Raw genomic sequence first — 144,179 nt, 5'->3', positions numbered from 1 at the left:
CTATGGAAAGTTTTTCTTACCTTTAAGTAATCTGCCAAGAATACAGATTCTGTGTCTTGTAAAAATAATTTTCTGTGTTTCATGTCTTTATCAAGTATTTGGTTATTTAAGCAAGCTGACTCTTTTCTATTAAAAAAGCTACGTTTTTGTTTTTTCCAACTACTTTCTGTATTTGCCTGGAAAGCCTTTAATTGTTGCTTTGGTTAAATGGAAAGCTCAGTATTATTTCACAGTAACCTATGATGATATTTATGACAGTGTTTTAAAACCCTTTGATATTTTTCACAAAATTCCCCAAACTCTTAATGAAGTCTTACTGACCTTGAACTGAGATTTTTCAGGGGGCCCCTGGAATATCTCAAAAGATACGCTCTCTCTCCTCATAAAAGAGATAAGCTAATTAGTTATCTTTAATATGTTAAATTACATGGGAAGTGTTATCAAATAAGTGATGCTAAAGTTTCTTCAGGTTATATTTACATAAAATTCCTAAAAATCTGATACGTTCTGGTATAATGTTATCAGTCATAATTCTAGGTATTTTAAAATGTATGTCACTGAAGTAACCAAATTTCCTTGTCAATTGCATTATAGTGAATTCTTATCAGATCTTTTAACCATGGGTATTTTTGAGTCTGTCATTTATAGATAATTATCATTTTACTCTGATGCTTTTGCAAAAGTATTCCTGCAAAAAATGCTTCATCTTCAAGTAGATTAATGGAAAATAGTCCAGCAAGTACAGGTTTCAGGTAAAAGATCAGTTTACATGAGAAGGGCAACAGTGGGCCTTCAGGTGCTTCCGCTAGCCTTCATAGTCCACCACATGTCATGGATTGGTAGCTGAGCTCCAGTTTACTGTTCTCTGTCCCCACATCAGTAAAACATGTCCATTGCATTGATGACATGTTAACATGTGAAGTCCTCTGCAGGACACCCTGCAGGTTTTGCTGACACATCCACAAGGGAGAGAATGGAAACTCAAGGCCCTGGACACCACTGGAAGGTTTGGGGAGACTGTTCAATCAAGTAACATGTGCATTACAGCACACATAGAAGCCCTTACTAAATTCACCCAACAAGCCTTTAATGATAGCCAACAAAGCCTGTCCTTACTAAGTATGGACATGCCTCTCATAAGAAAAAAATGTCCTCCAAAATAGGATGGCCTTGGATCTTAAAACTGCCTTGAAAGGAGGCACCTGGCCATTACCTAAAAAGAATGTTTTCTTCATGCCTGGTGAGTCTGTTAATGTGTCCTCTTTATTAAATCACATGAGGACACAAGTGAGCACCCTGAGAGATATGACCCCCACACCATCAGAAGTTGTGTGTCAGCCCAGTGCCATGTGTCTTCTCTAGCCAAGAACCAACATCCATTTGGAGGGAACCAGCACAAAATCACATCACTTTGTAGAATTGCATGAGAAGAGGGGTCAAGGTTTCTGATGACATTTTTAATTTCAGCCACTTAGAGAAATAAATATGTGCTGAAGATATGTTCTGGTATGGTATTTTTTCTGCAGAAAAATAACTTTCCTTATATGTCAGGAGCTGCATCCTAGAGTAAGGTTGATGCTTACTCTTGGAAGAAACTCCTAAGTGAAGTTATTCAGGAACAGGCCAGCTAAAGTTCTCTTTTTAAAGGAAACTTTACACTGACATTTCCAATTTTGAGGAAAGATAAAATGCATAATGACTCTCCACATGCACTAGTTTTCACAATGGAGCATTGTTAAACAATTTTCAGAACCAGGTGATGTAGTCTGAGATCAATTCACCTAATCAACAAACTGAGAAATCCTTCTGCCCCTATGTAGGAGGGAAACACAGTTCTTTAGGACCATATATATTGAAATTAATATAAGTATTTTGAAGTAGTACTCTGTAAGATGGCATTTTACAAAGTACTATCTATTGGAATCTTAATAAAACACCAGTTAATTTCCTGGTCCTGAGACACTGAGAGGCCTGGTCTACTTCCGAACAAAATTACATTTTAAGTTGATTTGTAGTTGGTCTTTATTTGTTCACTACTACTTGACAAAAGAGGAAGTTGCTAATTTTTACGTAGTTGTGTGTTCCTCATTAGCTGTAAGCAAAGTAGTTACTGATGACTCAGAAATACCTGTGTAAAGTTTGATTTCAGAAAGATTTATAAGACTACATGTTAACAGCATAAATTTATGTTTATTTGGTATGTTTCCAATAAGAAACATATGAAAGGCTTAATGGTTTAAGGTCTTCAGAAAATAGAGGTTTATATGATTATCCAGAGTCAGATATGTTAAGTACTTAAGATAATAGTTACTGAGTGTGCTTTGTATTATCATTAGCATATTTGAGCCTTCCCAAATTGATATGCAAATATGGTTCTCTGTCATAAAAAGGTTGATGTATATTACCTACTTTTTGTACTAAATATCATAAGCATCTCCTCAGAATCTTTTCCAGAGATATCAAATCTCTATTTCTTAGCAAATTCTTATATTGAGATTTAAATTTTTCCCCACTGTGGAGATTTAACATAATCCTATACAACCTTATTTGTATACTGACCCATTATTGATGATGACTTACTAAATTTGCATCTCTATTACATGAGTGGTCTCTGGTAGTATTTTTGGAATCAGATCTATACAACCTGATTGTCTAGAAACTACTGTAAATTTAAATTTTTGGTGGAGAAAGGACAGATCATTGATCTTCACTGAATTCCCAAACTAGAACCTGGCTTATTTTGAACTCATTCTCAAAGAGATGGTTTTGTTGTAGATATTGGTAATAGATGAGAATGGCCATATAGGAGCACAAAGTACCCATGAAGACCTTCTGGAAGCTTCTGTGAGTATAGGCCAGGACATGAAGATCTCCCTCAATGGACTTGCGAAAGCTGACATGCCCGCTTCATTTTGAATATGATGCCTTTCCTTCGGAGGCTATGCTGCCCTTCATTGAATTCCCTGATGCATTTGTGATGCCATCACATTAAAAGATTCATGTCACACTGAAGGTCATGATCAGAGCTTCAGACAACCATCTTTACATATTCTTGGTAGTGAAAACCAGTGTGAGGTGTGGCATGTCTGTTAGCAAAAAATGTCCTTTGTCCTGTGACTAGAAGGATGGCTCTGGGAACATACTGCTTTTCGTCTCACCAAACATCAATCTGATAAAAATATTTTGCTGTCTCATCTATGCCAGGGTTATTTTTTCACTTCTAATTATGACTTCACTACAATATCAATCAAGTGTAAAAGCTGCCTGTGTTGGAAAGATCCTTTATTAATAAAGCATTTTGAATGCACAGAAAGTTAAGCTGTATGATAATTAAGGACACATTTTGGAGTTACCTTTTCTCCTCTATTTTCAAGGGCAATAAAAGAGAAAAATTACTTTTAGGGCAACTGTACATACGTGGGAGTGTGTGCTGAGACAGGGCCAACTTTGTCAGATGTTTGCAGTATGTTTTCTCTGCTGAAAATTATACTCTTTAATTTAGAACTTTTTCTTCTGAAGCAAGTATATGGGGGATTTGGTTGGGAATTTTAAGTTAGAAATGGTTAACTATGTAAAAAAAGTTAAAAATATTTACTTTATTCATATTCTAATATTGTAGAAATCTAGCATATATCATGATAGGCGTAAGCAATAGATTTAGCATATAAATATCCATGCTTGAGTCAATGCTTTTGACTTAAAAAATATAAAATGAACTTTAATCTATAAAAAACTTTTATTGGATGAAAACAGTTCTGCATGGACTGGAAATCACAAATTCAGTATTAGGCCATGTGAGACTAATTACCTTAAAGCTGGCTGGGATCTAAGGATCTAAGGTGCATTGAGAAAAGAATAGTTTTTTTCTATGGAAACTACTGTCCTAAATATGTGCTTCTGTATTTTATTTAAAAGAAATCTAAATTATGAGGCATGGTTATTTAATGTAAAATGCTATTTTAAGCATTTTTATTAAAAAAATTAACATTGTGTATATATTATAAAAGGTTAATTAACAGCAGACTCTTAAAATGCGACCTTCCCAGAAGTGAGGGCCTCTGTGTAGATACCGACGAGATTACTTTCTACAGCAGATCAGCAAACCTTTTCTGGAAAGCACCAAATAGGAAACATTTCAGGCTTTGCAGGCCATGCTGTGAGTCTCTGCCGCAACTCCTCAGCTCTGTCCTCCTAGTGAAAAACTAGCCTGTAGACAACACGGAAGCCAATGGCCCAGCTGTATTCCAATAAAAAGCCAGTTATTAATGCAGGCAGGAGGCCACCATTTGCTTTGCAGGCTGTAGTCACCTACCCTTGCTCTACAGGCATGTTTTCCAATAACTATGACATGTGTTTTAAATCCTCCAGATTTTCTCCAGTGGAGGATCCCGTTATATGGAGAGCGAGCATTATAAATAGAAAGGTTCCTTTAAGAAAGAAAAAACTGTGAATATAAACGTTTAGAAAAGCAGGTACATTTAGGATTAGAAATAAAATTATACTGAATACCCCAAACATTATGAAATTACAAAATAACACATTTTTATTAACTAACATCTCAATGCATTTGTCCTCCATTTCTTGGCTGCCTGTTTTTTGATCTCTTCATTTGCAATAGTGCCTTCTCAATGGGGAGTAGAAAACTCTTCTAACACAGTTCATTTAAGTTTTTTTAATTAGTATTGAAAATTGTCTTTCAGGTCATAAATGTTGGAAATGTCCTGCAAATATTTCTGGACTGTTACTAATTTTCAAGAAAAAAACCAAGTACTGATTTTATGGGCCATGGGATTTGAACATGATTTCCATAGACTGGCTTCTGAATCTCTCCATTTCAAACTTTGTTGCTCCCCTGTAGCCACACATCTTTCCTTGAGCCTCTGTAGGACAGATGCCTAGACCAGGGCCTTCTCTGACTCTGGCCCTCAGATCCAGGTTCTGAGGGGCTTTGGGGAGAAATGGGCAGAGGAGTGATCCTGGGATCTCACATCACATCACCAGCCCATAATAAAACCACAGATGCTGCTGCTCAGAAGTCATGGAGCCGTGTCCCTCTAAGCCTAGGCTGAGTCCACCAGCTTAGATGCCCCTGGCTGAATCCCCCAAGGCTCCACGTAAGGAAAACATGAGGACAGAAGAATCCTATTCAAACAAAAGGTGGCCTCAGGTAACAGTCTGGAGAGTTAAAACATTTACTTCGCGAATTTCACAAAATTCTTGATGTTGTATGTCCCAGGGCCTTGTACACCAAGTGCTGGTGTAATTAAGGTCCCTGAAGCTTCATTGCTCCTCCATACAGTCCTCTTCAGATTTTCTTTAGAATGGAGAACACAGACCTGCTGAATGGAAGTTTATGGGTGATAGTTTGGGGCTCTGCACCCTTTACCCACTGACCCTTCCAAATGTAAGCTCTCTAATTGGCAGAACAAAAATCTGCTGGCTCATCCATCAGTCCAGACATGTCCTAAAACCCAGGGTCAAAAAAAATATTTGAAAAATTGGAGATGTCTAGTCTAGTTTCAGGTGATTATTTATAAGTTGTAATTAGAGTGAATTTACCTCTAGTTGGAATCAAAACTAACTCTTAAATTTGTGTGTAAGAGGCATATGCTAGCATTTTATCAGTGGGCTTAAGAAATGAATCTATTTGAATAGCTATAAGTTTATGCTAGAGTTTCATAACAATTCAGTGTGAAATTTCAGGTAGATGTGACTCCTATTGAATAATTATAAAGATGCACATAACAGAATATTTTTAAGGTGGGTTGGGGGGCTCCACATCAGTTCCTAGAAGCATGCATGGTATGGCGCACTTTGCAATAAGTACTATTGAATAAATGAGTGACAAAAGAATTTTGCAGTGACTGTATTATCAGTACCCTTGTTTATGTATTGCAAGGACTCAGAATGAAAGCTAAGTTGCCAATTTTTATGCAAGAACTAAATTGCCGAATTTGGACTGGTCCCCAAGTGTCTAGTCTCTGAATTCTGGTCACTTTTTATTAGTTACCTCTTCAATCATCTGAAAAAATTTCCATGTTTTGTTTTAAAGAGATGACTGCAAATTAAATACTCTTGGAGCTGAACTATTTTTTGATGATGCCTTGGAACTGGTATGGATGCGGCTATTTTTTAGTTATCAAAGACTTACCACATCCTCTTTCCTATGACGAAAACCATCTCTTAAACATTTGACAAACATTGACTTACCTATTCCTCGTCATGATGCTGTAATGGTCATGATTATTGTCTTTTATGGATGAGGAAGCATACACAGCATGGTTAGATAGCTTCCTGAGGCCACCCAGCTAGACTATAGAGAAGCTCAGACTGTCCTCCAGGGACCTGGTTCCAGATCTTATGTTCTGCATTGTATATTATGTCCATCTAATTCTCAGACACACACACTAAAGTATGGGGATGATGCAGATCCCAGAGTTAAAGAAAGGAGCAATCTTATTTGATCCTTGGTTGCTTCAACTATTGAGGAACTAGAACATTTCAAAATCTGAAGTTTTTGTACAAGGCCTCCTCACTTTTCCTCCATCCAGGCCAGCTTTTCAATATGGTGGCAGTGTGTACTCAAAAAACCAGCACTGGCTGGCCATCAAGGCTATTAACTGTGTTTATGGGGAAGTTTCTTATTCTCCCTGAATGTCAGTTAACTTCATTGCTAAAGTATGTGGGCAACAGAATGGAATTCATAAGCTGTTGGGAAGAATAAGTGATCTCATGAGTGATGTTTCTAGAAGGAGATGAGGCTTAGGGAGGTGACAGCATGTGGCAGCTGTTCTTGGTGTTCACACGGGGCACCCTCTCCTCACCACAGGTCACTGTACTGGGTGATTTCTAAGTGCCCCTCATTTCAAATTATTTCACAGTAACCTGTGAGTACTCCTTTAACTTTTCATCTTTTTTGACATGTTGTGACCTGGCCTGTTTGTGTTCTCACCATAAATCATCTCTATCTGAGGGAAGCCTCATCACTCAAGGTCTCATTGCAGTTTTGCTCCCTCAAGGCTCCTCCAATTTCCTAGGATTAGAGCTAGATTCGCCTGAGACTATGTAGATAGTTCAATAAACTGCTTAAAAAAACAATCCTGCCCTTCTCTTCCGATACGCTCCCTGGCCTTCATTTCTGCACAGTTGTTATCCCAATCAATACTGGTATCTCAGTAATTAAAGTCTCCCAGGTTTAGAGCACTAGCCTTGCAGGCTCCCCTTATCTGCACAAACACTGCTTTTGTATTTTGCTTAGACTGCCCTTGACTCTACAGCCACAATTGGCAATTATGTTGCCATTTTTTATTCCAAATCAGCTGCTGTGTCAGGTGGACTATTTAAGTGATCAGTACTCATACAATCATTACTGTGGCCAACCCTAATAATATTTGACAGTGCCATCATTTGGTTTGTATTTCTTATCTTAGTACTAAACTGAATTCCCTTCAACTCATCATAAATCTTCTGGATAAATAAATACATGTCCATTGAGTTATGTTTTCCTATCTGTTAGCCTTCAGGAAAGTACCCTTCACAGTTTCAGAAGCTTCTACCCTAACTCTACCTTTCTGATGATCAATATCTGCACTAAAAATGAAAAACTCAGTCAAGCATAGGCATGACTGCAAATATGAATATGTGCTGTTACACATCTCCTAAAGTGCCATAAAAATAAACCGCCTGGCTTTACCTCTGGGGAAAGCCAACTCTGTAGTTAAATTTAGATAATGAGGAGATCTTTGATTTGTGAAGCCCTGTAAGAAGCTGAAAAATACTTCAGATGTATTTCCTCAGGCATCTGCATCCACTGAGGCTAGAGGCTTTGCTATAAATCATTTAGGATGGCAGTAAGATTCAACTTGCTCTTTCAGAAGCCAGGTTCTGTTGACTGAGTCCATAGGCAGGAAAAATGGAGGATAAGAAACTGAGGACAAGGAAAGAAAAACAGAAAAGCAGTGTTGTAAAATAGAATGTATGGCTTTAGTTAACACTATCATTTGACTAAACAAGGCCTAAATATGGCTCATCAACACCAGGGCCAACAGTTCTACCACCACCACCTATCACCATCAACAGCTGACTACCAACAACCATCACCCACCATCACCATCGACCACCACACCACCACCCATAACTACCACTGCTGATAGCCACCAACCACTCAACACCGCTGTCACCCTCTGTAGGGAAAATGGAAGTTCCATGGCTAGGATCCTCACCTGATCCTAACCTATCTGCTGTGTATGTGCATTGGTATACTTAGCCTACTGAGCAGGCACATGCTTGCCTACCTGCTGGCGATAAGCCATTATTGGCTGTGTTGCTGTAAAAAGAATGTCCCCAGTGCTAAGAGCCAAAGCCTAGAGAAGAGAACAGAAGGGCAGAGGCTGGGAATGGACAGAGATCTGGGAGCAGGCGCAGCACCTGGGGCAGAGGCTAAGTTAGAGGTAGAGACGGAGGCTTGGTACCTGTAGACTGCAGGGTGCAGATGTAATTCTAATACATGACCTCCCACTGTGAGAATAAAGCTTGGTATGAGCCCCTTTTTATTCTCAGTGTTGCATTATTGTTATTTAGTTTCATTGAATTCAGAGTGAACTTGCCCAGGACTGAAACCCTCAGGCGAGACACCATCAATCACTGACCACCACCTGCCACCCACCTGCCACCATGACCAACCATCACTAGTACCACCATCACCGATTACCACCACTGCTGAACATGAGCAACCACTCACTACCACTGCTGTCACCACTACCAATCATCCACTAACCACAACCCAGAGCCAAAAAACACCACCAACAACCATCACCAAACTTAGGAGTTAATGAAAAATGTTGCTGGTCAGGGAGGAGTCATAGGGCTGGAGAAGAACAAAGCCAGGCTCCTGGGAGGCCTAGTGGAGGATAAAAATGGCATTTGGAAGTTCATGCATAGGAATTCATAAGAATGAAGTTACAGCTATGCCTCTCAAAAGCAATATTACAGACAGCATAATGAAAAAGTAATACCTGGTGGGAACTACACATTAAAAACAGAAGTGGTCTGTTTTGCTCTAATGCAACCCCCAAACAACAGAGTTAAGATATCTGTAAAGGCTAAAGGCACCACAGTTAAACTCATACTCACAATAGACACTTAAGCTCAACAGATCGTGTGACCTTCACAAAGTCACACAAGTTGAAGTCCATGTGAATGCTGATGGCTCTGTGGTGAAAAGAAAAGCCTTTTCACCACACAAACTGCCATAGATTTATTTTTCAACAGAAACTGCCTGTATTCAAGAGTTAAAACACTCTGGTTTGGGTGAATCTTTGTAAAATTTTCACTTCCGCCTTCAACAATCTAAAAACTGTTCATGTAATTGTCCATAATGGTAAGGGGGAAAGGAAAGGGAAAAAAAATCAATAAAAGATTATATAGTTGCATTTCTTATCTTCCAATGCTGAAGCTATCCATAGAAAATCTAGTTATCAGAAGACATCCAACCTTGACAAGGTTAGTCTGGATTTGCCGTGGAGTGTTTGTGATATTTAAAGTATTATGATCTTCATCATCATTATAGAGCTATAGCATGCACCTTTTAATTTGGTTGTCAAGGGAGACAGGGAGTGATAATTAAGGCTAAAAGATGAAGAATGGAAGCCTTATTAAAGGATATATTGAAGATGGGAATTTGATCTGAGAATTAGATTATTATGAGAGTTTTTAATGCAGCTGTGGCACTCTTGAGTGACAGAGGCACTGAGCAGACAATTATAGCGACAGGCATCTCCGCTCAGCTTTACAATCCCAAACTCACAGTCACATCCATTTAAATTAATTTTTATGAAGCCTGCACAGTTATAGCCTCACCAAATTGGAAATTTGTTTGTTTAGTGTCCACAGGAAATAATTTGAGGGGAGCAAATAGCAGCGAAAGCCATCCTGCCTGTCTAGCTTGTCATTTTAACTTGTAAAATTAATAATATGAAATTAATCTGAAGGCCGCTGCCTTTATGAAAGCTGATTGATCCGCAGCAGCCAAGCATTATTATGATTATCAGTGGGAAGGTCAAAGGGAGGCATGTAAAAGTCACAGCTGATTCATGAGTTCCTACATTGAGCAAAGGGTTTGGGAAAAAAAAGAAAAGCTTGTGTTGCTTGGTGTTATAAGTGAGAAATCAGTCTTCCTTGCATTGCTGAAACTGAAGTTTTCAGGAATGGATTTTAAACAACTTTGGATGTAGTTATTTGGAGGCGTCTGCTCAGTAGAGATAGCAATAATTCATTACCATGCATGCTGAAAACCTATTTTAACAAGTAGTTTGCTGCACAAAGATTAATTTACCACATCTTATTTTTTTCTCTCAGTAACACTAATATAAATAATTGTTGCACCTTAAATTGGCATTATATTTTGCTGTTAATATACAAAGAACTATTCAGCAGAACCATTCAGAAAAATGGAAATGGAGACAGAAAATAGGAGTCTTTGGGAACAGTTCTCCATTTAAATCCATTATTGTTCTGATGGAGTGTGGCAGCTGAAGTTGCTTCATCCTCATCATGATGGAACCATGACTAATTTGCAAATAAATTTCAAAAAATATCAGAAGATTCTGTTTGTGATTTAGATAGGGCAAATTTTGAAAACCCATCTGCTTATTCCCAACTGTTATTTCCTCTAAAGATCCTCTAAGGGGGCTCTGATGTAGAGAAAGTTGGGTGGAGCTGTGACAATATATAGTGGTTGTGCAATTTTTAATGAGCTCTCCAAGTAATAAAAGGATATTAAAATCATAATCCTACAAAAGAGTCAATACATAGCTTCTACAGATAATGAAACAAGAAACAAAACGTGATTAATATCAAAAGATAAAAGCAACTAAAAAGTAATATACATGTATTTTGGGAAGAAATTGGGTGAAATGAGAAGTTGCTGTATCATCAATACATAAGGCTGCTATTTATAATGTCTAATGTTTAACAGCATAAAACTATTATTTAGAAACACAGTGATTTAAAGCCACAAATAAATTACTGATTTTTTAGCAGTGGGGGTGCAAAAGGAGAAAGAAGGATTCTTCAGAGAGAGACAGGGAGAGAGTTTTCATTTTTTTAAATGACGTGCATGTATTTCTGTGATAAAATGTTTAAAATTTTAAATATATAGTGTGTATATCTTTTTGTAGGCCCCGATAAGCTTCTAATAACCATGTCAATGGATTCAGTTTATTTTTCCTGAAAGACAAGATATTCTGAAAAACTTTGCCATTGTCGTTCATCATTTTAGTATGATGACAGCCCATTTACTTGTTTTCCTAGTTCCCGAACTGACGGTATACCTAATGCATCAGTGCGCAGGGTCACAAATTAGCTGAGTGTGTTTGGGAGTAAGCGTGATCACATGGTGCCAGTGCCCAAGTGCGCTGAGTCCTGTGCAGCTGTGGAAGGGCTCTTCCCTGCTGGTCCCATGACCACTCCGGGTAAGCAGTCCCAAATCACCTACTTTCCACCACCATCAACTGGGTGCGATGTAAATTAATGAAAGAGATAGGGAACTACTCAGAAGGGGACAGATAGCACTGACGCCTCAGGACCACTACTGGTCTCTAGAGATTCTTCCTGCATTTGCCCCCAGTAGCAGCCACTGCATCTGGATTGAGCTGGTGTGCCCGCACAGGCCTGGAGGGAGCTTGCATTGTCCCAAACAAGTATCTCATGCACCTTGCTTGGGCTTAGCTGACAGCCACTTACTAGCCCTTGGAGGGGCAGGAGGAGGATCTCTGAGATGGAGAATGTGATGTGGAAAATCTGATGTTGGAAGGTCATGACTTGGATGTCATATTGGAATGTTTTTTTTTAACAAGCTTCTACGTAATGTGTGTTTACAGAGGTCATTAGCCTTAACATGAGATATAGGAGAGAGTGTGTTGTCTAAACTCTGTCAAGCTCCAGTCTGTGATGCTGGCAAAGCAGATGGTCTGTTCGGTGTGCTCGCTGGCACCTTCTCTACACCACACTTCTTTCTGTTCATCATTTAGATGTCGATACTGATGTGCACCTGTCTGCAAAGGAAATACGGAGACAATAGCCAGCAGGACAGACACATCCTAATTTTAAATCTGGAAAAATAATAAAGATACTAAACAAGACCATGGTAATTGGAGATCATTTTCCTGGCTGAGAACAGTTAGCATTAATACATACTTAATTCACCCTTTTCCAAAAACTAAAATGTAAAAACCCAATAAAGATTTTAGTAATGGAAACGAAGCAAATTCTGAATATCAGATGGCAGAAAGTATGCACAATATTAGCCCAGAAAATGTTGAAAAAGAACAGTAAGAATGGTTTGATATACCAAATATCAAAACCCAGAATTAAACACAGTAATTGAAGTCATGCATTGTTGGCCTAGGAATGAAAATTAATATTAAAGGAGGCCCCAGACACAGAACCAGGGAAAACGGGAAGGACTCATTAACAAATGGTGCTGTGATAATTGGACCATATTTCTTAGAATTCATAACAAAAAATAGATGACATACATACATGCACCTGTAAAGATATGGATGATATGTATGTGATGGGAGACAAATACATAATATAAGTATTTCCAAAAGGAATTCCTGATATTTGTAGAAATTACACAATTGTAAATTAATACTAAGACAATTTTGTCAAAACTGTAAATGTGAATTAATTGCAACTTAAATTTCACTAGATTTAAAGACATTAAATAATTAAAAATAATTAAAATGTTGAAGTACTCTGACAGCCAATAAGTATGAAAAAATAAATAAGAGCTTGTTGAAAACGGACTCAGAAGAACCCCCAACCCAAGCATAAGTTCTATTTAGGTTTACAGAAAATTTGCTCAGATATTTATGAAAGAGTTAATTATTGAGCAAGGCATTTATGTTCATTTCTTCTAGAACATAAAAAAAGGGAGATAAGTGTGTGTATATATATATAAAACTACAAATATATAACTATGTATATATGAGTATATAGAGGATATATGTTTAAATAGGATACATGCATTTATGTATATATAATATGCATGTGGGACATATTCATATATAGTTATATATGAATATTGGTTTTATTAGACAGATTGCATGTCTGATAACTAACTTAGAAGGATACAATATTTGCTGAAGAAAATTATAGGCATCTCCCTATTAATATGACTGTAAAGTTCTTAATTCAATTATTAGAAATCCGATCTTATAGCATATTTTAAAATAATAGCTAACTCCAAATTATGAAGATATGAACATAGCTCAACACTAGAATCTTATAAATAATATTAACAAGTTAAATAGAAAATAGATAATTATCTTGATAGATTTTTGAAAAATATCTGAACAAATTACACAATTTTGAATGGGTGAATAAGAATTACTAAGCTAAAAGCATAAAAATACTTCATTTATGCCATTTCATTCTGTTCTGTTCTATTCCTGAAATTTTTAATAATCTTAATTTCCTTGTTTTCATATAGGGATGCTCAAAATTTTGTTAAATAATCTATGATGAAAGTGATTATGTAGTGGATTTCTTCATAAAAAATTCTTCAAGGGTTTTTTGAGGATATGTTAACAACCTATATTAAATACACCAAACATTTCCTAATCCTCATGATTAAAATTATACATATAAACAGCTATAAAAGTAAATAGGTGTGTGTGTGTGTGAAAATGCACACACACAACTTCCACTATCTCCCAGCAGCTACTTGCTCATATAAAATATTACGTGTGCTGTGTTGTAATTCAGAAGAGAGCCCACCAGCAGTAAGATTGCTAAGTTTACCCAGAAGAAGGCTAACAGTGGTAGGGAAGGCACTTTACCTGCCTACTGTATTTTGTCCACAATATAAATCAGAGCTGCGTTTGTAAAACAGCTTCTGAAAAGTCTTCTCCACAAGTCAGCAATAAACACAATAAAAAGATCCTGAAAGTGAGGAGAAATAACACCCAACAGTTGAAAAGAACAGTTAAAAAAAAAAAGAAAAGCAATGTCCTCCTTTTCCCTGGACAAGTGAAAAATGAGGGGATGCTAGTGCAGGGGGGCAGGTGGGCCCAAAGCCCTGATTCTGAGTCTGTGGCTTGTTTGAGGTGATTCATGAAGACGCCCTGGCCACACTTGTAAATGTGGCCCATGGCCCATTCAGTGCACTGCAGTTTTACAGATGCTGGTTTTACAGCTCTGCCAGTTGTCTCAGGGGTGTAGGGGCTCTTGGGAAGCAAAATGTGAGAAAAAAGAAAGAGTTCCTTTTGTGTTTGTTCACTGCCCAGTGTCTCAAAAATGAGGAGAGCGCTGGGAGCCTCTGACAAAGCAGACAAGGTCAAGGTCTTAGGGAGGGAGGGCAGTGATGTGCCTCCCAAATGCCTGCAGCCATCAGCTCCATCACATAGCAGCAGTGCAAGAAAGTATTTGCAAACCATCTATCTGATAAAGGGTTAATATCTAAAATATATAGGAAACTCCTGCAACACAATAGAAAAAAAAAAGCTGATTAAAAAATGGACAAAAAGAAAGATGGCAGCATGAGAGGAGAGACAGAGGCTTCCTCCTAAAACTGGATACAATTAGAAAATTTAACTGGCACAACTAATCCTGAGAGAGCAACAGAAAAGAGGACGGCATCAGACTGCACACACCTGGAGAAAAGAGCAGACCTCAGCGAACAGGGTGTACCAGAGCTGTGGCTCCATGGGACACGAGCCCCTCCCCCACCCCAGCTCACCAGCAGGAGGAAGACAAATGGAGCAGGGAGGGAGTGGAAGGCTTGGGACTGCTGAATACCTAGCTCTGGAGGGCTGCTCTGGGAGCACAAAATTAGCATGTAGTTTAGTGGTGTGGGATGATTTGTCATTAGGAAGTTCGGGGCCTTCCGGCTGCCCTGCATTGGGCGCTATTTTCTGAGCGCGGCTGCCAACATGGGAGCACAAACCTACATTTCCTGGTGCTTTCATGAGACTCGCATGACTACTGGGTCTGAAAGTTAATACAGGCAGAGTTCCTGGGGAGACTGGGATTCTGGCTGCTTGTGGAAAGCAGGGATCCATATCTGGCTGCTATGGGACAAAAATTTATACCTGTGTGACTGGCCCACTGGCTCAGGCAGTGTAGACAGGGACAGCAGCTGGGAGACGGGGAACAGCTCTTTCCTACCCCCAGGGACCAGAACCGCTTCCCTGCAACCCCCGACATTGCTTCAGGGGCTCAGCAGCAACAGAATAGAGCTTCTGGGCACTAGAGGGCACAATATACAACCATGAAACGCCAAGGAACCTTGTCCAGAGAAAAATTGTTAATACAACTCCCAAGAAAGATTTAAATGATATGGACCTCGTGACTCTTCCTGAAAGGGAGTTCAAAATAAAAATCATCAACATCCTAATGGAGGTACAGAAAGACATCCAAGAACTCAGGAATGAATTCAGGTCAGAGATCCAATCATTAAAGAACACGATGGAGGGTATTAAAAGCAGGTTGGACATGGTGGAGGAGACAATAAATGACATAGAAACTAGAGAAGAGGAATACAAAGAAGCTGAGGAACAGAGAGAAAAAAGGATCTCAAAGAATGAAAGAATATTGAGAGAACTATGTGACCAATCCAAGCAGAACAATATTCACATTATAGGGATACCAGAAGAAGAAGAGAGAGAGAAAGGGATAGAAAGTGTCTTTGAGGAGGTAGTTGCTGAAAACTTCCCCAATCTGGGGAAGGACATAGTCTCTCAGGCCATGGAGATCCACAGATCCCCATACACAGGGACCCAAGGAAGGCAACACCAAGACACATAGTAATTAAAACAGGAAAGATCAAGGATAAGGACAGACTGTTAAAAGCAGCCAGAGGCAGAAATAGAATCACATACAAAGGAAAGCCCATCAGACTAACAACAGACTTCTCAGCAGAAACCTTACAGGCCAGAAGGGAGTGGCATGATGTATTTAATACCATGAAGCAGAAGGGCCTGGAACCAAGATTACTTTATCCAGTAAGATTATCATTTAAATTTGAAGGATGGATTAAACAGTTTCAAGATAAGCAAAAGCTGAGAGAGTTTACCTCCCACAAACCATCTCCGCAGTCTATTTTGGAGGGACTGCTATAGATGGAAGTGTTCCTAGGGTTGGATAGCTGTCACCAGAGGTAGTAAAATCACGGTAGGGATGGGGGAGCAGCTGATTGCAAGGCAAATGCAAAATTAAATTGACTATCCCAAAAGTCAATCAAGGGATAGACAAAAAGTACAGAATTTGATACCTAATATATAAAGAATGAAGGAGGAAGAAAAAGGAGGAGAAATAGAAAAGAACCTTTAGATGGTGTTTATAACAGCATACTAAGTGAGTTAAGTTAGACTCTTAGATAGTAATCAAAGTAACCTGGAACCTTTGGTAACCACGAATCTAAAGCCTGCAATGGCAATAAGTACATACCTTTCAATAATCACCCCAAATTTAAATGGACTGAATGCACCAATCAAAAGACACAGAATAATAGAATGAATAAAAAAGCAAGACCCATCTATATGCTGCTTACAAGAGACTCACCTCAAACCCAAAGACATGCACAGACTACAAGTCAAGGGATGGAAAAACATATTTCAGGCAAACAACAGCGAGATGAAAACAGGTGTTGCAGTACTAGTATCAGACAAAATAGTCTTTAAAACAAAGAAAGTAACAAGAGATAAAGAAGGACATTACATAATCATAAAGGGCTCAGTCCAACAAGAGGATATAACCATTATAAATATATATGCACCTAACACAGGAGCACCAGCATATGTGAAACAAATACTAACAGAACTAAAGGAGGAAATAGACTGCAATGCATTCACTTTAGGAGACTTAAACACACCATTCACTCCAAAGGACAGATCCACCAGACAGAAAATAAGTAAGGACACAGAGGCACTGAACAACACACTAGAACAGATGGACCTAATAGATATCTACAGAACTCTACATCCCAAAGCAACAGGATACACATTCTTCTCAAGTGCACATGGAACATTCTCCAGAATAGATCACATACGAGGCCACAAAAAGAGCCTCAGTAAATTCAAAAAGATTGAAATCCTACCAACCAACTTTTGAGACCGCAAAGGTATAAAACTAGAAATAAATTGTACCAAGAAAGTAAAAACACTCACAAACACATGGAGGCTTAACAGCATACTTCTAAATAGTCAATGGATCAACGACCAAATTAAAATGGAGATCCAGCAATATATGGAAATAAACAACAACAACACAAAGCCTCAACTTCTGCAGTGAAAGCAGTCTTAAGAGGAAAGTATATAGCAATCCAGGCATACTTAAAGAAGGAAGAGCAAACCCCAATGAATAGTCCAATGTCACAATTATCAAAATTGGAAAAAGAACAAATGAGGCCTAAAGTGAGCAGAAGGAGGGACATAATAAAGATCAGAGAAGAAATAAACAAAATTGAGAAGAAGAAAACAATAGCAAAAATCAACAAAACCAAGAGCTGGTTCTTTGAGAAAATAAACTAAATAGATAAGCCTCTAGCCAGACTTATTAAGAGAAAAAGAGAATCAATACACATCAACAGAATCAGAAACGAGAAAGGAAACATCACGATGGACCCAACAGAAATACAAAGAATGATTAGAGACTACTATGAAAACCTATATGCTAAGAAGCTGGAAAACCTAGAGAAATGGACAACTTCCTAGAAAAATACAACCTTCCAAAACTGACCAAGGAAGAAACACAAAATCTAAACAAACCAATTACCAGCAAAGAAATTGAAGCGGTAATCAAAAAACTGTCCAAGAAAAAAACACCTGGGCCAGATGAATTTATCAGACACACAGAGAAGATATAATATGCATTCTCCTTAAAGTTTTCCAAAAAATAGAAGAGGAGGGAATACTTCCAAACTCATTCTATGAAGCCAACATCACCCTAATACCAAAACCAGGCAAAGACCCCACTAAAAAAGAAAACTACAGACCAATATCCCTGATGAACGTAGATGCAAAAATACTCAATAAAATATTAGCAAACCGAATTCAAAAATATATCAAAAGGATCATACACCATGACCAAGTGGGATTCATCCCAGGGACATAAGGATTGTACAACATTCGAAAATCCATCAACATTATCCACCACATCAACAAAAAGAAAGACAAAAACCACATGATCATCTCCATAGATGCTGAAAAAGCATTTGACAAAATTCAACATCCCTTTATTATAAAAACTCTCAGCAAAATGGGTATAGAGGGCAAGTACCTCAACATAAGAAAGGCCATATATGATAAACCCACAGCCAACATAATACTGAACAGCAAGAAGCTGAAAGCTTTTCCTCTGAGATCGGGAACAAGACAGGGATGCCCACTATCCCCACTGTTATTTAACATAGTACTGGAGGTCCTAGCCACGGCAATTAGACAAAACAAAAAAAATACAAGGAATCCAGATTGGTAAAGAAGAAGTTAAACTGTCACTATTTGCAGATGACATGATATTGTACATAAAAAACCCTAAAGACTCCACTCCAAAACTGCTAGAACTGATATCAGAATACAGTAAAGTTGCAGGATTCAAAATTAACACACAGAAATCTGTGGCTTTCCTACACACTAACAATGAGCCAATAGAAAGAGAAATCAGGAAAACAATTCCATTCACAATTGCATCAAAAAGAATAAAATACCTAGGAATAAACCTAACCAAAGAAGTGTAAGACCTATACCCCGAATACTATAAGACACTCTTAAGAGAAATTAAAGAGGTCACTAACAAATGGAAACTCATCCCATGCTCTTGGCTAGGAAGAATTAATATCGTCAAAATGGCCATCCTGCCCAAAGCAATAAAGAGATTCGATGCAATCCCTATCAAATTACCAACAGATTTCTTCAATGAACTGGAACAAATAGTTCAAAAATTCATATGGAAACACCAAAGACCCTGAATAACTAAAGCAATCCTGAGAAGGAAGAATAAAGTGGGGGGCATCTCACTCCCCAGCTTCAAGCTCTACTACAAAGCCACATTAATCAAGACAATTTGGTACTGGCACAAAAACAGAGCCACAGACCAATGGAACAGAATAGAGACTCCAAACATTAACCCAAAAATATATGGTCAACTAATATTCGATAAAGGGGCCATGGACATACAATGGGGAAATGACAGTCTCTTCAACAGATGGTGCTGGCAAAACTGGACAGCTACATGTAAGAGAATGAAACTGGATCACTGTCTAACCCCATACACAAAAGTAAATTCAAAATGGATCAAAGACCTGAATGTAAGTCATGGAACCATAAAACTCTTAGAAAAAAACATAGGAAAAAATCTCTTGGACATAAACATGAGTGACTTCCTCATGAATATATCTCCCCGGGCAAGGAAAACAAAAGCAAAAATGAACAAGTGGGACTATATCAAGCTGAAAAGCTTCTGTACAGCAAAGGACACCATCAATAGAACAAAAAGGTACCCTACAGTATGGGAGAATATATTCGTAAATGACAGATCCGATAAAGGCTTGACATTCAAAATATATAAAGAACTCACACACCTCAACAAACAAAAAGCAAATAATCCAATTAAAAAATGGGCAGAGTAGCTGAACAGACAGTTCTCCAAGGAAGAAATTCAGATGGCCAACAGACACATGAAAAGATGCTCCACATCGCTAGTTATCAGAGAAATACAAATTAAAACCACAATGAGATATCACCTCACACCAGTAAGGATGGCTACCATCCAAAAGACAAACAACAACAAATGTTGGCGAGGTTGTGGAGAAAGGGGAACCCTCCTACACTGCTGGTGGGAATGTAAATTAGTTCAACCATTGTGGAAAGCAGTATGGAGGTTCCTCAAAATGCTCAAAATAGACTTACCGTTTGACCCAGGAATTCCACTTCTAGGAATTTACCCTAAGGATGCAGCACTCCAGTTTGAAAAAGACAGATGCACCCCTATGTTTATCGCAGCACTATTTACAATAGCCAAGAAATGGAAGCAACCTAGGTGTCCATCAGGAGATGAATGGATAAAGAAGATGTGGTATATATACACAATGGAATATTATTCAGCCATAAGAAAACAAATCCTACCATTTGCAACAACATGGATGGAGCTACAGGGTATTATACTCAGTGAAATAAGCCAAGCGGAGAAAGAGAAATACCAAATGATTTCACTCATCTGTGGAATATAAGAACAAAGGAAAACCTGAAGGAACAAAACAGCAGCAGAATCACAGAACCCAAGAATGGACTAACAGTTACCAAAGGGAAAGAGACTGTGGAGAATGGGTGGGTAGGGAGGGATAAGGGGGGGAAGAAGAAAGGGGGTATTATGATTAGCATGTATAATGTGGGGGGTGGGAGAAAGGGGAGGGCTTTGCAACACAGAGAAGACAAGTAGTGATTCTACATCTTACTATGCTGATGGACAGTGACTGTAATGGGGTTTGTGGGGGGGACTTGGGGTAGGGGAGAGCCTAGTAAACATAATGTTCTTCATGTAATTGTAGATTAATGATAACAAAATAAAATTTAAAAAAAATAAATAATCAAAATCAAAATTGAAAAAAAAAATGGACAAGAACCAAAGACTCCAATGTCTATTTCTTCAAGGAAGACCTGCAGATGGCCAACAGACACCGGAAAAGGGTCCAGCATCACTGATCACAAGGGAAATGCAAATTAAAGCCACCATGAGATGTGAGATACCAACTCACGCCTGTTAGAATGGCTGTTTTAAAGAAAGGTAACAAGTGTTGGCAAATGTGTGGAGAAAATGGAACCCTCATGCACTGTTGGTGGGAAAGTAAATGCGGCAGCCACCATGGAAAACAGTGTGGAGGTTCTGCAAAAGATCTAAAATGCAACTACCATACGACCAGCAATCTCACTCCTGTGTATTTATCCAAAGGGAGTGAAATCAGGATCTTGAGGAGACATCTACATCCTATGGGCACTGCAGCACTTGCAGTCACCAAGATATGGGAAAAGATCCAAGTGTCCATCAATGGACAAATGGATAGAGAAAATGTATGTGCGTATAAGAGAATATTATTCAGCCTTGACAAAGAAGGAAATCCTCCTTTTGTGACAACACAGATGGGCCTGGGGGACATATCATGCTAGTAAAAGACGCCAGGTAGGGAAGGACAGATACTGCCTCATATGATTTATGTGAGGGACCAGACATCAGCCTCATAGATGCAGAGGGGAATGATGGTTGCCAGGGAAATGAGCTGATCATAGGCACAAAGTTTGGGTCACTGAGGTGACAGGCCCCAGAGGTCTCTGCCCATCATAGTGACTACAGTTTGTGGTGTGGCATTGTGCATTTGGAATTCACTCACAGATCTCATGTGAACTTTTCTTATCACAAACAGCCTTAATACGGAGGATAGGAGGATGCGTTCATGGTACAGACATTGGGGTATGCTGACCCAGACACACCAAGTAGCACATTACATGTGCACAGTTGTTTGTATCTACCTGAGTACATGTTGGGGCTATGGGGAACATCACGGTTGGGGCCATGGGACGCGGGCCTGGTGGGCTGTCTAGGTGCCTGTCAGTGGTGTGTGGCTGACCCTATTCCCACTTATGTTCCCCCATGGGACAGTCTGCATTCTCCTTCTTATTCCCCTGGACATTAATTAAAGAGAAATGTGGGAAATTCAGTTGTCACACTTGTTTCAACATCAGAGCAAGACAGTCTGGTATTAACATTTTTGCCTTAAAAATGCCACAGAATAATTTAAATAGGCACACATTTTCCAAATGACTCTCACAGGTTTGCCTAGCCTGGAAAAGAGCAAAAGCAAGAGCAAATTGAGTTGCTGATATTAATATTGACTGCAAAATATAATTGATCATTTCACCCATTCCCCTGAGCATGCAGGAGACAACTGTGCTTTAATTTCAGCACTCTACATTATATCTAAAACTTCCAACTTACCTAGTTTCCTTTTTTCCAAATTATTTTTATTTACATAACTCAAGTGTGTTGGGTACATTTATGTTCAATGTGCAAACATTTGACACAGATTCCCTCAACTTCGTGATTTGTCTTTCACATTTACTAACTCCAGTTCATCTCTTACCTTATCAAACTAAATTATATTCAAAGTTCAAAAAATGGGCTACATCAAACTGACAGACTCGTTGTATCCCTATCACTATCATCTACCTATTTATCATCTATCAAGCATCTTAATACAAAACTGGAGAAATAGGAACATTTTGTGTTCGTTTTGTTTTGCTTGAGAAGTGGATCTTCAACTGTATTTGTAAAGAAAGAAAGAAGACTGTCCTTTGTGGACATAAACTGGAATATTGATTGTGAAATAAAATCAAGTGTATTAATAAATAGGAGTTTTTGAGAGTTGATGACACAGGTCACATTTTATTTTCTCTGTGGTTCAGAAGTTGACATGCCACAGAATTTACATGTGTATTTAATGCTAGGAATAGAGGATGCCACATAGGTCTCTGGGTGCTCTCAGACGGACCCTCTTGTCTTCACACGTTCAGGTGTTCGTTCCCAGCAGCTGGGTAAACCAGTTCACATTCTTAGAATTGTGGTCCAGCAGGGAACTCTCCTCTGTGCCTGTGAATCTGTCTCTTCTAATCTCCTGGCAGCCACAAGAAAATATACCTTTCCAAACAGGATATTATAGGAAGGAAACCATGGAGCATTTGGAGACATAATTTCAGGATTCAAATCTTTGAACTTGCTGCTAACGGGGTCTGTGATCATCAGCAATTGAAGATGACTTCCTGAAATTGCTCAGCTCGTGAGTTAAAGAGGAAAAAAATACCCTACCTCTTAGAATTGCTTTGAAAATTAGTGAGCTAAGGGAGAAAAAGGTGGCCTGCATATTTTAAACCACTATTTATTGCTTTCCTTTTGTTAACTCCAGCTGGTATAAATCATACTCTTAATTATCAGTGATATCTTTATTATTTTTATTCAGTTGTGTCTTAAATAAAGCACTAGAGACACAGTTTGCAGTTATATTCTCTGCATTCTCCTTTCGAATCGAGAAGGAAGATGCATGTATCCTGTCCCGGAGGGATGCATTTGTTTTATTTTTAATATTTATGTATAAACTTATTACACACATATGCAATTTTCATTATTTTTTAGATATAAAGAAATGGTGCCATGCTCCATGCATTACTCTGCAGCTAAAATGATGTTGTGATCTACCCACATCTATAATTTTATTTCTGTCAAGGCAGAAGACCTCACTAAGCTTTTTTCTGTAGGGCTTAGGGTTGCATCCTCTGGCCGCACCATCCTGGCTTCTGGAGCATGGTGGTTTATACAACTGTCTATGGTAAAAAGCAGAGATCAGTGAGGAGAGTGGACTGGAGTCAACACTGGAAGCAGTCTGAATAATTAGTACTACGTATTTTTTGTCTCATTTTAAAAATCACTGCTGGACACCATATGGTGATGGCCTGACATAAGGTCATATTCATTTAGGTTCTAATTCTGTTTGGCTGCTCAGAAAATGATGCTTTTCCTGGTGTGTCTCAACCAATGACACTCTTCCTCAAACCCAGCAATACTGTCTTTGGTTAGGTAATCATTCAAGTTTTATTTCAAGTAACAAGTTTCTTTCAGGATATTTATGATTAGAATTATTTCCTTCCAAGAGCTGAAGCTTGTGAATCACTTATTTTGCTGGCCTGAAACATTCTGCCTTCATCCACAAAAATGTTCTGGGACTGTGGAACATTTACACTGTGACCTGATGTCAAAAGAGCTTTTCCTGTTAAGCACTAAATGGAGTTTATGCTGAGTAAGTCCTCCCACCAGCAAAGAAAAATGTTTTCAAGCACAGTCTCTCTCTCTCTGTATGATATTAGAAACCATCAACCCAGGCCACAGCACCTTAGGGCCAATGAATTTTAATCATTCCCAATACTGCATGGCTCCTCTGCCATTTCATGTCCCTCATACTTGAAAGTCTTAATTTAGTGAGTCTATCACCAAATTAAAAAAAGAAGGCTATACTAATCTATAATGTCTTTATATTTAGTGATATAACTTGATGATGAACTACATCTCCTAGAATGGGAATTGAATTTTTGCAGAAGCAGAACTGAGACCTTGATGTGGGAATTTTGCAAACTTGCAGATACTTATCTTTTTGATCCCTAAACTTGTTTAGCTGCAAGAAATCCCATCTTAATTCCAGGGCTCTAGAGGCCTGGAGGAGTGCCTACTTTTAAACTCACCTCACTCATCCAGTTATCTTCACTGTTCTTGTCTTCCTACTGTCTGTTATGAACTGGAAACACCCAACTTCATGGTTGCTTAATTTAATTCAACTCATTTCAAAATTATTATTATTTTGACAATGATACTTCAACTTAAAATAATTGGATGCTGAGGTCAAATAAATAATATCTGAAAGCCCTTCTAACTGAGGATTATTGCATAAAATAATTCACATGGGGACATTAGGAATTATAACCACTCAATTTTACAGAAATTGGCATCCTGGAAAAACATGTATCCTTATGATTCAATTTTACAGGACTTGGGATCCTGAAAAAACATGTATCCTTATGACTTATCTACATATTAGATTCTAAATCTGTCCAGAACTTGCATGAGAATATTTTTTATTTTATATAAGTATTTGTCTAGGCCAGTTTTTTAATGCCAACTGGGAAGCATGAAATTCATACTTAAATAATATGAGGCAAGGTAGAGAGTATAAATTATATTTAGATGAGTCAAGTGCAAAATAGCTATTCACTTTGCTGGACATATGGGTAGGAACCTGTTACCAAAATGTGTAACAACATTTTAGCTTTTCATTAGGGACTGTCTAAAATCCAGCTGCTTCCCCAATGAAGTGTGTTTGTTTTATTCCCTTCTATAATCATACTGTATTTTTAAGAAATGACTGAAATAGGGAAGGAATACAAAAACTTAAGTATTTGGAATATGCAATGTGTGTGATCATTCAGACATCTCCCAGTTTGAAATAACAGTGTCTGTTAAGAGTGGCACAGTGAAAAAATGACCTCTGCCTCTTTTTTCCTCTTCATCTCCCCTTTCTTCCATTTTTATCTTGTTTTCCTTCCATTTCTGTTCTTCCTCTTGCCCGTCCTCTGGCTCTCACTCCGGCCATGTTCAACACTTTTGCTTCTGTACAAACCTCCTTCTGCTAATTATTCCCTCTGATTGAATATATTTGTTCTCAAGGCAGGTTATCAGAATGTCTCTTTCAGAACCAACCTACCTCAGAACTCGTAACATTCAACATGAGGTAGCCAGTAAAGTGATTTGGCATAAAAAGAGTAGCAATTTGTAGAGAGCAACATTTATGATGGTTTCAGCTGATTATAGTGTGGAGAGTTATTTAATAATTACTATCTGATTATAGCAATTTCCTTTTAGCAAAAATCAAAAATGTGAAGGACTTACACTTCTGGCCAAGATGGAATAACAGGGACTGGTTTTATGCTCCTGCCTGAAACAATGAATATATAAGACCAGAAAAAAAGCATAAGTATATAAAATATATGAAAAAATATATATGTTTTTCAAGATACTAGTTGAACAATAAGGAGAATAATGTTAGGGAATAAGGTAATGAAGGAGAATAATGCCTAAAAGATAGTAAACAAAGGAGCCCATGATTTTCTGAAGACAACTATCTTCAGAATATTTTCTGGATGGGGCCAGGGAGTGGGAACCCAGGCAAAGACCAGCAGATTCCCTGTGCCAGGGGGATGATGCTAAGATTCAGGAGAAACCAGAGCAGCTGAAGTTCGCAAGACCGAGCACTAGAGAGGAAAGAGGTTCACAGAGAGAGAGAGAGAGAGAGAGAGAGAGAGAGAGAACTCTGGCCCCTGCAAAAGGTCCCTGGAGTGTTCACTGAACCATAGTTACCACACATATTTGGGGAAAGTACCAAGACCAGGAGAAGGACCATTGGAGAGGAGTGGAAAGAATGGTGTCCAGCTCTCACTCAGGGCTGAAAATGACAGCTGATGTCACCAGGCAGACTGGACAACCTTATAATCCATGAAGTACAGGGTGGAGTAAGGGGATGGAGGCTTACTTTCATTGTGGAGAATAACCAGAGTAAACTTTGTGCTCTGGTCTTGCCTAAAATTCTTTAAAGCAAGATCCAAAGGAATGAAACTGCTTCCAAGTAATATAACCATGTCCTAGAACAAAGCACAGAATATTTGTAAGAAAAAATTAGCTCACACTGAGCAAGAGAGACACCCACAGTGTCTGACAGTGAATCAAAGATAAATAGGCATACAAAAAAAAATCAGGGAACCAAAGCCCATAATTAGGATAAAAATCAGTCAGTCAAAACTGAACTAGAAAAGACGTACAAAGCAGTTGTTTAAACTGTGTTTCATATACTTAAAGAATAAAAGGACTCAAAGTGAACAAAAATCAAGTCAAACTGGAAAAAAAGATATATTTTTAAAACCTAAATCTAAAATTTCTAGAAGATAACAGGGAAAAATCTTCTAAATTTTGGTTTCAAGATTTTCTTAATACAATACCAAAAGCATAGTCCACAACATTTAAAAAAATCTGTAAATTAGACATCATCAAAATTGAGAACTACTCTTAAAAAGAAAAAGTAGAATGAAAACACAAGACCTGGAAATTTATTTACAAAGAATATACCTGGTGAGGGATGCATTTCCAGGATGTGTATAGATCTATAAAGAACTCACAAACCTCAGTAGTTAGAAAATAGGCAATGCATAACAAATATGCAAAGTATTTTACCAGACACTTCACCAAAGATAGAGATGTCAAATACACATTTAAAAAAAGCCCAAATGTATTATTCATTCAGGCAATGCAAACTAAAAGCACAAAGCCCATGCCTCTTAGAATGGCTAAATTTTTAAAAAATACTGGCTAGAACAAATGTTGGATGGGCATAGAGCAACTGACACTCTAATACATTATTGGTGAGAATGCAACATTGCACCACTGCTTTAAGGAATAATTTGGCAATTTCTTAAAAATTTGAACATACATTTACCATAGGTAGCAGCCACAGTCTTCTAATGAATATGGATGTCCATAGAAGCTTTATTCATGAGAGCAGAAAATTGGAAAATACTCAGAGACGCATCATCAGATGAAGGGAATAAATAAAATTTGGTATATCCCTAGAATGTAATACTACTTGGTGTTTGAAAGAAATGAAGTAATCGAACATGCAGCATGGATGAATATCAAAATAATGGTCCTGAGTGAAAGAAGTCAGAAAAAGGACCACATAATCTATGTTTCCATGTAAGAGAATCCATTGAAAAATACAACCCAATCTAGAGAGAGAGTGAGAGAGCAGACAGTGCCTGCCCAGGGGTGGGGTCATAAGTGGAGATGGATGGGATGGGTCTCAAAAGCACACTACAAACCTTTGGATGCTTACATGGCTTTGCTCTCAGGATCACAGTGATTGTCTCACGAATGTATAATCACCACAGTTTACCAACTCACACAACATAAATACATGTAGCTCACTGTATGCAGACTCCACCTCCATAAAAATGAATTGTGTAAATATGTCGATGGTAGGTATGAATTTTTATGTCCTGAATTTCCTCTGAATCAGGACAATGGGTTTTGACTTCCTCATCTGTTCGTAATAGTCTCAGAAAAAAGTGTTTGAAAATCCTCCAAAAATGTTGACTTTGAGGCATCCTGTGCTTTTTTTGCCCCTAAAGTCATTCTGATGGCCTTTGATTCACAAGAATGTCTGGTTAAGTGGTGACATAGTTCATACCTGCATCATCCCCACTTCTACAACCCCCTGACCCACTGAACCCATTTCACCCCATAGAAGCTTTGTCACATTTAGTAGGAATACATTTCATGGGGGCTGAGAAACAGGGAACCCACTTCTTATTTTATCCTAGTGAAAAGCTATCTCTAAGTAGCAGTGCTCAATCTACCACTTGACAAATCAGTGTGAGAGAGGGCTGATCATATTTCTGGATGACAGATCGGTTTAAAAAAAAATCTCTAAATTTCCCTCATCAGAATAATAGTCAAGGAGGCTGAGTATCCAGGCAACCGTGCTGAGGCTGCTGATGCGCAGAAAGCTGGTCCAACCTGATGAGAAAAAACAGTCTCATAATCAAGTTTCTGTCTGATAATATGCATTTTGGAGGTGAATATAAATTATAGGAATTGCCTTTTAAAAGTCCTGTAATCATTTGATGCCAAAAAGTTCGTGGGCGTCCCTAGATGGAAGTGTTTACAGTGTGTGGCTGTGGGTAAAATTGCAATATTTCCAGAATCTCTTTCCTGGCCTTAGTCCATCTCCATATCAATAGGTGATTACATGGGGGAGTAGGGCATATCTGAACCGAAGAGACTGGGTGGGGTCCCTTTTTGCAGCTGGGTCATGAGAGACATGGGAGAACAGAAGTGGATGACTGCTTATAAGCAATAAACGGGTTTCTACCACTTTATTTCTCCCTTTTATTGATTTTGGTTTCAAAGGTCATTTGCCCTGGGCTGGGAGACAGATTTTCCCCCCTGAGTTACAGTGACTGTCTTCAGAACATCACTCACTGGCAGCGGAACTCCAGAAGACACCAAAAACTGGCCATAATTGTGAGTCTGTCCTTGAAAATTTCTCAAAGGCCTTCTCTGTAAGTGATGCCAGATCACTTCAGGTATATGGAAGCATGTGAGACCACACAGGGATGCAGAAACTTTAAACCCAAAACAGGAAAAGATTTGGCATGTGTGGTGTGTGCATATGTGTGTGAAGTTCTGCATGCTAGCAAAACTTACCCTTTTCTTGCTTTTTATAAAACTGCTTTTGTGTGAGTCACAGATTTCTTTACTTCATCTGGGAATGCATTTTGCTTGAGGCAAAAATCACCCCTTTCTGTTGTGAGCTAATGAATTTTTTCTAAACAGCATTACTTCTTAACAAAAAAGAGATTGCCCGCATTGTGCACACGTGAACACATACAAATTAAGAGAATTCTTGGTAGACTATGAGGCAATGTGCCTCCTAAGATGGCATGCTCACAAGATCCAATACACATTCTCCAGGAATTCATGGCTATGAGTTCAACAGATTTTGCACTTTTTTGTGGACGTCATTTTCGAAAGACAGACATTTGGGTGTTTCAGGTGCAACCTTTAATGAATCAGGATCACTGTCCAAAAGAACAATAGATGCATAGCCTGGCAAGTTGTTTTGTCTCTGTTCTTGGGATTTTTGAAAAGTAGAGGAAGAGTGTCCCATAGCAAATTGGTTATGTCATGGATGAGTCTAACTTTACTTGTGGTCTTGGCTGAGTATGCAAGAATGAATAAACTGGCCTAGAGCCAGGCTGTCAGAGAGAAGACAGGTGACCTGGGAGGCCCTGGCAGGGTGGATGAGCTTGGGATTTTAAAGGAGATTAGAAACATAGACACCACAGGAGATTAGAGGGTGAATATTCTGTACCATCTTGGTGGATGGCAGCCACTTTGAAAAGACCAGCCTGTGGACATAGAGCCTTACTGTGCTGACATGACATACACTTCCTATTGTGGTCACACTGGGTTTCTTTGCTGTAGTCTGTCACACACAGGGAAAGCTCAAACTTTCCATAGGGTTGTATACCTGGGAAGCATCTGGGATGACATGATACAAACACACATATGCTGACTTACATCTGTATGCCTAACCATAGCTGTGGTCAGCCCATTGTTATTTTCATCAAAGTAGCATGAGTGTCTTACTTAGAGATACGTGGGGACAAATAGCAATAGGTGTTATGGCAAAATGAAGGTGCTTTCCTGTAAAAGGAAAAAATATGGGGGGTAAAAGGCTGAGGGGAAGAGATGACTGTTTTTTCCACTATGGACTTTAAAAAACTAGAATCCCACTTTATCTAAATATAGAATATGGACAAAAATAACCAATTGAAATGCAAAGTAACTGCAGAAAAGAAAGAGACAAAGAAGTCTGTTACGTATGTGACATGTGCAGAATAAGCCAGTTAGAGTGCGTGGATGGTGGGCTCCATGTGGGCATAAGATGGTAGCTGGTGACTGTTCTGAGCGAGGTGTTTGGGTCTGAAATGAAATCAACATTTCAGACAAAGAAACAAACATATCTGCTTCCATCTTGCAGTAGCTTGTCTCAGAGTTATTTGCTCATCAAGAATAACCAGAATAACTGGATACAACACACAATCCCCCAAATATGGGAGGGCATTGGGAAATAAGGCAGTGAAGTCTGGAGGGGCAAGACCTGGAGGACAGGAAACTAAAGAACACTGAGCTGGAATTTTATGTGGATTTCCTCTCTACATATTTGCCAAATTGTAGGCTGCTAAGGGTGAGTGACCAAGAAATGAGAAGGACTCAGTGGTTAGGACTGGCTAAAGAGGGTGAGATGCAGAGGGATCCGGCACCAATCCCATGTTTCATGCCAGGGATGGGGAACGTGGCCTCCTGTGCATCCCAGGCTGGAGAAGCCCTGGCCCTGGAAGCCATGGTGCAGATGCAGGATGGTCCAAGAGAGCCCATGGGCCAGCTCCGGGTGGAACCTCAGGACACGGGCCCAGCCCAGCCAGCCCAGATGCCCTCAATCGCTCCTTCTGGGGCTCAGGCCTGGCCACAGTGGGGTGGAGGGGCAGGGGTTGAGCTGGAGAAAGACGTTCTTTCCAGCAGAATATGAAGACTGAGGCCACCCTAAGTGTGGAACTAATGAGCCAACACAGCCAAAGGTCTGTGACGGAACCACAGTGACAAGCATGCTCAGGCAGCAGATCAGCCTGAGTGTGGCATCCCCATAGAGTGGCCAGGGAGCATCCCAAAGGCTTTGCAAATTGCCTTTTAAGCCATAGTGCATGAAGTAGCCAGGCCATGTGTGCTAGGATGACCGCCTGCACAGTAGCAGGTTTAAACAGGAACCACATCTCATAGCACAATGCCCAAGACGTCCAGGATACAGGCAAACATTACTTCAATACTAAGAAACAGTATCTCATCTCTAATGAGATCAAAGAGAAGACACTAACAAGATAAACAGGTGCTCTAATTATCTGACAGGATTTGTTGTCTTCAAGTAGTTACTTGACAACTGTAAAACCCTAAATAAGATGTGTGCTGTTCTGCTTTGGAGAATGTAAACACAAATAGGCCATGTGGACCCCTAACTGGACATCTTATAGACAAACTTCAAGGTTCTTGGAAATTGAATCCAAGTTTAGAAGATTAGGTCTGTAGAGATGATTGATTCAACATATATGCCAGTGAAATGCCCACTTGGGAGGTTAAGTCAGAATCTCTGTCATCCTGGAACTTACAATCAGTCAGCAGAGATGAGATGTGTCCATAGATTACCACAATTTAGGCAAACCCTTGATTATGTTACCCAGTTAGATATCCTTATCCAGGAATGAGCGGCCAGGAGAAGTCTATTCTCATCTTCTCTGAAAAGTCCATGTGGGAAATTGGTGGAAGCCTGATGGGTTGAGGTTGCAGGTGCTGAATATTTTATATTTGGAATTTCAAATACATCCCTCCTATCTCATATCTATGCCTGTCAGAGGGAAGAGAGTTAGTGGGGGAAGTCTGAATGCAGCTATGATAATTTGTACCACCCCAAAATGGACTTTGCTGATGTATTGTTTGGAAAAAAATAGATTTCCTATATAATTCAAACATGATCACTAAAAAGAATGTAGGTAGTGCAGAATTAAAAAAAATAGGCAATACATATTTGAAATCAATCACTGTCATCTGCTGTCCACCACTTAGAGAGGGAGGTCACCCTCAGAACAATGGGTGCTGGTTGCTGCTGTCAGAAGTCTGAAGGATTTTCATTGGTCACTGTTGTCACTGTCACAAGTCTACAAGAATTTAGTTGTTAGCACAGAGATCTTTCCATCACTGCAACCTTGTGAGGTAGATGATGTTTCAAAGTTTGGGGCCAATATTTGTAACACCTCTTGGACTTTGATTTTGAAATTTCCAGTTAAACACTGTATTGGTAAATGGAGCCAGTAAGCTGGTTCCCCAAGTGGGCAGATATGAGAAAGACCTTGGTGGTTCATCTTGGCAAATTACTTTCTAGAACTATGATAACTATGATCGCTTTCAGGCTTCCAACAGGTAGTGAAGAATGTGTTGGGTCAACACCCCTACTACAAAATAGGGCCAGACTGTTGTGATCGAAGATCCCCCTGTTACTATCAGAGCCTAGCTTTCCTATCTGAGCACTGAATAACCTCGAGACAGGTCGGTGCTTCCCGGATTTTCTGAAGACCAGTCATCTTTAAGAGATACATTGTAAATTTTCCTCCTGTTACTGTAACTCACCAGGACCACTTATTGTTCTCCTGGTCAGTTAAATGTATTGAATACTTTATTTAAAAAATTCACTGTCTTATCTAAATCATCAGAAGCTTCATAGCCACTTCATAGTTTTTTGATAAGTGACTATTAATACTGACTTCCTAGTATTAATAAGAAACCTATTAAGAAGCTGGGGAGCCCATTGTGTGCACTTTTGAGAGATGGGCTTGAACATTAGTGGGAGGAGCAAGTGACCATCCCTGAGGTCAATTCATCAAGGTAGAGAAATGGGACCAGTTTCTGTTTTGTTAGTTAGCTTTGTTTTTTAAATTCCACATGTAAGGGAAATCACACGGTCCTTGTCTTTCTCTGTCTGATTTATTTCACTTGGCATAATCCAACCCCATCCTGGGTACAGGGGATTAAAAGATAAAGTCTCCTGGTTATAAAATAAATAAATCATGGGGATGAAAAGCACAGCATAGGAAATAGAGTCAATAATATTGGAGCAACTTGGTCTCGTGACAGATAGTAGCTGGACTTACGGCAGTGAGCATTTTGTCATGAATATAAATATTGAATCACTATGTTGTACACTTGAAACTAACACAGTACTGCATGTCATTATTCTTCAATAAAACTAAAATAAAAAACAAATAAGGATAATCTGGGAAAAAGAAATGGGCCAGTGTCAGTTTAAAACAAATGATCAAGAAACAGCACACGGAAGCCGGGAGGGTGGGGTGTCCACCTCATGCAGAGCCTGTGACCATGGGAGAATGTTTGCCCTCTTCTGAGCTGGGAGTCACTGGATGTGCCTGGCAGAGGGTCACACAGAATGACTGTTTATAAGTGTCTCTCCAGTTGCTGCATTAGGGGTGTACCCTGAGTGGCAGTGACAGGTGATGGAGCAGCCAGGTGTTAGTGCCACATTCCAGGTAGGGCTTGAGGGGGCTTGGATCAGACTCAGATGTTAGCTGTGGAGGGAGTTTGTGTTTGAAAGGAGGCATCCATTCTACTCGCTGATGTCATGGGTTTGCACATGGAAGCAAAACAGAAAATAGCCTGAATTCTCAAAGCTTCTGGACTGAAGAGAAGGAGGGAATGGTGTTGCTATCCACCAACACGTGAGCAGAACACAAGTGCATGCCAGGACAGAACCTGAGAGGGTAGTGCATATTTATTGACAGGGGCAAGTCCCCACCTGGCCTGGACCCCTCAGGTGCACATAGAAGCACTGAGCCCACAGAGGGGTCCAGACACTCCTCCTTCCTGTCCCCATCCTAACCCCTCCCCATGAGGAGAATCACATCTTGAGAAAGTTGCTGCTGTTACTTTGTGCTTCCCACTTGCAGACACATTCCCCACACTGAGAGGTCTGATTTCCCTGTGCTTCAGGCTGAAATGAGCAGCGAGGAAAATTGTGCAGATCCAACACCATCTGGGGATGGCAGACCATGTTGGAATGTGACAATCAGGAACAGGATGGCCCGTCTCCAACCAAAGTGCCTCCTGAGCCAGACAAAGCACAGCAACCGCATCCTGGGGCTGACTCGCCACCTCACACTCACCCGGTTGCCAGGGAGATACTGAGGCTGCCAAGTCTACCTTTCTTTCCAAAAATGCGCATCAGTGACCAGACAGTGTGCTACCCTCAAGAATGCAGCGATTGGACTACTGCCCATGCCCAGCAGGAGCAGCCGCCCCCAGCAGCATGTCAGTGAATCCTCACAGATCTGCTTCCTGTCTGACAGCATGGCTGCCTTGTCCCTCCCCATCGTATGTACCCAAGTAACTACTGAGATGTGACAGTGCTGATAATGAGCACCAGGACCTGGGCTCCCCTATTTCAGGAAAAGTGAGAGGGTGAGCAGAAAAGACAAGGTTCAGTGGGACCTGAAACGTGTGTATGATCCCATGTGTGACTTCGGTATTTTGGGCCCAGATCCTACAACCCCTCTGAAGGTCTCTGGAACTACTGACTTTGTTCGAGTCTTCGCTGAGAAAGCTTGTCCCTCCAGGCCCTTTGGAGACACAAATGAGGGAGAATGAAAACCAAGCAGATTCACTCCAAAACAAATCCATTAAACAAATCCTGTCCTGAGGTATCTTTGGCTCTGCAGATCTCACAGCATTTTGAACAGCCAGACCTGGTCTGAACACAGGCAGGCCCTTGGTTCAAGGCTACAGGGTGTTCAGACCAAAAGGGATGATCCTGAAACAAGAGTCCCTGCAACCAGCCTTAGAGACACTTCCCCACACAGACTCAACGTAGTTACACTTGGAGGACAGTCAGGCATGCAGCCATCCCTTTAAAGCTGAACCTGCTTCTCTGGCTTCGTGTCCTCCCTACCGGGTTCCAGCCCCACTGCCTCACCAGAGTCACACATAAGCACCCACCTGGGCTGATATCCTGTCTTTCCAAGTCTTTCCTGACTCACCTTTCTGTCATCTTCCTTACCCAGCCACACCAGCCCGAAGCCACTCTTGTCAGGAATGATGCAGACCCATGGCAAACGATGAGGGTCCACTACAGTCTCTGTCACGTGTATTTCCATGCTCTTCAATTGTAACTTAGTTTCTACTATGCCAGCAAAGAATCGCTGCAAAGTTGTTACCCAATATCTAATTCTTGGTGGTGGTCTCACCATATAGCTTGTGCACACATGTGCATGCATGATGGATTACAGGAAATTACCTTTGTTGAAGCAATATTTAACCCAAAAACCAAAAAGAAGTACATGTCTGGTATTTTTTTTCCAGGAAGATTTTTCAAGTTTTATTTTTAAAAAACATGCAGTGTTTTCTTTACTGAATACAAACTGTCACTGTATAAATCACTTTGAAGCATGTGTTCAGTCATGAAAAGTTAGAAAATAGAGAAGAACCCAAAGAAAAAAAGAAAATCATTACTCCCAAGAGTTGCAAAAAAATCACATTACTATGCTAGCATATAGCTCTCAGCAACCTTCTGGACATATGTATGTTTACACAACATGTGGACTAACTGTACGTTGTGCATTATAACCCTTTTTTATTATTTAAAATGTTTCTAAAAATAAATCCATGTCATTATACAGTCTTTTATGAATTTCTGTGCATTAATAGTGTTACTATCAGGTGATGATTTGGGTTTGAACACCATCAGAGTTAACTTTAAGTTCAGGGGAGTGGTTGAGGGGTGGGGTCTGTGCTCCACACGGATGTTCATGGAGTCAGGTTGGGGCTGGGTGGAGGAAGGCACCCCCGCCTTCTCCACTCACCCTTGCAGACCCACTGGGTGCAGACCTTCCGCTGGCGGAGTGGGCTGGAGGATTGACGGGTAGTGGGCCAGGTCAGGAGTGTTGGCATCCCCTGTCTACCTTTCGTCAGAAGAACCCTACCTGCAAGGAGGGTGAAGTCATGCCAGTGGGGCAGCCCGCATCTTCCGTCTGGCCTCAGTTGCCTGACCCGGATCGTACGGGGTCACTTAAAAGCATCCTCAGGGTGGAACAAGAGAGCAGAAAGCAGGTGGACAGAGGACATTTCCTCTACATGGTAATTCCAAGTTTACATATAATTATTTGGAGCTAAAGTGGCATGGATCATACTTTTTATGTTCGATCAATTATCGCCTGATGAGTTATACTGACATCTCCATATCATCCCTGAACTTTCTCCCCGTCACAGTATAGCATGTGATTCCCACAGTTTCCACGTGAGCTTCACCCAGAACGACTGACTCACGCTGGTGTGTGGGTGTCACACTTCACTCGCGGAGCCGCCTTGGCCCGAGCATCGTGTCTGGTGCTCTTCTAACTCCGTGCCGATTCCTTTTAGTAACTTTAAGGCATGGAGGTCATATGTCGAGGACCCCAACATCTCTACATACTACATGTAAAATCAAAGTCATTTTGATTTTACTCAATTATGACTTTTCCAACAAATACCTCTAAGTTATAGAGGATTATTTAGTACTGATTTGAATATCAGATTCCAATAATAAAGGCAGGCAGGTAATAATAAATATATCCAAGTTTATAATCCCAGTTTGCCATTTTATACCCAGAGTCCCAAAATTATAAAACCAACCTGATGTGAAAAACACTACAGAAAGTATTTCCAGTCAAAAATTAATATAAACCCTAAACAAAGACATGTATAAGAAATGAACCTTTTGTAAAGAATATTTTGACTGTTTCTTAATATATTGTATTCAAATTCTAATAATCTAAATTATCTTGGAATCATGTACATGTTAGGATGATTATGTTTATGGAGAAATGGTGCAGACTGCTAGCATCTGATGTTCAACTTGCACCAACAATTTCTATATCTATAAATAAATATACTTTCTAGCAGCATATTTATTTCATAAAGGTTATATCTATCTATGTGTTATTTATAGCATGTATATTTGTACATGTTACCAAAATTAAAGTATTTTATATTTAAATAATATATATATAAAGAACTTCATACATAGAGCATTGTACATATAAAGTCCACTTGTATATATATGAATAAAATGTTATGACTTTTTTCCTGGTTATAAAAAACAGTCATTTCAGGAAATATACAAAATATAAAAATACATAATAAAATATACTGAATATAAAAAAGCATAGTAATAAATACTAAAATCACCTGCAATCTCTACATATCTATATCTCAATCTCTAATTCTTCTTGTCAACTAAATTTACAAACTCTTTTATTATATTCACACTTTCTTCTATAAAAATGACTATTCTACACTGTGAAGGTCCACACCCTGACACCTGTTGTCTTCAACCACCATGCTGTTCTGAATATCATTGTTGGAAAATGGTTATAAAGTTAAAAAAATACATCCTTCTGCTATTTTTGGCAATATTCCAGCATATATTGTATCCAAGGTGATAAGTCTTCCATCTTATCATGTTAGTGTGTTAGATGATTGAAGCAGGGTTTGAGAACATAGCTCCCCACCAACCACACCCACTTCATCGCACTGCGTCGCAGCTCCGGTAAAGATGCTTCTGAGTAATTGAGGAAGGTATGTCTTTTGGGCATCTCTTCCTAGGGGCGGGCATGGTCCAGGATGGCCAGTGAGAACAACCTGAGAGCATTACACTGCAAGGGTAAGTTCTGCCACTTCAATATGTTTCTCCAATTTTTTTCCAGTTTTTAATTATGAACATGTGATCCAAAATCTGACTCAACATCAGAATCACCTGAAAGTGAAACAATGATCACCTTGTGAACGCCTGTTCAAGAGAAACACCACTAATGTGCAAAGGAGAAGCACTGCCCAGTAGAAGTCCAGACAAAGGGCATAAGTAATTGATGCTTAGAACATAAAACAACTGAGAACTATTACTTATTAGAAAATAGACTACATTTTAGAGTAGTTTTAGGTTCATAGTAAAATTGAGGGGAATGTAAAGAGATTCCCATACACACCCTGCCAGCACACATGCACAGCCTCCCCCACTATCAACATCCCCACCAAACGGGACATTTGTTACAGGTGATGAATCTACGTGGACACATCACCATCATCTGAAGCCCACGTGTAAGAACATGTGTCCATCATGAGATCACACAGAGTAGATTCACTGCCCTAAACTCCTTTGGGCTCTACCAGCTCATCCCTTCCCCCACCCCCTGACAACCTTGATCTGTTTATTGTGTCCATAGCTGTGCCTTTTCCAGAATGTCATAGAATTGGGACTGTGCAGTGCGTGCCTGTCCAGACTGGCTTCTTTCTCCTAGTGGTGTGCCTTCAAGGTCCCTCTGTGTCTCTCCATGGCTGGTGGCTCATTTCCTCTTGGTGCTGAATACCACCCCATTATTGGGCTGCACCAGAGTTTGTTTATCCATCACTTGCTGAAGGGCGTCTTGGTTGCTTCCAAGTTTTGGCAATTATGAATAAAGCTGCTATAAATCTGTGGGTGCAAGTTTCTGGGTGGACATAAGTTTTCAGCTCCTCTGGGTAAATTTCATGGAGCGGGTTTGCTGATCACATGGTAAGAGTATATTTAGTTTTGGGAGAAACCCCCAGGCTGTCTCCCACAGTGGCTGCCCCAGCTGCACCTCCACCAGCGGTGACACAAGCTCCCACTGCTCCACGTCCTTGTCAGCACGTGGGGTTGTCAGCATGCTGGGTTTTGGCCACTCTCGCAGGTGTGGTAGAATCTCATTGCTGTTTGAATTTGCATTCCCTGATGACATATGGTGTGGGTATCTTTTCATGTGTTTATTTGCCACCTGGGTATCTTCTTTTGTGAGGTGTCTCTTCAGAGGTTGGCCCATTTGTTAATCAGATTGTGTTCTTGTGGTTGATGGTACTTTTTCATATTTTTTTCATGTATGTTGGGTAACAGTCCTTTACCAGATGTGTCTTCTGCAAATATTTTCTTCCAGCCTGTGGCTTATCTTCTCATTCTCTTGACAGTGTCTTTTGCAGAATGGAAGTGTTTAATTTTAATCAAGTCAAGCTTATCAGTTATTTCTTTCATGTATTATGCCTTTGGTGCATATAAAGGACATCACCACATCCACGATCATCTAGATTTTCTCCTATATTATCTTCTAGGAGTTTCATAGTTTTGTATTTTACATTTAGGTCTATGATCCATTGTGAGTTGATTTTTTTGGAAGGGGTAAGATCTGGAAAAGATTATGTTTGCCACACTGTACTGCCTTTGCTTTTTGATCAAAGATCAGACTATATTCATGTAGGTCCAGCTCTGAGCTCTCTATTCTGTTCTGTATTACATTTGTCTGTTCTTTCACCAATACACGTTCTTGATTACTATCACCTTATGTTAAGTCTTGAATGTTTATTACTTGTTGAGAGTGATACAATTCTGTGAATAGGGGTTTTAAAGCCCTGAAATATCTTTTTCCTCCTAATTGAAGCCTTTTCTTTGTTGTTCTAATTTTTGTGTTCACTCTGAGAAAGCTAAAACCCTGCAGGGTGTCCCCTCCAGTTGGTGGCAGTGCTGGAGGCAGGATCAAATACATGTTATGGCCTAATCACTGGAGACCAGGGTGCTGACAGGAGGGTGCAGGAAACATGATGTGACCCAGGCTCATGAACGACTGTGCATTAAGTTCTTACAAAGGCCATGGTATTTACTTTACTTGATGGGATGATGGACACTGTAAACGTGAAGTGGAATTTTATTTCTTAGCAGTCAGAAGCTAGCAGTGACATTAGATGTGGCTCAGATAAAATAGAGAGGCATGCAGTAAGTGCACACCCAGCACAATGCCAGGAATTTTGAGGAAATTTAAAGCAGATATTTCTCAGACACAGATTTCCTCAGATTACTTGCATATGTGCTGCCTTTTGACAGACACTGTGTTGTCTTGTAAAACCCTATATGGTATTTCAGGTAAATGGCATGAAAATTGATTTTCAACTCCTTTATAAAAAAGCATGAAAGTAGTTTCTTGTAACAGTAGGGGAGACAAAAGAAATCTAATATTCTTTTCCTTTTAGAAAAGATTTATTCACTTGCTACCATTTCTGAACTTCTAAAACCTAAAGTGACAAGTACAAGTCTCATAAAATATCCTGGTTCTGATGAGTGAGACAGCAGAACTCGATAACAAAGACTGAATGGGAACCACGGTAGCAGAACCACTCAGCCAGAAACCAAACCTGCCAAAACACCCAGTAAAAAGGAGAGAAGAGAAGCACTTGTAGAAAGGGTCTCTTAACAGTCAGAGGTCCTTCTACTGTTTTGCAGAAATGCAGGGAAGACAGATTGTGTTCTCATGCTTGGATGTGCCGAACTTCTGCCCGGGGCACCGCTGAGCTATGTATTATTTGCAGGAATACCTGCCTCCCCCTTATTTTAAAGAGGCAATTGTATTTTAAATATAAAAAGAATTAGGGTAAAACAGTAATTGGTGTGAGTACATCTTACAAATTCATTCACATGGTGTCAAAAAGCCAGTAAAAAACAATCTATTTATTTTAAGAGAAGGGGCCATTCCTCTTTGCGACGCATTCTTGTAGTTATTTTTTTATGTCCAAAAATCTCTCCCTTCTTCTTTAGAAGGAAAATAAAGGTTAATTAGTATATTGACACACAGTACTCTATCATAGATCTTTCCTTCCAATGTTCGCCAGTCGTGCCCATGAACAACACTAAGCCCACAAGTGGCTTGTGGTGTCAATTAATATAAAACTGGCATTTCACACCATGCCCTTCAGGAGGCCTGCTTCATCAAAAACTTGTCTTGTGTGTAGATTTCTGGGCAGGGAATAAAACTCACTCTTTCTGTCACCAAAAATGCCTTTCAAGGTTTTCTACTTGCTTCCCAAAAGTGACCACCTCATTCCACACTCTTGCCCATCTTTCCTTTCCTAACACACTATTTATTTACATTTATTCTAGAGGCTTCCAAGCACTTACATGGCTCTGAAAATATTAACTAAGGTTTGCTACAATCTCCTAATTAGCTTTCCCAACCATGCAGAGTGCATGAACAGGAATAGCATCTCTATGGCTAAGGAGTTTACATCTTTCCTACTAAACAGCCTAACACAGTGGAAATGAGAGCAAAGAATGAAATTGTCCCCTTTAAGTTGCATTTCTCTGATTCCTGGTATTAGATACGAAGTTCATCAATAAGAGCTGGAGGAAGGTTCATCAGGGTTGAAGAAATGCTTAGAAAGCAAACTAAAGTCCAGTTCAACCTGGCACAATCAGAGACTAGGAAGGGGTCACAAGTACCATAATCCAGGTCCCCAACCTTAATCAAGCTCTTTTTCTTCTAGCCTGTAAACAGGCCAAGAACATGGTTTAGAAAAGTGCGACCTAAGCTAAGATTTGATCATGAGAAGGATGTGAAGTGGAAGATTAAGAGTCATTAAATACACACCTGGAATCTGGTTGTACAGGTACAGTATCTGAGGGAAGGGGGACCCCGCAGGCTCGTGGACACAAGCAGTCAAATTGGCCAAGGTCAGAACGCCCCAAATCTCAGAGGCCTGCCCCTGGTGACTTGCAGAGCTCCCTGGGCCTGCTTGTGGGCTGCACATCAAGGTGGTTCTAAAGCTGAGCCCTGAGGCTTTATCATTCTAGAACAGGGTGGAAGCAGCCTTCATCTGAACGTTTGATGCTCGTGGCAGAGGGCAAGAGCAGACTGTCAAGGCAAAGCAGACAATCCTATTTTGGGCTCAGCTCAGGTTTGGTCACAGGGTCACATGGCTGGCCCAGCAGTGGGGCAAGGGGTGGTCCCGTCTCTGTGGGCTGGGCCCTCTTTCAGGGGCAGGGACTGTTATGTCAACCACAGCCACTCTGGCCTGAAACACGTCAAATACTAATCTTCCCATGTTACTTTCACTCCCCTGATTAGATTACTACAATATAATCTGAGGAGTGGCTAGTATTTACGATGTGCCTTTTGTCTGTCTGCAGTTCCAGGCCAACGTCGTTAGTACAAAAAAGTGCAGTTGAACATTTGGTATGAAAGTTTGCCTCTGAAACTATACCATTTGCTGAAAAAAATTTCCTAGTGAATATCTGTCACATTGACAATTTTAAAATGAAGTTCTCAAAAAATAGCTTGATTTTAGCACTATAACTTAATTTCTGTATGTCTCCAAAATAAAACACACCTAAGCTGTCCATTTTCCTTCTACTGTGAGTTCACAGAGGTCAGGGGACACAGACCTGTGTCTTTCTGGCAATCAATTTAATCAGAGTTTAAAGACAGTTTAAATAGGGATTGAATCACACATGGCTGGATTCACAATTAGAGCAGAAAGTTCTCAAGTCCAAGTTCACAAAATTTTTCAGAGCAAATGATAAAGGGAAAAAATGGTCTTTGACAAGTGCCTGGCATTTTTCTTGAGGTTTCATCTCACAAATACTCTCATATGTCAAGAGATTCAGAGGCTTGACAACTACCACTCTCGTGGTAGCCTAGGAAACATGATCAACAATAGCCTTTTTGGCAATCATGGGAAATGAATTTATATTAAAAAATAAATACTTCTGTTCCCCTTGTCTAAGCAATTACACTAATTAGATTGAAAAATCCTGACATTTCCAATTAGCATTTCCCACCAAATGTATATCTGCAAATATAACAGAAGGTAATAAATACTGATTTGTGAAACCAGACTAAATTACATGATATCATGCCACGGGCATGGAATTAGATAGCACAATATGTTAACATTATCAACTAACTTTTACCATTTTTGATTTGAAACAATCATTTGTAAATTTTAAGTGTTAGTGAAAATACAAGTGAAACATTTGGAAATGAAATATGTCAAGTTGGGCTCAAAGCAATCAGAAAGCCAAAAAAAAATGTTTCCTTTCAAATAAAGTCTGCAGAAGATCATAAAACACACTAACTCCCTGCCAATGGTCACTCAAGAAGGGTATTTTTCAGGTACCTTTACTGAGTCAACTCCCAGGCATTGAGATGGTTGGAAGAACAGCAAATTCAAAGGATTTGCTACAGCAAGCATAACTAAAGGGTATGGAGTTGCTGCCCAACCCTGTATTAGGGGAAACTGAATTCAGATTTTAAGTGTCAGGTTTCATATAGGTTGTACAAAGGCTTTATGGCGTTTCCTCTTCACTGTTTACTGTTGAAACTCTGGAAGTTTCCCTTATAATGCTGGCCATGGAGATCACATCAGATCATGGCCAGGAAGAGCTATGGGTGTCTCCAGTGTCTACAGCACCCACATAGGGCAAACGCTCCCACGTCACCTGCCCAGAGGTTCTCATGATGCCCTGGACTCCCTCCAACAGGGAGGAGCGTCGATCCACCCTTCATGGATTGATGAGTACCAGTCTCTGTGCTTCCCTTAACCTGTGAAGTCCTGAGGCTTGGGACCTGAAGGTAAGCTCACCAGTCCTCACCCACATTTTTCCAGTTATAGTAGATGAGAAATTCAAGAAAATAAACCACATTTTTAAAACTCTGGATCCCAAGACTGTGCATTCTGATAAGTGATCAGACATTTGCTACGTTGAGGACTGTGTTTGTTTTTATACAGAGCAACTTAAAAATGGATTTTGTTAAATATCTTGATTTTTAAACTTAACAAACTGTAAGCCACAGTGGCCTGGTGCCTGTGAAGACCATCCCCATTGACCTGTTATTTTGCACGTAATGACCTGTCTGTTTAGGGGTGTGTAGAGAGGTCATTTCTGTGCAGCAACCTAACTTCCATTTTTGTGTCCAACTTTGAGATTTGTCCCACCCCTGCTGCAGCACACACACCACAGCACACACAGGCATGCAGTGTGTTTGTGGAATGTGATGAGGTTGAGTTGCAGGGACAACACCTGATCACCGTGGCTGGACAAAATGCAGGTCTACCTTCCCTCTAGATGTGCCAGTGCCCTGGTAGACTGTCCACACAGCCCTTCAAGGACCCAGGCTGACAGCCTGCTTTCTTTTACCACAACTAGGTCTCATAACATGGAAGGACACAGCTGGAGGGTCAAGAAAGCAGACGTTGCTCTGCCCACAGTTCACCGGCTACAACTAGCCAGGCAGCTCCACGGAGCTCCAAGAAAGCGGGGAGTGTGGAAAGCTGGTGGGATGTTGGGTGAACAGCCAGCTTGCACCTACTGCTACGGCTTCCTACCGGGGAGTTAGACCACAGAGAGGAGCCTCACCAGGAGGAGGAAGCAAGCTGGAATGGTCAGAATGATCAAATACAATCCCAGGGGCAAAATTAAAATGGGAGAATGAGAGAAAGAGACCTTAATTCTTCTGTGACTCAGTTTCTTCATGTGCACAGAAAACTGGTGTGAGAGGAGATCCGTATTCACGTTTGCCAGGAACCTGCACCATAAGCTGATCTAGGGTCTACCCTCCAGGTTAGGCTGAGATGTGCCACATGCCGCCCCAGGTGCTGACTACAACAGCACTGGTCACCCCCGGAGAAGGAAGAGGCCATGTAGAAAATCGTGTGCTGCCTCGTAAGCTTCCCAATTCTGCCCCCTTTTCAGGAGAAGCCCCAGGAGTACGGCTGACTCTACCAGAGCACGAAAGTGCCATCTTACCTCAGAGTCGGAAGAACTGGCCATGTGTGGACTTTCCTTATGGGACACGGAGATATGACAACTGGTGGAATGATTGGGATGACAGTGTGTGTGTGAGCGCCCGTGAATCCCTCAGTCCTGCACCTGCCACCAACGTCTCAGCTCCATGCCTGGCAACAGTGATGCAGTGTCGATGTTTTGTGAAACAAAGGACAAGAAAAACTCAAGACGGCAAGAGTCATCTATAGCAATAGCTTCCAGTATTTGCGTGTAGTGCTCTCATGAAAACCTGAAAGAGAAACAACAGCTTCTGTCACAGACCCTCCCAGGCCCCTGAGCCTGCCTGGCAAGGGCTCACATGTTGTTTCCTGACTGAACTACACCTCAAACCCGTTTTCCATTTCATGCCACCCCCAAATTTTCTGGTTTATTGTTTTGTCTTTCTCACTCCTCATTGTGAGGAGTTGAGAGAAAGGGAAATACTTTTACCAGGGAAGAAGGCAGAGGGGTGACTGAGGAAGAGGACGTGAGATGAGGGAGGAGGCGGCTTCCTCAGCAATCGGAGCAACTACACAAATCACCTGGCAAGATAAAAACATGATATGAAGACAAGCACAGGAAGTGGGTATAGATGGATAAAATGCTTGTGCAAAATTGTGAGATGTATTTTAAAACTCAGTTTTTGTCTTTGATTTTTGATTGCCAAATTTCTTTAATGTAAGATTGTCAGGACATAAGCATAAGCACCGCTTATTAAGTTTTAAATGTTTTCTCTCTCATGCTTTTGTGTAAGAAAGGAGTTGATATGCCCAAGAAAATGGAGCAATCATGTCTGCCAGGCTTGCATTTTCTACATTCCTAAAAAGTAACTTTTTATCACGTTGGTAAGATACACAAATACTCTCTTGTTAGAAGTCTAACCTAGAGGAGTTTTTAATGACATGGAGATTTACAAAAGAAATGATGACATACTGAGAGCATACAATTATAATTATGAATAATTATGTAATTTTAAATTAAAAAGATAGGGAAAAAACTGACTACCCCATTCAGAATAATAAATATATTTGCTTCCGCAAGGACCTTAGTTGGCATTTATAGTCTTGTTGATTACAAAACTAATTAACCTGCTCGTTTACAAAGGAATAAAAAAAAGAAACTTGGCCGCAGCATGCACTTTATTAGCAGATTTCATTATAAAGAGTGTAAGTCTTTATTATTGAGCTGCCAGAATCTTAACTTTTTTTTTTCAGGAACAAGACATATGGAAAGGGGGTTATTTTTTCACTTATAGAAAGTAAATTCTTTTCTCTGGGCTTCTAGGAGAATTCAAAGATGGAGAGAATGCCCAGGATTGAAGCCTCCTGGGCCACACTATATGAATTCATAGTTCATTGCAGATCACATGCTGGGAGTTCTCCTAAATCAGGGAGCAGTATGTAAAAACAGCAACCGTGCTCTGTGGAGCTGGAGTGGGTCAGGGAGAGAAACTGTGATTTGAGCAACTATGACAAGAAATGGTTTTTTTCTCAATGTTTGATTTTGTAACTTCATGCACTGGTTATTTGAAGAATATTGGTTCACTGAGTCACTCAGATCTCCCAATGTTGACACATTTCATTAATATCAGAAAATTGCAGTCACTAGTACCATTTCTGTTCTTTGTGGAACAGTCTTTAAGTATTGAGAAACTGTCAAGCATTTAAAATTTTAAATTTCACCTTTGAGCACTAATAAATTTTTTCCTTGAAGTGCCAGACTCACTTTGAGAAAGCGTCTGTCAAATGCCGAGTCTGAGTAACAACAATTGTCTGTGAGGCTTGACATTAAGTGGGGTTCCATAAAGAGTACCTGCCGGTTTGGCTCAGAATTCAAACAAGGGCACGAGTGCTCTTCTCGGGAGAACCAGCACTTTGGTACGAGGCAGGACGGTCCTGAGCATACAACCCATTCATCCCTCAGAACATTTGTGAAGATATGTGTTAGGGTTGGCATTTAATAAAATACGTAAGCGACACTGTCATTTTTAAAATGTGGGGGCATTGCTCTGAGTAATAATGTAATAGTACAGTTTGGAGCCACTGCCCTGATTTGTTAAGGCGACAAAAGGTAACACTCCACTGAAGGTACAGATACCGACAATCCTACAGTGGGGCAAGTGATGTAATTGCTTTGACAATAGTTTTGACCTGTTAAAATGCCTATTGGAGTCTCAGGAAACCCCAGATCACACTTTGCAAAATTCTGGTTCAGATACTAAAATATTTAAAAAGAAAAATGATTAAACTCTGTCTGATTACCTCTTACCTAAGGATGTTATAAGATGAAGAACAAATTAAACCCAAAGTAAATAAAAGAAATAAAACTGGAAAACACTGAAATAGAAAACAGAAAAAATAAAATCAGGGAAACCCAAAGTCGGATGTTGGACAAACTCCATAAAATTGATAAATATTTAGCTACATGGAAAAAAAGCAAACTGAGAAAATGCAAATTGCCAATATCATGAAAAGAGGAGACCTCACAAAAGACATTAAAAGCATGAAAATAAGGGAATATTCAAAACATCTTTATTTTGGTGAATTTGATGATTTATATGGAACAAATTTCTCAAGTGATATAATTTAATACAGCTGTCAATAATAAAAACTAGAATACTTGATCAGCCTCAAATCAATTATAAAAATTGAATTCATAATGTGAAATTTTCCCACAAGGAAAATTTCAGCCTCATTGACTTCACTGCCAAGTTATATCAACTTGAAAGGTAGAAACAATATCTATCCCATGAAAATTCTCTCAGAAAGCAGAGAGGAAGGGGACAATTTCCAATTCATTTTGTGAGCCAGGTATAAAAGCCAACACACAAAAGGAAAAGTACAAACATCCCATGTGAATCGGGACCCATTACCCACAACAGACTATCATCAGTAGAATCCAGCAATACCTAAGTAGAAAAATGTATTATAACAAGTGGGATACACACTAGAAATGAAAAACGCCTTTGACATTTGGAAATCAATCAATACAATTCACTGAATTAAAAGGATAAAGGGTAAAAATCGTTTAGTCATCTCCACAAATGAAGAACACTATTTTATGAGTCAACACCCATTCTTGTCAAAAATTCTTTGCAAATGAGAAAAGGGAAAGAATCTTCTCAACATGGTAAATGACATATGTGAGAAAGCTACAGATACCATTCTGCAGTGAAAGATGTGTGCTGCTCACTGAGAGTAGGAACCAGGAAATCATACCCACTTGCGTTACTACTCCTCAGTGGACTTCTACCAGTATCCCATAAAGAGAAAAAATAAATCACACACATTGGAAACGAAGGAGCAAGGCTTTCTTTACTTAGAAGTTATGTGACCATTGTCCATAGAAAACTTTAAAAATTAACAGAAAGTTACCAACATAACAACAGAATTCAGCATTCTGACAAAAAACCCAATATACACAAATCAGTTGTTTCTAAATACTGTAAAAAAGGTATTTTTTACAGTATTTAGAAAGCACCTGAAAAATACATCTTGAGGTACTCTTGTCACAGCATGGAACACTATAAAACACCACACAATAAAGTCAACAAAATATGTGCAAGATCTGTATTCTAATAACTACAAAACCTTGCTGAATTTTTCTAAATCTAAAAAGTTGGAGAGATAGACCATGTTTGTGGATTAGTGGCCTCCATACTTTTGAGATATCAATTCTCTCTAAATTGATCTGTAAATCCAATATGGTATCAGAAGTATCTCAGATGCTTTATGATGGAAACTGAGAGGCTGATTACAAAATTCATGTTAAGCTGCAAAAAAAATCAGAATAACCAATACAAATTTGAAAGCTGTGAACACAGTTGAAAGAATGTCAATCCGTGATTTCAAGATTCACTATAAAACTCTATAATCAAGTAAAGGACATAAAGGTAGAATTTCAGATCAAGAGAACAGAATAAAGAGTTCAGAAATGCACCCAAACATTTATGGTCAACTTATTCTTACAAAGATATCAAGGTAATTGAACAGGAAAAAATTGTCTTTTGACAAATTGTGTAAAAACGGTTGGAAAAAATAAGAAAAATAAAGTGAACAGCAACCTTTATTTTGTATTATACTAGATGCAAGATACATTTTAAAAAATTATATATTGAGCTTCATCAAAATGAAAAACTTCAGTTTTTAAGAATTTCATCAAAAATAAAAAGACAAGCTATGGATAGGGAGATGTTTGCAAATATATCTGACAAAGGGCTTTTTTCAGAATACACACACGTATACACACCACAGATGATTCACGAAAGTGCTATATAAAAGCCTAATAAACAGGAAAAGATACCCAACATTTTAGCCATGATAGAAACACAAATTAAAATGCCAATAAATAATCATTGCACACCTGGAGCTGTCACACATTGCCAATGAGAATATAAAATGGGTCAGACACCTTGGAACCTAGGGTGGCAGTCTCTTATAACATTCAATGCATAATTGCCTTATGAGCCAGAGATTGCACCTCTTGACATTTACCCAAGAAATATAAAAACATTCATCCACTTAAACACTTTTGTATTAATGTTCATAGAAGCTTAGCAGTAATGCCCCAAGATGTAAATAACCCAAATATCCAACAGGATAGCATGGGTTAAAAATACATTAGCTATATCCATAGAATGGAAAACCCTTTAGCAATAAAACCAAATGAATTACTGATACATAGAGTGACATAAACACTCTCAAAAGTCTTACTCTGAGCAAAGAAGGGTATTTAGGATTTCACAGTTTTATCCATTTCATGGAGTTCTAGAAGTTGACCATTCTAATCTATAGGAACAGAAATCTGATCAGTGAATTGCTAGAGGCCTTAGGTAGGGCAGAGGGATTATTACCTGCAAAAACCCACATGGGAACATTTTGGAGGGAGGCGAATGTTCTGATCTTGATTGTGTCCATGGTTTCCTAAGCCTAAACATTTGTCAAAACTCACTATTCAGTTAAAACACGTGCATTTTATTGTACATAGGTTATGCCTCCACAGGTTTATTTGTGAGAAAAAAAATATTACAAGGTACTGTTGCAACAAATTATCCATCAAGAAAAGAAAAAACAACTCCTATGTCATGACATATTTTAAGTTAGACATTGGATTAAAACATAAAAAATAGCCCAAGATTGGGTCAGGATGGAGAATTCCACAGTGCAGAAGAATCTGCACCAGGCCTGGACACACAGTAGCAATGCCAGAATAGGCAGAAAAACTCTGACCTCTTGGTGCAGCAAAATGGATCATCAACAAGGTTGGTAGCAACATGATAGATTTGGAGATGTTCTCATGAATCCAAGTGGTGCCTAAAGTTAACATTACCGTGTCTTGCACTGAAGAGGTTTGTTTCCAGGGTAGAATTCACACTGTGTTCTTAACACACACACACACACACACACACACACACACACACACACACACACACACACACACACACACACACACACACACACACACACACACACACACACACACACACACACACACACACACACACACACACACACACACACACACACACACACACCAAAGGGGCAGAGGGAAGGTATGGAGGTGGTGGTATGGTTATTGTCTTGGTTGTGCTGACGGCCTTTGTATGAACTCACTGAATTGTATCCATTAAATATGTGCAGTTTTGTATACCAATTACATCCCAATACAGATGTTAATAACTAAAGAAAAAATTTTTTAATTAAATTTGACATCTAACAAAAAAAAATCACGAAGCAAGCTTGAATGGGCCTCAGATGTATGAAAGCATATTCAAATTTATTGGTAGTTAGTTAAATGCTTTTAAAATTGCAACATTATGATTTTGCCTGTCTGGTCCAAACTGAAAAGCTCAACAGTTCCTATTGTTGGTTGAGATAACTGACATGTGCATTTCCAGGCATTGAAGGCAGACATTTAAATTAGTGCTTGTGGAAACGCCTGCAGCATCTAGTAAACAATACATAGTCCTGCGGCCCAGCAAGGCATCTACTCTATGGCAATCATAGCCCTTAGATGTAAGGATGTGTGATTAGGACACATTATTCAGCCCTGATTCTAGTGATAAATGAGGACTGCGTGTCTCAGCAGTGGGGGCCGTCACCCCCAGCAGGGGGAGATCTTCCCCATGGTGTGGAGAATCACTGGCGTGTAGTGGTAGTAAAATCCAGCCCAGTTTATAGTCAGCTTCACCTTGTTCTTAAATTCTCTGCAGCTAATTCTCCACTGCCCCACACTTGTTAACCTACTAATGAGGAGACAGAGTGAATACCAGCCACGGTGGTGTGGTTGAATACATTATGGAGCTTTCACAGGAGGTGATAAGTTTGCACCACTGAAAGGAATGAATTAAAACCATTAGGTCTCCTGGAATTTATCCTGCAGCTTAGTGTGAAGAGCAAAAGCCAGAAGCAGAAAAGCATGTAAAATACAGAACTGTTTTCACAAAACAGGGAACAAAAGCCCTGTGTTCTTAACACACGTTTATATTGGTGACACGATTTCCCGTAATTATATGAACCTGTAGGCAATATTGAAAAATATACTCTATTATTAATGTGAATTATCTAGGGGGATGGGCTTGGGCATTGCAGCAGAGAATAGGCAGGAAAGGGAGGAGGAAAACCCCAAGAAAAGAAAAAATTTAAAATGCATATTTAATGTGATTTTATTTGTGCAATTACACAAATTATGTGTGCCTATTTGTTGATTTACTTATAAAATAAGGTAAAGGGATATTACAAAACAGAGGAATTTGAGGGAGAATGCTGCTTGTTTGATGCTCATTGATGAGGAAGGACAGTAATATGGCATCTTCCTTTTTTATGGCATCTTCAGGATGCGCAGAGAGATGGAGAATAATACAGGGATCAGAAGAAAATATAGCCACATCCAGCATAGTGCACACAGAGAGAGCAAGGGTACTGTGGACAGCCAACCACACTTGCTTCCTTCTGACTATCCAAACTTGCATGTTTGTAGTAGGTCACCTATGGGACCCAAGTCCTGGAAAGAAAAAGGAATCAAATCCCAAAGCTCTGGAAGGCAACCTCCCCCACCCCATACACAGATTCATCAATGTCTTTGCAAGAAATGCATTTGGAAGGGTGCTAATCTGACTAAACCAGGTGAGGAAATGGGAATAAATCATCAATGTCACAAGTCAAGTTCAGGAGAATCAGCCAGTATGGGAAGGGCATGTTCATGCCCATCAACGTCTCCAGTGAGAACCGGCCTTCAGAAGCCACAGGACATTTTATACAGGATCATTGCACCTAAGCAATGAAGTGGACACAGGAGCATAACAAAGAAAATTAGTGTTGATTTGGTGGGATAGGGTTAGGTGTAATTTTTTGGAACATTTACCTAAAAATTGCTGTGCTACTTTTCACTGAATGGGAAGATGATGGGAAGACCCTGAGAAGTGTCCACGGGTGTGGATAAAGTGAAGGTTCCTGTGGCCAGGATTCTCACCTGGCCCTGGTTGGCTTGCTCACTACACACATGTGGGCAATATGTTGTTATTGACTCTATATAAAGAGCTCTGCCCAGTGCTCTGGGGGACACGGTGGCATGGCTGCAAGGCTGAAGGAGAGCAGAGGCTGGAGTGGTGGCAGCACCGAGGACAGAGACTGAGATGGCTGCGGCAGGCAGAGAGGCCCAGAGGCAGAGACCAACTTGTTGCATGCAGACTCCCTCTGAGTGGATGAGATTCTAGTGATTGACCTGCCATCATAGGAATAAAGTGGAATATAAACCCTTTCACCCCCAAGAACATTCCATTGTCATTCCTCGGTCTCATTGAATCCATAGTGAACTTGCCCTGGGCTGAACCCCATTGGCAAGGCAATGGGATAAAGGGAAGGCTGTGGTGTTTGCAGGAGCAGAAATTTGGAATCCAGTGAGTTGGCAGTTACTGTGTAGGATATTGAAGAAATAGTGGAGTTGAGAAATATTTAGAAGTTCAAGTTGAGTAAACTTGGCAAACACTTGTTCATAAGGTTGAAGAGAAGCTGCTGTCAAGGTATGCTGGCACATTATAAGTACCCATGCACTGTTATCATTATTTGTGACTATTATTATTATTTATTAATTGTTATTAGTATTATTACATTACTATTACTTATAATTTTTATTCATATTAGCATCCATTTACCTGTGCCAGGTTCAATACAAATTGCTCTGATATTAGCCCACTTAACCCTTATAGTCCTAGGCTTCAGCATGAGATGTTATTTTTAGTTTTAAAAATCATGAGTTTGAGAGCCTGTGAAATAATTGCTGTACTTTGCTGAAGCTCAGAAGAGATTCTTGCCTAAAGATTAAATGCACCTAAATTATAATCCATATGGCAGGTGTCTCTCTGCCCTTGGAGGTCTGGATATAATTCCTTTGAGTTGTTCTTCAATTTCCTAGTCTTTGAGGAAGAGGGAATCTATCTTAGTGTATATGATCTCAGCCCCCATAATAAGCTGAGGCTGTTGGGTGGTTTTATCATGGAACTTTCTTTCTAGCAGGCACACGAAAAAGATTTGGGAGAAAGGAGATCATGGAAGGTAAGCTACCCTTATATGACAAAAAAATGCATTTCTATTCAACAGATGTATAAATAAATGCATAAACGAGCTGTATGAGGGAAACACTACCTAAAATAGCCCTTTTATGTGGATCAGCACTTGTATTTTATGTTTCTCACATGTTCCCGAGCTTCCTTTCATCCTCGCAGAGGAAGTGAAGAATGTTTGTTATGTCATTGCTGTTGTAAAGACAGAGGCAAACGAGCATTTAGACAGAGACCATGCTACTATCAAAAGTAAATCATAAGGAAACAATTCCTGAAGGGGACACTGGGAAAAGTAATATGACATAAATTACTTTTCAAATAATAGTATTAAATATATTTTCCTATAGGCAGTCTTAGGTATTTCAATTTTACATTAACTTGGTGAATATGTCACAGAGGTTGACAACCCAGTTTTGAAAGATTAGTATGTTTAAAGTGCAGTGAGAGTGTTTTAGTAATTTCAGAAGCTTTAAATCATCAAGATTCTCATTCTTGGGGGAAATAAAACTGTTTACCTAAATTGTTTTCCATATCATCTGTATGGATATTCAGAAGAATGTAAGATACTTCATTTTCAAAGAAAACGCAAGAGTCAATCCTCAAGGCATGTGTGTGTGTTTGCAACAATAACATTTTTTGAACTTCCAATTACTCAGTTTAGCTTTCACAATAGCAAAGATCATGGGAAAATTTCTTTAAATTGTAAGAACTTTAAAAATAATTAGTAACCTGTGAGTTGTCATCCATATAATCATGTGAACCAGGTATTTTGTAGGTAATAAGAGTGAGTAGATTAGGCCTTAAGACTGTCAGGCTCTCAAATGATTAACTGAAGATTAAACAGATTTGGGAAAATATTGCTTTTTAGGTTAAAACGTAACATGAGATTGATTTGGCAATATACTTCCATTAGAGCAAAGGGTCTGTACATGCTTAATTGCATTTACGTGAGATCAGCTTGCTTCCCTGCTCCTTCTAACTATTCAAGTGTCACAAAAACATGGCAGGCAAGGGAGGTTGCATTTGTAAGGCAAACCATGAGGCCCACAGACCAAGATCCTGGCAGTGGTGGTGCTGAGGGAAGGGGAAGGAGAAGGTGTATCAAAATTAGTAACACCATGTGTCTCAAGAGGGCCATGTGTAAAACCTGATTCTCATTATCTATACTTTGAAAAGAATTCTTTTTTTGTAATGTAGATCTCAGTTCTGTGTGGTTAAATAAATTTTGTTTTCTGGTAATAAATTGAGAAAGTACATTTCAAAAATGAAATTTTTTTTAATATTAATATACACTGTGAGGATGAAAAAACTTTTTTTTAATATATCTTGTGCATTGCTTTCATAATAATTCAGTTACAAAAATGGCTAAGTTTTGCTGTAACCTATCTCATAGTTTAAAAGGTAATTCTGATGGTTTAAGTACTGATCAGAATTTAATATTGACCAGACTTGGCCCTGAATTCTCACTTTTAAACATGAGACATCAGTGTGTATCATTTCATATTTATTTATAATAAATATAAGTAAGTACATATATATTTATACTTATTTTTTGAATAGATACAAGCACATGGGTGTGACAAGCCTATGGGTGTTTCCCACTACCTAATTTGATGTGATCATTTTATTTCTTTTCATAATCTTTCTTTTTTTTCTGTGCTCTTAGTAAATTTAGATAGCAATCAAATTATAATTGATGGTATTAATATCTATAAATATGAGCTCTAAAGGCCACAATCCCTTATCTCTAATCCCCAAATTCAACTGTCTTTGACAGCTGTAAGTTTTGTCTTAGTTTATTAGGACTATTAATGTGCTAAACTAAACGATGCTATTTATGAAAGTTATTCTGTGTCCACAAAGTGCCAATATCTGCACATTACCCTGCAGAGATATTAATGTGTTTGATTATATGCTTTCCACTCAGGCCCTTTTGAGGCCTTATATGATATCTGTTTCAGGCACTATATCATTATTCTAAAACCCTAAAAATTCTGAGCTTTGGAAAGCATTGGACTTCCTTGTATTCATAAAAGGAATTGTGAATATAAACAAGGTTCTCCACTAGTACAAATTTTCCTATTTAATAATTGCAGAAACAAAATAAATGATTATCCCCAAATTACTTTTAAAAAGAATGATTATTGTCACAACTAAAAGGAGAAATAGACACATCTACCATTTGAACACTTCAATATTGCTCTCTCAGGAATCAACCTAATAGTAGGTGAACAGTTAGCAAGGATTTAGAATATCTGAACAAAAATACCTACAATCTTGACCAAAATGACATTTATAAAACACACAGCCCAAACAGAAGAATACACATTATTTTCATGGACACATGGAACATCCACCAAATTAAGCCATATTCTGAGACACAGAACAAGTTATAGTCAATTTAAAATAATTGAAATCATACAAAGTATTTTCTTTGACAAGAAAAATGAAGAAATGAAACAGAAGGTATCTGAGAAGTTCGTAAGTAATTGGAAACTTTAAAATATAATTCTGAAAAACCAATCCCTGAGTCAGAAAGGAAGATGCAAGGAAAATTTTAAAATATTTTGTGTTGGGTAAACATGAAAACACACACATCACAAACAAGTGTAGATGTCTGCTTCATCACTCTTACTCAATATAGTGCTTGAGGTCCTTGGTAGTGCAATAAGACAAGAAAAACATAAAAGTCAGAGTGTGGAGAGGAAGCAACACAACTTTTTCTGTTTTCAAACAACATAATTGACTCCATAATATTTACCAAAGAATCTACAAACTCTTATATAACTAATAAGTAAGTTTACGAGGTTATAGAATATAAGTTCAATATACAAAAACCAGTATCTTTTCTGTATATAAAATATGGACAATTAGAAAAAATCTAAAATAAAAACATAGTACCATTTATACACCAAATCCCCTGATTATTTAGATAATTATCCACAAAATTTTTGCATGACCTCTATGTTGAGAATTGCCTGTATACACAGAGAGAGGCCATATTTATGAATCAGAAAACTCAATGTGGCAAAGATGTTAATTCTCTCCAGATTTGTTGGTTCAAAGAAGTACCAATCAAAACCTCAGCAGCACTGTTGAATAGATGTTGAGAAGCTGATTCTACAGTGTATATAGAAAAAAAATGAAAGGAATCAGAATAGTCATAAGAGTTTTAAAAAACAAGAGCAAATGTGTAGAACACATAGGACCTATTTCAAGACTCACTATTGAAGCCACAGTCATCAAGAGACTGTGATATTGTGATATTAAAAAAAGCAGAGCCATAAAGATCAATTGAAAAAAATGGCTATGTGTGTTTATGTATTTATTCAATTGATCTATAGCAAAAATACATAGGTAATTTAATCAAGAAAGGATGTTCTTTTCAACAGTGTGAGACAACTGAAAAACATGTAAAAAAAAATGAACTGTAACATGTAACTTCCACAACACTAATAAACCTTTAAAACTCTGAAAACATAAGACAAAAATCTTATGACCTTGGATTTGACAAAGATTTCTATGACATAACACAAAGAGCATGACTGATATCTGAGAAACATAGTTAATAGAGGAAATTATTGTTAGGTGTTGATTTGAAATAGTGGCTTATTTATTCATTAAGTAACTATTGAGTGTTTTCTACATATTACACAGTGTTCTAGGTATGAAACAAGGTTTCATCAAAATTAAAAACATGTGCTCTTCAAAAATAAAATTAACCATATGAAAATATGCAATTAACCATAAGAAAAACTACAAATTGGGAATGAATATTTGCAAAATGCAAATCTGAGGAAGGACTGTGTAAAGAACACACAGAAATCTCTCAATATGCAATCATAAGAAATGAAATGACCCAGTTAAAAAGGGCAAGCAATTTGAACAGACAATACAGCAAAGAAGATAACCAGGTGGCAAACAAACCCTGGAAATAGTGCTTACCTCTCTTAGCCATTAGGGAAATGCAAATAAAACCCAGTGTAGTGCCTCTGAACACCTCATAAAATGACAAACACAACACAACATGCCTGAGGATACAGGGTGCACACAATCCACAGTGTGGCATGGCTGGTTTTCTCCATTTTGCTGATGGGGATGCAAACCACACAGCTGAGAAGGAAAATGACAGCCCGTTTCCCCCCCTAGGTAAGCATGTACTTGTAGGATGCCATCTACTCTTCAGACTTCACTGTTATTTCATTTTAAATGTTACATCCTCAAAAACCGCTCCTCTGACCATACCATATCTACTGGTCCTTGTTCTGCTCTCTCTTGCTTGTTTTCTGGGTGCAGGGGTATTTAGTTAGTTCATTGTTTGTCTTCATCATGCCCATCGCTCTGTTTATTGCCTGGTTTGTGTAGTTGTTTGCTCTCTTACTCCTGTCTTAGTTCAGCCTCAGTAAGAAAACACCACAGCCTGGGGCTTATAAAGAGCAGACACTGCTCACAGCGTGGGGCCTGGATCCAGGACCAAGGGGATGGCATAGTGGGACTCTAGTGAGGCCCCTTCCTGGCTCACAGATATGTCTTCTCGCTGTGTCCCCTCCAGGGGTTGAGGAGGGAGCTCTGGGGTCTCCTTTAGGAGGACACTGATCCCATCAGGGGGCTCCACCTCACGACCTCATCATCCCCCAGAGGCCCTGCCTCCTGACACCGTCACCAGGGGTCAGGTGTCATCACATGGATATAGGGCACACATTCCTTTGACACCAGCTCCCTGCTCTGCCTGGACCATGTCCCCCCAACTAGAAGGCAAGTCCTACAGGTGGGTTTTGTCTGCCTAGCACATAGAAAACACTCCCTAAACATTTATAACATCAAGACATAAGTCACAATTTCAAATTAGCTCCTTATCTGCTGCCCTACTGGGAGGCTGGTGGCTGATCCTTGGCCAGGTCCTGCCCTGGGCCCAGCCTCACTCCAGCCCTTGCTCTACGGGGCAGCCTGGCCAAGTGTGAGCAAAGGGGAGATTAGCCGAGCTGGGAAAGTGGGATGCCCAGGGCAAGCACAGCTCATCCAGTCTCCCATCCCTACATCAGCACTGAAGGCTCTTTGGTTGTTCACACAAATTCACAGCAGTGGGTGGCATTTCATGAAGCCCAGTTGCTGAGCCCATTGTGTGGCTTCATTGCGCCAATTTGCACCAACTTCTCTTCCACCTGGCCTCCTAATCCAGGTCTTGTAAAAGTCGAGGCAGCAGCTCCCCAGGTGGTGCTGGCGGTGTGCCAACCGTTTAGTGCCTGGGAGGGGTCCTGAGTGAAGCTGGCTTCCGGGCCACTCTGGGCTCTGGGTTCAGAGCAGACATGAGCACTGTACCCTCCATTGAAGAGGCAGGATTTTGCTCATCACCCTCCTACTCCTTTTCTGCATAAAAACAGAATTCACCCACAAAGATGTAGGCTGTAAAGGTCATTTGAGAGCCAACTGCACAGCTTGCGCGACTGTGATGCACAGGGTCCCCAGTCCCCTCCCTTCCTGGGAGCTTAGCATGTGTCCTATGCTTCCAGGATCCGCTTCACTTCTTTCAGGGCGCAAGCATGCCATTTAGCAAATCATTATTTATGCAGCCACTGGACAGCAAAAGTTACTGGAAGAATTAATGCAGTTTTGCCACAAGGCCCCTAATTAAAAATCTAAGAGGAGCTTTCTTATCAAGAGTTATCTGGCTAAAGAGTTAAAACCCACTAGTTTTCTTCAGAATGCGTTATCACACAATGAAAATCCTATCAACGCTCCTCATCATAGGTTATGTAAAATCCTGCACGTCTTTTCCTTACAATCTGTGAATAACTATTTGGCAGCTTGACTCTCAACATATGTAGTCAATTGAACAGTCATCTGGGAAGTCATGTTGCCCTCGAAAAAATATGCTAATGTGAATATGCTCATGACAGTGGCTTTCCAAATTTAAGCTGTAAGAGCTTTGAATTCCCAAAACTGCCCCATTTTTTTGTGTCAGACACACGATTGATGTCTATAGAGGAACACTGGTAAATATGACAAATACTAGAAAATGCAGAGATTCGAGAGGCATTTGCTGGCTGGCAGTAAACTAGCATGGGAAGTGACAAGTGTCCCAAGGCAGGAGCCAGGACTGCAGGCAAGGACAGCACCGGCCCAGGTGATCAGCAGCCACATGTGATGGTATATGGCCATCAGGAGGGTCCCTGAACGAGGAAGGCCTGGGGATCCTGTTCATTTTTGCAATGAAAAGCGAAGTTTTCTTCATAATCGTTAACTGGTCAGCTAACAATTTCAATAGCTGGGAAGGAGTTGGGACAAACTGCCAAGGAATCAATTTGCAATCACCTAGAAGAGAACAGGGTGGTGGGGAAAGACCATGCCTAGCCGATTTAATTTCCTCTTGACAGAGTGACTGTGGTGGATGGGAGAGGGACCATAGGTATAAAGCACTTGTGCACGAGAAAGACTTCACTTTGCCACACAGAGCTCTCGGCCAGGAGGTGGAAGCCTCGGTGGGTGGTGGGTAGGTATGAGGGTGGTCAAGAGGCCACATGGGGAGGCTGTAGCCGAGAAGGACTGAGCCCAGGACAAATCTCTGAGCAGCAGCATCCACAATGCATGAAATAAACTCCACTCCTCCCAACTCTCTAGACTCAGCTAAGTGGGGTACGCTGTTGATGTAAACTTAAGTTAGAATAAAGTAGCCAAAAGATGCAAAAAGTATTTCCTTTCCAATTTATAAAAATATATTGGGTTATCTCTGTAAGTGTGGAGTCGCAAGTTCTGGTACACAGATAGCATGGCCTGATTCAGATTAGGTAGGACCCAGATAGTCAGTTCAAACAACCGCAGTCCCTAGATATAACAATAGGAAGTGTCAGTGTATTATTTTCCAAAGTATAATTGTGCAATGAATTAGATGAATAAGATATCTACATGTTAACCAAAGGGGTAAGTAACTTCCCATAATATACAAGAAATAAACTTAATAAAATAATATGTGTCCATCATTATATTGTTTTTTATTTTACATTACTGGATGTTTTCGTTTGGGGGATGTTATTCATCTCAGTCTACCTTGAATTAGGATCATTTTTGCAAAACACTGCAGGTAGCATCTTTTTTCTTTTTTTTTTTACAGAAAGAACATTATGTTTACTAGGTTCCCTCCTTCACCAAGTCCCCCCCACATACCCCTTCACAGTCACTATCCATCTGTGTAGTAAGATACTGTAAAATCACTACTTGTCTTCTCTGTGTTGCACAGCCCTCCCCGTGCCCCCCACACACTCTACATGCTAATCGTAATGCCCTCTTTCTTTTTCCCCCACCCTTTTCCCTCCCTTCCCACCCATCGTCCCCAGTCCCTTTCCCTTTGCTAACTGTTAGTCCATTCTTGGGTTCTGTGATTCTGCTGCTGTTTTGTTCCTTTAGTTTTCCTTTGTTCTTATACTCCACATATGAGTGAAATCATTTGGTACTTGTCCTTCTCTGCTTGGCTTATTTCACTGAGCATAATACCCTCTAGCTCCATCCATGTTGTTGCAAATGGTAGGATCTGTTTTTTTCTTGTTCCCGATCACAGAGGAAAAGCTTTCAGCTTCTCGCTTTTCAGTATGATGTTGGCTGTGGGTTTATCATATATGGCCTTTATTATGTTAAGGTACTTGCCCTCCATGCCCATTTTGTTGAGAGTTTTTATCATGAATGGATGTTGAATTTTGTTGAATGCTTTTTCAGCATCTATGGAGATGATCATGTGGTTTTTGTCCTTCTTTTTGTTGAAGTGGTGGATGATGTTGATGGATTTTCCAATGTTGTACCATCCTTGCATCCCTGAGATGAATCCCACTTGGTCATGGTGTATGATCCTCTTGATGTATTTTTGAATTCGGTTTGCTAATATTTTGTTGAGTATTTTTGCATCTACGTTCATCAGGGATATTGGTCTGTAATTTTGTTTCTGGTGGAGTCTTTGCCTGGTTTTGGTATTAGGGTGATGTTGGCTTCATAGAATGAGTTTGGGAGTATTCCCTCCTCTTCTATTTTTTGGAAAACGTTAGGGAGAATGGGTGTTATGTCTTCTCTGATGTCTGATAAAATTCCGAGGTAAATCCATCTGGCCCAGGGGTTTTGCTCTTTGGTAGTTTTTTTATTACTGCTTCAATTTCATTGCTGGTAATTGGTCTGTTTAGATTTTCTGTTTCTGTCTGGGTCAGTCTTGGAAGGTTGTATTTTTCTAAGAAGTTGCCCATTTCTCCTAGGTTTTCCAGCTTGTTAGCATATAGGTTTTCATAGTATTCTCTAATAATTCTCTGTATTTCTGTGGGGTCCATTGTAATTTTTCCTTTCTTGTTTCTAATTCTGTTGATGTGTGTTGACTGTCTTTTTCTCTTAATAAGTCTGGCTAGAGGCTTATCTATTTTGTTTATTTTCTCAAAGAACCAGCTCTGGGTTTCATTGATTTTTTTCTCTTGTTTTATTCTTCTCAATTTTATTTATCTTCTCTGATCTTTATTATGTCCGTCTGTCTGCTGACCTCAGGCCTCTTCTTTTTCCAATTTTGATAATTGTGACATTAGACTATTCATTTGGGTTTGTTCTTCCTTCTTTAAGTATGCCTGGATTGCTATATACTTCCCTCTTAAGACTGCTTTTGCTGCATCCCACAGAAGTTGGGGCTTTGTGTTATTGTTGTCATTTGTTTCCATATATTACTGGATCTCCATTTTAATTTGGTCATTGGTCCATTGATTATTTAGGAGTGTGTTGTTAAGCCTCCATGTGTTTGTGAGCCTTTTTGCTTTCTTTGTACAATTTATTTCTAGTTTTATGCCTTTGTGGTCTGAAAAGTTGGTTGGTAGGATTTCAATCTTTTGGAATTTACTGAGGCTCTTTTTGTGGCCTAGTATGTGGTCTATTCTGGAGAATGTTCCATGTGCACTTGAGAAGAATGTGTATCCTGTTGCTTTTGGATGTAGAGTTCTATAGATATCTATTAGGTCCATCTGTCCTAGCGTGTTGTTTAGTGCCTCTGTGTCCTTACTTATTTTCTGTCTGGTGGATCTGTCCTTTGGAGTTGGTGGTGTGTTGAAGTCTCCCAGAATGAATACATTGCATTCTATTTCCTCCTTTAGTTCTGTTAGTATTTGTTTCAGATATGTTGGTGCTCCTGTGTTGGGTGCATATATATTTATAATGGTTATATCCTCTTGTTGGACTGAGCCCTTTATCATTATGTAATGTCCTTCTTTATCTTTTGTTACTTTCTTTATTTTGAAGTCTGTTTTGTCTGATACTAGTAGTGCAACACCTGCTTTTTTCTCTCTGTTGTTTGCATGAAATATCTTTTTCCATCCCTTGACTTTAAGTCTGTGCATGTCTTTGGATTTGAGGTGAGTCTCTTGTAAGCAGCATATGGATGGGGCTTGCTTTTTTATCCATTCTATTACTTTGTGTCTTTTGATTGGTGCATTCAGTCCATTTACATTTAGGGTGATTATTGAAGGTATGTACTTATTGCCATTGCAGGCTTTAGATTTGTGGTTACCAAAGGTTCAAGGTTAGCTTGTTTACTACCTTACTGTCTGATCTCACTCACTTATTGAGCTGTTATAAACACAGTCTGATGATTATTTCTTTCCCTTCTTTTTCCTCCTCCTCCATTCTTCATATGTTGGGTGTTTTGTTCTGTGCTCTTTTTAGGAGTGGTCCCATCTAGAGCAGTCCCTGTAAGATGCCCTGTAGAGGTGGTTTGTGGGAGGCAAATTCCCTCAACTTTTGCTTGTCTGGAAATTGTTTAATCCCTCCTTCATATTTAAATGATAATCATCCTGGATACAGTATCCTTGGTTCAAGGCACTTCTGTTTCATTGCATTAAACATATCATGCCATTCTCTTCTGGCCTGTAAGGTTTCTGTTGAGAAGTCTGATGATAGCCTAATGGGTTTTCCTTTGTAGGTGACCTTTTTACTCTCTCTGGCTGCCTTTAATACTCTGTCCTTCTCCTTGATCTTTGCCATTTTAATTATTATGTGTCTTGGTGTTGACCTCATTGGATCCCATCTCTCGGGAGTTCTGTGTGCCTCCGTAGTCTGAGCAACTATTTCCTCCCCCAGTTTGGGGAAGTTTTCAGCAATTATTTCTTCAAAGACACTTTCTATCCCTTTTTCTCTCTCTTCTTCCTCTGGTACCCCTATAATGCAGATATTGTTCCCTTTGGATTGGTCACACAGTTCTCTTAATATTGTTTCATTCCTGGAGATCCTTTTATCTCTCTCTGCATCAGCTTCTATGCGTTCCTGTTCTCTGGTTTCTGTTCCATCAATGGCCTCTTGCATCTTATTCATTCTGCTTATAAATCCCTCCAGAGTTTGTTTCACTTCTGTAATCTCCCTCAGGACATCCGTGATCTCCCTCCAGACATCTGTAATCTCCCTCCAGACTTCATCCCTTAGCTCTTGTGTATTTTTCTGCAGCTCTGTCAGCATGTTTATGATTTTTATTTTGAATTATTTTTTAGGGAGACTGGTTAGGTCTGTCTCTGCAGATCCTTTCTCAGGTGTAACTATCATGGACTGGACCAGATTTTTTTGCCTTTTCATGGTGATTGCAGTGGCTGTAGGCAGGTTGTTGGTGTGTCAGCTGGGAGAAGAAAGTCCTTTCCTGCTTTCTGGATGCCTTGCCCTTCTCCACTGCCTGTGATGGCTACCTGCACTCCTGGTGCAGCCACCGGGTTAATCTTCTAAGCTCCTGTGGGCAGGGTGTCCATCAGAGCAGAGTGGAGCGCTCCTCCGTGCTAGTGGCGACCCTGCTGGGCAGCTGTGTGGCAGCAGTGGCCTTTGCATCTGGCCTGGGAGGCTGTGCATTGGGCTGGGATTCTGGTCAGCTCCTGGGAGCACGCCTGCTCCCTCTGGCTCTGCTGCTGGTGTGCGTGGGGATTTTCCACACAGGCTTCTACTGGACTCTGGCTTCACTGCTGCTGGTGCGCATGAGCCGCACCGGGCTGTTCAGTTGCACCGCTGCGGGCTAGCCCTGCGGCGCATGGATCTGCTCTTGGTTCCTTCTAGCGCTTCCACCCCCGGTGCATGCTCCCACTCTCCTGCTACTTGGCCTGTGTGTTGGGGTCTGCGCCAGCTGGAGGAATGACTGGCAGGCTGCCTAGTCCTGTGAGGGGCTTCAGAGCTGCCCTGCCTCTGTTTAGGATGCCTAAGTTTCCCCAGTATTCCCAGCTGCCAGGACAACTTCGTCCAGCTATGGGGTCCCTGTCTCTTTAAGACTTGCAGAAAGCACTCGCTTTTCTTTTGTCTCAGGGGCGCCAGTTGTGGGGACCTGCCCACAGGTTTTGCTTTTCCGTTTCTCTAATATCCAGCACCCTGTGCCCCATGTGTCTGCACTCCCGGTGCAGATTTCTAGAGCTGGTTGTTTAGCAGTCCTTGGCTTTTACTCCCTCCCAGTTCTGGCTCCTTTCTTCCCGCCGGGTTTTGGGGTAAGCGGGCATTCGGGTCCCACCTGGCCATGGCTTGTATCTTACCCCCTTCGTGTGATGCTGACTTCTCACAGATGTAGATGTATCCTGGCTGTTGTACTGCATCCACTGGTGTCTCTTTTAGGAATAGTTGTATTTATTGTATTTTCATAAATATGTATGTTTTGGGGAGGAGATTTCCTATGAACTACTCACGCCGCCATCTTCCCGTGATCAGGTAGCATCTTAAATAATATTGTAAGAGATTTACCTCCAGACCTTCCAAGTAATTAAATCTGTAAACAGGAAAAGATTTTTAAAGTTTCAGTAAAGTCCCTGAACCACACTGTTATTTCAACTGTCACACATCCTGTAGCATCTATACCCTTTCTGACTCAGGCCATGCTTATATGTAAGTGCTCTGAAATTTAATAAATAATTAGATCATTTAAAAAGGCTCCAGAAAATCCACATAAGATGAAACAGAAAACTGAATCATCCATAGTAATTAAGAAAGGCATGTAAATGTGACCCTGTGGCAGTTTGTCCTTGCTAAATTCATATTTTAAATTGTGGCAAGCAGAGAAGGCAGGTTAAGGGCACAGCATGACCAAGTTCCAATAGCATTTCACATTGGTACAATCCTTTTGTAAAGGAGTATCTGATATGATGGCATCCATAAAAACATAGATGCTGGGTGCAGTCACTCCTCTCATGGGCATTTACCTTAAGGAAATGGGCTGTGTTAAGGACTAAAGAAGAAAACCACAGAGATGACTTGCTAACTTAGAGGCACAGGTGACATGTAATGGTCTCACGCACTGCATGTTAGCACACACAACCTGTCCTTGGAGACAAGATGCCTAGGAAGTCAAATTCCTGGATGACTTCTTCAGTATAGTGTCACAACAGAGAGAGCTAATGATATTGGTCAGAAGTTGTAATAATAGCACAAGTCTTTGCTAGGCAGACGTGTTTCTCCACACTGGTTAAATGGGTTCTACACAAGCCTGCTAGTTTCTTTGCAAGGTGGAGCCCAGACAACTGGAAGGGACACAGCTTACATCTGTTAACTCTTACTGACACAGACTTTGGTTGGATATGCTAATCTTCTTAGTCAGATAATAGTCAATTGCATTTTGCTGAGGGCATACTTCATTCTTAAGATGACTTTGTGTATCATTGGCAATCTGATTCAGGATTTCTTGGCAGGATGTGAGTTTTATAGTTCTTGCAATATATCACTGCACTGCTTCTCCAGCATGTTCTACAGAGCCCACTTTTAGAAAGGGAACCTGGGCTTGAATCTCAGCTGCACTACGTGCTGTAGTATAGACATGCCTCACTGACATTGTGGAGATCAAAAAAGATCGTATATTTGAAAGGGCTTTGCAAACTGTAAAGGGCTATAAAGATGTCATTTTGACCCCTGATTCTGTGCTTGTTCCATCTAAGAAGCATGGAGGTACCGTCCATGGCCAGAAAGAAAGCCTGACTCATCCCATATTGTGAGTAGTTGAGTTCTGAGGAATAGATAAAACACTTACGTAATTTCACCATTGAGTCTTCTGTTAATTAAAGTCCCCTGTGTGTAATCAGATGATCTCTCTTCTTTGTTTTCCTCACCTTCCAGCCTCCCCATTTTTTCCTCCCCTTTGCTTAATTTGCAGTGTCCCAGGGTTTCAGGGTGTATGTAGGTCTAAGCCTACATTTCTTGCATTCCAAGAAATTTAGGAGTTTAAGAATGAAATTAATAAAGCAGATATTACTCCTTCTGCTCACTAAGTACTGAGCAGATAAAGCATCACCTTAAAAATGTTCTTGTTTCATTTTGTGTTATCTCCCATAAAGAAGTCTGCAGGATGGCCCTAGACCATGGGTGGCACTACACAGCCTTACCCCAGGAACTGGCCCAAATGGCTACAGATTGTGCCTAAATCATAAGGCACTTCTTTATGGATATTAGGAGAGCAATGTCCTCAACTACATATGAATATAAGTATTACTATTTTTAACTGGATTACAAGTGATATGATTGGGTATAATATGTAACCCACTGAGATACAGCCAGTACTTTCTCAGGGGGGCCACACTATTCACTGTTATGGTTGAATCATGACCCTGGAGATACAGACCTCTGAGTGTCCCCTTCTAAGGCCAGAGGGTGTGATTACAGACCCTGATATGGCGGGATTCGCAAGATGACCTGAGGGGGCCGACTGTGCTGCAGGACTGGAGATGGAGGAAGGGTCCCTGAGCTGTGGGAGAAGGGGGTGCCAATGATGTTCCTTGTTCGCATGTGGGTTCTGGCTCAGAGAGGCTGATTTCGGACTTCTGGCCTCTGAACTGTGAGAGGGTAATGTGTTCCAGCAGCCCTATAGACCCATCCTCCTGCCCGGAGGGTTGTCGCTGCTAGGCTGCTCACTTGGGATGAAGAGGTCATGACGGTGGAGCCGTGATGGGACGGTGATGGGACCAGTGTCTTCATGAAGAAGCCCCTGAGGCCCGTCCTTCCCCCATGTGGGGACACAGTGAGGAGATGCATCTGTGGACCAAGTGGCCTCATCAGACATAGACCTGCCTGTGCCTTGACCCTGGGCTTCTGCCCCCAGAGTCCTGAGGACTCAGGACCTGTGGCTGATGAGCCCCCATCCATGGTGTCCATTAGAGGCTCCCAGGCTGTCTAAAACAAGGTATTATCTAAGGCTGAGAACCAGGCTTCGGAGACTTATTCAACCAAATGTGAGTGCAGCGCCACCCTGGGCCCTTATGTAGGTCTGTGTGTGTGTGCACCTGGGGCATTTATGTTAAAAATTTTAAACATGCCTTAGAGGTCAGTGCAAAAGCAGAGGAGGGGGACTGGAGGGGAAGGAAAGAGTAAGAAGACAATCGGGACTTGAGAACCTCTTTTTCTCAGCCTGGTGATGGTAAATCAATTTGTAACGTGAACTTTTCTTTCTTCCCAAGTTTCTCTTGAATTTAGTATGCAACATGGCACACACGCGTCCCTGAGTCTCAGAGACAGATATTTAATCTGGTAATAATGAGCAAGCTCTCTACGCCCAGCCAATATTTCATTCCAAAGCAAGGGCTTCCCCTGAGGTTCCCTTGGCTGCAAATGAGTGAGGAGGTGAAACATTCAGCAGGCTCGCCCACAGAACAAGGAGACAGTCATCTCTTCAGGCACTGGCAGGGTGGCCTCGGGTGCCAGGGGTGCTAAATCACCCAGCTCTGCCCACTGAATAGAAACCCTCGAAGAAAGATAACCACTGAGGAGAAAAATGTTTCTGGTTATAACACACTGTGGACTAAAGTTTGTTCTATTGCTTACCTCTGAGCTTTTCCTGTGAGTGAAGTTACTCACAGATAACTAGGATGTGTTTTTCTAGCTCAGACACTAATATGCTGAAATAATTTGGAATGCTGCAGCCATAGCTTTGAAATGCCCATAATGCGCATCCTCCAAAATTGGGAATGTTTGGTTAAGGACCACTTAAAACAAACTGTAACAATCTTCCTAACATCATGTTTCAGCGTAACTGGAATGTTTAATGAGCATTGGGGTTTTTTTTTTGCATCAATTTATAGTAAAATAGCATAAACTATTAGGATGTCCTGTAGCACTGTTGTTTTGCAAAGTATATCTTGTTCGGTCGCATCTATGCCCTAGTTTATTGGGGCTGCACTTATTTTGGAAAATAATTTTTCAAGTAAATTGGACGAAGTCTTAATCAAAGAGGCACTATATTCCAAGTTCGCTGAACAATTTCCCCTTTTCTCTCTTAAATTTTATTTTGACTTTAGTGTTTTTCAGCAAAGCATCATGGGAAGTTTCACATAGAACACTATGCTCTTTTCTATATTTTAATTCAAACATGAACCAGAAAGTCCCTTGGATCACCTAATTCCCCAGCCCCCAAATGCATTCGTAAGAGATGCATCAGGTGCTGGAGTGAATGGGGTCCTCCTCTAGACTGGTGGTTGATATCATTTGGCCTAGAACGGGGCTTACTTACAATGGAGTAGCTGTGTGACCTCGGAAGAGTTCTTAGCCTCTCTGTGCCTCATTTCTAATACAAGATTCAGCAAATCATATTTGTTGTCATCCCATTTTGTATTATTCTTACTATTCATTAAGAGTAATCCAAGATCTATGCATTATTGGATGCACTGACCTTGAAGATCTTGCAACTTCATTAAGCAAACAGTATTAACAATTAAGTATTTCAAAAGAGTTGCCACAAATAATGTTTGATTAACTCTCAAGTGGATGATTAACATAGTGCTACCAGAGATCTTGTTGCAGAGAACACTTGCTTTTTATATTCACTTACTATTAATGTTTTGGGCATTCTCCATCCGCCCCACCGGTCGCGTGCCCCAGCATTGCACGATTTGGAAAGCAGCCTGGGGGAGGCAGTCTTAGACATGCTTCTTCTCGAAGGAGGGACAATGCAGGAAAGCCAGGGGGCCATGACTGATTCCTCTCAGCACATCACGGAGCCTTGCAGGCCAGGCCAAGGCCACTTCGTGCAGCCACCTCACTCTTTGAGAAATGACTGACTTCATTCCAATGGGATGGCTCTGCCCTCATGTAAGGGGAGGATCACCGAGGGAGAGATGCCTGTGAAGTCAGGGTCCTAAGAGGCCTGGGATTGGTGCCAGAATTTATCACTGCCTTCCCTTTGAGCATTTAACACATCACTTAGTCCTGGAGCCCCTGACCATTTATTTCACTGGACATGGAGGAGAGCAGCGCCTATGCTGCCGGCTCTTGGGAGGGTTGCCACACTGCAGAGGTTGTGTACTGGGTCATCAGGAAGCTGTCAGCATTGTCTCCCATTGGTTACTTGTAAAAGAAGACCTTTGGGTTCCTCTGGGGTGCAACTTGCCGATTGGTACATAGATTGAAATTTTTGTTATGGAAGATGGTCATTCACCAGACCTCCACCAAATGAAATGCTAGAAAAACCTACATATGGGCAATCATACCCAGGCATTTAGTGTGAACAATTTTTTTACCTTACCAAAGCTATATTCAAGGAGCTGTCATAACCCCAACAAAGACAGGGTTGTCTGCATGGAAGATTACATTGCAGGATGGTATGCACCGTTATTTACCGCACATGAGCCCCAGGGAAACCATTGTGGCATTTCTAAATATTTGCAAAAACACTTCAGTTTATTTTATTTTCTTCATTTGCAGGGCAGGATGTCTATATGAAATTTTGTTTCTAGAAAACCAATATGACTTTTAAAGTTAACATCTGAAACAACAAAAGTGCTTGATGAAAAACTGTGAGCATTTGGTGACGTATTGCTCAAATAACCTGAAACCCCAAGAAGGGGCATGTTTACTCCAAGTCATTTTGTTGATTAAACATTTCCCATTTTGGAGTAGAGAACTATTTTACCAGGCCCTAAAATCGAACCATCTCTTCATGTTCCTCTGGGGTGCACTTTCTATAGTATTAACTTGCCGATCAGTACTTAGATTGAAATTTTTGATATGAAAGATGGCCATTTACCAGACTACCACCAAATGAACTAGGATTGTAGGCTGTAATGCCTTTTAAATAAAATTGCAGTGTAAGCCACAAAATTTGTAGCATTCACAGTTAAGAGGAAAAAATAAATTGCTAGCTTGTGCAAGGACTGTCAGTTTGACACAATGCAAATATTTTTTGAATGCTTTTAGCCCACTGACTATAATATTTCTAACCTATTTCCTCAGTGAGTGTAAACAGGAAACCTAATGCTTAAATAGGACCTGCAAGGTGGTGGGCAATCTCCAGCAGGCTGTTCATATTTAATGCCAATTAAGGATAATGAAAATTTATCCGCAGTGGAAAACGGAAGTGTCTTCTCTGAATGTCAAGAAATCTGACAAGCTCTTTCAAATTGAAAAAGCAGGGACACAAATTGCCCTGAAAGCATTGCTCTCAAGTTCTTGGTTCAGCTTTTGGACAATTATCCAGAGTTCTTGATTGCAATTATTATTTGCTCATGGTTCAAACGGTCTTAGTGTGAGGGTGGCCCTTGAACAAGAAACTTAATCTGTGGAAGAGCGTATGCATATACTTATTTCCATAAAGAAGGCAAATGATAACATTGAGAAAATGCTATTTGGGTCCAAAATTAATATTTAGCCAAGGCAGAAGAAAAAAGAAACAGATTTATGTGGAGACTTAGGGTCTATAACTAGAGAGAATAAGACATGAAAATATAATCCTGGAATGTCAACCAATCCAGAATACCAGGATGCTGCACCTAGAACTGGCTTCTCTGCACGACACAATGCTGGCTTCTTTGCCAGTGCATTTCAGATTTACAATGAAAAGTAAGTATTTCAAGGACATCAAATTATTAAGGATCATGTTCAATAAATGCACACAACAATTATTTTTAATACACTTTATTTTCGAGAGCAGTTTTAGGTTCACAGAAAATTGAATAGCAAGTACAGAAGTTCCTAAATACTACCTCCCCCATGGCATGCACCATTTTTGACATTCCCCCACCAGAGGGCACATTTGTGAAAAGTGATGAACCTACATGGACACATCATCAGAACCACAGTGCACAGTTTATATCAGGGTCACTGTTGTACATTCTGTGGGTTTGGACAAATGTAATGTGACATGTATCCAGCATTATAATATCAACAGAGTAGTTTCTTGGCCCTAAAAATCCTCTGTTCCACCTGCTCATCCCTTCCCCCAGCCCCTGGCAACCACTGATAGGCTTACTCTCCCCGTAGTTGTATCTTTTCCAGAATGTCATAGAGTTGAAACCATGCAGTATGTCCCTTTTCAAAGTGACTTCTCTTACTTGCTAATGTGCCTTTAAGTTTCCTTCATGTCTTTTCATGCCTTGATAGCTCATTTTTTTCAATACTGAATAATTTTCTTTTGTCTGGATGGACCACAGTTCATTTATCTATTCACCTACTGAAGGGATCTTGGTGTCTTTTACATTTTGGAAATCATGAATGAACTTGCTGTAAACCTGTTTGCAGGCTTCTGTTTGGATATACATTTCAACTCCTTTGGGTGACTACCAACGAGTGTGATTGCTGGATCTTATCATAAGAGAATGTTTACTTGGAAGAAACTTCAAATCTGTCTTCCAAAGTGCCCACACTGTATGCATCCCCTCCAGCAGTAAGTGAGATCCCCTGTTGTTCTGCATCCCCACCGGCATTTGGTGCTCTCAGTATTCTTGAGTCGGGCCACACTTACAGGTGGGCAGTGGTATCTCATTGCTGTTTGATTTTGTTTTTTCTTGATGACATATATTATGTGCTTATTTGCTATCCATGTATCTACTTTGGTGAGGTGCTTGTTCATATCAGCTGCATATTTCTAAATCAGATTGTTTATTTTCTTTTTGTGAATTTTTTTTATTAAGGTATAATTGATATACACTCTTATGAAGGTTTCACATGAAAAACAATGTGGTTACTACATTTACCCATATTATCAAGTCCCCACCCATACCCCAATGCAGTCACTGTCCATCAGTGCAGCAAGATGCCACAGATCCACTGTGTGCCCTCTCTGTGCTACACTGTTCTCCTTGTGACACCCCACACCATGTGTACTAAACATAATACCCCTCAGTCCCCTTCTCCCTCCCTCCCCACCCACCTTCCACACCCCTCCCCTTTGGTAACCACTAGTTCATTCTTAGAGTCTCTGAGTCTGCTGCCATTTTGTTCCTTTAGCTTTGCTTCATCATTATACTCCACAAATAAGGGAAATCATTTGGCATTTGTCTTTCTCTGCCTGGCTTATTTCACTGAGCATAATGTCCTTCAGCTCCATCCATGTTGTTGCAAATGGTAGGATTTGTTTCTTTCTTATGGCCAAATAGTATTCCATTGTGTATATGTACCACATTTTCTTTATCCATTCATCTACTGATGGACACTTAGGTTGCTTCCATATCTTGGCTATTGTAAATGCTGCAATAAACATAGGGGTGCATATGCCTTTGTGAATCTGAGAAGTTGTATTCTTTGGGTAAATTCCAAGGAGTGGGATTCCTGGGTCAAATGATATTTCCATTTTTAGTTTTTTGAGGAATCTCTATATTGCTTTCCACAATGGTTGAACTAGCTTACATTCCCACCAGCAGTGTAGGAGGGTTCCCCTTTCTCCGCATCCTCGCCAGCATTTGTTCTTAGTCTTTTCGATGCTGGCCATCATTACTGGTGTGAGTTGATATCTCATTGTGGTTTTAAATTGCATTTCCCTGATGATTAGTGATGTGGAGCATCTTTTCATGTGTCTGTTGGCCATCTGAATTTCTTCTTTGGAGAACTGTCTCTTCATATCCTCTGCCCATTTGTTAATCGGGTTATTTGCTTTTTGGGTGTTGAGGCATGTAACTTCTTTATATATTTTGGATGTTAACCCCTTGTCAGATATGTCATTTGCAAATATATTCTCCCATACTGTAGGATGCCTTTTTGCTCTGTTGATGGTGTCCTTTGCCATACAGAAACTTTTTAGTTTGATGTAGTCCCAGGAGTTCATTTTTGCTTTTGTTTCCCTTGTTTAAGGAAATGTGCTCAGGAAGAAGGTACTCATGCTTATATTCAGGAGATGTTTGCCTATGTTGTCTGCTAACAGTTTTATGGTTTCATGACTTACATTCAAATCTTTAATCCATTTCGAGTTTACTTTTGTGTATGGGGTTAAACAATAATCCAGTTTGATTCTCTTGCATGTAGCTGTCCAGTTTTGCCAATACCAGCTGTTGAAGAGGCTGTCATTTCTGAATTGTATACCCATGGCTCCTTTATCATATATTAATTGACCACATATGCTTGGGTTTATATCAGGGCTCTCTAGTTTGTTCCATTGGTCTATAGGTCTCTTCTTGTGCCAGTACCAAATTGTCTTGATTACTGTGGCTTTGTAGTAGAGCTTGAAGTTGGGAGCATAATTCTCCCAGCTTTATTCTTCCTTCTCATAATTGCTTTGGCTATTCGAGGTCTTTTGTGGTTTCATATGAATTCCAGAACGATTTTCCCTAGTTCGTTGAAGAATGCTTTTGGTATTTTGATAAGAATTGCATTGAATCTATAGATTGCTTTAGACAGGATGGCCATTTTGACAATATTAATTCTTCCTATCCATGAGCATGGGATGAGTTTCTATTTACTGGTATCTTCTTTAATTTCTCTTAAGAGTGTCTTACAGTTTTCAGGGTATAGGTCTTTCACTTCATTGGTTAGGTTTATTTCTACATATTTTATTCTTTTTGATGTAACTGTGAATGGAATTATTTTTCTGATTCCTCTCTCTGCTAATTCATTGTTAGTGTATAGGAGTGCCACAGATTTCTGTGTATTAATTTTTTATACTACAGTGTTTCTGAATTCAGATATTAGATCTAGTAGATTTGAAGTGGATTCTTTAGGGTTTTTATGTACAATATCATGTCATCTGCAAACAGGGAAGGTTTAATTTCTTCCTTGCCACTCTGGATGCCTTTTATTTCTTTGTGTTGTCTGATTGCCATGGCTAGGACCTCCAGTACTATGTTGAATAGAAGTGGAAAGAGTGGGCATCCTTGTCTTGTTCCCAATTTTAAAGGAAAAGCTTTCAGCTTCATGCTGTTAAGTATAATGTTGGCCGTGGGTTTGTCATATATGGCCTTTATTATGTTGAGGTACTTGCCCTCTATACCCATTTTGTTGAGAGTTTTTATCATGAATGCATGTTGAATTTTGTCAAATGCTTTTTCAGTATCAATGGAGATGATTATGTGGTTTGTTGTCCTTCTTTTGGTTGATGTGGTGATGATGTTGATGGATTTTCAAATGTTGTACCATCCTTGCATCCCTGGAATAAATCCTACATGATCATGATGGATGATCTTTTTGATGTATTTTTGAATTCAGTTTGCTAATATTTTGTTGAGTATTTTTGCATCTATGTTCATCAGGGATATTGGTCTGTAATTTTCTTTTTTCGTGGTGTCTTTGCCTGGTTTTGGTACTAGAGTGATGCTAGCCTCACAGAATGAGTTTGGAAGTATTCCCTCCTCTTCTATTTTTTGGAAAACTTTAAGGAGAATGGGTATTAGGTCTTCACTAAATGTTTGATAAAATTCAGCAGTGAAGCCATCTGGTCCAAGGGTTTTGTTCTTAGGTAGGTTTTTGATTAGCGGTTCAATTTCATTGCTGGTAATTAGTATGTTCAGATTGTCAGCCTTGGAAGGTTGTATTTTTCTAGAAAGTTGTCCATTTCTTCTAGGTTATCCAGTTTGTTAGCATATAGTTTTTCATAGCATTCTCTAATAATTCTTCATATTTCTGTGGTATCTGTAGTGATTTTTCCTTTCTCATTTCTGATTCTGTTTATGTGTATAGACTCTCTTTTTTTCTTGATAAGTCTGGCTAGGGGTTTATCTATTTTGTTTATTTTCTCAAAGAACCAGCTCTTGCTTTCATTGATTCTTTCTATTGTTTTATTCTTCTCGATTTTATTTATTTTTGCTCTAATCTTTATTATGTCCCTCCTTCTACTGACTTTGGGCCTCATTTGTTCTTCTTTTCCTAGTTTCATTAATTGTGAGTTTAGACAGCTTATATGGGATTGTTATTCTTTCCTGAGGTAGGCCTTTATTGCAGTATACTTTCCTCTTAGCATGACCTTGGCTGCGTCCCACAAATTTTGCGGTGTTGAATTATTGTTGTCATTTGTCTCCATATATTGCTTGATCTCTATTTTTATTTGCTCATTGATCCATTGGTTACTTAGGAGCATGTTGTGAAGCCTCCATGTGTTTGTGGGATTTTTCATTTTCTTTACATGATTTATTTCTAGTTTCATACCTTTGTCATCTGAGAAACTGTTTGGTACAATTTCAGTCTTTTTGAATTTACTGAGGCTCTTTTTGTGGCCTAGTATATGTATTCTTGAAAATGTTCCATGTGCACTTGAGAAGAATGTGTATTCTTCTGCGTTTGGGTGTAGAGTTATGTAGATGTCTGTTAGGTCCATCTGTTCTAATGTGTTGTTAAGTGCCTCTGTGTCCTTACTTATTTTCTGTCTGGTTGATCTGTTCTTCAGAGTGAGTGGAGTGTTGAAGTTTCCTAGAATGAATGCATTGTGTTCTATTTCCCCTTTTAATTCTGTTAGTATTTGTTTCACATATGTAGGTGCTTCTGTGTTGGGAGCATAGATACTTATAATGATTATGTCTTCTTGTTGGATTGACCCCCTTATCATTATGTAATGTCCTTCTTTATCTCTTGTGACTTTCTTTGTTTTGAACTCTATTTTGTCTGATTCACATACTGCAACTCCTGCTTTTTTCTCTCTATAAGTTGCATGAGATATCCTTTTCCATCCCTTCACTTTTAGTCTGTGTATGTCTTTGGGTTTAAAGTGAGTCTCTTGTAGGCAGGATATAGATGGGTCTTGCTTTTTTGTCCATTCAGTGACTCTATGTCTTTTGATTGGTGCATTCAGTCCATTTACATTTAGTGTGATTATAGATATGTATGTACTTATTGCCATTGAAGACTTTAGATTCGTGGTTACCAAAGGTTCAAGGTTAACTTGCTTACTATCTAAGAGTCTAGCTTAACTCACTTAATATGCTATTACAAACACAATCTAAGGGTTCTTTTCTTTTTCTCCTCCTCTTTCTTCCTCCTCCATTCTTTATATATTAGGTATCATATTCTGTACTCTTTGTCTATCCCTTGATTCACTTTGAGGATAGTTAATGTAATTTGCATTTGCTTAGTAATTAGCTGTTCTTCTTTCTTTACTGTGGTTTTATTACCTCTGGTGACAGCTATTCAACCATAGGAACACTTCCATCTATAGCAATCCTTCCAAAATAGACTGTAGAGGTGGTTTATGGGAGGTAAATTCTCTGAGCTTTTGCTTATCTGGAAATTGTTTAATCCATCCTTCAAATTTCAATGGTAATCTTGCCGGATAAAGTAATCTTGGTTCCAGGCCCTTCTGCTTCATTACATTAAATACATCATGCCACTCCCTTCTGGCCTGTAAGGTTTCTGCTGAGAAGTCTGATGTTAGCCTGATGAGCTTTCCTTTGTATGTGATCTTATTTCTCTCTCTGGCTGCTTTTAACAGTCTGTCCTTTTCCTTAATCTTCACCATTTCAATTACTATGTGTCTTGCTGTTGTCTTCCTTGGGTCCCTTGTGTTGGGAGATCTGTGGATCTCCATGGCCTGAGAGACTATCTCCTTCCCCAGATTGGGGAAGTTTTCAGCAATTACCCCCTCAAAGACACTTTCTATCCCTTTCTCTCTCTCTTCTTCTGTTATCCCTATAGTGCAAATATTGTTTCATTTGGATTGGTCACACAGTTCTCTCAATATTCTTTTATTCTTAGAGATCCTTTTTTCTCTCTGTGCCTCAGCTTCTTTGTGTTCCTCTTCTCTAGTTTCCTTTTCATTTATCATCTCCTCCATTGTATCCAATCTGCTTTTAATACCCCCCATTGTGCTCTTCAACGATTGGATCTCTGACTGGTATTCATTCCTGAGTTCTTGAATATCTTTCCATACCTCCATTAGCATGTTAATGATTTTTATTTTGAACTCCATTTCAGGAAGAGTCATGAGGTCCATGTCATCTTTCTCAGGAGTTATTAATTTTACTCTGTACCAGGTTCCTTTGGCATTTCATATTTGTGTATGGCGTCCTCTAGTGTCCAGAAGCTCTACTCTCTGGAGCTGCTCCTCCCCTGAAGCAATGTCAGGGGTCACAGGTGAGTGGTATTGGTGCCTGGGGGGAGGAAAGAGCTGTTTCCTGCTTCCCTGCTGCTATGTCTGTCTCCACTGCCTGAACCAGTGGGCTGAGCACACAGGTATAAGCTTTTGTCCCAGAGCAGCCAGATATGGACCCCTGCTTTCCACAAGTGGCTGGATTCTCCATCTCTTCAGGAATTCTGCCTGTATTAGCTTTACAACCCTGCAATCATGATAGTATCATGAAAGTACCATGAAATGTAGGTTTGTGCTCCCAGAGCAGATTTCTAAAGTTAGGTATTCAGCTGTCCCACACCTCCACTCCCTCCCTGCTCAGTTTCTCTTCCTCCTGCTGGTGAGCTGGGGTGGGGGCAGGGCTTGGGTCCCACCGGGACACAGCTTTGGTATGTTACCCTGTTCTGTGAGGTCTGCTCTTTTCTCCAGGTGTATGCAGTCTGGTGTAGTCCTCTTTCCTGTTGCTCTCGCAGGATTAGTTGTATTAATTATATTTTTGTATTATATGCAGTTTTGGGAGGAAGCCTCTGTCTCACCTCTCATGTTGCATTCTTTAATCCTCCTCTTTTTGTGAATTTTAAGTGCTCTTTGTATATTTTGGAGAACACTCCTTTACCAGATGTGTCTTTTCCAAATGCTTTCCCCCAGTATGTGGCTTATCTTCTCATTCTCTTGATAGTGTCTTTTTCAAAGCAGAAATTTTAATAAAGTCCGGCTTCTAAATTATTTCTTCATGGATTATGGCTTTGGTGTTGCCTATATAGTCAACACCGTACCCAAGGTCATCCAGATTTTGTCCTCTGGTATCCTCTAGGAATTTTACAGCTTTAGGTGTGTAATCCATTTGGACTTCATTTATTTGAAGGGTATAGGGTCTGTCTAGATTAATTTTTCGCATGTGGACATCCAGTTGTTTCAGCACCATTTGTGGATAATTATTTTTTATTGAGGGGTCATTGATACACAGTATTACATAAGTTTCAGATGTACAACACAGTGATTCAAAATTTATATACATGATAATTCTAGCTACCAGCTATCACCATACAAAGTTGTTATAATATTTTGACTATATTCCTTACTATACATTACATCCCGGTTACTTATTTATTTTACAATTGGAAGTCTGTCCTTTTTTTTTTTGAGAGGGCATCTCTCATATTTATTGATCAAATGGTTGTTAACAACAATAAAATTCTGTATAGGGGAGTCAATGCTCAATGCACAATCATTAATCCACCCCAAGCCTAGTTTTCATCAGTCTCCAATCTTCTGAAGCATAACGAACAAGTTCTTACATGGAGAACAAGTTCTTACATAGTGAATAAGTTACATGGTGAACAGTACAAGGGCAGTCATCACAGAAACTTTTGGTTTTGATCATGCATTATGAACTATAAACAATTAGTTCAAATATGAATATTCATTTGATTTTTATACTTGATTTATATGTGGATACCACATTTCTCTCTTTATTATTATTATTTTTAATAAAATGCTGAAGTGGTAGGTAGATGTTAGATAAAGGTAGAAAACATAGTTTAGTGTTGTAAGAGAGCAAATGTAGATGATCAGGTGTGTGCCTGTAGACTATGTGTTAATCCAAGCTAGACAAGGCCAATAATACATCCACGGATGCAGAAGATTTCTCTCAGAACGGGGGGGTGGGGGGTGGGGGGATGAGGTTCTAAGCCTCACCTCTGTTGATCCCCAATTTCTCACCTGATGGCCCCCCTGCAACTGTGCCTGTCTTAGGTTGTTCCTCCCTTGAGGAATCTTACCCGTCTCTGGCTAGCCAGTCATAGTTCCCATACAGGGAAATGTAAAGTTGGTAAGTGAGAGAGAATCAGAACCATTTGTGGGAAATACTCTACTTGCTCCAGTGTGTTTCCTTTGCTCCTTTGTCAAAGATAAGTTTACTGCATGTGTGGGTTTATTCTGTCCCACTGATCTGTCTGTTCTTTCACTAGTATCTCATTGTCTTGATTCCTATAGCTTAATAGTAAGTCTTGAAGTCAGAGAGTGTTGTTCCCCATCTTTGTTCTCCTTCAATACCAGGTTGCCTACTCTGGATATTTTGCCTCTCCATTAAAACCCTAGAATCAGTTTGTTGATATATGCTACATAACTTGCTGATTGGGAATTGTGTGGAATCTATGAATCAAGCTAGAAGAACTGACATCTTGACAATAGTGAGTCTTCCTTATCCACAGATATGGAATATCTCTCCATTTATGTATTTGGTTTCATTCATCAGAATTTTTTAGTTTTCCTCATATAGCTCAGTAAATATTTTGTTAGATTTTATACCTAAGTATTTCATTCTGTGGGAGCTAATGTAAATGGCATTGCCTTTTTAACTTTAAATTCCACTTGCTCATTGATGGTACGTAAGAAGGTGTTTGACTTTTGTATGTTAACCTTATGTCCTGCAACCTTGCTCATTAGGTTCCAGGAGGTTTGTGGGGTTTTTTTTTTTATTAGTTCTTTTGGATCTTATTAATTGTCAGTAAATGTTTTTAATCCAACCTATAACATTCCTTAGAATAAGAAGAAATTTAAATAAAAATGGTTATGAAATGTTCACCAAGAGGTGAAATTACTGTCCCACATTCAAATTAATGTCATGTTATCAAGTTTTCACAGTGGGTGTTTTCATAGTTTCTTGGATGCTATAAGACCTATGATTGATTTCTTTGTGTCATTGCCAGCAGTTCCTTATAAGCAAAGTAATCATACTTATTCTGCTTTTAGATGGTCATTCACTCAGTATGAGGCATGCTAACATCTTGCCTGAAGATCTCCTCCATAGTGAAAATTAAGCCAATTGACAATATCACATCTCTCTTCACATCCACATTGTAAAATAGTTCTTTCAAAATTCATTTCCCATAACTTGCACTAAAAAGAGGAAAATTAGGGGCAGAGCCAAGATGGCAGCATGAGTAGAGCAGCAGAAATCTCCTCCCAAAACCACATTTATCTATGAAAATATAACAAAGACAACTCTTCCTAAAATACAGACCAGAGAACACAGGACAACATCCAGACCACATCCACACCTGTGAGAACCCAGCACCTCGCGAAGGGGGTAAGATACAAGCCCCGGCCTGGCGGGACCCGAACGCCCCTCCCCCCAGCTCCCAGGGTGAAGAGGAGTCAGCAGGGAGGAAGAGGGAGCCCAGGACTGCTGAACACCCAGCCCCAGCCATCCGGACCAGAGTGCAGACACAGTGCATGCATGGGGTCCTGGATACTAGGGAAACAGGGCGGCAGGACTGGTGAGCGGGTGCCTGAGGCTGATGCCGGAGAATAAAGAAACGGGAGCAGCTTTTTTTTTTTTTTGGCAAGTGCTTTTTGAAGTCTTAAAGGGACAGGGACCCTAATACTAGGGAAACAGGGAAGCAAGACCGGTGAGCGGGTGCCTGAGACCGGCGCCTGAGGACAAAGAAAATCGTGCATATTTCTTTCTTTCTTTCTTTCTTTCTTTCTTTCTTTCTTTCTTTCTTTCTTTCTTTCTTTCTTTCTTTCTTTCTTTCTTTCTTTCTTTCTTTCTTTCTTTCTTTCTTTCTTTCCTTTTTTTTAAAATTATTTATTTAATTTTTTTTTCTTTTGTTGTTGCTGTTGTTGTTTTGGTTTGAAGAGTGCTTTTTGGAAGTCTTAAAGGGGCAGGGCAGGACACTTAGTCCAGAGGCAGGGAATCTGGGGATCTCTGGGCACTCTAACCCCCAGGGCAGCAGGGAGCACAGAGGCCCCTTAAGGAGATAAATAGCCTCCCGCCCACTCCCCCTCCAATGGAGCTCCACCATTTGGAAGCAGCAGCCCAAGCCAGGCCACGCCCACAGCAACAGCACACATAAGCTCCATAGCAGCTGGGCAGGAAGCAAAAGCCCTGTCTGTGCACAGCTGCCCAGCACAAGCCACTAGAGGTCGCTATTCTCCCAGGAGAGGAAGGCCACAAACCAACAAGAAGGAAAGCTCTTCCAGCTGTCACTCGTACCAGCTCTGCAAACTATCTCTATTACCATGAAAAGGCAAAACTACAGGCAGACAAAGATCACAGAGACAACACCTGAGAAGGAGACAGACCTAACCAGTCCTCCTGAAAAAGAATTCAAAATAAAAATCATGAACATGCTGACGGAGATGCAGAGAAAAATGCAAGAGCAATGGGATGAAGTCCGGAAGGAGATCACAGACGTCAGGAAGGAGATCACACAAGTGAAACAAACCCTGGAAGGATTTATAAGCAGAATGGATAAGATGCAAGAGGCCATTGAAGGAATAGAAACCAGAGAACAGGAACGTATAGAAGCTGACATAGAGAGAGATAAAAGGATCTCCAGTAATGAAACAATACTAAGAGAACTATGTGACCAATCCGAATGGAACAACATCCGTATTATAGGGATACCAGAAGAAGAAGAGTGAGGAAAAGGCATAGAAAGTCTCTTTGAAGAAATAATTGCTGAAAACTTCCCCAAACTGGGGGAGGAAATAATCGAACAGACCATGGAATTACACAGAACACCCAACAGAAAGGATCCAAGGAGGACAACACCAAGACACATAGTAATTAAAATGGCAAGGATCAAGGACAAGGAAAGAGTTTTAAAGGCAGCTAGAGAGAAAAAGGTCACCTATAAAGGAAAACCCATCAGGCTAACATCAGACTTCTCGACAAAACCCTACAGGCCAGAAGAGAATGGCATGATATACTTAATGCAATGAAACAGAAGGGCCTTGAACCAAGGATACTGTATCCAGCACGACTATCATTTAAATATGATGGCGGGATTAAACAATTCCCAGACAAGTAAAAGCTGAGGGAATTTGCTTCCCACAAACCACCTCTACAGGGCATCCTACAGGGACTGCCCTAGATGGGAGCACCCCTAAAAAGAGCACAGAACAAAACACACAACATATGAAGAATGGAGGAGGAGGAATAAGAAGGGAGAGAAGAAAAGAATCTCCAGACAGTGTATATAATAGCTCAATAAGCGAGCTAAGTTAGGCAGTAAGATACTAAAGAAGCTAACCTTGAATCTTTGGTAAGCACGAATCTAAAGCCTGCAATGGCAATAAGTACATATCTCTCAATAGTCACCCTAAATGTAAATGGACTGAATGCACCAATCAAAAGACACAGAGTAATAGAATGGATAAAAAAGCAAGACCCATCTATATGCTGCTTACAAGAAACTCACCTCAAACCCAAAGACATGCACAGACTAAAAGCCAAAGGATGGAAAAACATATTTCAGGCAAACAACAGTGAGAAGAAAGCAGGGGTTGCAGTACTAATATCAGACAAAATAGACTTCAAAACAAAGAAAGTAACAAGACATAAAGAAGGACACTACATAAATGATAAACGGCTCAGTCCAACAAGAGGATATAACCATTATAAATATATATGCACCCAACACAGGAGCACCAGGATATGTAAAACAAATACTAACAGAACTAAAGAAGGAAATAGACTGCAATGCATTCATTTTAGGAGACTTTAACACACCACTCACCCCAAAGGATAGATCCACTGGGCAGAAAATAAGTAAGGACACACAGGCACTGAACAACACACTAGAACAGTTGGACCTAATAGACATCTATAGAACTCTACATCCAAAAGCAACAGGATATACATTCTTCTCAAGTGCACATGGAACATTCTCCAGAATAGACCACATACTAGCTCACAAAAAGAGCCTCAGTAAATTGCAAAATATTGAAATTCTACCAACCAATTTTTCAGACCACAAAGGTATAAAACTAGAAATATATTCTACAAAGAAAACAAAGAGGCTCACAAACACATGGAGGCTTAACAACATGCTTCTAAATAATCAATGGATCAATGAACAAATCAAAATACAGATCAAGGAATATATAGAAACAAATGACAACAACAACACAAAGCCCCAACTTCTGTGGGATCCAGTGAAAGCAGTCTTAAGAGGAAAGTATATAGTGATCCAGGCATACTTTAAGAAGGAAGAACAATCCCAAATGAATAGTCTAACATCACAATTATCAAAACTGGAAAAAGAAGAACAAATGAGGCCTAAAGTCAGCAGAAGGAGGGACATAATAAAGATCAGAGAAGAAATAAACAAAATTGAGAAGAATAAAACAATAGCAAAAATCAATGAAACCAAGAGCTGGTTCTTTGAGAAAATAAACAAAATAGATAAGCCTCTAGCCAAACTTATTAAGAGAAAAAGGGAATCAACACAAATCAACAGAATCAGAAATAAGAATGGAAAAATCACGAAAGGCTCCACAGAAATACAAAGAATTATTAAAGACTACTATGAAAACCTATATGCCAACAAGCTGGAAAACCTAGAAGAAATGGACAACTTCCTAGAAAAATACAACCTCCCAAGACTGACCAAGGAAGAAACACAAAAGTTAAACAAACCAATTACAAGCAAAGAAATTGAAACGGTAATCAAAAAACTACCCAAGAACAAAACCCCGGGGCCAGACGGATTTACCTCAGAATTTTATCGGACACACAGAGAAGACATAATACCCATTCTCCTTAAAGGGTTCCAAAAAATAAAAGAGGAGGGAATACTCCCAAACTCATTCTATGAAGCCAACATCACCCTAATACCAAAACCAGGCAAAGACCCCACCAGAAACAAAATTACAGACCAATATCCCTGATGAATGTAGATGCAAAAATACTCAATAAAATATTAGCAAACAGAATTCAACAGTATATCAAAAGGATCATACACCATGACCAAGTGGGATTCATCCCTGGGATGCAAGGATGGTACAACATTCGAAAATCCATCAACATCATCCACCACATCAACAAAAAGAAAGACAAAAACCACATGATCATCTCCATGGATGCTGGAAAAGCATTCAACAAAATTCCACATCCATTCATGATACAAACTCTCAGCAAAATGGGAATAGAGAGCAAGAACCTCAACATAATAAAGGCCATATATGATAAACCTACAGCCAACATTATACTGAACAGAGAGAAGCTGAAAGCATTTCCTCTGACATCGGGAACCAGACAGGGATGCCCACTATCCCCACTGTTATTTAACATAGTACTGGAGATCCTAGCCACGGCAATCAGACACAACAAAGAAATACAAGGAATCCAGATTGGTAAAGAAGTTAAACTGTCACTATTTGCAGATGATATGATACTGTACATAAAAAACCCTAAAGACTCCACTCCAAAACTACTAGAACTGATATTGGAATACAGCAAAGTTGCAGGATACAAAATTAACACACAGAAATCTGTAGCTTTCCTATACACTAACAATGAACCAATAGAAAGAGAAATCAGGAAAACAATTCCATTCACAATAGCATCAAAAAGAATAAAATACCTAGGAATAAACCTAACCAAGGAAGTGAAAGACCTATACCCTGAAAACTTCAAGTCACTCTTAAGAGAAATTAAAGGGGACACTAACAAATGGAAACTCATCCCATGCTCATGGCTAGGAAGAATTAATATCATCAAAATAGCCACCCTGCCAAAGCAATATACAGATTTGATGCAATCCCTCTCAAATTACCAGCAACATTCTTCAATGAACTGGAGCAAATAATTCAAAAATTCATACGGAAACACCAAAGACCCTGAATCACCAAAGCAATCCTGAAAAAAAAGAATAAAGTAGGGGGGATCTCACTCCCCAACTTCAAGCTCTACTACAAAGCCATAGTAATCAAGACAATTTGGTACTGGCACAAGAACAGAGCCACAGACCAGTGGAACAGATTAGAGACTCCAGAAATTAACCCAAACATATATGGTCAATTAATATTTGATAAAGGAGCCATGGACATACAATGGCAAAATGACAGTCTCTTCAACAGATGGTGCTGGCAAAACTGGACAGCTACATCTAGGAGAATGAAACTGGACCATTTCCTAACCCCATATACAAAAGTAAACTCAAAAAGGATCAAAGACCTGAGTGTAAGTCATGAAACCATTAAACTCTTGGAAAAAAACATAGGCAAAAACCTCTTAGACATAAACATGAGTGACCTCTTCTTGAACATATCTCCCTGGGCAAGGAAAACAACAGCAAAAATGAGCAAGTGGGACTACATTAAGCTGAAAAGCTTCTGTACAGTGAAAGACACCATCAATAGAACAAAAAGGAACCCTACAGTATGGGAGAATATATTTGTAACTGACAGATTCGATAAAGGCTAGACGTCCAAAATATATAAAGAGCTCACACGCCTCAACAAACAAAAACAAATAATCCAATTAACAAATGGGCAGAGGAACTGAACAGACAGTTCTCCAAAAAACAAATACAGATGGCCAACAGACACATGAAAAGATGCTCCACATCGCTAATTATCAGAGAAATGCAAATTAAAACTACAATGAGATATCACCTCACACCAGTAAGGATGGCTGCCATCCAAAAGACAAACAACAATAGTGAAGAATTGAATAATTGGAAGCAACCTAAATGTCCATCGGTAGATGAATGGACAAAGAAGGTGTGGTATATATACACAATGGAATACTACTCAGCCATAAGAAGAGGGCAAATCCTACCATTTGCAGCAACATGGATGGAGCTGTAGGGCATTATGCTCAGTGAAATAAGCCAAGCAGAGAAAGAGAAATACCAAATGATTTCACTCATCTGTGGAGTATAAGAACAAAGGAAAAACTTAAGGGACAAAAAAACTGGAATTACAGAACCCAAAAATGGACTAATAGGTACCAAAGGGAAAGGGACTGGGGAGGATGGATGGGTAGGGAGGGATAAGGTGGGGGGGGGGGAGTAGAAAGGGAGTATTAAGATTAGCATGCATGGAGGGAGATGGAGAAAGGGGAGGACTGTACAACACAGAGAGGACAAGTAGTGATTCTACAACATTTTGCTATGCTGATGGACAGTGACTGTAAAGTGGTTTATAGGGGAGACCTGGTATAGGGGAGAGCCTAGTAAACATAATATTCTTCATGTGAGTGTAGATTAAAGATTTTTAAAAAAAAAGAAAGAAAGAAAGAAAGAAGAAAGAAAGAAAGAAAGAAAGAAAGAAAGAAAGAAAGAAAGAAAGAAAGAAAGAAAAAGAAAGAAAGAAAGAAAGAAAGATAGAAAAGGGGGATTACTCCTTGATAGGATAAAACTAATGGTAAATCAACGATTAATGCATGCTTTAAATATCCTTAATTTTGATCACTTAAAGGGTGTCAGATGATCGGCTATGGAGGTATACTTTTCTGATAATATTCCTTTCTTTTAAAAAAAAAAAAGGCAGTTCCTGTGTGGTGACCTCCAATGAGTTCTACACAATGGTATAAAGGGCATATCAAAGTGTAGGCAAAGGGTCTGTTTGTGTTTATACAGATGATCAAAGCCTAATTTGGCTACCCAGAAAATGAACTAAGATATGATATGAAGAAGAACCTCCAACATCAGCACTCTCTGGAAGACTCATACCAGAAGATGATCATCAAAAAACCTCCACAAAGATCCAGGCGACGCTGCAGTTGTAGATGCATCCATCCCACTGTTTCCTGGACTTGCCATTGGAATGAAGAAGGAGATATCTAAGCTGGCCTGTGCATACAGTAAAACAACAAATTTGACTGGATCTATATTGTTGGAACTCAACCAAGAATTATGAGAAGTGCAAGTTGCAGCCCTCCAAAATCTTATAACTACAGACTATCTAGGGTTAAAACAACATATGGGATGTGAACAGTTCCCAGGAATGGGTTGTTTTAATTTGTCTGATTTCTCTCAGACTGTTCAAGTACAGTTGGACAATATCCATCATATCGTAGACAAATTTTCACAAATGCCTAGGGTGCCTAACTGGTTTTCTTGGCTTCACTGGAAATGGCTGGTAATTACAGATCTGCTTTGGTTATGTAACTGTATTCCTATTATGTTAATGTGTGTGCGCAATTTAGTTAGTAGTTTAAAACCTATACATGCTTAAGTTACTCTACAAGAAGATATGTCAAAGAAATAATCAATCCTCCCATGTTTTCTTCCATATGCTACCTCTATAGCTTTTCTTCTTCCTTCCTAATTACAACCCTTAAATAGAATTCGTGCCTCATATCGAATTTACCGAGCATCATAATTCCTCCAGGTGGTAAAGATACCTCAAGACAAATGCTGGGCATAGAAGCCACAGGGCATAAATCTGCAAAGAAGTAAAAAAGCTAACCTTTTCAAACAATATGGCTTCTCTCTCACTTACCAACTTTACATCTCCCTGTATGGCCCCGGAAGATGACTGGTTAGCCAGAGACGGGTAAGATTCCTCAAGGGAGGAACAACCTAAGACAGGCACAGTCTCAGGGGGACCATCAGGTGAGAAATTGGGGATCAACAGTGATGAAGCTTAGAACCTCATCCCCCCTGTTTTCAGAGAAATCTGCATCCGTGGATGTTTTAATGCCCTTGTCTAGCTTGGATTAACACATAGTCTACAGGCACACACTTGATCATCTACAATTGCTCTCTTACAACACTAAACTATGTTTTCTACCTTTATCTTGCATCTACCTACCACTTCAGCATTTTATTAAAAATAAAAATAATAATACTAATAAAGGGAGAAATGTGGTATCCACATATAAATCAAGTATAAAAATCAAACGAATATTCATATTTGACCTGATTGTTTATAGTTCATAATGCATGATCAAAACCGAAAGTTTCTGTGATGACTGCCCTTGTACTGTTCACCATGTAAGAACTTATTCACTATGTAAGAATTTGTTCACCATGTAAGAACTTGTTCGTTATGCTTCAGAAGATTGGAGACTGACGAGAATTGGGCTTGAGATGGATTAATGATTGTGCATTGAGCATTGACTCCCCTATACAGAATTTTATTGTTGTTAACAACCATTTGATCAATAAATATGAGAGATGCCCTCTCAAAAAAAAAAAAGAGGAAAATTAAATTGCACCAAAAATTAGACATTAACATTCATAAGTGCATGGTAAGATTCTTGGGTATATGACATGCGCAGTTGATCAGGGGGCCCTGCATTTTCATCTTGCGCTGCGGTGGGGAGGGGTCCCAAATCATGTAACCAGTCCTGAATAAAATCAATTGTTGGTAAGGCACCTGGGCTTGTTATAGGGCTACTTTTAAAAATCAGAATTCTCTCACATTTTTCATAAAGTAGTTTGCTTAACTTGAAGCTTTATTCTAGGTTATAACAACCCAAGAGAAACAAAGCAAGTGTTACTTGTAATCCAATTCCTCCCATTGCAAATAGAAATCTTTTTCACTGAAGTAAAAATATATACCCTGCTTTAAGTCATTTGTTAATAACTAATCAAGATCAAGATTGCTTTACTTTTAAATTTTATTTGTTGCTTCATTTTCAAGGAAATTAAAGTGGCTCCAAAACCCATAAAGAAATTAGGATAAAGGGAAATAGAATAAAGGAAGAAAGTGAGTTGATAGATAGGCATGCTGTGAGATCATATACAATTGCTCTGGCCTGATGCTAAGAGGTCCGAGGACTTTCTAATAGCTAAAGCATTAAAGGAAATGCAGTTATAAATTTCAAAATGTCCCAGGTCCACAATATCAGTCCTTAGAATATGTAATTCAGGAGTCAGCAGGATGGAAGTGCTGTGGGAAACAGGGTTTTCACCTATTTTGTGTAGGACAAGACCCCAGGTCATAGAGCAGTTTTTGTTACTATATGCATCCAATAAGGACATGTTGCAAAGATGTATGTCTAGGAGACATCAGGGCACAGCTGTTCAGAGGAACAGTAGTTTCACAGCTGTCCCTGGTCCTTCAGGATGAAATGATTCTCCTTTGAGTCTCATGGACACAACTTTATAAAACAAACTCCCCACAATAAATACAGTGGTTACACTGATGTGATTATTTTACGAAGAGTCCTACATTTAAAGCTCATGACAGAATACAATACCAAAATTCAATCAGTGAAAGGGATTTTATAGAGCCAAATGATGTCATCTATATTTTTCTAAACTTTGAGAACCTATAAAAACCATGGAGTATCTCTCCAGAGAAGGGCAATTCAATACACCCAAAATTTATAGAGCATTCCAGGGGACCATGGTTCTAAAGCAGATACCTGAATCTGATTACACTGTGGTAATTTATGTTCCAAATGACCAGCCCCTGATCTAGACAGGTAAATTAACTTCAAGGGCTTTAAGAAATTCCCCATAAATGCTATTTTCCACAACCTAGATTAAGTTTGATGTTTTCTGGCAAGATTGCTGTGTGTGGATAACTCAGGCTTTTTATTAAGAAAACTGTTTGAAGTTGACAATTCCATCATCTACATCTTTTCTCAATGAAACTGTTAATTCTAAAATTCTTTGAAGTAAAGATTTTTTATATTCATTATACACATACACCTCATACATATATAAATATATGCAAATATGTTTATATATATAATATACAGCCAATGTATATATACTCTATAGCATATATGTACATATATGCAATGTATACAAGTATGTATGCACAATGTATTTGTACATACACATGTATATAATAAATTGTCAATGTAATGGTTCTGAATTTAGTAGTAATTGAAGTAAGAATATCAATATCTCAGCAATAATAAGAAACAAAAGTTCTACTGATAATTCTAACAACACTATTTTTCAAGAGTTTGTGTAATTAGCTCAAAGCCAGAGGTCAGAACCTTGTCTTCTGAGTCCTGCTCCTATATTCTTATGAAAGTGCTAAGCAATGCTCCTAACAGTGCTAAATACTCATAATAGTATTCATACTAAACTCTCCATCTCTTATCTTTACCACAGTTCATTTCAATATTGTTTCTTATCAGAAACATCATAAATGTAAATATTAAAACAAATGTGATTTTATGACTAGATAAGAGTAGATTATTGTAATCACTAACATTTATTTATTAAAATTAGTACTTTTTTAAATATGCTAGTTTTTAATATAATAACTGAAAATATGATTCTTTGGTAAGAGCTCACAATAAAAGACTTGTATTTCCTACTTTATACCTGGTATACAAAAGTTAAAATGGGTTGCATTTATAATGTGTTCAATTTCTGCAGTAATACTAAGTCATTTTACCAGGTCAGAAAATTGATTTGGTCCTCTGCTTTTCCTTAGCCTCAATCATGAAAAATAGGAATTCTCATGCATTCCATTCTCATCCTAGGCAGCATTATTCTGCTTGACTGTGGTGCAAATATCTTATTCTAGCAGAATAGTGTGGGCTTCGCCCATGGGTTCCAATAAGTCAAGGTATTCATGGCAATGGATAAGTAGTTCTAAGTGTTGCAATTGGATTTAACTCACCCTACCGACATCTGACTAAATTTCAAAGCCCAGCTGATGTCATCATTATGTAACTGTCAACTTTGTCCAGGGAGGAATAGGAGAGATTCATCCATTAGGTAATAATAAATGTTTCCTATTAATGTGATACATTTAGTAATGACTTGAAAGTTTTGGTACGTTCTTCCAATATAGAGCCCAGTCCAGATCACACTGATGACCAATAAAAATCAACAAACTTGGAATTCAGATGTCAAGTGACATCAGACACGTGCTTTGTCTATTTTTGAATTTGGATACAAATATATGTTAGTTATAAGGTAATCCTTATGGAAAAATGAACCCTGAATTTTAAGTCAAAATATGTGTGTACAAGACGCATCTCTGACACTGATTTAGACTTCCTGAACTTGTTTCTTATTATTATGGAGATAATAATTTCAACCTTGAAGAATGTTCCTGAGACCCAGGTTGACACCATTTTTGTCTATACAATGAAAGTTATTTTTTGTTATTTGCAGTGAGAATCCCAGAAGAGAGGGAGATGTTTATCACTTCAGATTTTGAAAAAGGCTTTGTTCTCTCAAGTTGCAAATAAAGGTACATGTTTCAATTCTTTATTGTATTCCCCACAGATTAGACTACTACACAAGATTTCATCTGTTTTCAAACATGAACTTCACTCCTGTTGTCTCAAAACAATCAGAAAAAGGAGTTGCTTGCTATGGGTGGAGAGAATGACAAATCTGGACATATCCGACTCCTACTTGATTTTATGAGGCCTTCCCATTCCAAGTAATTTTTACCTTGTAAAAGTGTTGCATGTCTTTAGAACAAGTTGTATATTCTAGAGAACGGCAGCAATAAAGATTGGTTTTTCAGGATGTGCACCATACATTTAGCTGCCTGTTACAGAAAAGCTGAAGTACCAGAATTTTCTCTCTCACATACAAGAAGTGAAAAAGACAACCCAAGGAGAGGATGACAACTCAGTAACGTCTTAGGACCCCACCCCCCAATCCCCATTTTACCATATCTAGGGCTGGCCACAGTCCTCGTGAGCCATGGTGGCTGAGGGGTCGTCAGGAATCACATTCACTTTCATGGAGCAGGATGTTAGGGGGATGTGTGCTGGGCCTGCTTGCTTAGAGGAGACCTGAGCATTTCCAAAGTGCTCTGGAAGTTCAGAGGCAGGAGAAGAGGAGCAGGGGGTAGGAGGAAATTGTAGTGGATAGCCTTGGGGAGGGACAGAATCATTTCAAGAGGGCACGGTGTCTGGGCAATGACAGGAGATGACCCTGCATTTGTGCCCAGAATGCTAATTAGTGACCCGAGAAGTGCAGCTTCATGGCTGTGACTGGCCAACCCTGGACATGCACAGACCAATAGAAAAAGGGTGGAAAGAGACTGGATATCAGAGGCAGAGGGACCTTTTGAAGAGGTTTGCTGCAGGAGAAGCAGCGAAACTGAGCATGGCTACAGGGAAGACGCAGTGTGAGGGTCCCTTGCTGTGTGCCTCCCAGGAGAGGAGGAGGAGGAGGAGCCCCTGGTTCCCAGCTCAGGCCATCTGGGCCTCAGTGATATGCCTTTGAACTTCTATCTAGTGACTGAGGTCAGAAGGACGACAGAACCTGCTAAATGGCCAAGGGGACATAAGCTCTGCACGTGCCTGCTGCCCCCTGCCCTTCCTGCCCGTGAACGAGTCCGTGACGTCCGAGTCTGGGTCCCTAGTACACGATGCCTAGTAAGTCTGCGAGAAGCTCAGGGGCGCTAGGCATGTCTGTCTGTGACCAGGGACAGTGACCGTCAGCCGGCCCCAGAGGTGGCTGTGGGATTCCAAGAAGCACAGACAACCCGGGAGCCACACAGGCTCTTTCTCGCCCATTACGTCTCTATATCACGCAGCCATGTAAGCTGAAGGTGGCGTTGGAGGGGGACCACGGGAAGCCTGTGGTGGCTCTGCCTCTCATCCCCTCACTCATCTGGGAGCTACATGGAGTGTATTGGCATCACGTGAGCCCTGGGAGTAGCCAGGTTGGTTCTGTGCCCCATTCCCACTCTGCCACTGACCACGCCATGTCTTAAGCACACATACCATAACATAAACATTTTAGCTACGTGGGGGTGCGTAATCTGATAGAAAGTAACACACTTGGCTTCTGTCTGCAGATGCCAAAAATAATTAAGAGGTTACTTGAAAATCATTTCCGCTTTTCTGGAAGACAGCAATGAAAGTGCATTTGAGAAAGAGCAATACATTTCCTTGACCACATGTGGGGCAACAGTGCATGCACGCATTTATAAAATGATGGTTTTGAAACACATGATGTTTTATATGGATAATTAAACAAGTAACCATCTCCTCAAATCTTTTTCATAAATTGTGTCTCCCCCATCTAATCGTTTTATGTAAGAATTACTAAGAAAACTTGAGCAATGGTTCCAACAGGACCCAGGCAAGCAAAAGAGACCTGGTTAATCCTTTTTTTTTCTTTTCTTTTTTTTTTTTTTTTTACAGAAATAGTACTTTTATGAGAAAATAGTCAAGATAGAAACCACAACTGCAAAACAATTGACACGTCCTTTGCTGGGAGATCAGTATTTCTTTAACCACATGAGTCCAGCCCTGGACAAAAATAGATCCAGACTCAACTACCAATTGCCCCACCTGAGGGATCATCAATTCAGTCCAGAACTTCCCACTTTCCCAGACCCCTTCAGTGCCATTCCAGGGGAAGCTCTGCCCCAAAGCCTCTTTGTGAGACCTGCTAAGGCCCTTAGCCTCTGGTCGCAGTGAGGTGAATAAGCCTACTCCGGATGGTGATGGCAGATAGGATATTGGCTGTCTCTGGTAGGTAAACTTCGAAACCGATGCTTAAAATCTCAACCTAAAATGTCATGAAAATATGTAAAAGCTCAACTCAACCATGTGTAATAAATAAAATGGAATTTTGAATTTGATGCTTTACTGCTCTCATTTTCACTGAGAATAGGAGACATAAATCAAAGGCCAGTTTCACCTTTCTTAAAACTTACTAACATTGAATTAGGAGAAAAAATGGATTTTTGATTTTTTTATATGCTTTGCAAGCTAGCTTGTGTATCAAGTAGAAAGCTACCAAAATTTGTTTTAATTCTGATTTCTCTTCAGTTTTGAATTCATTGTGTTTTTAGAAAGAGTGCCCAGGTCATTAAGTCTGGAACAAATGTGAGTTACTGTGAGTGTCACTACTTGACTTTATCTGGATTTTACAGACTGGAATTGTGGTATTTCTCCTTTGTAGTAAAGAGAGGTGGCTCATACTGTTTGGAGAATAAAATCACAGCAAAACCTTTCTCAGAATGTCTGTTAGAAATGCTGGCTCTGTATTGTTGATTTCATTGTCTTGGTAGAAACACTGCCCCGAGTGCTTCTCCTGGTCTTGATTCTTAATTGTTGTTATTTTGCAGTGTAAAATATTGATGACATTGGTCAAAAAGATTGACAATGGCACGAATTGTCATTAACCAGACCGTTGTTTGCAGCTCACATTTCAATACCCACTAAGATGAAGCAGATGCCCTGGGGGAGACGCTTTTTCATTCTGTTCTCCAAATAGGCAGAAATTAACCCTTTCATAACTATCTCTGCTGTTTTTCCTTATTTTCTTTATCCTTTGAGCAATTAAAGCATCACTTACGGATTTCTACCACGAAGCACAAAAGAACTCATTATTTATCAAACTGGAGATTGGAAATCATCCAGAAAGATTGAAATAAGAAAGGATTTGACAGGCTTTAAAGAACCCAGGGCAGAAACAGAGTACTGTCTGAGGGGGTGCAGATCTCCAAATGTGTTGAGGTCACCTTGGGAAGACAAAGCCAGCAGAGGGGCAGAAGGATTACATCCCAGTAGAGGGCACAGTGACTCCCTCTCCTTCCCACACAGACACGCACTTAGAGCCGAATACTGACCATGTAGGCCAAACCTCTCAGGAATGGCATGCATTTATTTGTGCCTCTGTCAGCCCTGATGTCTGAAGCTGCACTCCAGTAGTCTTATTGCCTATGGCTAATATAAAGTTTATCTATATGGTGCAAAGTATATGGCTTCCTATCACATCTGTACAATTGTGAATGTTGTTTTTAATCAATACTATGAACTGAAGCTCAAAGATGGAGTGAAAGACAGAACCACATGTCCCCAGAGTGAATAAGAAATAATCTGGTTCCTTCTTACACCCAGAAAGCAAAGCAGACTGAATCTCCTTGAAGGTAGGTATTTCTAAGAATCTTGGTCTTGTCAATCATGATGGTCAATTTTAAGTTGGGTGGCAGGGGTTTTAAAGAAGCATCAGCTGCTGACTTTCTCACCAGCTATTAAAGGAGTGAGTTTTATGACCATTAGGCATTGAGCATGGCCATCATGATGGGCTGGGCAGCAAAGCCACCTCAATGTGGGTGACAAAGGCAGATGGGATTGCAGACTACAGAGAGGAGTCAAGGAGGTGGGCCAGAGCCGTGTAAGATTCTGATGGAGAAAGCCTGTCCTGGGCCTAAGGACACAACCCTCCCAACCCCATATCTAGCCCTTTCTCCATTGCCTAAATAATTAGCTATATAAAATTCAGAAACAGCTCACCTTCTCTATCTGTTTTTCAAAAAGAATCAGAATATCAAATAATACAGAGAGTACATCCTGAGCATGCATTTTGTGCCCACTTATCTATGAGCACTGACCCATCCTAATGAGAGGGTTACCATCTTATGCATCCCCAGTTACTTTTTATTTCACCAGCTATGCTTGTAGACTTCCTTCTCTGATTGGTAAGAAAGTAAATTATCTCCCCATCTCCTGCCACTCCTCTGTTTCCTTGTTCCATTCCTCATGATACTGCTAAAAGATTATTTTCAGTTATTTATATTTACTTTGTTCATAATTTATGATATATTCTTAAGCCCCCATCTTATATTGATTTCACACAATAGCTCTAATTACTAATTAGTAAGGTGAGAATATTATCAACTTTTCCCTCCTTCTAGCTTTCAACTATCCACCAATACATATATTTTTATTTTCATAGGATTAATTACATTTGCATTATTTTTTAACTAAAAACCCCCCAGATTGCTTGTTTTCCTATAGGTTACTTTAAAAACAAACAAACAGTGTACCACATTTACATTATCAATACTACATAAATGTGGGTTATAAATTGAGATTTCAGTGCCATGGTCTGCATGCCACCCCAAGGAAATGTTTCAGACATTCTCCCACTTGCTCGAACACATGCCATATTTAAACCATACTCTTTAAAAATAATAATTTGGGCAGAGCCAGGATGGCGGCATGAGTAGAGCAGTGGAAATCTCCTCCCCAAAACACATAGAGCTATGAAAATATAACAAAGAAAAATCTTCCTAAAATAGAGACCACAGGACACAGGACAACATTCAGACCACATTCACACCTGCAAGAACCCAGCGCCTTGCGAAGGGGGTAAGATACAAGCCCCGGCCTGGTGGGACCCGAGCGCCCCTTCCCCCGGCTCCCAGCAGGTGGAAAGAAACCGGAGCGGGTTTTTTTTGGTGAGTGCTTTTTGGAAGCCTTAAAGGGACGGGCCCCCGTTGCTAGGGAGGCAGGGTGGTGGGACCGGTGAGCAGGTGCCTGGGACCGGCGCCTGAGGACAAAGAATATCCCGTGTTTCTCCCTGCGGGACTGGCGTGCAGGAGCCTGAGACCGGCGCCTGAGGACGGAGGAAATCGCCTGTTTTTCCCCTTTTTTTCTCTCTTTTTGGCGAGTGCTTTTTGGAAGCCTTAAAGGGACAGGGACCCCCGTGCTAGGGAGGCAGGGCGGCGGGACTGGTGAGCGGGTGCCTGGGACCAGTGCCTGAAGACAAAGAATATAGAGCGTTCTTTCCCTGCGGGACCGGTGGATGGGTGCTTTTTGGAAGCCTTGAAAGGACAGGGGCCCTGGTGCTAGGGAGACAGGGCAGCAGGACCAGTGAGCGGGTGCCTGGGACCGGCACCTGAGGACAAAAAAAAAAATCGCGTGTTTTTTCCTTTTTTTTTCTTTCTGTTTCCTCTCTCATTGTTGCTGTTGTTGTTTTGGTTTGGAGAGTGCTTTTTGGAAGTCTTAAAGGGGCAGGACAGGTCACTTAGACCAGAGGCAGGGAATCTGGGGATCTCTGGGCACTCTAACCCCCTGGGCAGCAGGGAGCACAGAGGCCCCTTACGGAGATAAATAGCCTCCCGGCCGCTCCCCCTCCAACGGGGCTCCACCATTTTGGAGGAACAGCCCCAGCCAGGCCAAGCCCACAGCAACAGCGGAGATAAACCCCATAGCAACCGGGCAGGAAGCAGAAGCCCTGTCTGTGCACAGCTGCCCAGCACAAGCCACTAGAGGTCGCTATTCTTCCAGGAAAAGGCCACAAACCAACAAGAAGGGAAGCTCTTCCAGCGGTCACTTGTACCAGCTCTGCAAACTATCTCTATCACCATGAAAAGGCAAAACTACAGGCAGACAAAGATCACAGAGACAACACCTGAGAGGGAGACAGACCTAACTAGTCCTCCTGAAAAAGAATTCAAAATAAAAATCATGAACATGCTGACAGAGATGCAGAGAAAAATGCAAGAGCAATGGGATGAAATGCAGAGAAAAATGCAAGAGCAGTGGGATGAGATTCAGAGAAAAATGCAAGAGCAGTGTGATGAAGTCCGGAAGGAGATCACAGATGTCAGGAAGGAGATCACAGAAGTAAATCAATCCCTGGAAGGATTTATAAGCAGAATGGATAAGATGCAAGAGGCTACTGAAGGAATACAAGCCAGAGAACAGGAACGTATAGAAGCTGACATAGAGAGAGATAAAAGGATCTCCAGGAATGAAACAACACTAAGAGAAATATATGACCAAGCCAAAAGGAATAATATTTGTATTATAGGGATACCAGAAGAAGAAGAAAGAGGAAAAGGGATAGAAAGTCTCTTTGAAGAAATAATTGCTGAAAACTTCCCCAAACTGGGGGAGGAAATAATCGAACAGACCATGGAATTACACAGAACACCCAACAGAAAGGATCCAAGGAGGACAACACCAAGACACATAGTAATTAAAATGGCAAGGATCAAGGACAAGGAAAGAGTTTTAAAGGCAGCTAGAGAGAAAAAGGTCACCTATAAAGGAAAACCCATCAGGCTAACATCAGACTTCTCGACAAAACCCTACAGGCCAGAAGAGAATGGCATGATATACTTAATGCAATGAAACAGAAGGGCCTTGAACCAAGGATACTGTATCCAGCACGACTATCATTTAAATATGATGGCGGGATTAAACAATTCCCAGACAAGTAAAAGCTGAGGGAATTTGCTTCCCACAAACCACCTCTACAGGGCATCCTACAGGGACTGCCCTAGATGGGAGCACCCCTAAAAAGAGCACAGAACAAAACACACAACATATGAAGAATGGAGGAGGAGGAATAAGAAGGGAGAGAAGAAAAGAATCTCCAGACAGTGTATATAATAGCTCAATAAGCGAGCTAAGTTAGGCAGTAAGATACTAAAGAAGCTAACCTTGAATCTTTGGTAAGCACGAATCTAAAGCCAGCAATGGCAATAAGTACATATCTCTCAATAGTCACCCTAAATGTAAATGGACTTAATGCACTAATCAAAAGACATAGAGTAATAGAATGGATAAAAAAGCAAGACCCATCTATATGCTGCTTACAAGAAACTCACCTTAAACCCAAAGATAAGCATAGACTAAGAGTCAAGGGATGGAAAAACATATTTCAGACAAACAACAGTGAGAAGAAAGCAGGGGTTGCAGTACTAATATCAGACAAAATAGACTTCAAAACAAAGAAAGTAACAAGAGATAAAGAAGGATACTACATAATGATAAAGGGCTCAGTCCAACAAGAGGATATAACCTTTCTAAATATATATGCACCCAATACAAGAGCACCAGCATATGTGAAGCAAATACTAACAGAACTAAAGAGGGAAATAGACTGCAATGCATTCATTGTAGGAAACTTCAACACACCACTCACCCCAAAGGATAGATCCACCGGGCAGAAAAAAAGTAAAGACACACAGGCACTGAACAACACACTAGAACAGATGGACCTAATAGACATCTATAGAACTCTACATCCAAAAGCAACAGGATATACATTCTTCTCAAGTGCACATGGAACATTCTCCAGAATAGACCACATACTAGCTCACAAAAAGAGCCTCAGTAAATTCCAAAATATTGAAATTCTACCAACCAATTTTTCAGATCACAAAGGTACGAAAGTAGAAATAAATTCTACAAAGAAAACAAAAAGGCTCACAAACACATGGAGGCTTAACAACATGCTACTAAATAATCAATGGATCAATGAACAAATCAAAATAGAGATCAAGGAATATATAGAAACAAATGACAACAACAACACTAAGCCCCAACTTCTGTGGGATGCAGCGAAAGCAGTCTTAAGAGGAAAGTATATAGTGATCCAGGCACACTTTAAGAAGGAAGAACAATCCCAAATGAATAGTCTAACATCACAATTATCAAAACTGGAAAAAGAAGAACAAATGAGGCCTAAAGTCAGCAGAAGGAGGGACATAATAAAGATCAGAGAAGAAATAAACAAAATTGAGAAGAATAAAACAATAGCAAAAATCAACGAAACCAAGAGCTGGTTCTTTGAGAAAATAAACAAAATAGATAAGCCTCTAGCCAAACTTATTAAGAGAAAAAGGGAATCAACACAAATCAACAGAATCAGAAATAAGAATGGAAAAATCACGAAAGGCTCCACAGAAATACAAAGAATTATTAAAGACTACTATGAAAACCTATATGCCAACAAGCTGGAAAACCTAGAAGAAATGGACAACTTCCTAGAAAAATACAACCTCCCAAGACTGACCAAGGAAGAAACACAAAAGTTAAACAAACCAATTACAAGCAAAGAAATTGAAACAGTAATCAAAAAACTTCCCAAGAACAAAACCCCGGGGCCGGACGGATTTACCTCGGAATTTTATCAGACACACAGAGAAAACATAATACCCATTCTCCTTAAAGTGTTCCACAAAATAGAAGAAGAGGGAATACTCCCAAACTCATTCTATGAGGCCAACATCACCCTAATACCAAAACCAGGCAAAGATCCCACCAAAAAAGAAAATTACAGACCAATATCCCTGATGAATGTAGATGCAAAAATACTCAATAAAATATTAGCAAACAGAATTCAACAGTATATCAAAAGGATCATACACCATGACCAAGTGGGGTTCATCCCAGGGATGCAGGGATGGTACAACATTCGAAAATCCATCAACATCATCCACCACATCAACAAAGAGAAAGACAAAAACCACATGATCATCTCCATGGATGCTGAAAAAGCATTCAACAAAATTCAACATCCATTCATGATAAAAACTCTCAGCAAAATCAGAATAGAGGGCAAGTACCTCAACATAATAAAGGCCATATATGATAAACCCACAGCCAGCATTATACTGAACAGCGAGAAGCTGAAAGCATTTTCTCTGAGATCGGGAACCAGACAGGGATGCCCACTCTCCCCACTGTTATTTAACATAGTACTGGAGGTCCTAGCCACGGCAATCAGACACAACAAAGAAATACAAGGAATCCAGATTGGTAAAGAAGAAGTTAAACTGTCACTATTTGCAAATGATATGATACTGTACATAAAAAACCCTAAAGACTCCACTCGAAAACTACTAGAACTGATATCGGAATACAGCAAAGTTGCAGGATACAAAATTAACACACAGAAATCTGTAGCTTTCCTATACACTAACAACGAATCAATAGAAAGAGAAATCAGGAAATCAATTCCATTCACCATTGCATCAAAAAGAATAAAATACGTAGGAATAAACCTAACCAAAGAAGTGAAAGACTTATACTCTGAAAACTACAAGTCACTCTTAAGAGAAATTAAAGGGGACACTAATAAATGGAAACTCATCCCATGCTCATGGCTAGGAAGAATTAATATCGTCAAAATGGCCATCCTGCCCAAAGCAATATACAGATTTGATGCAATCCCTCTCAAATTACCAGCAACATTCTTCAATGAATTGGAACAAATAATTCAAAAATTCATATGGAAACACCAAAGACCCTGAATAGCCAAAGCAATCCTGAAAAAGAAGAATAAAGTAGGGGGGATCTCACTCCCCAACTTCAAGCTCTACTACAAAGCCATAGTAATCAAGACAATTTGGTACTGGCACAAGAACAGAGCCACAGACCAGTGGAACAGATTAGAGACCCCAGAAATTAACCCAAACATATATGGTCAATTAATATTTGATAAAGGAGCCATGGACATACAATGGCAAAATGACAGTCTCTTCAACAGATGGTGCTGGCAAAACTGGACAGCTACATCTAGGAGAATGAAACTGGACCATTGTCTAACCCCATATACAAAGGTAAACTCAAAATGGATCGAAGACCTGAATGTAAGTCATGAAACCATTAAACTCTTGGAAAAAAACATAGGCAAAAACCTCTTAGACATAAACATGAGTGACCTCTTCTTGAACATATCTCCCCGGGCAAGGAAAACAACAGCAAAAATGAGCAAGTGGGACTACATTAAGCTGAAAAGCTTCTCTACAGCGAAAGACACCATCAATAGAACAAAAAGGAACCCTACAGTATGGGAGAATATGTTTGAAAATGACACATCCGATAAAGGCTTGACGTCCAGAATATACAAAGAGCTCACACGCCTCAACAAACAAAAAACAAATAACCCAATTAAAAAATGGGCAGAGGAACTGAACAGACAGTTCTCCAAAAAAGAAATACAGATGGCCAAGAGACACATGAAAAGATGCTCCACATCGCTAATTATCAGAGAAATGCAAATTAAAACTACAATGAGGTATCACCTCACACCAGTAAGGATAGCTGCCATCCAAAAGACAAACAACAACAAATGTTGGCGAGGCTGTGGAGAAAGGGGAACCCTCCTACACTGCTGGTGGGAATGTAAATTAGTTCAACCATTGTGGAAAGCAGTATGGAGGTTCATCAAAATGCTCAAAACAGACCTACCATTTGACCCAGTAATTCCACTCCTAGGAATTTACCCTAAGAACGCAGCAATCAAGTTTGAGAAAGACAGATGCACCCCTATGTGTATCGCAGCACTATTTACAATAGCCAAGAATTGGAAGCAACCTAAATGTCCATCGGTAGATGAATGGATAAAGAAGATGTGGTACATATACTCAATGGAATACTACTCAGCCATAAGAAGTGGAAAAATCCAACCATTTGCAGCAACATGGATGGAGCTGGAGAGTATTATGCTCAGTGAAATAAGCCAAGCGGAGAAAGAGAAATACCAAATGATTTCACTCATGTGAGGAGTATAGGAACAAAGGAAAATCTGAAGGAACAAAACAGCAGCGGAATTACAGAACCCAAAAATGGACTAACAGGTACCAAAGGGAAAGGAACTGGGGAGGACGGGTGGGCAGGGAGGGATGGGGGGGGAAGAAGAAGAGGGGTATTAAGATTAGCATGCATAGGGGGGAGGGAGAAAGGGGAGGGTGGGCTGCACAACACAGAGAGGACAAGTAGTGAGTCTACAACATTTTGCTAAGCTGATGGACAGTAACTGTAATGTGGTTGTTAGGGGGGACCTGATATAGGGGAGAGCATAGTAAACATAGTATTCTTCATGTAAGTGTAGATTAAAAATTTAAAAAAAAAAGAAAGGAAAGAAAAGGGTATTACTCCTTGACAGCATAAAACTATTGGTAAATCAAAGATCAACGCATGCTTTCAATATCCTTAATGTTGATCACTTAAAGGGTGTCAGATGATCAGCTATGGAGGTATTCTTTTCTGATAATATTCCTTTCTCTTAATTAAAAAAAAAAAAAAAGCAGTTACTGTGTACTGACCTCCAATGAGTTCTGCACAGTGGTATAGAGGGCATGTCAAAGTGTGGGCAAAGGGTCTGTTTGTTTCTATGCAGAAGATCAAGGCCTAGCTTGGATACCCAGAAAATGAACTAAGATACGATATGAGGAGGAGCTTCCGGCATCAGCACTCTCTGGAGGACTTGTGCCGGGGGATGATCATCAAAAAGCCTCCACAGGTATCCGGACGATGCTGCGGTTGTGGCTGCATCCAGCCCACCGTCTCCTGGACTTGCCATAGGAATGAGGAGGGAGATGTCTAGGCTGGCATGTGCATACAGTGAGACAACGAATTTGACCAGATCTGTACTGTTGGAACTCAACCAGGAGTTGGGAGGGGTGCAAGTTGTAGCACTCCAAAATCTCATGACTATAGACTATCTATGGTTAAAAGAACATATGGGATGTGAACAGATCCCAGAAATGGGCTGCTTTAATTTGTCTGATGGTTCAAGTATAGTTGGACAATATCCATCATATCATAGATAAATTTTCACAAATGCCTAGGGTGCCTAAATGGTTTTCTTGGCTTCACTGGAGATGGATGGTAATTATAGATTTGCTTTGTTTATGTCACCGTATTCCTATTATGTTAATATGTGTGTGCAAATTAGTTAGTAATTTAAAACCTATACATACTTAAGGTACTATACAAGAAGATATGTCAAAGAAATAATCAATCCCCCCATGTTTCCTTCATATGCTACATCTATAGCTTTTCTTCTTCCTTCCTAATTACAACCTTTAAATAGAATTCGTGCCTCATATCGAATTTACCGAGTATCATAATTCCTCCAGGTGGTAAAGATACCTCGAGACAAGTGCTGGGCATAGAAGCCACAGGGCATAAATCTGCAAAGAAGTAAAAAGCTAACCTTTGCAAACAATATGGCTTCTCTCTCACTTACCAACTTTACATTTCCCTGTATGGCCCCAGAAGATGACTGGTTAGCCAGAGACGGGTAAGATTCCTCAAGGGAGGAACAACCTAAGACAGGCACAGTCGCAGGGGGGCCATCAGGTGAGAATTTGGGGATCAACAGAGGTGAGGCTCAGAACCTCAACCCCCCTGCTTTGAGAGAAATCTTCTGCATCTGTGGATGTCTTGCTGCCCTTGTCTAGCCTGGATTAATACTTAGTCCATAGGCACACACCTGATCATCTGATCATCTACAGTTGCCCTCTTACAGCACTAAAGTATGTTTTCTACCTTTATCTTGCATCTACCTACCACTTCAGCATTTTATTAAAAATAAAAATAATAATAATAATAGGAGAAATGTGGGATCAACATATAAATCAAGTACAAAAATCAAAAGAATATTCATATTTGACCTGATTGTTTATAGGTCATAATGCATGATCAAAACCAAAAGTTTCTTTGATGAATGCCCTTGTACTATTCACCATGTAAGAATTTATTCACTATGTAAGAATTCGTTCACCATGTAAGAACTTGTTCGTTATGCTTCAGAAGATTGGAGACTGACGAGAATTAGGCTTGAGATGGATTAATGATTGTACATTGAGCATTGACCCCCCTATACTGAATTTTATTGTTGTTAACAACCATTTGATCAATAAATATGAGAGATGCCCTCTCAAAAAAAAATAATAATAATAATAATTTGTCTTGGAGTTTCTGATCCATATCTTATTATTATCTATACTCACTGTGTGAATAATTGTATACCAATTAACTTCTTCACTTGAACTTAGTAAGTTTTACTTTCATATATTTTTTATTAAGGTATCATTGATATACACTCTCATGAAGATTTCACATGAAAAGCAATGTGGTTACTACATTCACCCATATTATTGAGTCTCCTCCCATATCCCATTGCAGTCAGTGTCCTTCAGGTGTAGTAAGATGCCACAGAGTCACTACTTGTCTTCTCTGTGCTGCACTGTCTTCCCCGTGACCTGCCCCACACCATGTGTACTAATCATAATACCCCATAATCCCCTTCTCCCTCACTCCCCACCTGTCTTCCCTTACCCTTTCCCTTTGGTAAATGCTTCTTAGAGTCTGTGAGTCTGTTGCTTTTTGTTCCTTCAGTTTGCTTCGTTGTTATACTACACAAAAGAGGGAAATCATTTGGTATTTGTCTTTCTCCACCTGACTTATTTCACTGAACATAATACCCTCCAGCTCCATACATGTTGCTCCAAATGGTAGGATTTGTTTCTTTCTTATGGCCAAATAGTATTCCATTGTGTATATGTACCACCTCTTCTTTATCCATTTATCTATTGATGGACACAGGTTGCTTCCATATCTTGGCTATGATAAATAGTGCTGCAATAAACATAGGTGTGCATATGTCTTTTGGAATCTGAGAAGTTTTCTTTGCCTAAATTCCTAGAAGTGGAATGCCTGAGTCAAATGGGATTTCTATTTTTAGTTTTTTGAGGAACCTCCATATTGTTTTCCACAATGGTTGAACTAGTTTACATTCCTACAAGCAGTGTGGAAGGGTTCCCCTTTCTCCCCATCCTCACCAGCATTTGTTCCTAGTCTTTTCGATGTTGGCCATCCTAACTGTTGTGAGGTGATACCTCATTGTAGTTTTAATTTGCATTTTCCTGATAATTAGTGATGTGGAGAATCTTTTCATGTGCCTGTTGGCCATCTGAATTTCTCCTTTGAAGAAGCGTCTGTTCATATCCTCTGTCCATTTTATAATTGAGTTATTTGCTTTTTGGGTGTTGAAATGTGTGAGTTATTTATATATTTTGGATATGTCATTTACAAATATATTTTCCCCTTTTGTTCTGATGATGGTGTCCTTTGCTGTACAGAAACTTTTTAGCTTGATGTAGTCCCATTTGTTCATTATTGCTTTTGTTTCCCTTGCCTGAGGAGATGTGTTCAGGAAAAATTTTCTCATGTTTATATTCAAGAGATTTTTGTCTATGTCTTCTTCTAAGAGTTTTATGGTTTCATGATTTACATTCAGGTCTTTGATCCATTTTGAGTTTACTTTTGTGTATGGGGTTAGACAATAATCCAGTTTCATTCTCATGCATGTAGCTGTCCAGTTTTGCCAACACCAGCTGTTGAAGAAGCTGTCATTTCCCCATTGTATATCCATGGCTCCTTTATCATATATTAATTGACCATATATGCATAGGTTTTTATCAGGGCTCTCCACTCTGTTCCATTGGTCTATGGGTCTATTCTTGTGCCAGTACCAAATTGTCTTGATTAATGTGGCTTTGTAGTAGAGCTTGAAGTCGGGGAGCATAATCCCCCCAGCTTTATTCTTCCTTCTCAGAATTGCTTTGGCTATTCAGAGTCTTTTGTGGTTCCATATGAATTTTAGAACTATTTTATCTAGTTTGTTGAAGAATGCTGCTGGTATTTTGATAGGAATTGCATTGAATCTGTAGATTACTTTAAGCAGGATGGCCATTTTAACAATATTAATTCTTCCTATCCATGAGCAAGGGATGAATTTCAATTTATGGTATCTTCTTTAATTTCTCTCATGACTGTCTTGTAGTTTTCAAGGTATTAGTCTTTCACTTTCTTCGTTAGGCTTATTCCTAGGTATTTTATTGTTTTAGATCCAATTGTGAATGGAACTGTTTTCTTGATTTCTCTTTGTTAGTTCATCATTAGTGTATAGGAATGCAACATATTTCTGTGTATTAATTTTGTATCCTGAAAATTTGCCAAATTCAGATATTAGATCTAGTAGTTTTGGAGTGGATTCTTTAGAATTTTTTGAAATTCGGTATCATTAATATGCAATCACATGAGGTTACTAGATTCCGATGATTATCAAGTCCCAACAGCATACCCCATTACAGATTTTGGGTTGTTAAATTATTTTTGTCTATTGTCTGGTGCATTCAGACCATTTACATTAAGGGTGATTTGTCTCCATATATTGCTTGATCTCTGTTTTTATTTGGTCATTGATACATTGGTTATTTAGAGGCATTTTGTTAAGCCTCCATGTATCTGCAGGCTTTTTTGTTTTCTTTGTGTAATTTATTTCTAGTTTCATACCCTTGTTGTCTAAGAAACTGGTTGGTACAATTTTAATCTTTTTGAATTTACTGAGGCTCTTTTTGTGACCTAGTATATGATCTATTCTTGAAAACGTTCCATTTGCACTTGAGAAGATGTGTATCCTGTTGCTTTTGGTGGAGTATTATTTAGATGTCTGTTAGGTCTAACTCTTCTAATGTGTTCTTCAATGTCTCTGTCTCCTTACATATTTTCTGTCTGGTTGATCTGTCCTTTGGAGTGAGTGGTGTGTTGAAGTCTCCTAAAATGAATACATTGCATTCTGTTTCCCCCTTTAATTATGTTAGTATTTGTTTCACATATGTAGGTGCTCCTTTTCTGGGTGCATAGATATTTATAATAGTTATATCCTCTTGTTGGACTGACCCCTTTATCATTATGTGATGCCCTTTTTTGTCTCTTGTTACTTTCTTTGAAGTCTATTATGTCTGATACAAGTACTGCAACTCCTTCTTTCTTCTCCCTATTATTTGCATGATACATCTTTTTTCATTCCTTCACTTTTAGTCTGTGTATGTCTTTGGGTTTTGCGTGAGTCTCTTGTAGGCAGCATATAGATGGGTCTTGTTTTTTATCCATTCAGTGACTCAATATCTTTTGATTGGTGCATTCAAACCATTTACATTTAGGGTGATTATTAATAGGTATGTACTTATTGCCATTGCAGGCTTTAGATTTGTGGTTACCAGAGGTTCAAGGTAACTTTCTTACTATCTAACAGTCTAATTTAACTCACTTAGTATGCTACTACAAACACGACCTAAAGGTTCTTTTTTTCCCTCCTTTTTCTTCCTCCTCCACTCTTTATATATTAGGTATCATATTCTGTACTCTTTGTCTATCCCTTGACTGACTGTGGGGGTAGCTGGTTTGATTTTGCATCTACTTAGTAATTAATTGTTCTACTTTTAGTGTGGTTTTATTTTCCTCTGGTGGCAGCTATTTAGCCTTAAGAGCACTTCCATATATAGCAGTCCCTCCAAAATGCACTGTAGGAGGTTTGTGGGAGGTAAATTCTCTCAGCTTTTGCTTATCTAGAAATTGTTTAATTCCTCCTTCAGATTTAAATGATAATCTTGCCAGGCAGAGTATTCTTGTTTCAAGGCCCTTCTGTTTCATTGCATGAAATATATCATGCCACTTCCTTCTGGCCTGTAAGGTTTCTGTTGAGAAGTCTGATGATAGCCTGATGGGTTTTCTTTTGTATGTGATCTTTTTTCTCTTTCTGGGTGCTTTTAATTGTCTGTCTTTATCCTTGATCTTTGTCATTTTAATTATTATATGTCTTGGAGTTGTCATCCTTGGGTCCCTTGTGTTGGGAGATTTGTGCACCTCCATGGGAGACTATCTTCTTCCCCAGACTGGGGTACATTTCAGCAATTACCTCCTGAAAGATACTTTCTATCCTTTTTTCTCTCTCTTCTTCTTCTGGTACCCCTATAATGCAAATATTTTTCTGTTTGGATTGGTCACACAGTTCTCTCAATATTCTTTCATTCCTAAAGATTCTGTTTTTGTTCTGTGCCTCAGCTTCTTTGTATTCCTCTTCTCTAATTTCCTTTCCATTTACCATCTCTTCTACTACATCTAATCTGCTTTTAAATCCCTCCATTGTATGTTTCATTTCAGATATGGAATTTCTTAATGATTGAGTCTCCATCTTAAATTTGTTCCTGAGTTCTTGAATATATTTCTGTACCTCCATGAGCATGTTTATGATTTTTATTTCGAAATCTCTTTCAGGAAGATTGATGAGCTCAGTTTCACTTGGATCTTTTTCTGTTGTTTGTGGGATTTGGGGTTGAACCAGGTTCCTTTGACATTTCATATTTATATGCAGCACCCTCTAGTGCCCAGAAGCTCTACTCTCTGGAGCTGCTCAGCCTCTGGAGTGATGTTGGAGGTCCCAGGGGGGTAGCACTGGTATCTGGTGGGAGGAAAGAACTGCTTCCTGGTTGCTGTGCCTGTCTTCAATGCCAGTACCAGTGGGCCAAGAGCACAGGTGTAAGCTTCTATGCTTTGTGTTTGCAGCTGCCATAGGCGGGGCCTCCCTTTAGCTGGTATGATGCCAGGGTAGGGGCTGCCAGTTTGCAATCTAATTCTGGTTGGCTGGGAGGAAGGTGCAGCAGGCTGCATATCACTGTGGGGGGCCTCGGAGCTGCATAGCCAGCCAGGGGGATGGAGTGGCCTGAAGCTCCTTAAAGTTCCTAAACTGCTTGATAGAGTGCATCTGGACAATTTTGCCCACCTGTCCTTTCTCCTGAGTAGGAAGCTCTGTACAATCCTTGCCTCTTTAGCAACCCTTTCACTGTTAGGAATTCTCTTAGACTGCCCTCCTTTCTTTTGTCCCAGAGCAGCCAGATGTGGCAATTCTAGGCCTCTACCTGATCCCTGCTCTATTTCTCTTCCTCCTGCTGGTGAGATGGGGTGGGAGAAGGGCTTGGGTCCCACTTGATGGGTACGTTCCCCTGTTCTGTAAGGTCTGTTCTTTTTTCTAGGTGTATGTATGTAGTCTGGTGCAGCCTTTTTTGCTGTTGCTCTTTCAGGATTAGTTGTATTAATTATATTTTTGTATTATATGTGGTTTTGGGAGGAGGCCTCTGTCTCATCTCTCATGCCACCATCTTCAATCCAATAAGTTTTTAATTAAAGAAAAAATAGTGATTCTTATTCTGTCTATATGACAGTAACTCTTTTTCACATTTTAAGTTGAAACCTGTTGACTTCCTCTTCATCTTTGGGTTACATTTGTTATGTCTGGCTGCACTATGGTCTATAATAATGCACCATTGAAGTTTCACTTGACTTTGTACAAACTGCATTCTGTGCATTACAATATCTCCATTTCTCCTTTCAAGCATTCAACTATGCTACATTTCTGTGCAATTTCTAATTTATTTTAGTCTTCCTTCTTAGAAACCTTTTGCCTCCTATATCATCCAGGGAAGGTCATTCTTTAAGACTGTGGGTAGCTATTATACTAGGATTTCCCTTTCTGGTGTTCTGTGTTGGAGTAACTGTTGTCTACATCCTTTTCTTATTGTTTCTTGCCTTTCAAACTTATTTTGTTGAAAAACACATTCTTAAAAAAGTTAATTGCCTAGGAATGGACACAAATAAAACATTTTTAAAGTCCTCACAGGGCTCCAGATGTCTTGGCCTTGATTTGCTATGACCCTGGTCCATGTTGGTATATGTGACCTCCCCTTAGTTGACTAAAATGGATCCTCCCTTTGTGCTAAGCATTCACTTAATACCACCTGTTGGGAGACAGTTCCCTACAGTGCTTCTGCACAACATGGGATGCCTCTTGTGGTAAACTGTCTTCTAAAATGTGTCCATATAGCAAACAGTCCAGAGGACAGAGATGGTGTCTTTCTTCAAGAAAGAGGGAAAGTCATTTTCTGAGCAGGGAAGATACTGTCTCCCTTGGGGTGAAGCTTGGGCAAATTTGCCCTCCTTTGGAAACTAGGGACTCCCTCAGTTTGGGGTTCCCAGCTGTATCCCAGATCAGCCATGTATGCAGCACCCTAGCCGGCCCTAATCGCTCATGGAGCACAGGGCACCTACTTTAACATGACACTCAGCCTACCTGCTGTGTTGGAGTAATAGTATCCTTTGTCCCTGACCCAGGGATTTCATGTCTGCTGTGGTCTGTTTGTGTCCTCTCCAATTCAGATGCTGAAACCAAACCTCCAATGTGATGGTGTTAGTAGGTGGGGCTTCTCAGGAGTTATGAGGCCATGAGGCTACAGACCCCATTATGGGATGGGTGCCCTTATAAAGAGACCCCTGAGAGTGCCCATCCCTCTATATATCCCAAAACCCACAGTCTTGGAGTCTGAGATTAGGAGGTCAGTTAAGTTGGGTTCTGGTGAGGGCTTTGTTCTGGGTTGCAGGTGAGCAGCCCCCAGAGCTGTGAGAAATAAATGTCTATTGTTTATATGTCACCCCATCTCTGGTATTTGTTATGGCAACTCAGACACACTGAGATAATGTCATTCTATTGTCATGTATGAAATTTTCATAGGCTAACATGTTAGACTACAAACAGAGCAACATCCCAGATCCCTCACCTCACACCATTTAAAGATGTTTTGAATTTCCCATTAACAACACACTGAACTACAGAGGTGAGAAGCTCCAGCTGGCCATGGACATTTTAAAAAAAATCTATCCTAATCAGAATTCAGGACACTTGCTTATACAGAATTCCAGGTTGAAAATACCCTTCCACATAACTTTTTATATATTTTAAACAGTCCATTTTATACTATCTTTTGGGATGCCTGTTACTGACAAGAGTATAACAGCAGACTTGTCATCCTCTTAGTGACATCCTCTGTTGGATTTTTAGTGCCTTCGTTGCTCTCCTCTTGGATGCTTTTAAGGTCGCTTTTTTGTATATGGTCTTATAAAATCGTCTTGGTGTGTTAGTCCACAATCAGGTCTGAATAGTTTTTACCTAAATGAGAAGCTCTGTGTTAGGACTGCAGGTTGTGACTGCCACAGGTCAGTCAAGGCCTGTATTGGTGCCAGGAATAATGGTGTGTTTTCCTAGGTTACTTGGGATGGATACCTGAATAAGAGGGTCCAGAGCTCTTCTGATCTGGCAGGACCCTGACCCTTTACTGGTCAAAGAGAAGCAACCTAAGGAACTCTCGAGAGGCATAAAGGAGACAGGCACATGAGCCCCATGAACTCTGACAGAGCTCCATTCTGTTCTTACTTAGGGAGATGTATTCTTTATTCATAATAAGTAAACACTTGGCATCACTTTCATGTAGGCTGAGTGGCCCATTTCTGATGACCTTGCAGACTAGGTGCAGGTCTTCTCCACTCATGCTCTCATTCAGTCAGGGTCATGGTGCTGTCTACACCACATTCTAAGTCTACCTCAGTTGTGTTGGTACACATCAGTGCCAGTGTCCATTTTGAAGTATGTGCTTCCTGTTAAACGTTCTTTAATCACTCAGCCAAGCATATTCATTACATAATTTTAAGATAATGAAGTATTTGCTGGAGCCCACATGCTCTGAGTGTGGGGGATCGACAGAAGCACTGCGGCAGGTGACATACCCTCAGTACTGACATCACTGTTCAAGTAAATATAAAGAATACAATCATATGTCAAGAAGAAGTAATTTATTTAAACAATGGCTACAATTGTGCTTTCTCCATTTCCTGTGTCTCTAGTAATTTAACCTACAGCATTTCATTCACGACATTTAATCAATACATGAAAATCACTTCAGGGACCTGTTATATCCTGAATTCATTAATCCACTTGGGCAAGAGGCAGGCAGAGAGAAGGTTCCTTGGGTATACAGAAGGGTGGGGAGTGTCACGTCCCACTGTTTTACATCCTTTAGACACTGTGGTACCCTAAACAGTAAGTGGTCCTTTTTTGCATTTTTAATTCAAGCACTCCTTCAGTTGGGCATATTTTGCACTAACTTCAGCATCATATATACATATTGGTATTTATTATTTTTTTTATCATTCTTAATAGTGTTTCTATTCTATCTGGTAACTTCTGATAGAAAATGCAAAATAAGCATATTTGTTTCTTTCAAGGGTGAAGATTTTTTATTCATCATTAAATATAAAAGTGAAAGTAATGTAGTAAAATTTCACTTGTACCAGTCACCAATAGGAATTTGGTTTATGGTTGTATAGTAAAAAACCAATGAGTTCAGGTGTTCTATTATGATATATCATAAAATATTCCTTAATCCTTAGGCTTTTCCTAAGAGCTGATTTATTTGCAGTCTGAAATAGAAACAAATTAAGTTTAATATAATGTGATGCAGGCCAATCAGACTACTATCGCAATAATTGACATAAATTGAATCCTTTTTTTATGAAGTGAGTTTGCCATAGTGCTTTGGAATTCTTATTATTCATAGTAGAGATAAACAAGGAGACATTTTATGATTTTCAGTTATTTTTATTCCTTTGTTGTAAGTGCATCTGTTAGATTATTTTTGAACTGCATACATAAATTTATTGGCCTTATTAGTAGTTTCATTAATAAATAAATAATATAAGAGTGCTCACAAGTGTGTCTAAATCACATGTACCTGACTGCTCACAGCACAGACCCAGGACGCTGACAATGCCAACACCCCCGTGTGCCATGTGGTTATCCCCTGCCTCGGCTGACTCACTTAAACCATAGCCCTAGTAACACAGCCCTGATTATGTGGCCTATCCAAAAGAATGGAGCTCTACTGACAAGGATTAGCTAATCTCCTCCTGGTGAGCACCTAATAAGAGGGGACTGGATAAATTATAGTTATCCAGTGGTTTTCTATGCAACTGAAAGAAAAAGGCTAGTCTCTATGTACTAATATGGAGAGACACCCAGCACATATGTGTGAGGAAAGCAAAGAAGCAAAGTATAGAGAGTGAATACTGAGTTCTTACATCACACCCTGTTGTATGTCATGCCCACAGTAGTCCCCCTTATCCACTGAGGATATGCTGCAAGCCCCCCAGTGGATGCCTAATGAGGTAGGTAGTGCCAAACCCTGTTTATTTAAACAAATATATGTTTTCCCATACATATATACCTTTGATAAAGTTTAATTTATAAGTTAGGCACAGCAGGAGATTAATGGCTATAACCAATAATAAGGTAGAACAATTACAACAACGTACTGTAAAAAGTTACATCAATGTGGTCTCTCTCTCTCTCAAAATATCCTATGGTACTGCACCATTCTTCTTGTGATGATGGGAAATGATAAAATGCTCACGTGATGAGATGCATAAGTGGAGGGAAGCAAGCATGTGACGTGGCATGGGGCTGCTAGTGGCCTTCTGACCTGTGGTCAGAAGGAAGATGGACAGAGCTCTTGCTTGGCTGAGGGGAACTGAAACCACACATAAGCGGGGACCACCGGATGTGAAATGGGCATAATCCAAATTAATATGTATTTGTGTTTCCTTGTATCTACAAAATGAAATATAGAATGAGAAAAAACTCAATAAAATGGTTGTGTTAAAGACTCAAAAATATATAGGACAGATGGGGAAAGAGCAGTAAGTGAGACCTATCATTCATCCCCCTACACCTTTTTGACTTTTAGGCCACCTAAACAGGGACTTTGTTCAAAACCAGCACACAGGTGATGTTCCTGGTGACCTGTCCTGATCCCCTCTGCGGTCCCAGAGTAGCAGTGAGTGAAGCCTGCTGATCCTTTCCCTGAAAGGTGCCCTCACCAGGTGCCAGCTGTCTCCCCAGAAATTCTGCCAGGTTACAGATTCCTCTAGTGAGAGGCTTCTTGTGGCTCCTTCGGGCTGATGCAGAGGTTCACAAGCCTTGTGCCTGGTGCTCCACACACACCAGGGCTCCCTGCAGGCTCAGAGGCTGAGCTGCGGTCTAAAGGCACTCATTTTCCTTCTCTGCTCTCCTCATCCCTCAGTCCTTTGGGTTCCTCCAGAGAGCTCTCTGCACTATGTGACTTACATAAGCATCTCCAATTCAAACTCTGCTTCTCAGGGACCTGTCCTAAGCCAGAACTGGGACAAAATAAAGAAGAAGAGGACAGTGAAACAGCCTTAAAAATCAAAGCCCTTCTGCTGGAGCCCAATTACCAAACCATACATGGGGAGGGTGTTATCCATGGGGAAGGCAAGCAACTCTGTCTCTTCTTGTTACTAAATTAGCGTGCCTTACAGATGCTCACCTAAGAAAGCTGAGTAGGGCACATGTGGTTGTATAAAATCATAAATACATCCTTGTTGTCAATACGTAAATGATGCCTTAGTAGATCTCTGTAAGGTCATGTGTTTTTATTTACCTTTACCATGGCTGTCAATTATAATTGAAATTAATTTTATCCACTGCTTGCACTGTGGACTTAATGACCATTATCCAGCAATGAGAACTTTGCTGAAAAATAAAAATGGTGTAAGATTAGCTCAAATTTTAGAATTTCACTACGTAAATCAAGCAATCAACCATCAGCAATGGTTATGTTGAGGGCATTCAAAGGAGTCCAATGTCAATGGCTCTAATGCTCAAGGTGGTGTCAGGGAGAGAAAAATCACTGGGTGTTTTGAGCAGAAGGGACTGTAATCACTAAACGTGGTGACTGCAAAACAATAGAGAAGAAAGAGTATCCAAAGGAATGGAAGGCGCCAATGAGGTTGGTGACTCCCTGGCAGAGTCCAGAACAGCAGACGCTGAGGACAGCAGCAGGGCTGGTCGTGCAGAGGAGCCCAGGCCTGCCACTCAGCCTGCACCTGCTGCCTCCCACCTCCTGCCTTGCGTCCTCCACTCATGCTTTTGAAAGCGAAACCTCGTGGCTTCTGATTCTCTGCCATTTGGATGATCTCATTAGGTTTCTCACTGACGCGTTATCATCATCCACTCGGCAGCAAATCCTGCAGAGCAAGCAGTTTCCATTTCTTGGACCCTTGCACCAGAGGGGAGAGCACAGAATGGGGGAATTGCTTGGGTCATAGACAAATCAGATGTGAAGCCCACCCCCAGGTAGAGAACAGCCTCTACAGGTGGAAGAAACATGGTGTGGTCCTCAGAGAAGACATGCATTGGCTTGGAGAACAGATGCACCCCATGTGTGAAGTAGATAGGCCTTCCAGTTTGGGGTTTTATTGCTATGTCTTCTTGAGTTTGGTGTGACTGCATTCAGTGTCATGGAATTGTCTTTCTTCTGATGATACTGTGACTGCTTTTTATGCACGTGCTTAGCATTCTCCCTGTCTGTCAAGCACTTCACACATTCAGATTAAACACTGAGCTTCCTGTTTCCCATGTAAAATACTTATTGATTTAATTATTGTAGTTCAGATGGTTATGTTGTCTGTTATTCTGAAGGTGAGGTCTTCCATCCCAAGAGCTCTGAGACAGCCAGCCTGCTGATGATCACACACAGACAGAATGTACCTCATATCATGGGGCGTTGTTTTAGGGCCTTTAGCCGGGACCCATGCCTAAAACTCTCTCTACAACAGAAACCACAATCACGGAAATTCCCTGGATCAGGATATATTTTTTAATGCTCTCTATTTATGGCCCTCAAGAATTAACAATGCAGTTCACTCTCAGGTTTCAGCAGCAAAATAAATACAGTTTTCTTCTGGTGAGAAAATATCTAATTAGCAAAATGAATAAAAAATAAAGATAAGTAAAATATGATAAAACCAACACTGACAACCGAGGAAGGAATGAAGTGCTCTGAAAAGGAGATAGGTTTAAAAAAGTGACAAGTTTATGAAGCAAACAGTGATAGCAATGTAGTGCAGTGCAACCAGCTTATGATGCAGAAACAAAGAGAAATGAATTTGAATCCTGCGACATTGGGTGGGTAGAGTAATCTCCTTCAATGTGAAAGGGGAGATAAGCAGTCATTATTTCCCCAGCTCTCTCTTGGATTAAATGCCATAGAATATATACAAGCATCAGCATGGTATTTGTTACCAGCAGGATCTCAATTGTCATTATTCTCTTCCCAAGTCTGGTCTGTGTCTTTGCAGTCAGTTACTTCACCATCAGAAAGGTATGTCACCACATAAATATCTGTTGTCCCTGGTAGAGACCATTCCTGCTGGACCTGGCCAAGACTCCATGTTTAGTCCTTATATGAGTCCCAGAGTCCCTGAGACTTTGCAACATGCAATATATTATCATAAACTAGAATGTTAAAAGCATGGTAGTATCATGAAAACACAGACATTTCTGGGGAAAAGTTCAGTGTTCTCCATTTTCTGCATTTTTTTTATAGTAGTGGAAATCAACAAGATGCCATAATAGAACACTTTCGGCATCTAAGAGACAAGGTCTCTGTGAAAATCAACGTGTTTTATTACCATAATTTTGAATTGGTCCATGGGAAGAAATGGTGTTGTTTCAAATGGAACCATATTCTCTGTATGATAAATGCTGAATTAACTTCTCCCCAGGTTGAATTCAAATAAATAAAGCTGCTCATGGGACAGATGCAGGATGAGATTAGACTATAAAATGCTGTGGGTTATTTGAAGGACATGACATAATAAGTGTGTTTGTCTTATTAAGTAGAGATCTGTTAACTCATTGAGGCTTAATCAGATAGATTTATGGATACAGGGTTGAAGGACATGTGTTCACATTAAACAGAGGTGTTACCAGAGGCAGCTGAACTGAGGGCTAAAGACACAGCCTCCAGACTGCCCCATCTGGCCAAATTTCTCACTCCAACTGCTAGTTCTTGGGTTCCCCCAAATGACTCTCAGGTTCAGTCACTTGCTGGTAAGACTCACAGAACTGACCAGAAAGTGTTACAGTTACCTTGTGTTCTTATTGAGAAAGAATACAAATTAGAACCAGCCGAAGGATGACACTGGCAGGTCCACGAGGGTTCGGAACATGAAGGTTCTGTTGTCCTCAGGGCATATTCCATCCACGTTTCCCTCCCGTTGTTGATGTTGGGTGTGTAACAATACACTGCAGGGAAGCTCACTGAGCTTGAGTTCAGACCTTTCCCTGGGGCTTCATCGTGTGAGCATGCTTGACTGAAGGCCTGGGTGGTCTAACCCAGTCTGTAGGTTGACTTATACTCCATGACCCGAAGTCCCCATGCTAGATCTGGCTGGTCTTTCTGGTGCAGCTAGCTCCCACCTGAGTCTTCTTTTATTTCAAACACTCAGGTGTGGACTGAGGGACTACCTTAAGTAACTAAGGAATCCTATTACTTGGAGTGCCAAGGGTTCAGAAGATACTTCTGGGACAAGCACCGTCTTTCTCTGGGCCTAATTATTTAAGTATGAGACCTTCATTCTTTTCATTTATTTTTCTATTTCAAAAACAAATTTTCATTGTTTTTCTATTTAAAATGATATTTGTAGTATTTTGATTTTCTTCGAATAATGTATTCCATAGGTTTGAGGGATCCGATTACTTGGTTTATAGAAAATCCAGGTTTTGTTATAATTCTATATCAATCCATATGCTCACAGAAGGTTTGTCAAAAGCCTACACAGACACAATATCTTGTAGATTTGGGGAAGAAAGTGTTTATGATTGACTCTGTTGATACTCTGTTTTAAATATGTTATTAATTAGGTGTTAGGGCCCACATCAATCACTGGTATGTCTGCCCCTATTTCACATATATTAATGGGAGCACCGTAAGACAGTCGCAAGACCTTAGAAAAATTATAAGTGGCCACATGCATGTCCAAATACTTTATCAGCACAACTGGCAATGTAAAATATTACATTTCTTTTTTGCTTAATCTATGGCAATATCCATCATAGCTTTTTCAGCTAAGGACTGTGTTTGGCTGTAAGAAGCAAAGAGTAAATTAAAGAAATCTGGTGATATTTTTAAATTTCAGCAATAAGAACTCTGCCAACAGATGGCTGTTTATATCACTTCAGCAGCTGTGGTGACAGCCCTCTGTGCTGATCTTTGGCCGTCCTCTGACATTGACGGCACACTCTGCCCTTCACTCTTTTGCCACAGATGGGAAGCTGTGTGGAAGGGCTAGGCCACCTCAGTGGCCACGAAGCAAGGCTTTCTCAGAAACCCTAGAAAGGCTACTGTATCTCTCTATCTGCAGGTGTGTCACATGGTCATCAGTAACTCCCAAGAATTTCGGAAATATAATTTTTTAGCTGGCCGCATTGCCACCATGAACAAAATTAGGAGTCTGTAAAGGCAGATTTTCAGCAGGCAGCTGATGGATTCTTCTCAGACACACAAAAGCCCAAGCTGTCGGCTGCAGTTAGGCCTGTCAGGTGGATTGCCTGGTCTGAAAGAAGAGGTAATTGAGGGAGGGAGACCTTCCTCTGTTTTCTTCAGCAAACCTGTGTTTTATTCATCCTCTCAGCTTTGCCTTTAGAGAGCCTACTCATTTTTCAAGGAGAACTATCATCACCTCCAATATATCTTTCCTTAACTACAGTTATAAAAATAGTTTTGTATGTGCCTCTGTAACAGCTTACACTTTTATTAGGATGATTATTTGTATAATAAACTACTGAACACTTTTCCCCAGACAATGGAGAAATTTACATTTCTGGACACGGGAAAGTGTACAAAGATGAATGAGATGTTTAAACAAATAATTAAATGACTCAATCCTAGAAAATCAGGGATGCTCCTTGAAGAGAGGTGTGTGTGTGTGTATGTGTTGTGATTACTTCTGAGAAGTTTGGGGTGTCAGGAAACCATTCACCCACAGAGATGCAGAATATGAGTATGCTAACTAAGTATGTTTATGAAGAGGTGATGCCTTATCCCAAAGTGGTAGAGACACATCAGGATGAAGACAAGATGAGATTTGTGTTTTAAAAGTATAATTCTTGCAGGTAATTTGGGAGGGAAAGGATTCCAGCAAAGAAATCAACTTGGAAGTTGTCACAATAGTCTCAGTGAGGAATGGTAAAAGAGTCAAGTATAATCATGACAGCAAGAGTGCCTAGGAGAAGACATACTCAAGAAAGACAAGTAATCATACTTGCCTTCATTACTGTTGACAGCATACATGCCTGCCCTCTTCACTAGACCAAAAAGACCAATGGCAAAAAAAAATCATTATTAATTTTTTTTTGCCCTATAACATACTGTATACATAGAATATGCTGGGTGTTTAATTAAATTTTCTTGACTTTCTTCTTTCCTGTTGAATAATGAAAACTTAAATCATGAAATTATATAAACATATATTTCATCAGTATTAAAACTATAACGCCCTTCAGAACTACAAGTCAGTGACTTGAGAGTGATCAGGGATTCAAACACAATTCATGTCATATAAAAACTGGCTAAATTAAATGGAACAGCAGATCGGCCTGGCTTTGTTCCAGCTCTTTTTCCAGATGGTTTGTCCCTGCGCAGGTAGAGATGTGAAATGAAAAGTGATTATCTTGCTGGACTGGTGTCTCTATGCCAAACAGAATTATTTACACATTTCTTTGAGATTAATAAGGAACACAGCCATTCAAAGAAGAAAACTTTGTTAAAAAGATTGTGAATGAGTCTTGGCTGATAGCAGTCCCAGACCAAGACAGAAAGGGTCCTTTGTCTCCTCTACATGGCCCTGCAGGCCAACCGTCGAAACGGCCCTCAGCGATAAGATGCCCTACCGTAAGCTGTTATATTTGTCTTCTCAGAATAAAACAGTTTCTGTGAAACTCAAAAATCTGAATGTGCATTGGCAGCCACTGTTAAATAAAATAGGAAAGTCTTTGTCTCAGCCCAAGCATGAATCTCATTAATATTGAATATGTCATGGGGAAATGTGTGGTTGTGTAGAACACTAACTCTAACTCATGCGACTAGGCTAATATGTTTATTTAACTTAGTGTTTTCAGGCTCATTAGACAGTGTTTAGACATTACATAGTATCACTGTTAATCATATCTCAATAGAGGGAAGAACTGTATTATATACCAAGTATACCCAAATTAGCATTCATCTTAGCCCCTATTAATTTTGCAAATGGAAAACTAATGGTGTACTGTAAAGGATTATGTATATGATACTAACCATCCAAATCAATATCTACATAGGGCTTTAAAATAATTTTTCCAAATGAGTTAGAAGTGAAAAGTATCTGCATTTATTTAATTATCAAGTTCTTACTAGAACTTATAATAATAACTGGGTGCGGTGTGAAAATACTGATTTTGTGCTTTTATCCAGTCACCAGAGAATGTCGTAAAAATTCAATGCAGCCTTATTTTTCCAGCTTGCATTTTAAGATTCGCAGACTTGAAAGGATATTCATCATCTGTCTTCTTGAGCATTTATGCTCCAATCTATAGCAGTATAATCTCCTTAGGAGTTGCAACTCATAATTTTCTCTTAGAACTTTTTCTGAAACAGGCCTGCTTTATCATTGAGCTTGGATCTTACATAGTTTCTCTATCAAATACCAACCATGGGTTATTAATTTAAATGTTCCCTTTGTGGTTCCATCAATGAGGCCTTAAAGGTATGATTTTTAATTATATCATTGGGTTGTTAATGCTTTTATTTGAAAAAGATGATGAAATAAAATAACTCAAGCTTTACCTCTTAAGATTTAATGTAAAATGTCAGTGGGGAAGGTAACATATTCATTATTCAAATTTATTTTTATTTGAAAACAATTTGTAAAAGAAAAATATCTTTAAAGCATCATATTTTAGTGGAAGAAAGTATATTCAAGGGTAAGGCTGACAGTTTGTATCTCATATTACCTACTCACTAGGTAGCCATTAAAATGAGCCTATTTCCTTCTCCAAATTATACCTGCCTACTTCTTTATTTTGGAATAATAACAAAGTTTGCATTTTTTGAATGAGGCTTAAATAAAAATACTTGTATACATTATATGTCTCTTTACATGTGAGTCTAGTATTATATAGGGTGCACAGGAGTTAATAACAATTAGCACTCTCATATATGAAGTGTAGAGAGGATAAACAATATTTATTTTGTGATATAAATATAAGTAGCTTAATTTTTGGTTATGTATTTAGTAGGAAGAAATAATCTTGTCAATCCTTTGACTCACAATAGACCCAAATTTTATTCTCATTCTAAATAAATAGTGCTTCCTACTCTGGTCAGGTTTTCTGCATTTCATCATATACTACATGACCATCTTAAGTTAGAATTAAGTCTTCAAATGTTCTACCATCAAAATGCCCAAGTGGGAGCCCACCAGCTAAGACGAAGCAGCAGGGACTCATTGCCTGAAATTAATAACCAATTTATTACTCTTAATACCTAAAGGCCACTATCTCAACCCTCTATTTCTACTTTTATTTCTGTTATCACATGCAGCCACACACCTGTACTTCCATACTTAGTCCCTGCAGCAAATAACCCCACAAGAAAGAAGGTCCTGCTCTAGTCTTACTAGATGTCTAGCTAGAAACCGAGGAGCAGGAGCAGGGCTGGCCCTGGGATCTGAACACTGAAGATGGAGCCTAGGAAACAGCGACTGGAGTTTGAGCACAAAAGCTCTCCTGGGAGAGGGACGGAAAAGGAGCCAGAGCCAGGAGCCTGTCTTTGTGGAACAGGTGCCCCATCACAAACAGTGAGTTCATCCACTTACGTTCATCTGAACAGGGTAAGGAAAAAAAAGTATGTATTTAGTAACAGCTTTAAGTGGTTACAAGTAAAGTCTTATTCTACCTCTGAGGACATCCCCAAAATGTGAAAAATAATATGCCAACTAGATAAGGGTAAGTGAACTCTCAGAGGTGTCAACACACACAAATATCATTTATTTTTTAAATTAACTTTCACTTTTTTTGTAGAGCAGTGTTAGGTTCTCAGTAAATTGAGTGGAAAGTGCAGGAATTGTCCCCATCCCCAACCCCCGGGTGTAGCCTCCAGCATTAACCCCCACACACCCCACAGGGGTCCAGTCCCAAAACTTCTTTAGCAAAAATCTTTTACAATCAAGAGGGTGGGGAATCACCCAGTGGGGAAAAATAATGATGAAGATAAACTCAGTAAAAGGTGAGACACCACAGGAGAGAATGATCACCAAGATTAAGGGCAGACACACCGAAAGAAAAAATATCCGAAATAGGAAACTAACATGATGAGACCATTGATTAAAGCTAATAAAATTATTTAAAAACAACCAATGAGCCAACTTAGATATTACTAAGAAAATAAGAATTTATAAAATAGCCAAATGGAATTCCTAGCAAGAAAACTATGGTCATTGGGATAAAGAAGTTAAATAGATTTGTCAGTTGAAGAGAAAGTTAATTAAAATTTAGATCTGAGGAAAATGTTCACAATGCTAAAGCACACACACAGAGAAAGAGAGAGAAGAAGAGAGGGACAGAGTGCCTTGCAGTGGGCAAATGGATGAATAAGCTCTGGTGCCTGCAGACAAGGGCCTCTCAGGTCATTCTGATCATGCATATGGTGATAAGATTTGATAAGAATGGCACTTACTCCTCTGGTTTTGCTCCTAGGACTCTAGTCATAAGAAAACTTCAGGAAAACCCCAACTGAGGAACATCCTACAGAGCACCATCCTCAACACTGTCAAGGTCATCAAGAGCAAGGAGTCTCAGAAATTGGCCTCCACAGGGAGCCTACAGACATGCAGACTAAAGGAAATGTGGTGCCCCAATGGGATCATCTGAGATCAGGAAAGGGACTCCAGGTGAAAATTAAGAAAATCCAAATTCAGGATGGCCCTGAGTGAATCGTAGTGTACCGACATCAGCCCCTCCACTGCAATGAACGCCCTGTGCTAGTGTAAGCATTAGTTAGTAGGGAAAATCAAGTGTGTTGCGTGTGGGAATGCTTTGAATTATTTTTGCATTGTTCTCTGTGAAGTTAAAAATCTTTTAATTTAAAATGCTTATTTCCAAACATTTCATAATTTAAAAACACTACAGAATGAAACAGATTCACGTATATATTGGATTTCCTTCCTAATGACCTAATGTATCAAAATACACATATCATATTTTGATTCAGTTGTAAAACATATCTTCTATCTTATAAAATAATTTACACCATCTGCTATGTTCCAAAAGTGCTTATGTAAGGATGCAAACTAGATCTAAGTATTGCAATTGCCCCAAGTTTGGAAAATGTAACACCTCTATGAATAACCTGTTCCTTAATTGGCTGATTATCATTTATTTTGGCACTTAATTTTTATTTCACATGCGATCATATAATAACTCTATCCTCAGAGAAATGAAGCCTGTAAGTGGGTTGCTGGAATGCCACAGGCAGAAAAGCATAGGATTGGGAGCTGTGAGTTTATATTCTGGGTCTGTCACTTAGCAGTATATCATTCATGAATAGAAGTCTTGAAATATTTATATTTTATTTTCTGCTTCTGTACATTGGAAATAGCAATTTTGCACAAACTGGTTTAACATTTATTTGAGGCATTACACAATAATTGTGTATTCTGATGTTAAGAATTACAATTGTGTTTGGGAAAAACCCAATCTGATGTTCCTCTGTGTTTGTTACTCACCTCAGAGCTTCTTTGGTATTGGTCATGATAATGGAGAAAGTGGACAACTGGAAAAGTCAGAAAGTCGATCAATTACATCTCCAAGCAGAATGCCTAGTAGCTGAAGAAAAGCACATTTCTAGAAAATGGGGAGTGGATAGAGCAGGAAGGAGCATAGAAGGGTCTGGAGCCGCAGGGGAAGGAGGGAGGAAATAAGAGGGGAAGCATCCTCCTTTCTAGAGGTGCATATCCATGAGAGAAGGGCCCCAGGGCTCTCTGCCATTCAATGATCGAGCATCTCACAGATATATGATTTTCCCCCAAGGAGCACAGTTATAGCAACTTCTAGAAGGAAGCTTGTTTTTCTAGTTGTGTCCCAGGAAATGAGAGACTTTCATAAAAACAGTAACTGTCCAAGAAAAAGGCTGCACATGTTCATAGAGACATGCGTCCTCCCACCTGGCTTCAGAATCCATCCACATAGGGCAGACCCATCCACAATTTCCAGGCGGCTAGCCCTGCTAAATGGCATTACAAGCCATGAATCCTGTGACCATCTGCCCAATTATGGCCCATCAAATGCTCCGTGCACAGGACGAGAAATATTTAATGCTGTCCTCATTTTGTTTGCAGTGCATAAATACAAAGGAGCACCAGGCACCAGGCACCGGGCATCGTGATTGTGAGGCGCCGGCGGTCCTCAGGGAGCCGCTGCGGTCGGAGGCTGGCTCACTACTTAGGCGTGGCCCTGGCAACTGCCAGCGAGGCTCCCCACGGCAGAGGGTCACCGCTGCCGCAGTGGGGCTCTGCCAGTTTGCTAGCTTCCTTGACACGCATCAGAGGGCTTGTGGCCTGTGTTGCTCATAGGTAAAGCATGGCTTTGGTGGCCAGTTTCCTAAAAAAAAAACAAAGACAGTTTCATCCTCCAGCAGATTTGATCGAATGTTTCCTGAGGAAATGTCAGCAGAGACCCTCTACTCTCCAACAAAGGTGGCGTAGCCCTACTGTCACATGCACAGAACATTTATGAATGAGCCCAAGGCCCGTAAGATAAGGACTCAGTCATGTGATTGCAAATCTGTCCCTTTCTGGATCACGTGAATGGAGGGTGTCACTGACTACATAACTTCTCCTGATATCTCGTCTCTATTGCTCTCACCGTGCTTGCCTGTGATTTGCTTTGTAATGTTGTCATATGTATATAAGATCTCTGCTGCTTAGCATGTAAACTCAAAGGGCCCACGTAAGTCCTGTTATGTCTCAAATTCCAAGCCCAGTGCTTCACAAACAGTAAAAGGCCAATGAATGCTTTTATTTACAAAATGAGTAAAATGTGCCAAACAGAGCCACTCTATGGTCCTCAAACAGATGTTACTTAAATTTCCCAGAGATTAAAGTGTTCAAAATTGTAACTGCTTCACTCAGATCACTAAAGGGCCAAGGCAGGAGAGTAGATTCATCATAAAGACCTCCCTCCTGCAATGCCCTGAACGGAACTTTTGCAACCATACCGTGTGGGTAATAGATGTATGCACTGATTTTCCTAGTCGGCAAACACACTAAAGAGCATCTGTGGCTGGTTCACGCTCCTTCAGAATGGCCAAGCTAGGCAAAGCAAGAGCTCGGGCATTTGCCCTCTCTCCAGCGGTGGGGCCTCGTTGCCCCAAATGTCTGCAGCGGTTCCTTTCCAGAGGGGCAGGCTGAAGCGGGGTGGATGCCCGCCCTCACTCCGGACTACCTACGTTGCTAGGCACCTTTTTGATGAGGAAACCGGTCTTTTTATAATAGCACATAGCAACACTGGGCTATGGGGCAGCAGCCTGTCTCAGAATTCAGGCTTCCGGGAGAAAAAACAGAAACAGGAAAGGACGCTCCAAGGAATCAACAACTGATGTGACCTCAGTCCCGGGGCTTGCTCCAGAAGGACAAGGAGAGACATCCCCTTCCTCCTGGGAGTGAACCCACAGTGATGGGCTTGAGGGTGTGACAGCCCTCTACCTGCTGCCCACCACACCCTCCGACATCCCCGCTGGGAACGCACTTGCCAACTGACGAATTCCACAATACACTCTCTCATTCTGTCCTGCTCAGATTGTGCGCGCATGTGCGTGTGCGTGCATGTACATGTGCGCGTGCATGTGCACTGTGTGTGAGATTAGTAAGGATGAATAAAAATGGGCAAGCAGGGTTCTATGAATTTCAGAATTTAGCCAGCAATATATCATGTATCTTTTCTTAGTCTGGGTAGTTTAACCACGACAGTCCAAAGGCCAGGTAGTTCTAAAATTTATTGAAACAGTACATACGTCACTCAGAGCTACTCCAAATTCTGCTGTGCACATGTTTTAAAATCAATTTATTGCTGTATGATTTGCATGCAATGAAATACATGTTCAAGAGTATAATTTGATGTATTTTGGTAAATACACACACTTGCTATGCCAACTAGTTTAAAAAGTATTTTAGTTTCTATGAAATGTATAAATGGAAAAATGTTATGGGTTAAATTGTATTCACCAAAAAGTATTCTAGTGTTAAGAAATGTTCTCTGATTTTAATAACAATTGGTAACCTGTACACACTGTTGCTTGGATATTCCTATAATTCCTAGTAATTGGATATTGGGCCCTTTGATTAACCTCTGAACTTCTTATATTTTCTTTCCTATTAATCATTTTCTGAGACTTTTTAATACTTTGTGAGAGATTTCCTTACTTATATTTATCAATGCAATAGTAATCTTAAACAGCGATACTTTACTTTCCAAGAGTTCTTTATTTCCTTTAGAGTTTCTTTTAGTAAAATTTCTCTTTTGTTGTGTAGATTCAATTCCTTCCTTTGCTCTCTGGGTTTTTTTTTAAGGTGCTTTCTACAAAGTTTTCTGTCACATTTGCTTCACATTTTATGTTTTGAGGCTATAGCATTAGCTGCAAAGGCAATTTGAATTGTTGTGTTACCTTTTTATCATGACATGTCTAGTAAGACTTCCTGACTTAAATTTCAGTTTGTCTGATATTATTATAGGAACATCAGCGATGGTTCATGCATATTAAAACTTTCCGCCATTTCCTCTCAACTATATGTGTACGTTGAATCTGTCCTTGATGTAAAACATCTAGGTGTTTTTTAGACACTCTGACAATCATTATCTTGTCTATTAACAACTGACATAAACAACACCTGTACAAAAACGGCCTGAGTCACACCTCCCTCCCAATCAGTCATCTTCCCAGCCATTACTGGCTCCGTCTGCTCGCTGCCTGGCCTCCGTTTCCCGAGGCAGGCGCTCCCTTCCTGCGATTTAACCGTGGCTCTGACATCGGTCCCTAGAGAGCCCAGCGCTGAGCCGTCTGAAAATAAAAGGTCAAGAGCCGTTTCCCGGGAGCTCCGTGTGCCCACGTGCCGTTTCTGCGTTCCTCAAGATCATGCTCACAGCTTTGAGGACATCCACTCTACGACAGGGTCCTGTGTGGACCTGGGTCCTGTTCTTGAATTCATGGTTAATTTCATGACTTTCATCCCAGTGTCATGCTCAGTGTTCAGTTCAGTGACCTCAGATTCACCAAGGACACTGACCACCCGGAGCAGGGAAGGCTCAAAACAGACTCTGAGCTTGGAAGCATCATGATCTTTTAATTGACATAACCCATTTATTTAAATTTGGCAAATTTACTCATGGGTTTATCTTGACCATTTTACTTCTGCATTCCAATTATTCACTTTTTGTGTGTTCATTTTCTGCTTCTTTTTTACCCTCTCCTGGAGTAATTATATTTTACTATTCATTTATTTAATTGTTATCTATTTACTATTTGATTTTGCCCCCTGTTTTGGTTCACCAGCATCCTTTCCTGTCCATTCTTTTAATAATCACACTAGATGACAACAAGCACCCTTATGAAGTAAAGTGTAACATGAAGTGGAACTTCTAGGACTTCTGAGGCATTATAAGATCCTATTAAATGTCTCTGAATCTAATTATTTATCTGTGAAATATTCACAATAATATCTTATTAACAGTGTAAATCCAGAAATTAGAGTGAAATAGAGATGTCAGCAGACCACATTAGGTCCCAAACATTTGATGGTCTTTCCTCTTCTGTCTTGCCTTTGTAGACTGCCCACTTCCATTGGGGTTTACAGCCTAGGAAGTCCCCCATTACCATTTTGTTTCCTTCCTGGTGTGTTATATGCACCATCTTGCGGTTGTAATTTGCATCTAGTTATGCACTCCATAGATTTTGAAGAAGTACATATTTGCATTTATGTAAATATCGTTATTTGAAGACATGCTTAACATGCAAGCACAGCAATTGATAAAGATTCAATTTTGTAATAATTCATTTTCTGAATCATGTTGCACCTGAGACATGGCCTCTTCATCCGTAAGCGAAGAGGTATTACACAGTAATACCTCTCTCTCCATATCCAGCCAGTCACTCTTGGCTCCTTAAAGGTTTTTTTGGCTTGGTGAACACATAAAAAATTTTAAATCCAAATTAACAATAGTCTAAGTTTTAAATATTACATTGTATTTCTTTAGATTTAGTGTGATCATCTTTTCTCAGAAGAAACAGAGTTAGCCAAGCCAAAGCCAAGCAGCTCTTTTAATTCCAGATTATTAACTTTTGTATTATTAAATATGTTTCTCCAACGTAGCCAGTTCTGTTTACTTTTGATCTTAGAATAATAGAGATTCTCATGCATGTGGCCCCAAAAAGCCTTATTTTGCAGATACAGAATCATTCCAAAGCAGTGGAGTGATGTGCACACGGTATACAAGTATTTGCTTCTCTGGATAGGAGTGGATTTTTCTCCTCTTCCTTTCAGACTGAACCCCAGTCTGAAAATGACACAGGCTACATGGTTCCTAGTCCTTCCACAAACCAAAAAGCTGATCTTTGGGATCGCTGAGGTGAATTTATTTTGCTCATTTGCAGGAAGGTTGCATTCATGCCCAAGGCAGAATGTGTGAGGTCAGCCCCATTTCCTTACAAAAGAGCTGGTGCAGCTCCGTTTTGCTCTGGTCTCTCCTGTTATACCTGTTTGATCTCAAAACCAGCAGCCAAAGCTTTCTTATTTTTTAAGGTAAGATGTATTAAATATGAAAGTTTAGGCTCTACTTCAGCCAGTGGCCTGATACTTTACGTTTTCAGATTTCCTCATCTGGTTTACAGCCTCACGTGCAGAAAGTCTACCTCTCTCACCAAAGTTAACAATGTTAACATTTCCCAGCAGGAACACAGTAACCCTGTGGGCATTAAGACTTGATTTTAAATTGAAGCACTTTTCAAATTTCCTAAACTTTCATTTATTTTTAATGAAAACCCTTGAAGATTGCAGATAGACAAATGGGAACCTACCTCCAATCCATTGCGTTTAGGAGGAACATGCACTAGGCAGTCTTACACTGAACAAGAGCATCTGGCATTTCATCTTGTTCTTTCTCCCAGCGTGTCCCTCTTGGGGTACATTTTCTCCCTCAGCTTCCTTTTCCATCTGTCGTTCCCCTGACCTTACACTCTGACCTTGATTCAGCTGTTTTGTGGGGAAGGATGCATTTTCATTCTTCCTGGTTTTCATCTCTCTTTTCTTTCTCTGATCAGCAAGTTTTCTATATAGTTCCAGAATTTCACTATCATCGGGTAGGCTATAGAGCAGAGCAGACTCTGCAAAAACCATTAAACAGACACACTTATTTTCCTACTATGTGCCTGACACTGCACGGGATACTGCGATCTAAGAAAGTGAAAGCGCAAAATGTCCCCAGTGAGAGGTGTTACAGAGACAGACACCTGTCAACCCAAATATAACATGGCATGGGCTGCTAGGAGTGTGGGGACAAACTGTGCCAAGCCACAGAAACAAATAAGTGACTCACCTGAGTCGATCTTGAATTTTAAAAAAGGCTTTCTACAGGAGGTAACCCCTGAGTTACCCCTGATACCAGAGATCACAGAGGGGCTATTTATGTTCAGACATAAAAATTCCAAGCCTTGGGGTCCACTCAGGGACTTCACATTCCTATGAAGCCAAGGGTTCAGTTCTATAATGTGAATGGGAGTAAGACAGGAGAGGGAAAAATGGGGTTCACCAGATCAATACACTCACCATGTCAACAACCTGATTGATCAAACTGTTTGGGAGTGACATGTATGGGATACACTCAATTATCAGGGCAACAGCCTGGTTTTATGAAAAGGGCCAGGTGTAGAAACGTAAATTCAGGGATTATGCATGTATAGATGCTACAAAACCACCACATGACATGCAATGTGATGGTCCAGGAAGTGGAGGGGAGAGAGGAGAAGCTGTCCAGGAGTGGCCAGGCATTGGTGCTAAATGGCCAGAAGGAAACAAGGGTATGTTTCCTGGAAGCAAGTGAGGAAAGCATAGACAGAAGGGAGTGTCCAGTTAGTGAAAGCCTGTGAAGCCCCTGGGTCCAGGCCCACCCTTCATTTTATGATTGTGTGATGGTCGCAGGCTTTGACAAAGCTTGTGGTTGGCAGGTGGGACACCAAGTTACCCGAACAGCTTCATCAGAACTGGAGGAGGAGGCTCTGAGCTGGGGCTTGGTAGCCCAGGTCAGCAGAGAAACATGACCGTGAGAAAGGGGTTGTGGGGTGAGCATCTGCTGCCCTTGGTTTGCTTTTCTCTTGCTTTACTGTTTTTCTGCTTCAGCTATTTTTTAAACAAAAAACTTGTGATTCTATATTTTTTGGAGAAGCCATGACTCAGAATTTTTCAAGGTGCAGAAATTCTGTGATTAGTACAAGATCGAAAGGGGACAAGAAAGCAGGAAACACCCGGGAAATGGCCTTCCTGCAGGTTTTGAGGAGACCATTCAGGGTCTTGGTCCTCCACATCTCCTGGTGCTTGCTGGAGCCCTCTGTCCCCTGGGAGAGTTCTCCCTCTATAAACCCTCCACTGTGCACCCTGTCAGGCCTCACTGCCCCTCTGGACTCGAGGCTCTGCAGCGAGGAATCAGTGGGTGCTCGGGAGATGGGAAGCGCCTTCTGCACACACCATCCAGAATGGGAGGAAGGGGCCAGGCCTTTCCTGACCGGGGTCCCCTCGTGAATGTGCCCTGCCTCAGTGGCAGGGTCTGCCAGCACAGAGGAGGCGGTGCCCCCGTGAGCCTGGGCAGCACCGGCCATGCCCGCCCAAGAGCAAGGTGGCCGCTAATTAGCTATCTCGCTGCTCTTCACTGACTTCCTGGGAGTACCAGCAGCCCCTAATCTCTTCTCTTTATTAAATGATTCAAGAGCCCTTAATTGCTATCTGTCTTCATTATGGCTCTTAAATCCCTTCCTCAAAATGGCCTCCTGGTCCCTCTCCAAACAACAGTCACAGTTCCTCCCCTTACTTTACCGTTAGGTTCTTAAAGAGGCCAGGAACTCTTCTCCTAAAGGCAACCAGACATAAGACTAGGTTATAACTACAGCGATATATTTTCTTAACAGGGGGAATTTAGTGCCCGCATCACGTGGTGGGAGCCTTGGGGCGGCAGCCCTGTTGTCAGGCCATGAAGAGGTATGCCCATTTGCAGCGGGGCTGGCCTGCATCCAAGGGTGACGACTCTGGGGGAAGGGTCTCAAAGTGACATTAAAACCCTCTTGGGTTAATCACTTAATTCCTGAGCATCAGTGGACACTGGGCATTCCGTACGATGCAATGTCATTGTGAAGCTGTGGCACTGGTGTTTCTTTCTCTTCTTTTCCTTTCCTTTTTTCAAGCCCAAGATTGAAATAAGTGTTGCCATGAAGTACTTTAGAAATGAGTTTCTCCCTCACTGTGGGAAACCTTTGTGATAGATACTACCGTGGGGGGAGGGGGGTACATATTAGGAGAAATAGTTAATAGTGCAGAGGCCTCTGGCTAAACTCTGGCTCCAGCATCATAAAACCTCTCCCGTTTACAGAAATAAATTACATTATGTGCCTTTCTCTTATTGTAGAGCTGAAAATACCCAGTGTTTTGGGAAGCAAACAACAAGTTCTCAGCCTGTCCCTATTGGAAGCCCCTGACAGATGTTTGATAACTGTAGCTGTCGCGGGTGAGAAGGGGTTGTGTCAAGATATCTTCTCCTGGGGGGCTATTAGTCTCTGATCCGAGATATGCTGTGGGGGAAAAGAGAGGAAAATAGTGATGCTGGCATTAGAGCCATTTATCACCTACTGCTGTGTGTAGAATAAAAGGATCCTCTTTCAAGATAGTCTATTATCTGCAGCTTGCTGGCTTCATGCTGTCATATGTTTTTTTCAGTAGTCAATAAATTGCTGAAGGCCACATTTGGAGAGTAAGTACTGTTGTGTGTCTAACTTTATACATTGCTCTTTTATTTACAGTAGCATTTGTTCATTTTCTAGAAGAATCTAGTACTGACCAGGAGGTATTTTTTTACTTACCAGATCATTTCACTGATGATAGTTTACCAAATTTACTTCTTTAATAAGAAAACCAGCAGCACACACATATGTATGTTTAAATCTTGTCCCTGGCTCAGAGCATGGAGACATGTAGGCACACACTTCCACTTATCAGAAGTGTTGCTTACTTCTTTCACTGAATCTAATCTCTGTCAGCGTGGGCACCAGATGGGACCCTATAAACCATGCAATAATCGGTGCTAAAAGTGTGGCTTTCTTTTAACACCAGATCTTTGCCTGGATAACTGGGAATTAGCACCTAAGCTCTGTTTTATAAAATCAAATTGGGAAAACAGGGTTGGGAATCCTTCAGGAGTATTTGTAGGTAAGAAATTTTCAACAACCTTTGTTCTGCCCAACCAGCATTCACCCACTAATTTATTAGGGACAAGATCAATAGCCTGAACTAGATTGCTGTGCTTAACTTGAATCGAATTTATGCCATGTTTACAGCTGTTTTCTCTGATAGCATCCTTGGAGGAGGTGAGCTGTTAATCTAATGTGTTTTGCCACCATTTTGCATGTGTTGATTGCTTCAATGACTTCCTAGAGATTCTTTACATTAAGCCCAAACTCATAGCCAGAAATCAATCAAAACAGCACTTTGTTTCCCTCTAAAGAACATAGGGAGCTTATCAGAAACAGACCAGTGGCTCTGAACTGTCATTAATTAGCCTTGGGCAAGGAATGTCCTCCAGGCTCGATGTTCAGTGGGCATAGCTGGTCCCTCTAGCATGGGAACAGACACTGAATTCACATTCAGCACCATGTAACAGATTCCCACAAACCTAGTTGTCTAGAGCAACATTCATTTGCTGTCTCACAGTTCTCTGGGTCAGGTATAGTGACATGGCTTAACTGGGTCCTCTGCCCAACCACAGCCCAGGTGCCACTCAGGACTGGATTCTCATCCCAGCTCCATCAGGGACAGGCCCTTTCCAGGTTTACTCAGCCTCTTGGGCAGCATCTGTGTCCCTGGGACTGCGGTACTCGTGGCTGCTTACTGCTTCAACATCAGAATGTGAGACTGCAAGCAAGAGGGAGTCCTATGTAAAATAACGCCATCACGGCAGTGACATCCGTATGACTCTTCCATATTCTATTGATTGAAAGCAGGTCTCAGGGGTTACATGAGGATGTGATTGCCAGGAGGTGAAGCTCTGAAGTCTGCCTGCCACAGGCCATCCGCCACCTCCACTGATTCACAGCCTTCTACAGCAAGCAGCCTCGCCTCCTCCTACCTTTCAATTTGGCCTTCTGCTACAAAGATTTATACAAGTTTTTGCATGGAGCTGTAAGCTATTTATTTTAACTGCTCTATCATATTCTATAATGTAATTATGTTACTTTTATTGATGTAATGGAAATTTTGATGCTTTTGGCAATTACAAAAAGGATTACTATGAATGTTTTGTATGTTTGTTTTTGAGTTAAATAACCCAAGAATGGGATTGCTTGGCCATACAATCTGCATATATTTAACTTCACAATACAACACCACAGTTCACTGCAGAATCCTTTCACAAAAGCTTACTACTACTAGCAATATGTAAGAGACCTGATTCACATCTTCTCTACTACTTAATACTGTCACACCTGTTACTTTGTCAATGAAACAGTGCTAATCACATCTCACTGTGTCTCCATTTCTATTTGTGGAATATCTGTTTATGCCTTTCGGCCATTTTTCTCTTTGGTTTTTATTTTTCTTGTCTATCTTAGGGGTTCTTCCTTTTATATGCCAATAATTTGTGAGGCATACATGTGGAAAGTACCTTCTTGTCTTCTTGACAGTGTTGTCTTTTCATTTTCTTAATGAGTGTTTTTATGGATAGAAATTCTTAATTATAATTGATTCTGTTGGTCAGTCTCTTGTGCTTTAGGAAACAGTTTTGTATCAGAAGTTATAAACCTTCATAAAAATCATATAGATAATACATATGACATATACATCCTATGAATGTATAATATATATGTGACTTTTCATCCATAAAATTGAACATTTTGACACTCAAATTATTTTTCTGATGTGAACTGATATGTACAGTGTGGGGTATGGGGTCTCATTTTTCACTTTTTCCACCTCTATCCTATAATTCTTGTCTAGTTCTGTGCTTCCTAGACCATACCATCTTAATGACTAATAGTGTGAAAGTGATTGCTTGTATGAATATTTGGAACAATCTTGTTACACTTGGCTAATTGGCTTTCTATATAAATATAAGAAAACTTGTCAAATTTCACTTAAATATATGTGCACATATGATGACATACATGTACACAAACAAGATTTAGCTGAATTAATATTAGAACTGTAACAAATCTACATGACAGTTTGGGAACGATGACAACTTCAGGAAATTAAAATTTTGTATCCATGCATGTTAGTATATAACTCCATAGACTTAGGCTTCAGTGTTCTTTAGAAAAGTTTTATAGTTTTCAATGGAGTGTTTGGCATACTTTTCAAGTTTATTCCTAAAAGTTTTATATTTGTAGGTAACTATTGCAAACAGGAGCTTTATTAAGATTGTTCAGTTTAATGGTGGCTATTATTGCAAACAGGTTTAAAAATTAGTTTCTAACATTTAAGCATTATGAATTCACATAAAAATTAATGTTTTCATTGTGTTGGGAAGATTTTCCTATACAGGTCACCATTTCTGCATTCCTGTAATTATTGTCCACATGGTAATGGCTTTCTCAGGAGCAAAGCACACCTCTTCCCGCTGCCACAGACCGCACCTCACCCTTTCACTTAGGTTACCCTTACTTGTTCCAGGAGCCTTTGGGCCAGGCTGTAGTGAAATAGTTCAAAACACAGGCAGTAGTAAAATAAGCTCCTAGACACAGGAGCAACTTTGTAGAAGTTTTTGGAACCAAGAAGAAAGTGTTTTGTTTTGCTTTCAAAGATTAGCCGGGAGGTTCATTTTGCTGTTGGCTGCCGTATGATGTGAATCTATTGGAATCTTTTCTCAGCTTCATAGATGAAGTGTTCCGAAAGCATGACAGTGAATCTGAGTACTCTGAGTTTTGGAGAGGGAACTTGCAGACAGGCCACCAGAACAGTCACCCGTGAATTAGTGCTCCTGCTGTTTCAAACAAGAGAGGGCCGCTACAGCAGAGGAAGGACAAGCTTCTAAAGTTGGAAACCTCATCAAGAAACTTTACAACCCAATAGAGGAATAAAAATCTACACTCTCTTTTCCTCTTGGTTCTTCTACATTGCAAAATCTAAAAAATTTTAGTATTATTTATGTTTCTTGGGAAGGCATAAAATGGTGGGATGCTTAGGTTTCAATATTTTCCTTGGTCAGGTAATATTTCCTGGCATTTGGTTACTGTTTCCAACTCATAAAATACTTTCATCTTTAATTTTTTTATTTGTGTGTGCTTATAAAATTTTCACTTAATATATTTTTAAAATGGTAGTTAGAGTGGTCATGTAAGTTATCTGCTGTAAAGGAGCCTAGCTGGGAGATGACAAAACCAGAATTGTTGTCTTCCAAATTCCTTACTTTTTATAGTAAACCTCATTTCCTAGTTGTAATAACAAGCCAGATTTTCACTGTGATGCTCTCCAATAATTGACATGGAAAACTAAATGCATGTTTAGGTAGAAAATACTGGTTTGCTACTTTGAAAAGATAGTTGAATTCCCCCAAATAACAGGGGAAAGCAGATGCTGTAAAGTACAATATTGTGTTGTGGGTATCAGTCTGACCCATGGTAAAATGCAAATCCACTAGATAAAGACTATTTCTAGCATGCTGTCATTTATGCATTTAAAATTTCATTGTAGCACAGAGGACTTTTGGGTTTGCCAATATATTGATATTATCTGGAGGATTATAACTGATTTTCAAAGCAGTTTCTATTGCATTTTCAGATTGCTGGAAACCCTTTGTAAAGCCGGTTTTCAGTGTGTACAGGAGAGGTGATCAGGACCACAAGGTGCCAGGTAATTTAGGGAGCTAGCAAACCGTGAATTTTCCACTTGAGCTGTTTTAGGCCGTTGGCTCTATCCTTACAAAGCTCAAACCCATCTTACTAAAACAAGTATTTTAGGTCATCGAATCTAAGAAAAAAAATCTATTTTAAAAAATTTCCAAATGGTCCTCAGAGCTGGTAATTTTGACCTTTTGTGTTCATGCAGTGATTTAGAATATACTGTCATCATTATGTGCTGTCCTGTCCCTAAGTCACTCAAGGGAACAGACGGTATGATAGAAACAACAGAGCTCTGGAGGAGTTTTGGCCGAAAGAAAGAGGCACTATCTGAGGCCGGAGAAGGTAGCAGGGGTCTGTCCACCAGTGTCTACACCTTTGCCATGCAAAAGGGTGATGCAAACACAGCACTGAAGGGCGCCATTGTATAGCACGCGCGCGCACACACACACACACACGCGCACACACACACACACGCACACACACACACACACACACACACACACACACACACACGGTTTCCTTGGCAAAGCCAGCCTGTTTTAATGTAGTTCACCAAACAGAACGAAATTATTGACTCTTACTGTAAGAAAAGAACCATGATCTCATGATGAACAAATTTATAGAACAATTCTGAGGACTTTTTTCATTAAAAAATTTAGTTACATATTCCCTTCTTTTTTTATGGATGAAATAGTCAGAAACTCACAGGTGAACAGTATTCTTGCAGTCGGGAAGTGATCTCTACTGAACATGAAGAATTACATGTCCTGGTCCTGGGTGCCATCCATAATTAACCAAAGATCACTTATTTCAGAATTCTAGGAAAGAGCACATTCATGTTATGGCAAAATTTTTATATTGTTATTCATTCTCCAGTCACATCAGATTTACAGGAAGTTCCTAGAATAGTACAAAGAACACCCCTATACCTTTACCCAGATCCCACAATTGTTAATATTTATGCTTACCACGTCTGCTTTAATGTTTCTCTTCTTGTATATCTGTATTACCTTCTTGTAACTCATTAAAAATCATCAAAAAAAATTTGTGAATCACAAAACATAAAAATTAATTAATAATTAAATATTAATAATTTAAAATTAATAACTTGTCTCAGAATACAATGAGCTAAATCAGGGAATTAACCTTAATATAATGCTACTATCAAATCTAAAAACCTTCATTGTATTTTGTCAATTTCCCCAATAATTTTCTTCATAGAAATAAGTTCCAGCAGTCAGCCCAAGAGCACATACTGCATTTAGGGTCTGTGACATTTTGCTGGAATTTAGCACAGCCATGCAGTGCGACTTCTGTAAGAGTGGCATTTGACAAGAGAACAGGCTCGTTCTACTGGAGAATTCCCTTCAATGTGTATCTATTTTAAGCATCCTTATGGTTAGAATGATGCCACACTGGTTTTGGCAAAAGTGATATAATGTTATTCTCAGGCACTGAAACCACAAACACATACATTTTCAAGTAAAATAGATTTTACAGTATTTTTGCCCAAAAGCAATTAATAGGGAATTATAAATCTGCCATTGACATATTCACAAAAAATAATAATTGGAGGCTGTAACCATCACAAGTTGAGCCTTTACAATGTATTAGATGCTATTAAATTTACATTCTTTATTAAACTCAGTCCTTGATGATTCCTTTTCACAAATGGCTCATTGGGGATCATTCAGTCAGAGCTGTACACCATAATTTTGTAACTCTTGACTAATTCCTTAACCATGTTTCTTTTCTCTTCTTTTCTCTTAGTTCAGCGGAGGCAAAAGCAGCTTAGGACTACCAGTGCTGCTATGTTAAAGCTTGGACACTACTGTGGGTATTGGCTTGCTTTCTTTCATTTTATGAGGAAAGGCAAAATTTCAGAAGAGTTTTTCTTAATTAATCATTCTAAGAATTTGCTAAATACTTAAAAAACATCTTTGGAAGAAATAAATTATGAAGTGGTCTCTGTTAGAAATTATTTACAAAGTTAGTCTAAACTTTTAGCATGCCCAGAAAACAGAGAGGTTGAACACAAAAAGATAAATATTGCATGATTCCACCTACACGGGTTCTATAAAATAGTCAAATCTACACAATCAGAGGTTGCAGTGGTGCTTACCAGGGACTGGGGTGGTTAGGAGGTTAGGAGTTACCAATCAACAAGCATAAAGGTTCATGTAAGTAAAAAAGAAAAAAAACAGAACAGGATCTGAATAGACATCTCACCAAAGAAGACACAGAGATGACAAATAAGCCTATAAGCCTATAAGATGGTGTTCACTGTCACATGTCATCAGGGAATTGCAAATGAAAACCACAATGAGATACTGCTACACACTGTTAGAATGGCTAATATCCAACCCTGACAACACCACGTGCTCATGAGGATGTGGAGTGGCAGGGGCTCGCTCTCACTGCTGGTGAGAATGCAGATGGGGCAGCCACTTGGGAAGATGTGTTCTTACAAAATTAAACAGTCTCACCCTACAGTTCAGCAATAACTCTCCTTCGTATTTATCCTATTTATTGGAAAATCTATGTCCACACAAAAAGCCACTCATATGGATTTCTGAGTGCTTTTTCATGAACACTAAAAACTAAAAACAACCATGATGTCTTTCAACAGTTGACTGGATGACCAAATTGTGACCTATCCATACATTATAATATTATTCAGTGACGAAAATAAATGAGCTGTGCAGCCATGGAAAGACAGAGAGGAACCCTCAGGCATATTGCTGAGTGAGAGAAGCCAGTCTGGAGTGGCTATCTGATGTGTGATACCAAATACACAACATTATGCAAAAGACAAAAATACCAACTCATTAAAAAAAATTTCAACCGAAGTGAATAATTTAATTACTTTTCAAAACACAGCCAAGTTCCTTACAAACGGCTAGGAAGAGGTGAGCCTGTGTAATCAGAGGTCAAAGTTGTCATGTGATAAAGACTATTAGTCCTTCTGCTAACTGGATTAGCATCTGGCTTCCGATGCCAACAGTTTGTTTCAGATGAGCAGAAACCCTGAATGTCACATAATGTTCAACTGAGTAAATGGGATAAATTATCAGACACCCATTCATCTCTGAGCTAATTTGGTAACTGATCACAATACAATCAGAAATCAATTAATTGAGGCAGACAAGTTATGTTCTTGTGGGATTAGGAAAAGATGTTATGGAGCAAGCATGGGTTGAGTGGACTCCCTTCTTCAGCCTGTTCCAGGGAAGATCCCTTCCCATGCCCACATGCCCTGGGTCGGCTACCCGTCACTCCCACCTGTGACATGCACACACTGGCCTGGCCCACACAGATGACCAGGTTTCCCTGTCATTTAGGTGCACCTGCTTCTAGGAAAATAAACGTCCTATATGGAAGCTTCCTTGCCTCACCCCCAAAGCATCCCTCACGGTCACCTGTCACTCAGGAAGCTTACCCAAATAATCTTTGTTGACCCAATCTGCCCTTGACCTGACAAATAATATATTATCTGCTTACCATTTTGGTGTTTTATTTCACCTCATCCTTTAATTTACCCTGATTATTTCTTCCTTTGTTATTGTAAGGGTTTGGGACTATGGTCTTGCATAGTGCCAGGCACATGGGCCATATCTGTCTGTCTAAATGGGCAGAAATTGATGAAAAGAAGGCAGACATTATCAGATTATATCTCTCCATGCCTGGATAAGTAAAATATAGTCAAAATTCCAGAAATTCCAGATTCAATCTCAAATTTACAAGATAGACCCTTGGTGAGGCCATATCCTCAGTAAGTTAGGTGGAAACATGAGCAGGTTCAGTCAGTAGTCTCAAATGATCAAGTTCAGAAACTTGTGCAATTTGGTAGCATGGCAGCCACATGCAGTCCATGGCAGAGGGCCTCCCTGCCTTTGGTGGCAGTGTTCAGTCACTGCCAAGGGCCACATGTGAGCTTGTCTAGGTGCCTGCCCCTCACACACTTGGTGGCCTTGCTGCCACATGAGAGCATCATAACTATGCCAGCACCTAAACTCCTTCCCTGGCGGCAGGATGTTACTGGCTGTAGGTGACAAATGGTTGGCATTGTGTCCCTTGTTAGACCAACTTCCCTGCTTAATGACTACGCTTACTTATTTTTCTTCACATCCTGCTTTCTCATTACTCATTTTCAATTATGAGTCAGATTTCTTCTGGAGTTTAATTACTCCTCTGGTTGAAGATGATAAATTAATTTGCTTATTAACTCTGTAACACCTTCTAAGTTCAATGAATTAGGTGCCATTTGCTCTTCTATTTTCTGTGATGGAAGGTGGTGCTTTACAAGGTTTACAGCAATGAGTGAGACAGAGGAATTGTGGGTTAACACTATCGAGTCAGCTGAATGCATGTTACTCCCTTACAAAGCCTTGATGGGTCAGCTGTGTCAAAGGCTTCTGCCGATTCAGACATATCTTGTCCCAAGCCACAGAATTATTGCAATGCTATATCTTTTGATTATTTTCCAGATTATTATTTATAGTAATAAGCTATTTGTTTTCTTTGGGAAAATATGTTCTCTATGTAAAACATTTATGGAGAAAGGCTAAGCTTCATGATCTCCTATAGTATTTAGTCTTCCAAATAGTAATAAAAATATGATCATGTGATTTAAGATTATACTTCATTTTCTTATTGCTATATTTCTATTTCCGTCTTTTAGTCTCAATATTTTAAATGATCTTATAGAGATGGAAATATGAATGCTGCAGCCATTTAATTATTTATCTGATTTACTTTTCAAAATTTAGACTATTTTTTGAGCAGTTTTCATTTTATAGAAAAATTGGCTAAAAGTACAGACAATTCCTATATCACCCTTCTTGACTGCTCCCTATTAATAACATCTTGCATTAATATGGTACATTTGTTATAACTGCTGAACCAAGGCTGATACATTATTATTAAAAACTGATAGTTGACCAAGGAGCAAAGGAAATACAATGGAGCAAAGAGAGTCTTTTCCACAGTTGGTGTTAGAATAACTGGATGTCCACATGTGAAAAATTGAATCCAGACACAGACCCTACACCCATCATAAAAATTAACTCAAAATGGACCATAGACCTCAATGTGAAACAAAAAACCATAATGTTCTTAGAAGGCAAACATAGGAGGAAATCTAGATGTTCTTGGGTGTGATAAAGACGTTTTAGATACAACACCAAAGACATAAGTCATGGAAAAAAATATTTGATAAACTGGGATTTCATTAAAATTAAAAACTTCTTCTCACTAAAGACACTGTTAAGAGAATCAGAAGACAGAGCACAGACAGGGAGAACATCTTTGCAAAGAAATAACTGACAGTGAACTCATCCAAAATATGCACAGAACTCTTAAAACTCAACAATAGGAGAAGGGGATTGAGGGGTGTTATGATTAGTACACAGGTTGTGGGAGTGGTCATGGGGAAGACAGTGTAGCACAGAGAAGACAAGTAGTGACTTCTGTGGCATCTTACTACACTGATGGACAGTGACTGCAATGGGGTATAGGAGGACTTGAAAATATGGATGAATGTAGTAACCACATGTTTTCCTTTTGAAACCTTCATAAGAGTGTATATCAATGATGCCTTAATAAAAAAATAAAAAAAAAACAAGTAACACAGTTAAATAGCAGGCAAAAGATCTGAACAGAAACCTCACCAAAGAAGATACCCAGGTGGCCATAAGTGCATGAAAAGATGCCCATATCCTATGTTGTCAGGGAAATTCAAATTCAGACAACAGTAAGGTTCTGCTCCACACCTTATGAGAATGGACGAAATCCCAAACATTGACAACACCCAGTGCTGGTGAGGATGTGGAGAAGCGGAGACTCTTGTTCACTGCTGGTGGGAATGCAGATGGTGCAGCCACTTTGGCAGACAGTTTGTCAGCTTTCCACAGAAATCTTAAAAAGAGGTTTCTTATAAAACTCTTACCATATGAACAAGAAACTGTGCTCCTTGGTAATCACCCAGTGAAAACATAGTCACACAATGTTCTATGTGTGGAGGAGGTTTAGAGTAGCTTTATTTGTAATTGCCAAAACTTGGAAGTAACCAAGATATCCTTCAGTAGGTGATGGATAAATAACCTGTAGTCCATTCAGACAATGGGTATTATTCAGCACTACAAAGAAATAAGCCATCAAGAGGATATGGAGGAAAATTAAATGCATATCCCTAAGTGAAAGCAGCCAATCTGGATATTTCAGTATTATGTCAGATAAAAACCACTTAAGATGCATTATATAATGTTATACATAATATGACATGATATTATTTGCATGTGTTTGAGATGTATATGATACATATTTTTCATGTAAGTTTTATTATAATCCCTTTTCTATTTGTAATGGTCATTTGAGAACACTAAAGAAAAAGCAGAATCTTAGCATGAAACCTTTTGAATGTTTTGCTCAGATGGGACTGAGAATAAATACTGATCAGTAAGTGCATAGTTATTTCAAACAGAATTTTTAAAAATTCATCTTGGGAGTTAAGTAGTATGTGATAATTCAATAGTGGCTGGAGATGGGGGCTTGTGAAACATATGCAAAAGAATTGAATATATCAAACTGGCTTCAGATATTTATTTGCTTTGTGTTGATCCCCTGAACTCCAGAAATTTCTTCTAGGTAAAATAATGCTCTGTGGTTATGTTTTCACCAGATTAATATTTACTTATTTGTTGCTTCCTCCTTTTCACTGCCTTTTTTTTCTTTTGTTTATTCTTTCAGTAAATTCATATTTATTTTGTATCTCTGTCTTGGAATAGCTGCAGAGTGTTCAACTTGCATAAATACTTTTCTAAGAACAAATGTCATTTGGTAAAAAGCAGGATATGGTGGTAACCAAAGTGCCTCCATGTCTCTATATACAATATTATGCCAAAATAGGAAATATCAATGTACTTACTAATTCAGTTTAACATTTCTGGCTCTGTGCCAAGTGCGTTGGAGAGATGAAATGTATCATATCCTTATCTTGGGCAACCTTGTAATGCAAACAAATTGGAAATTTGCCTGGTATGGTTAATGAATTTTTTAGCTAGAAGCTGTATGGGGGCAATTTTAATAGTTTCTCATTGCCCCAGCACAGGAAGTATCTATGTTTCAAAGATATTGATCAAGTGCATATGAAATAAAGAAATTAAAAAATCTTCCCTGTGTACTTTTTCCATCATTCTGGAACACCTTAATCTTGAATACTTTTAATGCTGAAATAAGAATTTTATTCACCTATTTTGTATGTCTTCTTGTATATCTTTAGTTAGGTTGTATACATAGCCTAGAAATTCATTATCTTTTCCAATTAGTGATTTCTTTCCCAATATGTTTATATCCCCATAGAGAGTACTTAAAAATATTTATTTTTGTTGCATTCTCTTTCTAGAATATTATTTCTTTAAATTTTATGGATACATCCTGAAGTCCCAAAGCCTATGATGCTTTGTAACTCACATTCGTAGTACATAGTACTTAGGTAGAATTATGAACCTCAAAGGTGTGATTAGAGGAATCTATGAAATCGGCACTGAAACAACACAGACTAGCCCTGATGAAGGCACTTTAGAAGCACACACTTCTTCCCTCTGCCTACATCTTGGGATTCCAGCGAATTATGGTCTGTAATGAACTGCAGGTACTTTTTGATGAGCCCAGGATGATCATCTGGCTGTTTATCATTTTCCTCTACCAATGTGACATCTATGCTGATTACTTATATTATGGCTAATTTGCAGCTTATCATCAATCCTAGTTTCTTAATAAACGTCTCATTAAGTGATGGGAGCTGTCACTTTGCCTCCAGGTTCCCACTTCCCTGTATAATCTGCAAATGTTTAGGAGAAAGAAAAAAGCCCGGTGGACGTCATACGCGTCTTTGGCAATCCGGTGCTGATGCTTCAGGGGGCAAGCTAAGTAAATGGCCCGCACTCTCCTTACTGCTGAGGGGGCGGGTTTACTTGGTCTCTGTGTTGGTGCTTTGATTTCACATTTTGGGCTTTGAACACAAGACTGCACTGGGCAAACAAGGAAAGGCTGAGGGAAACACACTTGTCTTCAAGAGGTTCAAATTGAGGATGGTGGCGCTGGCGAATTGGACACCGTTGTAACACATTAAGTGAATCCTGATCAAAAGACCAACAGACACCCAGAAAACACGTGCGGCCAGAGGAAAACTCATACAAAGCTGGGTGAGCCATTTCCAGCATCTGAAGAATCATGAGCTTGACAAAAGAACTGTGGTGTCTGTACTTGACAGAAAATACTGCTTTTTATAAGGATTTCCCTCTTGTTGTCATCAGCAGGCACGGGAGTTGGGTAACCAAGGTTAAGTTTGTAAAGCTACAGGTGAGACA

The sequence above is a fragment of the Manis javanica genome, chromosome 2 (genome assembly GCF_040802235.1).
Source record: "Manis javanica isolate MJ-LG chromosome 2, MJ_LKY, whole genome shotgun sequence".
Classification (NCBI taxonomy): Eukaryota; Metazoa; Chordata; class Mammalia; order Pholidota; family Manidae; genus Manis; species Manis javanica.
The sequence above is the reverse complement of the archived record's forward strand: the minus strand, read 5'-3'. Positions refer to the sequence as shown.